The sequence below is a fragment of the Peromyscus eremicus genome, chromosome 2, assembly GCF_949786415.1.
Source record: "Peromyscus eremicus chromosome 2, PerEre_H2_v1, whole genome shotgun sequence".
NCBI lineage: Eukaryota > Metazoa > Chordata > Mammalia > Rodentia > Cricetidae > Peromyscus > Peromyscus eremicus.
The window spans coordinates 65,044,969-65,187,231 of NC_081417.1; the positions used below are offsets into that span (position 1 = coordinate 65,044,969).

The 142,263-nt window shown below is 48.0% G+C and overlaps 5 protein-coding genes across 9 annotated transcripts; 2 read left to right on the forward strand and 3 right to left on the reverse strand.

Moving 5' to 3' along the window:
- Nucleotides 1–368: 368 nt before the first annotated feature.
- Grhpr (glyoxylate and hydroxypyruvate reductase) lies at nt 369–12,951 on the forward strand. Its single transcript, XM_059254269.1, is given in 10 exon segments — nt 369–500; nt 2,070–2,200; nt 2,988–3,060; nt 3,513–3,629; nt 4,514–4,586; nt 4,588–4,603; nt 5,584–5,688; nt 6,471–6,606; nt 7,134–7,264; nt 8,618–12,951. Coding segments are annotated over 10 exon segments (987 nt in total). The 5' UTR covers nt 369–417; the 3' UTR covers nt 8,740–12,951.
- Nucleotides 9,442–34,328, reverse strand: Zbtb5 (zinc finger and BTB domain containing 5). 5 transcript variants are annotated; one of them, XM_059254265.1, is made up of 4 exons: nt 34,195–34,328; nt 32,930–33,631; nt 18,635–18,755; nt 9,442–13,622 (listed from the first exon to the last, which is right to left on the reverse strand). In XM_059254265.1, coding segments are annotated over exons 3-4 (2,019 nt in total). In that variant the 5' UTR covers nt 18,637–18,755; nt 32,930–33,631; nt 34,195–34,328; the 3' UTR covers nt 9,442–11,605. The 5 variants fall into 5 exon arrangements, with proteins under 5 accessions (XP_059110248.1, XP_059110249.1, XP_059110247.1 ...); XM_059254266.1 differs by lacking the exon at nt 34,195–34,328 and having other exon boundaries at nt 32,930–33,121; nt 33,602–34,173; XM_059254264.1 differs by lacking the exon at nt 34,195–34,328 and having other exon boundaries at nt 32,930–34,173.
- An 11,364-nt stretch (nt 34,329–45,692) lies between these two features.
- Nucleotides 45,693–59,915, forward strand: Polr1e (RNA polymerase I subunit E). The gene is made up of 12 exons (XM_059255748.1): nt 45,693–45,845; nt 46,319–46,422; nt 49,933–50,009; nt 50,995–51,080; nt 53,672–53,730; nt 54,453–54,597; nt 55,090–55,197; nt 55,761–55,857; nt 56,885–57,018; nt 58,153–58,234; nt 58,872–59,003; nt 59,531–59,915. Exons 1-12 carry the CDS (start codon nt 45,722–45,724, stop codon nt 59,685–59,687), a joined length of 1,305 nt encoding a protein of 434 aa, XP_059111731.1. The 5' UTR covers nt 45,693–45,721; the 3' UTR covers nt 59,688–59,915.
- Nucleotides 59,916–63,224: 3,309 nt separating this feature from the next.
- Nucleotides 63,225–111,679, reverse strand: Fbxo10 (F-box protein 10). Its single transcript, XM_059254270.1, has 11 exons — nt 111,576–111,679; nt 90,738–91,328; nt 87,283–88,116; nt 80,268–80,417; nt 77,703–77,839; nt 75,096–75,166; nt 73,125–73,277; nt 71,958–72,227; nt 70,794–71,107; nt 69,579–69,760; nt 63,225–63,817 (listed from the first exon to the last, which is right to left on the reverse strand). Exons 2-11 carry the CDS (start codon nt 91,320–91,322, stop codon nt 63,643–63,645), a joined length of 2,871 nt encoding a protein of 956 aa, XP_059110253.1. The 5' UTR covers nt 91,323–91,328; nt 111,576–111,679; the 3' UTR covers nt 63,225–63,642.
- A 24,921-nt stretch (nt 111,680–136,600) lies between these two features.
- On the reverse strand, nt 136,601–139,739 carry Tomm5 (translocase of outer mitochondrial membrane 5). The gene is made up of 2 exons (XM_059255749.1): nt 139,529–139,739; nt 136,601–137,074 (listed from the first exon to the last, which is right to left on the reverse strand). The coding sequence occupies exons 1-2, from the start codon at nt 139,647–139,649 to the stop codon at nt 137,040–137,042; spliced, it is 156 nt and encodes a 51-aa protein (XP_059111732.1). The 5' UTR covers nt 139,650–139,739; the 3' UTR covers nt 136,601–137,039.
- Nucleotides 139,740–142,263: the final 2,524 nt, after the last annotated feature.

Sequence of the window (142,263 nt, forward strand, 5' to 3'; positions counted from 1 at the left end):
AGAGGCCTCTCTCTGCCTGGGATACTGTGGCTAAAGTAGACCTAGCATGGCTCATCATGGCTATCTCCCCTCCTCATTCTGACAGCATACTCAAGAGACTCTCATATCCATAGCTACTCACACAGGTCCCTTTTCAGTACGCTCCTCACTCATCCAGGCTCCTAGGGATGCTTGGCCGTCCCCAGGCCATATCACCCTTGAGGGCACACACTCGAAGTCTCTCAGAGCCCTACACTCAGCCCACACCAACACACCGCCTCTTTCCTGGACAATCAATCAATCTCGGGAGCCACAAGCCCCACCCACATTGGGGTGGCTGAGAGCCCGGTCCCGGCCCCGCCCCCAGCGCCGGCCCCGCCCCCACTTCCGTCGCGGTGCTCGGGGCCCTGCTGGTTAGTGTTTGCTGCTGCGGATCGTATGAAACTAGCACGACTCATGAAGGTGTTCGTCACTGGTCCGATGCTGGCCGAGGGCCGGGCTGTACTCGCCAAGGCCGCAGAGTAAGCGCCCGCGTCTGTACCGGGACTGCAGCTGAGCCTCCGGCCCGCTGCCCGGTCCACCCGGCGGGTGTTCCCGAACCTCAGACGCCCCTGCACCAATCGGGGTGGATTGGCTGTCTCCAGACACGCCGCTGGGACTACCTTCCAAGACCCCGGTGCCTGGCAGGCGGGGTGTGTGTGTGTGTGTGTGTGTGTGTGTGTGTGTGTGTGTGTGTGTGTGTGTGTGTAACCAGGACCCCAGAGGCTGGGGCTGGAGCTTGGGGGCTTTGCTTAGAGTTGCCAGCTGTGTGTGTGTGTGTGTGTGTGTGTGTGTGTGTGTGTGTGTGTGTGTGTAACCAGGACCCCAGAGGCTGGGGCTGGAGCTTGGGGGCTTTGCTTACGAGTTGCCAGCTGTGTCTGCGGGGCGTGGGCTCGGAGTCTTAGAGAAAGTTCTCCCGGGTGCAGCTTGCTTCAGGCTATTGGTCTCCAGCCTTTGGGGAAGGGAGATTGCCTACGAGGTAAGAGGTCCAGGCTCTGGATTTTACCCTCTGAGGTTAGCTGGCAGGCAGGAGGGGTCAGGGACTGTGATAGTCACTGGCTTGGCTCCTTGGATGTTCGACAGGGCCTTTTGGTTCTTCCCGTCGAACCGCCTGTGGTCGCTAGCCTTGCCAGGAGCTGTGAACACAAACTTTCAGTCCTCCCAACACTGTGAAGTCAGCCTTAGAACTCCTGCATCACCTATTTGAAAACACGGGCTAGATGGGCTTGTACCTTGCCCCGGGGTCACTCAGCTCCAGGTGGCAGACTTGGCCTTTATACCCAGACCTGTCCCATTGCAGTCTGACCACTTCTTGACAGTTTGGGAGAAGGTGAGACCCCTTAGGCACTCCGTTCTGATGGGTTGCGGGGAATGTGATTTGTTCTGAATTTTTTCTAGTATAGTACAAACGTTTCCTGAGGACATGTTTTGTTGGGACTTTGGGTCTTGAAGTGCTGGGACAAGTGGACCTGGGCACCTGCCAGCCACTGTCCTGTACCTCCTGTGCACACACACCGGGACTGCTCTGAATTCAATGGCAAAGGTTTGGAGGAGCACCTCACACGTGGGGCTGCTAAGGAAGCACACTCCAGTGCTCCCACGGCTAGGCGGCCTTGAGCTGGCAAGTCCACAGGGCAAAGTTTTCTGTTTTGTGAACTCAGAACTGCAACTGGCCATGGAAGATAAGCCCTATTAATCTGATGTAGGACACCCCTCCACTTCTTTACCCTCCCCCAACTTTCTCCACAGCTGGCTGCCTGGAGACTCACTGTGTATAGGAGAGAGCTTTCTGGGGTTGAGAGTGGTCCCTAGGACATTCCCCCTTTCAGCTTGAGCTCTGCTCTGTCCTGGGGGGCGCTCAGTTCTTGTCAGCTTCCTCGACTCTGGCATTCCCCCAACTACATTCCAGATAGTTCCGAGACGCCACACACCTGACCTTAACTCTGGCCAGCCTAAAGCCACAGCAGGTGGAAGGCCATGTCTGCCAGCTGTGCGTGCTCTAGCATCTGGTCATCCCCCTGCATCCTCTGAGGGGCTTCCCTTCCCTTCAGCTGTGAAGTGGAGCAGTGGAATTCAGACGATCCCATCCCCAGAAAGGAACTGGAGCAAAGTGTGGTGGGGGCCCATGGCTTGCTCTGCCGCCTCACTGACCACGTGGACAAGAAACTTCTGGATGCTGCAGGTATGTGCCGAGCCAGCCTGGGCAGAATTCTGAGAGGGAGCTTGCCCTAGGAGCACATCAGCTTGCTGCAGCTGGCCTTTGAGCTAGTCTTTCTGAGGGCACCCCAGCAGTGGCTCCACCTGGCACATGTCCCCCATCTGGCTTGTAAGTTCTTGAGAGGCTTCAAGAGGGCCAAGATCACGTGTTGCATGAATAAGGTGGGGAGCAGAGGAGGGTACCATGGGCTCAGAACCTTCCTGTTGTGCCATAGCCTTGCTTTGTGACCTTGAGATCTTTCTGGACCTGTGTGCTGCAGGACAGAGGACCCAGCGCTGTCTATGCCCAGCACTGATAGGCACCCAGCACATGTGTGCACAGCTGTGGTCCCAGCTCTTGTTCCTGGGTAGGGTGACCATCACCCTGTGAGTCATACTGAGGAAAGCTTCGGCCCCAGCAGCTGCCAGATTCACTCCCGACCCTGGCCTTGACCTAGATGCTTAGTGGTAGAGGAGGGCGCATTTGGGGGTTACATCCCAGCCGCCACCTCAGCATCTTTGGAGTGTCCATGGGAAAGCCTTTGGTGTGGGTAATGGAGACCAAGGCCGCTGGTGGGCACAGGTGTGAGTCCTGAGAGCCCATACACTCCCTGAGCCTCTGTAGGTGGCAGAGATTGTTCAGCCTTATATGAGGGACAGAGTTGACAGCTTTCCCCTTCATCTAAGAAATAATAAGTAGGTGTCCCCGGATCATCCCCAGAGCATGGCTTTGAATCCCATAAGGACAGACATGTGTGTTTTCTATACAACAGGAGCTAACCTCAAAGTCATCAGCACCTTGTCAGTGGGGGTTGACCACTTGGCCTTGGATGAAATCAAGAAGCGGTAAATACAGCTGGGGTGAGGGCGGAACCAGAGTGGGCAAGAAGGGGTCTCAGCTTGCTCATGTTGTGTGCAGAGTGGCCGATACTAAAAGCACCCACTTCTGCACAAGCCACTTAAACCCAGGTTAGAAGCCATGGGTGACCTCTGACCCCACCTGTTAGGTTTACTATCCCTTCTGATCTCCATGATATCCTGGAAGTAGAAAGGGCAAGTGTCACTATTTCCCTTTCCAATGAAGAAATCAGGACCATTAAGTAGCTTCTTGCTCCAGACCTTGAGCCCTGATCTTGCTCCCCATAGTGGGAGATGATGGGAATGAGGACCGGTTACAGTTCTGAGCTTCTTGGCAGTCAGCGCTAAGAAGGAGCAGGGCGACATCTTGGAAGTGACCCATCAGTAGACACTGGTGAAGGTGCTTGAGGCCAGTGTCACAGCAGATGTTTGATTCCTAGCGGGATCCGGGTGGGCTACACGCCAGGTGTCCTGACAGATGCCACCGCAGAACTCGCTGTCTCCCTGCTACTCACGACCTGCCGCCGGCTGCCAGAGGCCATAGAGGAAGTAAAGAAGTAAGTTGATGGCTGGTGGGAAAGCGGGGGCCCTGGGTGCTTGGTCAGCCTGGCTCAGATCTGCTCTCTGTCTCGAGTGGGGAGAACGCACTCAGCTGAAACAGTTAAAGCGCAAGGCAGAGCTGCATTAAAGGGGCAGGAAGGGAAGTTGTGAGAGATGAGGCTGGCTAAGCAGGGACACACGGACGGACGGATGGACACACGACCAGGGACGGACATGGACACGATGACAAATTCTGCCGAGCTGGGGGCAGTGGAGTGGATCCAGTAGCTGCTGAACGTAATGCTGCACACCTGCTATGCTGAAATTGACAAGCTGGAGGACTGGACATAGCCTTGGGAGCCAAAGCTGCCCACACCACACTATCGTGGCTCTTCAATGTGAGGAACAGGAAGCTTTCCCGACAGTGCCCAAGGGCATCATGTGGGGAACACTGTGGGTACAACTGAAAAAGCATTTTCCCAGGCAGGTGCAAGGGTTCTGGGTGAGAAGCCGGAGTCTGGCCCACGCAGGGCCACAGGGCACAGCGTGGAGGGCAGTTTCTGTGATGCTCTAGAGTGCCTGGTTCTAGATCTTGTTCTGAACCCCAGGTCTTCAGTTGGCAGCCTCTGCTCCCGACTCCCTGGTGGCGCCACCTCAGGCAGATCACCCTTCTGCAGCCTTCCCCATCTACAAAAGCAGGGGTGCTTCTAAGGTCCCTTGTGGCCTCGCTTCCTGTGTCCCCTGTTGGCTTCAAAAGAGCCATGCTGTTGTTGGGCACTCTTGCCCTGTGACCCGGAGGCAGGATTAGCTTCAGACCAAGGCCAGGAGTGCTCAGGGTGGGCTCCCAAGGCCCCTCACCTCTTCCCAAGGTCGGGCTAAGCACCACCCCTCCTCCCCACAGCGGCGGCTGGAGCTCATGGAATCCCTTTTGGATGTGCGGCTATGGACTCTCACAGAGCACTGTTGGCATTGTGCGGGCTGGGGCGCATAGGTGAGGCCCCACCACCTGCTCCCACCACCTGCTCCCCACCACCTGCTCCCCACCACCTGCTCCCCACCACCTGCTCCCACCACCTGCTCCCCACCACCTGCTCCCCACCACCTGCTCCCCAACCTTTTCCACTGGGTTGAATCTCCAGTGCCATAAGCCTGGACAATGGGTGTCCTTCAGGGAGGCTGTGTGTGTGGCTAAAAGAGTAAAGTAAGCTCAAGAATTCCAAAGAACTCAACTGGCTCACAGGAGCAATTTGCAGAGAGCCAGGGTTCTTTGAGTTTGCTAAAGAACGTGAAGGCTATATGGTGCGGGGCTGGCCATGGAAGCGGTTTACTGTGGGAAAGCCTGCACCTACCCTGGACCCCAGTTCTGGAAGGCAGGCTACTTCCCATTCTGCCATTGCAGATAAGGGTCCCCTCTCCTTCAGTGCTGTCACTTCAGAAGCCTGGAAGGAGACTAGGGTGCTGTCATCCTGCCTGTACAGAGAGGCAGCCGGAGGAGTGGGGGGTGGCAGGGAGAATGAGGTAACCTGTCTGGCCAGCCAGCAATCCTTGGAGCTTCTTGGAGGAGTCCAACAACCTGGGTGTGTTGGGGTCTGAGGACCCAGTTGTCCAAGCCTGTTGGCAGTAGCATGTATGAAAAACTCTTGTCGGTCAAGTTGGCGGTAGGGCTGTGTTCACAGAAGTAGAGAATTCAGGAGAGAGGGAACCTCTTGACCCCCTTATCTTCAGAGGCGCTGCATCCGGTTCTTGGAGAAAGTCAGCAAATGACCCTCACGATGACTGGGACTGTGTGAAGCCAGTGTAAGCCAGTCCGCTTAGAGTGTGGCACTGTCTAAATCCTTGAGAACAGTATACTGTCTGGGGACTAGTTACAGTGGGACAGCCTAGTCCACTAAGTCAGAAGGATCCACCTCTAAGGGTCAGCTGCACTCCCCTCTAGAAGGCGCGAGCAAGCTGTGGACTCCTTGCCTCTAGGTCAGGCGATTGCCCGACGACTGAAACCATTTGGTGTCCAGAGATTTCTCTACACGGGGCGCCAGCCCAGGCCTCAGGAAGCAGCAGAATTCCAGGCGGAGTTTGGTAAGTAAAACCCCGATTTCTCTTGGAGTCCATCTGTGCTCCATGATGGGGGGGGGGGTGTCATTTGCAGGCAGAATGCAGGAGTTTGAAGTGTCAGGGCTTCTGTGACCCTTATGTGTTATCTAGTCTACCTCCTTGGGACACAGAAGGCCACTCAGGAGCACAGACTTCCAGCATGTCTCCTGGACCTCGAGTTTTCTCATCTATGTGGGGATTCCTAGCAATTGATATGTTTCTGCCCATCTCAGAGCTGATGTTACAGGCATACTCAGGATGTTATGTGGGTGCCAGGACCCGAACTCTGGCTCTCGTGATGGTTTTAACTGCTGAGCCACCTCTACAGCCCCTCCATCATAGTTTTTGAGACATGGTCTCCCACTGAACCCAACACTCACTGATGTGGCTAAGAGTGGCAGGCCGGTGAGTTCCGGGGAGCCACTCAATCTCTCCAGGGTTGGAATTACAGTCTTCTCTAGATTTTCAGGTGGGTCTTGGGAATCCAAACTCACGTTCTCACGCTTATGCACTGGGCACTTTACTGACAGACATCTCCCTAGCCCACTGATTTTAGAGACAGTTTCACTATGTAGCTCTGGCTGGCTTCCAAGTTAAGGTAGCCTCCTGCCTCAACCTCTAGAGCACTGGAATAGTTGCCATCATGCCTGGCATCCTCGGAGTTTCTTTTGTGGGAGGTGGGAGCTACTCCACGTCGTGGCCTCTGCCACCTTACCGTCCCTTACTGGTACTCAGTCTCTGATGAAGCCCTCCCCCGCCCCCTCCAGTGCCTATTGCTCAGCTGGCTGCAGAGTCGGACTTCATTGTAGTGGCCTGCTCCTTAACACCTGCTACCAGGGGGCTCTGCAACAAGGATTTATTCCAGAAGATGAAGAACACGGCTGTTTTCATCAACATCAGCAGGTAGTTGAGGGCTGCCCTCATCTCTGGGGGACTGCTGTTCCGACCACTGTGACCTGGATTTGCTGTCCCCATTGGTGGTGATGAGTGAGTCAAGATGACGTGTCAACCTCTGTAAATCAACAGCTCAAATACAGGAAAGGCCCCTGGAGAAATGGGTGAGGAAGATCAGTGAGCACAGGGCCCAGCCTTCCTGTTCCCTGCAGGAGCCCAACCTTGCTCAGGGCTTGGCTCACCACAGTAGTGTGATTCTGGGAGCAAGTCACCAGGGCTCCCAGCAGGCCCACTTCTCTGCTACAAAGAGTGAGGCCTACAGAGTCCTTCAGAGTCTGTTAAGTACTCCCATCCCCAGTGCTCTGGAAGTTAGGGTTTCCTCGGGAGCCTAGGAAAGTTTATTAGCTCTGTCACAAGCTAGTAAGTGGCAGGGCCGGGTGATGAGTGGAAAAATAGAGTCTGTGGGCTGTTCTGCCCTAGGGGTGGCTTGGGTGGAGGGCGTGTCCGGGCCCCCAGATCACCACTCTCACTTCCAGGGGAGATGTGGTAAACCAGGACGACCTGTACCAGGCATTAACCAGTGGCCAGATTGCAGCAGCAGGACTGGACGTGACCACTCCAGAACCACTGCCTCCAAGCCACCCACTGCTGACCCTCAAGAACTGTGGTAAGAGCTGTTTCCGGTGCAAATGCTTGGCTACCCTGTGGAGTGTTGAGACCACTGGCTATGGAGCTAGCCGAGGCGATGCTAACCCAGAGGGCACGGCAGGGCCTGGGAGAGCGTAGGCTACCAGTGACTGGCGTTTAACAGGAATGTGATGCTCAGCTAAGTCTCTGTCCCACGGGGACAGATCCAAGGAGAGCATGGGTTTGTTAAAGGAAGGCTGACCACACTCGTATAGCTACTCATGGGGCTAACTCATCACTCTGAATGGCTATTACCAGTGTATGGAAAAGTAATGACAGTGTTTACAACTGGTGTCCGTTAGGAAGCTTCCAGCAACCAACGGCTCATTCATGTTGTGGCTGAAGAGTCCAGCTTTAGGTTTTCCAACATTTGGCTCACCAGCCATCAGTGCCCCGACTTCGGAGTTTGGGCCATCCTTCAGCCTTGGGCTAAGTCTCGCTTCTCCCTTTGTCTGAGGGCCCTAGATGCTTCTGGTGATGGCCACTTTGTCAGCTAGTGCAGTGTGGCTCGAGTTGCCTGTTTCCTGTCTCCTGCAGGGACTGAGCCACTGGCTGCCAGGTGCTGCCCTAAGGGCTTCTGCAGGTCTGGACTGCAGTCTGAGACGGTGCCCTTTACAGGTTCCTGATGACACAGTGCTGGTACCGCTGGCCCTGGGAGCATTTTGAGACTGTGGCCTCGGCTTGCCTTTCCTCTCTGTTCAGGAAACGGTGGCATTTCTGTCTCCAGACTCACCAGAGGCATCGGGGCTATGGATGTCCCTCTGCATTCTGGGGAGGAAGCCCAAACATGTTCTTGCTGTCTCTTGAGTGAAGGCTCCCATTATTTCAGCCCTTGGCAATCCTCCTGACCCCATCCCCATGCCAGCCTGCAAGGGACACTGGCTGTGATGTGAGGTCACTGTCACAGCCAGGAAAGCGGGCGCTCTCCCCATTCATGTCCGCATGCAGCTCCGGGAGGGGCAGCTCTTCAGAGAGATTCCTCATCAGCTCTGCATTGGGACCAGAGCTGCCTGGGCCATGACTCTCAAGGCACGGGTGTGGTAGCTGCTAGGCTCCTAAGCTGGTGCCTAGGTTCACCGTCCAGACAGGCAACAAGACTCCCTGTTGCCTACCATATTTTTAAGGGTTCAGGTCTTTTGTTTGGATCTGGGTCTCAGCATTTGCTCCATTGAACCCCAACCTGAAGGAATGGCGTTCACAGGGAACTAAGTCCTGAGTCTAGTTCACTGAGCCTGTGAGGACACTGTGGTGATAGGCGCAGTGGTAGGCACTGGGGTGGAACCTTTGTCCTGTTAACTGGTAGCCTGGTACCAACGCTTCCTTCTCCCTCCAGTGATCCTGCCCCACATCGGCAGCGCCACCTACAAAACCCGCAACACCATGTCCTTGCTGGCAGCTAACAACTTGCTGGCTGGCCTACGAGGGGAGCCAATGCCCAGTGAACTCAAGCTGTAGCCAGACGGTTTCCGTGGGCTGGAGACATTTTGCCGGACTTTGGACTCAGGAAAGAGCCTGGCGGAAGCCTCCTCTACTGTATCTATCTGCAGGGGGACATGGGAACTAGCAAATGGGCTTGCCACACCCAAGCCAAGAGCCTGTAATTCGTGCATTAAATCATTTCTGACTCAGCATCGGGGCCTGTGACTGAGGGCACTACACAAAGACCATCTCTTGTGTTTGCTGACTGGGCGCCTGCTCATCTGCCTGGGCTCTGCTTCCCACACTGCTTTCCCTCACTGAGGAAAGACAAGCAGAACCAGGAAAACATAGCACCTGAACCCAAGACCTAGACCATGGCGAAAGAGCAGACAACGTGGAGCAAACTTCTGAAAGGAGAGGTGAGGCCAGCACTGGTCAGCCAGAGTGACGGCGGGATTCCCAGGTTCAAGTCTGTCTAGTCTACCCAGTGTTCCCTCTGCATCCCAGGTAGCTCCTCCCCAAGGCCAGGCCACAGCACTGCCATTGCCAACCTCCCAGACAGCCACAGCACAGACAGGCAGGTGCGGGGACAGGGGACAGCGGGAGAAGTGTTGGATGGGAGCATTCCCAGTGGAGGCTCACTGATTTGAAGACCACCCAGCAGCAGGGCCAGTAGAGAAGCACTTCCCTGTTTTGTTCCCATCTAAGTAGAGGAGAACACGTATTTAGAGGCGTGACTATGACAAATTTTTTATTTCAAAATCTGTTTTAACCAGCATTAGCACCAACAGGGTGCCTCTACACTTGATGCCGTCTCCAGAAGATTGTACATGACTATGCCGGGCTAGAATTAAGGCTACAAAAATCAAAAGTCAGGTCCCCAGTACCAGTTAGAATCCCAGTAGAACTCGAGGTCACAGCAACCCTGGGTCTAGTTCCCCAGGGACCCGTGGAAATCTTTAAGTGCTACAGCATGTTGGAGGACACAGGCCTGCAAGCTTGCTTCTCACACGTAGAGACCGACTACGAGGTAGATGAGATTCCAGGTCCATCCAGCTGTGGAGAGGCAGGCTCCTTCATGCGCCAGGGACAGGCCCCAAAGCCAATCCATCTGTATGTATCCAAGCTGAGGTGAGGGGCAGACTCCAAACACTACATCCTTAACACAGGATGGCAGGGGACTGCCTCTCTGCTGTGACACTGGCTCCTCACCCAGCAGGGCATCTCTGCTTCTCCATGCTGACCCACGACTCCCACTGGTCCCCACACCATGAAGGTGGATACAGACCCACCCCCATCATGTCTCAACAGGACTGATGACAATAAGCCACACAGCAGTTTCTCAAGTGACCCTATTGCTTCCAATGGTGTCTCTCTCACACACCTGCTTAGGAGGGTCCAGGTTTCCATTGGGCTTTCTTCCCTAGGAATCAGTTCAGATGCCATGCTCTCTCAGAACATGACAGGTCTATCCACAGATTCATGGTCACACTAGCTTAAGAGAAGACACACACTCATTTTTGTTGTAGGAAATACAGAAATACATAGCTTTCTACACTTAACTGAATTTCTCTGAACTATGCACAATGGTTTGGTATCTCTGATTTATGAAAGAAAACCAGGAATTCTTGTCCATGAATGAAGTAAACGAGCCTACAGATACACAGGCCCATACTGTTCCCTGGGTACACGCCAGGATGCAGCAGCCCTGACAGCAAGGCAGACAGAGGACACAAGAGATCCTGGACAGCGAACCGAATGCCTCCCCAAGAGCCTTGGATGTTTCTGGTGAGTTCTGTGCTGTGGGCTGCCTAACTCTTCCAAAGCCTGGAAACCACTGAGTCATGGACACCACCACATTTAGGTTTAAATAACTAACCACTGAGTACTGTTAAGGAGGACACTGCTGACAGCTGAGGGGTAGCTTTGAAAGCCTAGCAGAGCAGTAATAAACCATGGCTGCTGTGGTTAGTTCAGCTGGTTCCGCCCAGAGAGATGGTCTATGGGGCTTGGGAGTGAGAAGTGCTGTGCCTTGGCCATCTGGGTGGAATGAAAGGCAAATGCACCAGGAAAACCCACAAAACAGGACTCCGTATCGCCAGAACGAAGATGGACACTGGCTTCCTCCTGACTTCAAAGAACTATAGCATCGGCAATACATTGGTTCAACACTGCTAACACAGCACGTACAGAAACACCCACTGTCACTCCGTACAGGTACATACTCCACTACAACTGTTTTTAAGACTAGAAAAACAATTATTAAAAACACCTACTCCACAGAGATGATTCAAAAGTATATACTATACACCTGTTGTCCAAGGGCATGTTTACCTGGACCCAGTGCCAGCACCATCAGAGGGCAGTGTCTGTGACTGCAACTCAGATTAAAAAAACAAATACAGTACTTTCTGAGGCCTAGGACTAGCTCAAGATACACTTTAAAGCATTTGTGGCAGACAAGCTTGCCCTCCAGGGCCTTTTTTTTTCCAGACAGCACCAAGTGACCTGGTTACGCAGACGTATGTTTTGCATTTCTGTACAGGGTTGGAATACTCCCATCAAAGGATGTAGGAAATTTAATTAAACGCTTCCCAGGGCTTTAAAATAGTGTTACAATGTTTCCAGCTTCCCACTCTTACCATCAAGGACAAACTACTTTACGACTGCATTCCTCAGCCCTGAGGAAGGCCTGGGTTCCAGCGCTCACGTCAGTTTCCCTGGTGACACCTCACTCAAAGGCAGCGCTGTGCATGCCGCACCTCACAGTCCTCTGCTTACCACAGGCTGAAATTCCAAGAGCCACCGGCCAGCTGCGGCCTGCAGTCCAGCGGCCTTAGCTGCCGAGAGCAACTTCCATCTCAGTGCAGACCTTGCCCATGGACTGTCCGGAGGACAGCAGTTAGAGCAGGGTGCTGGGGAGGTTGCTGCTCTGCCAGCGCAGGCAGGTGGTCTTCGAGTGTTTGTACAGGTGGCTGGACTGGCTGAACCTCTTGCCGCACTTGAGGCAGGCGTAGGGCTTTTCACCCGTGTGAACTCGGATATGCTTCTTACAGTCTGTCAGAGTCAGGAAGGTTTTACAGCAGATTTTGCAGGCGTACTTTCGAGCCCCCTCCACAACCAAGACATTGTGCTCTGATAAGGCCTTCTTGCACTTTGACAAGACATCAGCAGATGCCCTGGTCAACTGCGGAGGGCCAGGCTGAGAAGGGTGGCCATTTTCAAATGAGGTGGCCCCGTTTATCATTAGCTGGGAACTGGCGGAGTTTTCAGGGATCTGGGAGCTCCTGACGGAAGTTACAACCGGCATTTTGGGAGCTATGCGGCGGTAGTATGGAAAGTTACTGGCTCCTCCTCTTGGGGAAGCCATCATTGTCCTGGAGAAGGAAGAGTGGAGACCCAAGCCAGACCTGGAAAAATCCATCCCAAATTGTTCTCCTTGGTAGCCTGAGGTCTGCACACAGGGCAGGCCCATCACCTCCTGCATAGGCCTGGCAAAGTGGGAGTCTGCAGGCTCACTGAATGGGTTCTCCACATGGGAACCAGGGGCAGAGGAAGGCCCACCTGCAGGCCCAGCCTCTGGACTCAGCAAGTAGGGGGCCTCGCCCTCCAGCCGGCAGTCACTGGTGGTGTTTGGGATGTTATCATCGGTGCTCTGACCTGCACTGAAGTTACTACCCCTGCTCTTGTTGAGAAAATTTGAAATACTAAAAGAGGTCTTATGTTCTAGATTATTTGTGACTTCCAAAATGTGGATGTCCCCGACCCTGTCCGTACTGGACTGAGGATCTGAGAAACTCCGATCGCTGCTCTCAGGGCTGAGGTCTATCTTCTCGGCACTGACCACCACTCCCTCCACTTCCACGGACTCGCTGCCCTCTGCTTGGGAGGTCACGTCGCTCACTTCGTCCTGCGGCTCGGGGGAGCTCAGGGGCTCAGACTTGACCACCACTCTCATGTGCTCCTTCTCCCCAAGGCCGACCTCAGGGTTCTCACACTGGAAACTGCCCTTCTCAGCTACAGCTTCTGGTTCAAAACTAGTCTCCACCTGAGTTGCTCGGGAGGCCATGTTGCCAGCACTGCCATCTGACTGGCTGGGCACCTGGGCATCTTCTTGGGCACCAAACGGCCGATCAAACAGCATAGCACTGTCTTCCTGGTTGTCAGCCATCCCATCGGGTTTAGGATTATCCACAATTTTCAGAGAATCTGGTGAAAAGAACTCTTCCCGAGAATGCACTCCGGAAGGGCCGCTCTCTGGAGTGACATCTGAAATGGCAGATTCATCCATGGAGGACCGGAGGCGTTGCCGGGCCCGCTCCTCCACAGACTGCTTGCGCTTGTGAAGGCGTCTCATGGGGAAGGGTGTCCGCTGCTCCAGGTTGCTGCGCATGGATGAGCTCATGGGGGCTGGCGGCTCCTCGCCGCTCTGGCTGGAACTGAGGGCTGAGCTCACAATGCTCAGTCCCAGCTGCTGCAGCATGAAAGAGCGCTGCATGCGAGCACTCTGCTCCTGAACACGCTCACCAGGGGGAGACATGGGCAGCGTCCTTGTTGTCAGGTAATGTTTACATGCCTTAACAACGGAGTTCAAATGCAGGTGAGAGGCTGCCAATAAGACATCCATAACGTTGCTCTCCCCCAGCATGAGGGTGGAGGTATACATCATGTCAATCAGTGCAGCAAAGGCCTCTGCTGTCACCACCTCACTATCTAGCTGGATCATGTTCATGGTTTGATCTCCCTCTGCCACAGAGAACAGAGCTCGGAAATGCGTGCTGCATGCCGCCAGCACGGAGCGGTGGGCTTTGAAATGCCTGTTCCCCACTACAATGACACAGTCACAGAGCTGGCCGTGAAGTCTCTGGTAGTTCAGCTGCTGAAAGATCTGCTCAAAATGACCAGGAAAATCCATTGTCCTATAGAGAACACAAAGGAAAAAAGGGTTAAGACCCAACAAAGCTCAACTCAGAGCCAGTCCACAGAATGCAGTAAGAGCGGTGTGGGGCTGGCAAGATGGCTCAGCCAGTTAACGTTCCTGCTGACAAACTGAGTTCCATCCCTGGGTCCCAGAGAACCAACTCCTGAAAGCTGTGATCTGACTGCTAAGCACACACCAGGCGACATGCACCTGTGCACCAGGCGACATGCACCTGTGCACGCACGCAAAATAAAAATGTGATTTCAGACAACTTAAAGCATGGCTGGCCACATTTGGAGCTTATAAAGCTTGTGATGTCTAATAATGGGCCTACATGTAAGAACTTGTCAACAAGGAGCAAAAGTCAGTTCAGCTCCAGATCCATGTACACACGAGATCCTTTAGCCCTTCACATAACTTGTGTAGGACACTGAGGGTCTGTGTGAGAAAAGCCTGTATGTGGGAGGAAGCTTATTTGCCCCACTGAAATTTGTTAGCATTCAGCATTTCCTAGAACAGCGAATGCAGCCTTAGCAACCCTGGTGAAAAGGGCAAGTCAAGAGCAGAGAAGAACTCTAGCTATAGAGGTGGTGGCCGACTTCACACACGCACTCCCTCCCGCATCCCGGGCTGCGGCCCTGAATCTAGCACCAAAGACACTGTCCTTTGGAGGCATTGTTGTTCTAAGGGTATAAAGCCAGGGCTGGAGAGATGGCTCAGCAGTTAAGAGCACTGACTGCTCTTCCAGAGGACCCAGTTCAATTCCCAGCACCCACATGGCGGCTCACAGCCACTGTAACTCTAGTTCCAGGGGAATTTGATGACCTCTCCTGGCCTCTGTGGATATTTCACACATGGTACACAGACATATATGGAGGCAAACACTCATACACATGAAATAAAAATGACATTTTTTTTAAAAAAAGGGAAGAAAAAAATCAGGGCACAGGAAAAGTAAATGTACGGTTTCTAATACTAACTTGGGACTGGACTGGGATCCCAGTGTGTGTGACAGAAATGTAACCAAGTTCAATTGTGGTCACAGTGGCATAACTCACAAATGTGCTACAAGTGCATGGAATACATGCTTAATAAGATATTTTACAGTAATACATTATAATGCAAGAAAGCCTAACAGATTGTACCTTAAAAAAAAAAAGATAGAAAAGGGAGAGACCACAAATAAGCTTGACCCAAAGCCATGTTTTCAGGAACCATAGGGCACCTACAAAACTAACCAAAATAACTGCTTCTAATATCATTTGTGTTTGGTAAAATTATATGATTTTTTTCTTTAGGTAGCATGTGTTATGATTTCTTTTTAAATGTAGTATTTTTAAAGAGATGGAAATATTTACAGATAAAACAGTAAATTTGCTTCAAAAGTATTTATTTTCATATATTTGAAAGTTTTCAATAAAACTAGTTAAAAGAGAAAAAGAAGAATCCAGGTGCCTTTTAATGCCGAGTCTGGACCCAGTAAATATCTGCATACTTGTGGCCACACGCACAAGGTCAGGAACAAAAATGAGGCACTCCTGTGCCCCTCTACGGGCTCCACAGCTGAAAGAACAGAACAGGCTATTCTTCCTCTCGGAAGAAACTTCTGGCTCCTAGGACGGGGGTTTGGATGAATTCCCTGCTAAGCCCAGGGCAGGACAAGTACACAGAACACACAGCATGTCTGTACTGGAGATAAAGAGCCGCTAAGACAGGACTAAACCTCAGGTAGGACAGACAGACCAGTGACAGACAACTCTCAGGTCTGCTCTGCCTCTGACCGGGGAAGGGGGTTCTGGAGGCTGGCTGGGGAAGAGCTCTTCCAGGGCTGGGGAGCCCCAAGCGACTACTGAGAGCACCTGGAGCTTCAGTAGCAGAAGCTGAAGCTTTCAAGTGTGCACAGTCCCTCACCTCCACCACTCCTACCTCTGCCTGCTCAGAGACTGGAGACGAGCAGCCAGGCTCACACTCCCCAAGGAGACTGGAGTTTTGTATGTGTAGGATAACCGAAATGCCCAACAAAATACTTGAGTCCCATCTGACTTCCACATGGTAAAATACATTCATCTTCAAGGCTGACCCATCCACTCGGCTCCCAGTCAGTCCAGGCTTCACTCCCACTATGAACGTGAAGGAACAGGAGAGAGAGAGAGAGAGAGAGAGAGAGAGAGAGAGAGAGAGCGAGGAGAGCGAGCGCGCAAGCGCAGAACTCTAGTGCCAGTGCTGGAGAGCTGGCTCACTGGTTCAGAGCACTGGGGCCTGGCTGCTCTTCAGAGGACGCTCCCACGTGGCAGCTCACAACTGTCTGTAGCTCCAGCTCCAGGGGATCTGATACCCTTTTCCTGACTCTACTGATACCAGGCACACATGTGGTACACAGATATACATGGAGGCAAAATACTCACACACATAAAACGGAATAATAATGATGGTGATGGCAAGTGATAAACAGAGGAGCATAGGGGAACATTTAGAACAAGCAGATATATGGGAGAAACTGAGGTTAAAAAAAAAAAACCTTAATATCCTCAAATAAGAGGGCAGAGATCACATCCAGGAAATAAGTCTTTCTTTCTTTTTTTTTGTTTTTTTGTTTTTGTTTTCTCAAGATAGGGTCTCTCTGTGCAGTCCTTGCCATCCTGGATCTTTCTCTGTAGACCAGGCTGGCCTCGAACTCAGAGATTCATCTGCCTCTGCCCTCGAGTGCTGAGATTGAAGTTTGGGCCACCACTTCCCGGCTTTCTGTCTTTAATGATTTATTTATTGTTATCTTATATGTGTGGGTGTTTTGCTGCATGTATGTCTGTGGAACATGTGCATGCCTGGTGCCTGTGGAGGCCATAAGAAGGCACTGGATGGCCTGGAGCTGGCGCTGAAGATGGTTGTGAGGTTGTGGGTGCTGGGAACTGAACGTGGATCCTCTAGAAGAGCAACGAGTGCTTTAAGCACTGAGACATCTCTCCAGCTTTTAACCCCCCCCCCCCCCAAACAAACCCTTTTTAAATACACACAAGGAGGAATGTTCTGGGAACAAGAAATCATGTGCCTCTGGTGGCACATGATTGTAATCTCAGCACTGGGGAGGCTGAAGTGGGGACACTGGGAGTTCAAAGCCAGCCTATGGGTGAGGAGAGAGAAAGGAAAGAGGAAAGAAAGGAACAAGGGGGTGGGGAGAGAGAAAGGAAAGAGGAAGGAAAGGGACAAGGGGGTGGGGAGAGAGAAAGAAACAAGTACTGGAAATTCAAAATGGCAAAGAATGTAGAGTTAACAGAGCTGGAAGAAAATCACTGAGCAAATCTCTCAATAAGACAAGGGGAAGCAGGACTGAACAACAGTGAAGGAGACTAGCTCCCGCAGCAGCCCAAGTCCACTGCAGAAACTCAAAGACAGAGAGGGAATGAGCTAGGGAATGAGCTAGGGCAGGGCAGGGCAGGCCGCTCCGAAGGGAAGGCAGGCCTTGCCACAAGCCTGAGGACCTGAATTCCATCCTGGGAGAGAAATGACAACTCTAAGTTGTCCTCTGACTATGCATGCACAAACACACAAGTAATCAATCAGTGCTATAAAACCTTACATTAAAAAAAAAAGAAGAAAGAAAGAGAAGTCTGGGAGCCAATGGGGGGCTCGTAATGACAGGTTTACAAAGAATTAGGAATAAAATTAGCATCACACTCTTTCAAAGATAATTCCTTCAAAATTCTCCAGTAAAATTATTTCCAACAGAGAATTCTACTCCTAGCCAATTAATCAATTATGATGGTAAACTAAGGCATTTTTAGAGAAGCAAGAACCCAAAGGGTATCTCTTACACTTTCTGTCTCAGGAAATTACTAAAGGATGCACTTAAGCAAGCTAGGAAAACAACAAACACACAAACAAACAACAAAGGAACAACAGAGGAACCATTAGAGCCACTGTAGTACCCTGGCAGGAGAGAAGAGATTTAGTGAGGCACTTGTGACGGACCCTGAGAATTCAGTTTCCCCAAGACTCTCATGCTGGGGGAAGGAAGGAGGAGGATGGGTCAGAGATGGGCACAACCACACTCACACTCAGGGACTACGAATGTCTTCTGCTCACCCTGTTTAAACCTAACCTGTGTCAGTGGCCCTAACATGGACTTGGAAGGTCACTGGACCTATTTGCTTCTCTCCCCAACAGGGCCATGGTGAATACATCTTCTTTCCCTACTTCTCACTATTACTATCCTCTTTAATTGGCTTATTGGGGACAAGGGACAGAGCCTAGCTTGTTGGGTCTGCCAGGTCCCAGGCTCTGACCCTACACAATAGCAGACAGAAGTATGAAAACAGAGAACCTCAATATGGCAAGCCAGGTTGGTCAGCTGGAGCAGTTAAGTTGAAGTATTCTTCAGCTCTGATGTGGCTGAATGTCAAGAATTGAGGAGTTTCACCAATGTGAAGACATATCATTAAGAAAACAAGGTATGGGGGAGGGGCTGGAGAGCTGGCTCAGTGCTGAGAGTATTTGCTGCTCTTCCAGAGGACCCAGACTCATTTCCAGCACCCACATGGAATAGCTCACCACTGCCTGTAAATACAGCTCCAGGGAATCTGATCACGTAAGGCACACACACACACATATGCATAAAGTTTAAAAGTAAAGTCGTTTACAAAACGAAAAGGCAAGCATTTTTCAAACGAGGCCATGTTCTGGGGAAAGGCAGCTGCTCAGTTGTAGTACACTGTGCTGCTCAGCTGTGGACAGTACTCCGTTGTCCTAGTACGAACACCAGCCTTATCTGAGACAGTGGGAGAGTGAGAGAGGCAAAGTGCTGTGATAAAGGTCTCCCCTTAAGAAGGCCAACTGTCTGCCTGTCTCAAAAATACTGAAAGGATCTTCAGAAGTCAGTGATGGAAGGCAGCATAAACACCTGAACATGGTTGCCTCTGAGAAGTAAAAATTTGGAGGAAAGGGGTAGAACAAGGGACTACTGGTATTCTGTTTCATAGCTTAGTGGAAGCATGGGATTAAAAAGAACATACGCACATTATAATACTTATGCCTTTAATCCCAGCACTCAGGCAGCAGAAGTGGGAAGATTTCTTTGAACTGAGGCCAGCCTGCTCTATGTGGTGAGTTCCAGGACAGCCAGGACTACATAGCGACCCTGTTTCAAAAACAAACAAAAAAACAAACCATAAATACATACATACATACATACACAAAATTTAAAAATCATGGTTGATCCTTGACATTCTAAAGGTATGCACCCTAAGATCATTGCAATCTCCAAATTCACCAATGCCACACAGTATTTCATAAAAGAGTTGCAAGTGGCAGCCACATGCCAAGAAGCTCACTTGCTCTGTACCCTGGTCTTCCCAAACAAGCCAGAGTTGACCAGATCACAGCCACTCCTAGTCCACAAAAACCAAAGGCCTACTGTAGCAACTGAGGGCACTGTGCCACTTTGGTCTGCCTGGAAAGTAACCACTAGAACAGCAGAATTCCTCAGAACAGCAGCCTTAGATATTCTTTACCTTATGATTCTGGGGGTGGAGGGGGGGCAGTGCAGAGGATGTTGGGTGTTCTGCTTTCCATTGTCCACAACGTTCCTTTGAAACTGGCCGGGTCTAGGCTGATGGCCAGCAAGCCCCAGCAATCCTCTCAGCTCAGTGCTAGGATTACAGACACGAACGACAATGCCCAGGTTTTTACATCGGTGACAGGGGATTTAAACTCAAGTCTTTATGCTTGTATAGCAGTCACTCTTACCTGTTGAGCCATCTCCCACTCCCCTCCTTTTTTTCAACCTTCGATGACTTTCCAACAGCAAACTACACCCAAATACACGTTTCCCATGTGTCACACAGAATGGCAGTTACTGCAGCGGACATCCCTACCTGCTCTATCAAGGTTCCCGTAGTCTACCAAGAGTGGCAGGTGGTAGCTAACACACATCACCCCAGACCTGCACCCAATTCACAAGGGCCAAGAGATTAAGGCTTTGGGGAGATTAAATAAAATGTAACTACTGGGCCAGATGTAGTGGCACACCCTTTAATCCCAGCACTTAGCGACAAAGGCAGGCAGATCTCCATGAGTTCCAGACCAGCCTGATCTACATAGTTTCAGACTAGCCAAGACTACACAGTGAGACCCTTTCTTAAAATATCAAAAACTAAACGAACAGTAATTATTGAGCACAGATAGGGAGTCCCCTGCCTTCCAGAGTAAACTGATACAAGCTCAGAGTTGCATTAAGAACTCAGAGAAGGGGGAAAGCTGAACCTTTAAGAAAAGCAAGCAGCTTCCTCTCCCACTGCAGGGAGCAGAGCCAGCGATGTGAGTCTCCAGAAGGACCGTAACGCAGGGACTGGCTGGCGGTAGTAGTCCCTCTCAAAGCCTGTGCTTACAGACCCGCCAATCAGTGTGCTAAGTACTATTTTTTTAATCTCTGTGTATGTTCCTGTATGTGAGGGCACACGCCACAGTGCACATGTGGAGGTCAGAGAGCAACTCTGAGTACTGGTCCTCACTTTCTATCATGGGGTCTCTTGTGAATGGGGTCCCCATTCACGTGCCAGACCAGCTGGGATTCTCCTGTCTCCACCGCACATCCCAGCCTGCCATAGGAGTGCTGGGTTTGTACACACACTACTGCCTCCAGCCTGAGGTGGTCCTGAGGATCTGAACTCAGGTCCTCAGGCCTGCGCAGCAGCATTTTACCCATGTAACCATCTCCCCAGCCCTAAGTACTTTCTAGTTACATTACTCCTAGTCTCCAGCAACCCTGCAGGAAGTAATTACTACTTCTCAACTAAACTGTGTTTCAACCCAGGGTTTGTCTGTGTAACAACAGCCGTGGCTGATCCTGGAATTCGCTTTGTAGACCAGGCTGGCCTCAAACTCACAGAGATCCACATGCCTCTGCCTCCTGAGTGCTGGGATCAAAGGGTGTGCCACTCTGCCCGGCTTCAACCCAGACTTAAAACAAAAGGATTCTATTCAGTGCCTTTTCAACAAGCAGCAGTTGTGAGAAAAACCTGCTCAATTTTAAAATGTCAGCAGAATCTTGGAAGAAAACACCACTCTTCTGTGAAAGGTCATTCAGTAAAATGTCAAGGTCTAATGCCGACCCTGCTTTCTACAGAGAACACACAAACTGAAACCGTGATTCCAGGAGGATTCTTCTGGAGAAAATTTCCCATGAGCCACAGACCTTTAACAAGAGGCTACTGAGGCAGCTGGAATGACCCGAGACAAGGGTTTAAATAGCGGAAGATAGGAAAACAGTGCATGCCTTTTTTTTTTTTTTTTTTAAAGAAACAGGGACAGATTTGGTAGCACATCTTTACTCCCAGCACGTGGGAGGCAGAGTCAAGCAGGAGACAGGGCTATAGAGATTAAGAGAGAGACACAGAGAGAGAGATACAGAGAGAGGGATGGAGGAGACAGAGAGAGAGAAAGGAAGAAAAGAACTGGTCTCCTTACGTGGCCCCAGACAGGTCTCAAATGCTGTCTTCTACATCAGCCTCTTAAAAAACTACAAGACCTAACTCAAGTGCAGATGGGTTGAGCTTTGGGTCAATGGCAGAACACTTCAAGCTCAAGGTTCTGGTTTCATTCTCAGTCCCCAGCACCAGGACAGGGGATGGGACGACAGAAATCATACCACAGACATGCAAAGGCACTAAAACCCGGATACTGAGACGTTCTGGGCAGGCGACTGGGCAGCAGGGCACTTACGCAGCACCTTGTGCTGCAGGATGTCAACCTGATACAAACTAGAGTCACCTGAAGAAGGGACCTCAACTGAGGACTTGCCTCCATCAGACTGGGCTGTGAGCATATCTGTGAGGCATTTTAAAAAATTACTTCTTTTTTGAGATTATAATATAATTACATCATTTTGCCCCCTAAACCCTTCCATATATCCCTCCTCTCTCTCTCTCTCAAATTCATGGTGCCTTTTACTCATTAATTGTTGTTACATACACATATGTACGTGTATATATGTATATGTGTTACACACATGTGTATATGGGGGTGTGTGTGTGTGTGTGTGTGTGTGTGTGTGTGTGTGTGTGTGTACACAAACACAACCTGCTCAGTCTGTTACTTGCATGTTTTCCAAGTTGACCACTTGGTACTGGACAACCAATCGCTGTGCTCTTCACTGGGGAAGGCTATTTCTCCCATTCTCAGCATTCCTTAGTTGCCCGTGGTTCTTTGTGCAGGGCTGAGGTCTTAGCATGTCTGGTGTCATCTTTGTTCAGGTAAGGCTTAGGCAGTCATGTTAGTGAGAATTTATGAATGTAGCTTCTGACATTCCTAGGAGTCACAACCTCACTGCCGGCTCCCTGTTCCTCTGGCTCTTACAATCTTTCTGCCCTGGCAATTCTTGAATGATTGATGTGGGAGGGTCCAGCCCACTGTGGGTGGTGCCACCCCTATCCTGATAATCTTGAGTTGTGTAAGAAACCAGGCTGAGCAAGCCATAGAGGAAGCTAGTAAGCAGTGTTCCTTCAGGCCTCTGCTTCAGTTCCTGCCTGCTTCCCTACTGATGGAGTGGAAAGTGAAGCTGAAATAAACCCTTGCCTTCCCCAAGCTGTTTTTTGGTCATGGTTTTCATCACAGCACCTATTCAAGACACACACACACACACACACACACACACATGAGAGAGAGAGAGAGAGAGAGAGAGAGAGAATAAGTTAAATATATAATTTAAAAATTAAAATACTTGTTCTTATTGACTGAAGTTTGTATTTTCCCTGTAAAGCTCTGTGACTGTTTTCTAGCAACATCCCACACAAGTACAACTTAACAACACCAACAACTAGATATTATTATTTTTCAGACACTAGTGCATCGCCCACAGGCCAGACAAAAGTACACTCCAGAACAGACCCCGAGGCTGGTGAGACAGCTGTGCAGGTAAGTGCAGGACGCCCAGCCTAACAAGCTGACTGAGTCCCAGAACCATGTAGTAGGAGAAGAGTGACGACTGACCTCTGACCTCTGACCTCCACATACGTGCTGTGGCAGACATACCCTACACACATGCACATACAAAAAAAAAATGCAGAAAATGTTTAAGACTCCAGAAACTGGGGTGGTGACTAAATAGATAACTGTGCTTGCTGTGAGCATAAGAACCTGGGTTTCAATCCCAGCACTACGTAAGAAGGCAGGGCTGCTCGTGACTGTAACCCCAGCATCGAGGAGCAGAAGACAGGAGGATCCCAAGAGTTCTCCTGCCAGTCAGCCTAGCTGAACAGCAAGATTTCAGCTCAGTGAAAGATCGGTCTCAGAGCAGTAGGACAGAATGAACCCTGCCATCTTCCTTGACTTCCATGTGCACGCACTTGCACATACACACAGTGCCTTTCACGGGGGCTTGGCCTAAGAGTCACTTTTATACCTTTGGTTATACCGCTGGTTTTATACCATTGGTTAAATCTGGTCACAAAGGGTTTTCCAAGCACCAACCCCTTAACATCTGTCATTCCACTCACTCACAACGTGGGATCAGACTGGATCACCCAGAGCAGATCTTATCCCTGTGATGAGGTGAGACCATCCAGGCACAAGTGAGACCAAGCCACCAGATGGCTAATCAGTGATGTCTTCAGAGAAAACTGTTCTGAGGCAAGAGGGGAAATGACCAGAATAAAATGAACTCACTCTGGGCATGGAGGTGCTTGCCAGCAATCCCAGCACAGCAGAAAAACTGTGGACTTGAAGCCAGCCAGTGCTTCGTATGGAGACCCTTTCATCTGTCCCAGCGCTTCCAAAAGTAAGTGAGCCAAGGGCTTATAGAGAGCCGGTTCTTAGGTACCGTTCCCTGACACTCAGTGTCCTCTAACGGCTCCCACTTGTATTCTGTTCATGATCTGTCTCAGACACCATCCAGGAACTTTCACACCAAATCCAGCATATCACGCCAATCCCTCAAGACTGAGGTCTAAAAGCAAAGGGTGGGAACTGGAACCACTCTGGTAGGAGAGGAGATTCTCAGAGTGCCACCCCTAGACAAAGAACTACAGGCAATTAATGACCACTGAAGAGAGGGGGAATTAGCCTCTCCCAGGGAACCAGGCAACAAAATCATGTAGACAAAATAAGGTCAACCCAAGAATGGCACTCGTAGCTTAATTTCTATTTCATGTTCTTCATAAACTAGTTCGCTGAAGTAAGGCAATGTATGCAGCAGATTCTGTGTCACAGTGGCTGGCCACACTAAGATCTCTATCCCACATGCTTCCTACAGTGTCATTTAACACCTACCCAAGAATAGGGTCTCTTTCCACCCCTCGAAGCCAGCTGAGTCTCTATGGGAAAAGTTACACTATGTGACTTGCAGGTAGGCCATAAAAAGGCTCTTAGCTAGGTGGTGGTGGTGGCGTACGCCTTTAATCCCAGCACTCAGGAGGCAGAGGCAGGCAGATCTCTTTGAGTTCAAGGCCAGCCTGGGCTACAGAGTGAGTTCCAGGACAGCCAGGGCTGTTATACAGAAAAACCCTGTCTCGAAAACAAACAAAAAAGGTAGCTCTTGCCTCTTCTTTTTGGCTTACTCCTGGAACCCAGCTACCAACTGTGGGGAAGCCTAGTTGAAGGTCAGCTGACTGAATCCTTCTGGACACGTAAGCTTGACTTCAAGAGGACTTCAGCCTCAGCAACTGGCTGACTCTGACAATGAAAACTCCAAGGATCGTCTTGAGCCCTACTCACCCTCCCAAACTGTAAGACCTAACTGAATCAAGTTCTGAAGTGAGTGTCCCAATGGGAGGAAACCCGTTAACATTTCCTCACAAATCAGCATTCAAATACTATCTCTGAAGGGCTCTTTTGGTCTGTCCGTCTGTCTGTCTACTATGTCTTTGGAGGACACTGCTCTCTACCCCATTCTTTTTTATGTTTTGTTTTTGAGATAGTCTAATATAGCTGGCTTCAAACTTACTATGCAACCAAAAATTACCTTTTTTCCTCTGTGTGTGTAAGTGTGTGTGTGTGTGTGTGTGTGTGTGTGTGTGTGTGTGTGCCGAATGTGCCTGTGCGGGCGCTCTCTGGAGGTCAAAGAAGCTCTATCGATCTCTGTCCAATTCCTTTTGTGACAGCGTAGCTCACTGAACATGGAGCTAGGTTCTTACCAAGCTCCAGTGAGCCTGTCTCCATCACAATGCTATGTTCACCACATGACTACAGCTGGCTTTTTAGGAGAGTTTTTGTGGTCTGAACTCAGGTCATGGTTCTGGGGACTTGAACTCAGGTTCCTATGCTTGCAGAGAAAGCACTCTTACCTGCTGAGCCATCTCCTTAAGCCAAGAATGACCTCGAACTTTTGATACTCCTGCCTCCACCCCAGATAGCTGGGATTAAGTATATAGTGTCAGGATTCAAAGCAAGGGCTTTATGGTTGCTAGGTAAGCACTCTACCAACTGAGCCACATCCTAGCCCCTTCTAACCCCTTCTTGACCCATGTAGTAAAGGTCACACTGGCCAAGCTCTGACAGATGATGTAGGGTGGCCTGGCCGACTTGATACCCACTGCACTAATCACCAACATGGTTTCAGAGGAGAGTTATATGACCCAAGCCGCGCTAGTTAGTCTGCTCTATGAACTTTTAATTGATGCTATCAAGGAGATACTGTTTGTACCCAGGTCACTGTGAGGGGAGGGGGAGAGAAGGAGGATGTAATCCATGAGGGAGATTTGAATCTATCATTGAGGGTGGCCATTTTTACTAACCCAAGACCAATGTAAGAGGAAGCAGTGTTCAAAGAAGATACCCTGAAGATATCAAGACCCCAAGATCCAATCATGACTAAAGCTAATACAGAACTTCTTGGTTTCAGGAGCCAATAAATTCTCCTCTTACCTTAACCTCTGTGTTTTTTCTATTACTACAATGAAATATACAGTCTATATATAAAACACCTCTGGTAAAAGCTCTGCTAGCATCTCACCTCATGACAGGTAGCATCACAATCTGTAAAAAGAAAGCAAGAGGAAGAGATCACAGGAAGCCAAAGAGCTCTGCATCTTAACATCACTCCTCTGGAGACCAAGCTTCCAACACGTGACTCTTTAGACAACACATTTAAGCCACAACCAAACCACAGCATCTGGCTTATGTTGGATCTTTGCTATGAAATCAAAGATGAGGTTCAAATTAGATCTCCCAGAATAATCCAAGTAACAGCTATCTTAAAACAGTTTTTTGGGGGGAGGGCTGCAGAGATGGCGCAGCAGTTAAGATAACTAGCTGTTCTTCCATAAGACTCCAATTTGATTCCCAGCACCCACAAAGCACCTAACAACCATCAATAACTCCAGTTCCAGAGATCCAACATCCTACTCTGGCCTCCCTGGGAACCAGGCACATATATGGTACAGAGATATACATGCAGGCAAAACACCCACACATATGAAATAGAAATAAATAAATAAATATTACAGGACTTTTTGGAACCAGGCACAATGGAGCACATCTGTAATCTCAACACTCAGAAGATGAGACACACGGACTCCAAGTTTGATGCTAGTATAGGCTACAAAGTGAGTTTCAGAACAGCCCAGTCTACATAGCAAGGCATGAGCCACATACTGGCTCAATAATAATATGACCAAAACTTTTCGGATAAAAGAGATATTCTTAAAATTCCCTTAGTTTAGCTGGGCAGTGGTGGTGCACGCCTTTAGTCCCAGCACTTGGGAGGTAGAGGCAGGCGGATCTATGTGAGTTCGAGGCCAGTCTGGTCTACAGAGCAAGCTCCAGGACAGGCTCCAAAGTACACAGAGAAACCCTGTCTGGGGGGGAGGGGGAGTGAGGGCTCATACTGTGAAGGTAAATCTTTACCCCTAAAACCTCCAAATAAAGGGGGAAAGGCTCATGTTTGTTAAATAGACTTCAAAACAGGATTCACTCCGGATCTATATGGATGGAGGTACAACAATCTATCACTTGGTGCCTCTGACCCATGAGTGTACAGTATACTTATGATCTGCAGAAACAGATTTTCAGTAATGTCAAAACTAAGTATAATGAAGAAAATGCATTAACATTGCTGCTCTGTACATTAATGTGAATATTCAAAAATGGGCTGTTTTCTCTATAGATTAGCTTCCTGAATAATGTTCTATTTAGTCCAATGAAACACCTGCTTGTATCTTAGGAGAACAAGCCACTAGTAATACATTTACAAATATCTGATTTATATAGTGGCACACTCACAAGTTTTTCAACAGCATACCCGATTCATAAAGAACAGCACACCCATATTCAAACATTATCTATCACCATATCAGGTGATTGCCTGCTTGCCTGCCAGGTGAGGTTGTATATAGGAAGCATCTTAAGATTCTAAGGATAAGGAAGCATCTTAAAAATTCTCAACATTTACTGTAGAGCTGGGAAAAAAATTCCTGTCAGGAAAGAACCAACGAACCTTTCCTTCTCCATTTTTATAGAGAAGGTATAGGTGAAAATCAATTTCAGAGAAGAAACTAAGGAAGCTCCACTTGAGCAGACAGGTATTATTATTATTATTATTATTATTATTATTATTATTATTATTAAGGTATTACGTTCCCATCAGTGTGTGACAGCGTCATCCCTCCTGCATGAGCCTGTGCACTGTGCAGAACAGAGAGGACATCTTCCTGGGGTCAGTGCTCGCCTTCCGAGGGTGGGGTCCAGTGGTGGAATCAGTTCACTAGGTCTACACAGCTCCCAGTCAGGCCCAGCGGAGTGGTAGACCATCCAGCCACTGCTCCGACTGCCTGGACAGGAAAGCAGAAGCCGGGAAGGCTGCAACTCGGTGCACCTGGGGACCAGAGCGGCCAGCATCACTGACGTCGTCTCTCCAGCTGTACTCAGGGTGTCTCCAGAACTAGACAGAGCCTGTCACCACCTGAAGAGAGTCCGGCTGAGAAGGCCGCTCAGGTCAAAGCCTTTCTCTTTGCCACCTTGTTTTCCAGAATCCTTGGGTGAACCAACCTGAAACTTGGTAAATGAGTTTGAGTGAAATGTCATCAGTTCCTCAGTTAGAATCCTAGCACAAATTCAAATGTTTTTTCCCTAAAACAGCTGAGAACAGGGACTGCTCCCTGCAACTCCATAATGACTGATATTAATAGAATGACACATCTTTTGAATGAACTCTGGCTATATCTAAATGAGACAATCAGCCTAACTCCTCAATAACCAGCTTTCTGACATCAACAACTAACTCTAAAGTCAGCCAAAACAGAGAACGAAAATGTCTCCGAACATGCCAAATAAAGGCCAAAGCCTATGTGTGAAAGAGTTCCGCACAGGAAAGTCCCTCAAGCCCTCAGTCTGTCTTTTTAAATCAAATGTAGGTGTTTCTTCTTCCCTGACTATGGGCGAGGGCAACTCCAGAATGAGGGCAGGGGTGGCTGCCTGACTGAGGTACCTTGACAGCTGCACAGGAGACACGGAGAGAGGAGAGCACAGAGCCACGCTGTGCAGGGTGATACAGCTCATATATATATATATATATGTGTGTGTGTGTGTGTGTGTGTGTGTGTGTGTGTGTGTATACATATATGTATATATACACATATATATACATATATATGTGTGTATATATATATATATACATATATATATGAACCCAGCGGTCTCAACAGCACATGGAGGCACACGTACGTCTAGTATATAAATCCACCCAGCTAATGCTCTGTGTGTGTTTGCATGTTCCAGTGGGTTTTATTCCTCAGGAGCCAGTCACCTTGTTTTATGAGACAGGGTCTCTCACTTGGCCTGGAGCTAGAATTAGGCTAGGCTGGCTAGCCAGTGACCCCCAACTGTCTCCACCTCCCCGGTACGGGGGTTATAGCCATGGGCTACTATACTAGCTTTCATTTTTAATATGAGTTCTGGGGATCAAACCCAGTCCCAACACTTGAATGGCAAGCACTTTACAGACTGAGCTATTTCCCTAGTACTGATGGTTTTTAGTGCTTAACTTGCTCAGGGTAAAATGCTGTACAACATAGATTTATATGGTAGAGTGCTAACAGTCACAGGTGATTAGTGGAAATGAGACACACATAACTGAGCGTTTTACAAAGTGGAAAGTAGTGTGTGTAACAGGTGAAATGTGGAAAACACAAAGGTTATCTCCAATTTCTCACAACACTGACAATGAAGCTAGGTCTTGGTATCAATTTGTATAGTCAGATACAAGCATGCTACCTTAAAAAATAAGAATAAAGGTTCGATTCCCAGCACCCACATGGTGGCTCAAAATTGTAACTCAAATTCCAGGGGATGGAATACCCTCTTCTGGCCTCCTCACACACGTGGTGCATAGACATAAGTACAGGCAAAACAGCCACATGTATAAAATAAGAAGAATTCTAAAATACTACTTCTGAGAAGAAGTAAGGGCTGGAGATGGCTCAGTGGTCACCAGCACTGGCTGCTCTTCCGGTTCGATTCCCAGCACCCACATGGTAGCTCACAATCACCTGTAAATCCAGCCCCAGAGGATCCAACTTCTCCCTCCCAGGCACTGCTCTAATACGGTGCACAGAAAACAAGTAGGCAAAAACACCATACACGTCAAATGAAAATAAAGGTTAAAAAAGAATCAATTAAAAGTAAAGTAACTGCAGTGGCAAACACTTATAATCACAGCACACAGCAGACGGAGGCAGGAAGATAAGAAGTTTAAGGTCATTCTCTAATACATGAGGCCAACCTGGACTCCAGGGGATCCTGCCTCAAGAGGGGGAAGGGAGGAGGCTAGATGAATCTGCAGGTAAAAGCACCTGGTGTATGAGCTGAACAATCAGAGTTCAACTCCTGGAGCCCACGTAAGGTGGAGGGAGAGAAGACTCTTGGAAGTTACCGGCTGACCTCCACACCCGCACAACAGGGTGCACATGTACACACAGACGGCTTTCATTGCAGTTTATTCCTAACAGAGAATTACTTCTTGCTGGGCACTATGGCATCCATCTATAATTCTAGTACTTATAAGACAGAGGGGCCCGAGGCTGGCAACAAGATTAAGACCAACTTGATCTACACAGCAAGTTCAGGCTACCCAGAGCTACGGAGAGACCTTGTCTCAAAATAAGGAAAGAGGAAGTAAAGGAAGGGATTTGGGTTTTTTGAGACAGGTTTCTCTGTATAGCCCTGGCTGTCCTGGAACTCACTCTGTAGACCAGGCTGGCCTCGAACCCAGAGATCATCCTGCCTCTGCCTCCCGAGTGCTGGGATTAAAGGTGTGCGCCACGACACTGGTCTGGAATTTTATTTCTTGGGGGCGGGGGGGGGGTTCTTAAGAAGAAAGCAATGCTTAAGCATCAGGGACACTGATCTGTAGTACTGAGGAACAGCCCAATCAGGCCTAACTGAGTCCATTCTGGCCCTCTCTAACTTCTGTCCTCTCTAACTTTTGTTCTGTGCTTACCTTGGATTCTAGGAATAAGACGACAAACGAAAAGCCATCTTTAGGACAGGGAAGGGGAACTAACCCCATAAATGCTAATCTGGCAGAAAAAGACCTCCCCATGATGAGATCAGGCCCAGATGGGAGCAAATTACCCCAAGATGGGAATGGGGTCACTGGCCCGACCAAGATGACCTGCTCTAAAGGCTTTGCAAACCTTCGGTCTCAGCCCGCTCCCCTTTCCTAGAAAATTTCAAGTTCTTGTCAGCTGATACAAGACAGACCTGAGATTACCAAACCTCCCCCCCCCCCAATGTGACCACACTGGTTACAGCTGCTTTCCCACCCTGCACCAATGCTGTCTTTGATTGGCATGTTGGGCCAGTGGCTGAGACTAGCCCACTGGGACTCCTAGAGGACTTTTGCCCTAAAGCTCTGGTAATAGTCTCTTACCAGTAGGAAAAATAGAGAAAAAAAGGAATTCCTTTCTACTGTTGAGTTTACTTTCAAAGCAGTATGAGTCACTTATAAAAGTTACAGTGTTCAGTACCTGACCACACTAAGCTGCCTCTGCCCATCTGTTCAATATAGGATACAATGTGTGTTGTTGTACTAGATGTGTCTGGGGTTTGTGTGTGTGTGCGCGCGCGTGTGTGTGCGTGTGAGTGTGTGTAGCCTTTCTGGGTGCAGGAAAGAGCAGGTTTTGTTTTCCTTGACATCATTCCCCCACCTCCCCGCAGTAGATACTAAAACAGGACTATAAAGGTGAGCACTCTGCAGTTTTAGAAAAAGATAACGGTTGATTATAAATTATGACTGAATAATTAAGATGTACTGAAAAATCAATTATACCACGTTAACAATATCATATACGGAAAAAACAGGAAGCAATTCATTTCTAATCATTTTCAATCATTTAAGAAGTTGACTATAAAGGATTTGTAAACCCATTTATTGAGTATAAAAAAGCAACAGATTATCATGTATAATTTCCAAAAAGCACACCACCATTTAATCATTCATTAAAGTTTGTAAAACAAACAGTTTGTTAATTTCCATTTACATAAGGAAGAACCTCGTTCCTAATGAGCTCTTCTTAGTAACAAACTTCCTAAGAGCACAAAGGCAAATTTGTAAAATTCACTGATTACAATTACAATGAACTAATTGAGGACAGGTCTTTTAATTGCCCCACATTTTATTAAGTCTAAAATGTCAGTGGTTATAAACTGCATTATTTTGTGTAACACAAGAAGAGAAGAAAAGAAAGCTGTTGATTATTTTCTTTGTTTTTTGAGACAGGGTCTCCTGCCCAGTGTCCAGAGTGCTGGAACTGAAGGTGTAAGCCATCATACCTGACTAAACATTATCAATTAAGCTGTAACAAGCTCACTTACGCTATCCTATCTTCAAAGAAAGTAAAATGTAATTAAAAAACTAGTTTTAGGGCTGGAGAGAGATGGCTCAGTGGTTAAGAGCATTGGCTGCTCTTCCAGAGGACCCAGGTTCAGTTCCCAGCACCTACATGGCAGCTCACAACTGTCTGTCACTCCAATTTCGGGGGATCCAACACCTTCATACAGACATACATGCAGGGAAAACACCAATGCACATATAGTAAAAATAAATAAATGATTTTTTAAAAAACTAGTTCTAGAAATGAGGAACTACTGGAACCATAACATATTCCAGTGTATTAGGAATATTCCAGTGTATTAGGAGATCAAAAGCCAAAGCATCTACAGATAAAGTAGGCTTGACTATTAAGAACCTACCATCTCTTCTGTGACAAACAAGTCAGTGCTCCAATATAATTTCTATTTAAGCAAGTAACAAAAGCTTTTGAAAGAATTTCCCTTATTTTTATTTTATAAGCATGGGTGTTTTGCCCGCCAAGTATGTCTGTGCATGAGGAGGCCCAAAGAGGGCACTGGATCCCTTGGGACTGCAGTTTCAAATGTGAGCCGACATGTGGGTGCTGAGATCAAACACTGGTCCTCTGGAAGAGCAGGCAGTGCTCTTAACCGCTGAGCCATCTCTCCAGTTCCCATATTAAAAACTTTTTAGAAAACACAGAATGATAATAAATAAAATCAAAGGCACCCCCAGGAAACTGTAAAGAGCAGGGGTTTTCTCAGAAACATCTGGTCTTGAACATAAGAAGTTCACCTCAGACAGACAAAAGATGCAGTGTATATAGTTACCTTCCATCTCACCTGCACACTGAGAAGTCAGCCTCCAGCAGACAACATCCCTACTTAAGAGGTACACTAGGATGTACACTAGGAGAGAAACCATGTGCTCAAAACAGATGGGGGTAAAACGTATTTACAGTTCGAAAAGTTAGTTGAGGTGAAAGCTGACATGGAATCTGTATTTTGGATTCTTTTTCTCCTTTCTTAGGAAAACTGGAGGCAGGCTCAAGACTCTCAGCACCACACACCTTTTGCCACTCTCACTGAACACAGGGTATTTTTAAGTCTCAAATATAACTAATGCTAAGAGCGGTAAATACTAACACACACGCATTTTGCTGTTCAAAAGACGTTTTAAATCCTTCCCCTTGGACAGTCTCCAACAGTCCCTTCTGAACACACTGACCCCTAAAATTAGGAAAATGCCCCATCTATAAAACTCATCAATTCAGCAAAATTCTGCTGGAGACACATTAATTACCCAGAATAAAAATGGCCAGCACCCCCAACAAACAGAAAGTTTTGCTTTCACACAACTTTTAGGGAGAAAACAAAAAACAAATCTTCGGAAAACAGACTGTTCAAAAAAAAAAAAGCAGCAAATCTTCAGAAAACAGACTGTTCAAAAGTCTTGGTTCATTTAGCTAAACCCGAGAGCCCAGAATGAGTTCTCAATGAGCCCAGAATGAGTTCTCAATCTGTTAACCTTACCTGGCAGGTCACCAAGTCTGCAGCAGTGGCCAGGTCTGTCCGTCCGTCTGTCTGTCTTCTCAAGCTTGCTGAGATTTCCAAAGGGAGCAGTGGAAGGCCTTCCTTTAGCTTAGGGCTTTTCTCTAACACTCTCTCCTTTGCCCATCTGTCCTCTCCCCTCGCCACAACTTTAGCTTACTGCCAACCACAAGACTTTTGGTCAAATGAAAACAAAAACATCTAGTAAAGCCATGACGTGCCCGGTCCACCTTTTAAAATCATGTAAAGCACAACATCTCATACAAAGACAAATCACGAATGGTTAAGGCACAGTATTCTCTCAACGTCTTACTTCAACTCAACATTACAAGAACACATTTTGGAAATATTTTTGTTTCAAACGTTGAAAGAGACGAGCTTTATTATTTTAAATTAACTAGACTCACAGCACACGACCTCGCTGAGTCTTTAACCTAAAATTTTCCTCCAAATTAAATAACCAAAATGTGGCTCCTACAGTATCCTCCACTATGCTAGGGCAGAGACTGATCATAGTGAGTGGCACTTCAGAAAAACAAACAAAACAAAAACCCTAACCTCCAAGCCCCCTTACCCCACTGCCTTATTTCTACTGTTGTTTATGTGCAAAGCAGTCGGTCCCCACGGGGAGAAGATGGGACGGCTGTCTCTTACCACCGCATCCCACAGCTCCTCGCACGAAGCCTGGAAGAAGTGGGCATTCAATAAATGCCTACTAAACACTTTTGTCTAACAAGTTGGGGCATTCCCAAACGCCGACTCCACCCCTGTAGTCGGCCGCTGGCTCCCGAATCCAGACCGCTTGTGGCCTTGCTCTGATGAAACGAAACCTCATCGTTCAGAAGGAGCCAAGTCAGGGACAAGAGAGCCACTCGCCTCCATCCCGCAGGGCAGCCGCTCCTCGGCTCATCCTGTCAGGATGCAGATCGGGAACCTGTTCCCACAGCATCCCGGGAGGCTCCATCTCCAGCGGGAGATCTGCAGGGCACCAGCCCCTGCCCCACCCCGCAGAGACAGCCGGGCGTCGGGACACAGGGGACGCCTGCGCACAAGAACCCGGCTCCCACCCGCCTGGCCCCTCGGAGGAGAAGGGTAACAATACCCCTCAGCAGCAAGACAGGGTGGACCAGCGGCACCGGTACGTGTCTGCGCGCTCCCCGAGCCTCGGCGCGCTCCCGGTGCTCAACCGCCTACACGTGAGCGCGCCGCGCGAGCCAAGGCCACTCTAGCTGGTCGGGTCGCCTCACCTGAGTCGGGCTCCGCCCCCCTTCTCCGCGCAGGAGGAGGCGGTGACCCTCCTCCGCTCGGACCGACCCTGGGGAAGGAGGCGGGAAGGTCCAGACTGGCTTCCCCGGCTGTGACTTCCGCCCGCCCCGCCCCCCAGCCCGCCCCGCCTCTCGCTCCCGGCTCCGTCTGCCCGTTCGCGCGGTTGTTTGCGAACCCGGCGGCGGCCAACGGTAAACGGATGTGAGGTGTGCATGTCCCCGCCCTCATAAACCGCCCATGGCCAATCAGCAGGAGGGAGGGCGGTGCCACGGCAAGGAGGGGCGTCCTGAAAATCTGACCAATCCGCGGTCCCAAGAACGGGGCTGTGTTTACTACCAAAGCATCCGTGAGCGCTCCGACCAATCACGGTTTGCCTTACAGCATGTAAAATTGTTCTCAAAGGCCTTTGAAGGCGGGATTTATCACTAAGCAACAGCGGGTTTGAACTGTAGCAAAGCGACTTTGGGTCACACCCAATCAAAATCCACCATGGATAGGAAAGCTAGGGTTTTCCGTCTAGTTGAGCCAATCGCAATGAAGACTGCCAGTCCTGTGTCCCTCCATTGGCTGCTGCTGACAGCTTTCCCATCTTGGTCCGGCAGTGACCCGGCGTCGGAAGCTGGTCCCCACCCGGGGCTTCCTCACGCAGCGCCCCGAAGGTACTTCCCAACTTGTAGATTTGGGAGGAGAGAAAAACGAAATCCCAAGAAGCCGCTTGAATCGAATGGAACCCAAATGCAAGCTTCACAATGAGTAGGAAACGCTGCCTGTCTAATGGTAGTTGGGCGGGTCGTCGCCCACGTCTCGTCTCGGTTGCTGGGACGTCCTGGCATAGCCACGGGCCAGTCCCAACTCCAAGTCCGACGCTTGCCCATCACGGCTCCAGAACCAAGTTTACAGTCGCCACCATCTTACAACTGAAGGGCTCAGCTCTCCTAGCAATGCCGCAAGAGTCTGCAGGACCGGGTGGGGAAGGGGAAGGCCCAGCGGCCACCCCGGCCTCCCGGTGGCCGCCCTCTCGGGTCACTGTCCCGCAGCTCTGTGCTAGAGACAAAGACAGGCTGGCGAGTGTCGCCGGGCTGTGAGCAGGGTGACCGCAGGAGGCGGCACAGGCTTCTAAATGCACCTTCAGAACCGTCCAGTACCATGTCTGGCGAGTCCCTTTCGACGTTACCGCCTGGAAGTGTCGGCCTGAGGGTTTCTTTCTTTAAGGCCTTGATAAAATATGCACAATTCTTGACCTTTTATAGTTCTCATACAGGTACACCATCGAGCAGTAAAACCAAGATATGTATTCTAGATTGCTTCTCTGATGCTTTGATAAAACACTCTGACCAAAAGCGTTCGGGAGAGAGAAAGGCTTTATTTGGCTTACACTCCTAGATCACCATCTTTGCGGGAGGCCGTAGAAGGAACTCAAGCAGAAACCATAGACTAATGCTGCTTCCCGGCTTAGGCTCAGCGTTCTTTCTTGTGAGCTCAGTACCGCCTGCTTAGGGATGGTAAGGCCCACAGCGGGTGGGCTCTACTAAATCAGTTAGCAAGCAATCTAGACCATGCTAGACAGGCTTTCCCACAGTCTAATCTGATGTAGACACTTCTTCAATTCGGGTTCCCTACTTCCAAGTGACCACCATAGAAACTAATAGGATAATATGGAATTGTGACAATAAGCCAGGCACTAATGACAAAGCCTTTCACATATGTGGATCTTAAAGTAATTCTGTAAACTAGATAATATTTCATATCATCCAATTGGTTTAAAAAAAACTTGTAAATCAGGTCATTTCCTTTTTGGGGGGGTGGGACTATCATTAATGCTCTCTTTGAAGAAAGGTCTCAAAATGTAAACTATACATTCTATTCTTGCCAACGATTTCTTTCTAAAAACACATGCAACTGAAAAATAGAAAATGTGGAAAGTACAGATGAAAGAAGAGAAAGAAAGACACAATCTAAATGTGTGTACAAGGGCTTTAAAATATTGGCATATACATACAATGCCTTCCTCTTCGCTAGTGAACCTATATACATACAAAATAAAACCAGCTTGGTGCGTGGTTTTACACCCCGTTTAACAAACACGGCAGTCTGGAAGCAGGGGCAAGTGAAGCAGAAGTCTGAGGCCTTCCTGGACTACAGAGCGAGATTTTTCTCTCAAAAAACCAAGGGTCACCTGGGGGGTTTAACTCAGTAGTAGAATGTTGCCTAACATGCACTTGGGTCTGTCTCTAGCACCCCAAAAAATAAATAAGACCAATAACCTGCACTGGGGCTGGGGGTGGAACTTGTATAGCTCAGTAGTAGAAAACCTTCAGTCCTGGCTCTCTGGAGGCGGAGGCAGAGGCAAGTGATCTCTGTGTTCCGGGCTAGCCTAGATTACATAGTGAATTCCAGGCCAGCCAGGTGTACGTAGTGAGTCTCTATCTCAAAAAAAGATACTTTCAAAAACAGGCTGGGCATGTACTGAGAGTGGGAGAACACTTGCCTAGCTGGATGAGGCCCCGAGTTCAATGCTTCCACTGGGGGGAGGGCGCGGGTCACAGAAAACACGACACAGAGATGACTCACAGAAAGGGCATACAGATAACTCACAAGTGTACCAAAGATTTTCCTTCTATCTCCTGTCTCATACAAAAGAACACAGTCTAGGGCTGGAGAGATGGCTCAGCTGTTAAGAGCACTGGCTGCTCACCTTCTGAGATGGGCAGGATTCAATTCACCGCACCAATACAGCAGCTCACAAGCATCTGTGATTCCAGTTCCCGGGGGTCTAACACCTCAACTCTGTGAGCACTACATGCATGTGGTGTACAGACATCCACGAAGGCAACAACATCCACTCATAGAAAATAAAAATAAAATCTAAAAAACAGTACAATATGACATCACCGATGTCAGTTCAGGTTGGAAAAAAATAAAGTTTGTATCATGCTAACATAGTTTGTGCACAAAATACCTTCATTCTCTCATTGCTAGTGGGAGTAGAAATGGGTAGAGCTCTATAGAAGGCAATTTGGTATGTCTGTTGATAGAATTCACTTGTATCACAACATTTCCTGGACCTGGAGACATGGCACAGTGGTGAAGAACAGTTGTGGCTGTTGCAGAGAACCCACACGGGGCCTCAGAGCCATCCATACCTTTGGATCCAGGGGATTTGATGCCCTCTTCTGACCTGTGAGGGTACCAGGCAGGCACCTTGCACACATACATACATGAAGACAAAACACTCATACACATACACATAGAATAAATCTTAAAAAATGAGTAGGCTTATGGGGTGTATCTTAGTCCCAGATACTTAGGAGGCTCAGGTAACACAATCGTTTGAGCTCAGAAGTGGCAGGTTAGCCTGGGCAACGCGAAGACCCTATCTGGAAAGAAAACAAAAAAAGCTAAACATTTTTTTCTGTACCTTCTAGAGTTTTTCCCCAGTCCTCAATATTTAAATCTGCTGTCTAGTTACTCTTTTTTATATGTGCCATCATTTTTATTCCCTTAGGTTACTTTTATTCAGTATTGCAGCCAGGTCTACAAAGTAAAACCCTGTCCAAAAAAAGGGGGAAAAATAAAAAGGAAAAGACTAAAAGAGCAGAGATTTATCAGACTGATTAAAACAAACAAACAAAAACCAGAGATTGACTCAATATTAAAAGGCAGAATGTGAGCTAAGCATGGTGGAGCACACCTTTAATTCCAGCACTCAGAAGGCAGCAACATGCTGATCTCTGGAGTTCAAGGCCAGGCTGGTCTACAGAGTCAGTTCCAGGACAGGCAGGGCTGTATACAGAGACCCTGTCTCAAAACAACAACAAAAAGACAGAATATAGGGCCAACAGGATAGCTCCACAAGTAAAGCACTTGTTGCAGAAGCCTGAAGAGACCTGGATTCCATTCCCAGCACCCATATGGTAGCCTACATCTGTCAGAATTCCAGTTCCAAAGGGTCTGACGTCATCTTCTGGCCTCTGTGGGGCACATGGTGCAAAGATAATTGTGCTGCCTCTGCCTCCCAAGTGCTGGGATTAAAGGCGTGCGCCGCCGCCGCCGCCGCCGCCGCCGCCGCCACCACCACCACCGCCCTAAAAGATCTTTTTAAAAAGAATCTTCAAAAATATTTGGTTTTGAACTATTAATTAAACCCCTAGACAGGGTGTGGTGTTGCTGACCTGTAATTCCTACAGTCTGAAAGTAAAGGCAGAAGAATCAGTATAAGGCCCAACTTGGGCAACAGGAGATCCTGTCTCAAAGAAAGCAAGGGGGGGGGGGGGGTGAGCAGAAGGAGGGAGGGAGGAAAGGGGTGGGGGAGAAAAAAATTGCTAAGCTTTCTGTGCAAAATGATCTCTGAAATAATGCAGATAATGTTGGAAATAGCCTGAATGTTCACACATGCGTTTGGATGTGTAACCACTGTAGCAACTTTCCGTTGACTGTCATAGGAGATTTGAGAAAGCATTTACAAGGGCCCACTGGCCCCGAACTTCTGACCCTTCACTCCTACTCTATAGCATTGAGATTACAGGTACAAGCCACTATATCCAGTACAATTTTTTTTTATTTTAAATTTCGATGTGTATTTATTTTTTTGAAAATTTCACACATGTATACAATTTATCCTGAGCCTATCCATGACTCACCTCCTTCCCCAACTCCCCCTAGGACTCTCCCTCATCTTATCTCCTAATATGTCCTCCCTTTATAATGGCTTTCTTTCTCATTTAAACCACTAAGTCCAGTATGCACAGGGCCATGGGATCATCCAGTGGGCTTGGGGAACCTACCAATGGCCATAATCCTAAAAGAAAGTGACTCTCCCTCCCTTCTTCCCTCCGTCCCTCCTTCCCTCTCCTCCTTTCACCTCCCCCAGCAGCCAATCAACTGCCAACAGCTCCTCAGCCTTAAGGGTCCTTCCCCACTCAGGGCTGGAATTTTTTTTTATTTATTTTTTATTTATTTATTTTTTTTAAAGATTTATTTATTTATTATGTATACAGTGTTCTGTCTGCATGTGTCCCTGCAGGCCAGAAGAGGGCGCCAGATCCCATTACAGATGGTTGTGAGCCACCATGTGGTTGCTGGGAATTGAACTCAGGACCTTTGGAAGAACAAACAGTGCTCTTAACCTCTGAGCCATCTCTCCAGCCCCGGAATTTTTTTTTTTTTTTTTTTTTTTTTTTTAAAGACAGGGTCTAACTATGTAGCCCTAGATGGCCTGGAGCTCTCTATGTAGGCCAATCTGATCAATACCTAGTAACCATTGCCTGGCACTGAGATTTCTATCTAAAAGCCCATCTTCTAGGAGCAGCATTGTTCCCTAGTGTGGGGCCTTTCTTTCTGTTCAAACTCTTTTTTTTTTTTTTTTTTTCCTGGAGCTAAGGACCGAACCCAGGGCTTTGCGCTTGCTAGGTAAGCACTCTACATTGAGCTAAATCCCCAATCCTCAAACTCTTTTTTAAAAAAGGAAGAACAGGAAGCTGGGCGGTGGTGGCGCACTCCTTTAGTCCCAGCACTCAGGAGTTTGAGGCCAGCCTGGTCTCCAAAACGAGTTCCAGGAAAGGCGTCTCGAAAAAATAAGAAAGAAAAGAAGAAGAAGAAGAAGAAGAAGAAGAAGAAGAAGAAGAAGAAGAAGAAGAGGGACTGGAAAGCGAGTTCCAGGGTAGCAAGGGCTATACATAGAAACCCTGTCTTAAAAAAAAAAAATTATTTATGGGCTGGAGAGATGGCTCAGAGGTTAAGAGCACCAACTGCTCTTCCAGGGTCCTGAGTTCAATTCCCAGCAACCACATGGTGGCTCACAACCATCTGTAATGAGATCTGGCTCCCTCTTCTGTATACATAATAAATAAATAAATCTTAAAAAAAAAAAGAATACTGTGACTTAACAGAAGTGAAGTCACTTTTTTGTTGTTGTTAGTTGAATTTGTTGGTACATACCTGTAATCCTGATTATTTGAAGAGGAGGCAAGGAGATCTCAAGTTCTGAGTTAACCTGGGCTACTTAGTGCGTGTAAGGGCAGCCTTAAAGTAAGAACCTATCAAAGAAAGTTTACTGTTTGCCTTACTGCTGTCCCAAAGTTAATCAAGAAGCAGAGCTACTTAGAAATGAACACAATCAGCCACATATTAGAAGGCAGAGGTACTATTACCCCAAATTAGAGGCCAGCTTGGTCTTTGCAGTGCATTTTAAGCCAGCCAGGGGCATGTTCCAGGACCATGCCTATAAACAAACAAGCAAACAAGTAAATAAACAATGCACATAGCGGCGGCGTGTAAAGGATGGACTCTCTGTTCTGTGCTGCCTAGCCCAGGGATGGGTACTGACACATGTGGGACATCAGATCTAGGTATATTGACGTGTGGCTCACAGAGGTAACCAAGATAAAAAAAGATCTACAAGTGCTGGTGTGTGAGGAACAGTGGAGAGGTTGGAAGGAGTTACTGAGGCAGGTGAATGGGAAGCATGGAAGATGGAAAAGGAGGAGGAGGAGGAGGAGGAGGAGGAGGAGGAGGAGGAGGAGGGAGATTTTTGCAAGGCTCTGGTTGGTCTCTCCATGGCCCTGGAGATCAGAACCCAGGTTACAGGTATAGGTTGAAGCTGCAGTAGATTGAGCGTCAACCTCCGAGAGCTGTGTCTATAGGCATTCGAGCAGCCTGCCTCAAGTGATACAGAAGAAAAGGGAAGAATGGAGGAGGATTCAGAAGCGTGGGGGTGTCACAGAGGAGGAGCACGGAAGACAAAGAGAGGCAGAGGTGAAGAAAGGAAGGAAGGAAAGAAATAAGATGGGGCGGGGGCAGAGTTTGGGAGTTCTGGGTAAACCACCGCAAACCAGGGGCTCCCTTGCATTTCTTCCTTCATTAGCGACATAGCGATATCCTGAAACACCAGCAGATGGGGATATTGCCCTGAAAAAGGAGAAATTTGCAGCTCCCCATCCCCTATTCAAATTTTCCTTTTCTTAAAAACACACCAAAAGAGTTTCCCAAATACCTCTGAATCTCCAACTAAATTTAAGAAGTAAAGATTCTTATGGTAAATTTTGCATACCTTTAGTAATTCACACTTCTAATCCAGAAGAGGCCACTGTGAATCTCTGACTTTACGAGGCTCCCAGCACCTTGTCCCATTTTAGTTATTATTTAAGGTACGCATATGTATATGTTGTCTGTATATTTTGTGTCACTGTTAACTAGTTGAACAACACTGAGGTGCACTACAGTTCTGACCCAGCTCCCCATCTGTAAAACCTCCTTTCCTGGGCAGAATGTCTATCTTTTGAAGTCCTGCCTGTGGTGACTTCATCACTTTCCCACCGGTAACACAGCAGCCAATGCAAAGGGCTCTCAGTGACCATGTCCTGCTGGCAAAGAGGTTCGTTAAAAGGGAGTAATTTTGGTGTGACAGCGCCTCCCACACTTCAACTGTGCCCTCATTACTGCTGATTTCCAGTCAGAAGATCTGATGGGCTCCAGGTAATCATGCTGTTGTTTCCACAGGCCATGGCACTCGGAGTAGCACAGCCAGTGTCCCTATCCTAGAGAGGGGCAAGACTCTCACCTCGAGAACTGTATTTGATTCCTTATACTGAGGTCTTCCTTGGCACCTCCTTTGTTTGTTTGGTTGGTTTTTGGTTTTTGGTTTTTTGATTTTTCAAGACAGAGTTTCTCTGTGTAGTTTTGGTGTCTGTCCTGGATCTCGCTCTGTAGACCAGGCTGGCCTCAAACTCACAGAGATTCACCTGGCTCTGCCTCCCGAGTGCTGGGATTGAAGGCGTGCGCCGCCACCACCACCCGGCTTCTTGGCACCTCTTAACCTTGATCTATCTGTTCATTTTTATTTAACCAGCAAATATTTACATAGTATCTATTATACATAAACCCTATGCTAACTGGTTTTAAGAATGTTCTAGGCTCCAAGGATTAGTGACCTATTACCTACCCTTTCACTCATTCACTCAATACTTATTTGTTTCACATCTATTTACATATTTATTTATTGTGATTGTGTGCAAGTGTATGCTACTGTGTAAGCTCTCTTCTCCCACCGGGTGGGTCCTACCCACTAGGGGGGTCCTACGAAGACCGTCTAGCTTGATGGCAAATGCCTTTGTCCACAGAGCTATTTTGCCAGCTTTCTCAACCAACATTTACTGAGAGTCTCCATTTTTACAGGACCTCCGAGGAGCTGGAGGTGCAGAAGTAAAAGAATAGAGATAAATTCGCTGGCTGGGTGTGATGGTGCATGCAACGCCAGCACTTGGCAGGAGGGTGAGGAGTTCCTAGTCACCCTCAGGGACACAGTAGGTGGAGTTGGAAGGCAGCCTGAGCCTAAAGGGAAGAGGGGACCTCAGCCCCTCCCCCGTTTCATATTGTCCACCAAATGAGCAGTTTTGCTCTACACACATTCCTTCTTGGGAACCAGATAAATAAATAATTTAAAAATGAAATGTGTTTCCAGTTAGCTCCAAAATTAGTTATTAACGTCAAAGAAACAGTATGGAAAAGATTGACAGAAGCAGCAGATGAATAATTAGACAACGAAGCCCTTTCCATCTCTTCATCTTCCTTTCTGGAAACAATTAACCGAGAACAATTGAGTAGGGGCAAAGAAAGTAACCTTCCAGTCAAAGGGCTGTGACAGCTAAAAGCAAAGCTGTGTTTGTGTGTGTGTGTGTGTGTGTGTGTGTGTGTGTGTGTGTGTGAGCTCTCACTTGAGCCCAAGCTGCCCTCAAGTTCACAGCAGTCTTCCTAGCTTAGTCTCTCAAATTCTGGGATCACAAGCGTAAGGCACAGCACCAGGCTGCAACAGGATTTTTGACAGGATCGTTTAGCTGTGAAGAAGCACCAAGACAGTGGTGGATTTGAATAATGGGAGGATTATATAGTTGTATCAAAGTTAATTTTCTTATTCCGGTAACTGTATTGAAATTGCTTAAGGAGAGGCCCGGCTTTAGTCAGTTTTTTTCTGTTACTGTAACAAAATAGATTAGACAAAGCTGGGGGGCAGATCTCTGTAAATTTGAGGCCAGTCTGGTTTACAGAGTGAGTTCCAGGCCAGCCAGGATCACACACACACACACACATACACACACACAGTGCTGTCTAAAACAACACAACAAAATGAAGACAAACAACTCATAAAAAGGAACAATTTATTTTCTTTTGGTTCATAGGTTTGGACATTTTCAATGACTGATTGGTCCCATAGCTTAGAGCCTGGGGTGAGCAGTATATCACAAAAGCAAAGCTGTTCATCTGGCAGTCAGGTAGGAAAGAGGAGGAAGGCCTGGTGGCTTTCTCTTTGAGGCCACGCCCTTCCTTTCAATTTCATGCAATCCAGTCTCTTGAAGATACTCATCCCAAGTCTTAAAGTTTCCACCATCTCCAACAGTTTCATTGGGGGTTGGACAGCTTTTTTTTTTTCTTAAGATTTATTTATTTATAATGTATAGTGTTCTGTCTGCACATATCCCTGCAGGCCAGAAGAGGACACCAGATCTCATTACAGACGGTTGGGAACCACCATGTGGTTGCTGGGAATTGAACTCAGGACCTTTGGAAGAGGAGCCAGTGCTCTTAACCTCTGAGCCATCTCTCCAGCCCCCCCTTTTTAAGATTTATTTATTTATTATGTACATTGAGGTTTTGCCTACATGCATATCTGTGTGAGGATGCCAGATCCCCTGGAATTGGAGTTATAGAGAGTTGTGAGCTGTTATGTGGTTGCTGGGAATTGAACCTTGGTCCTTTGGAAGAGCAGCCACTGCTCTAATCTCTGAGCCATCTCTCTAGCCCCTGTTGTTTGTTTGTTTGTTTGTTTGTTTGTTTTTCCCAGAGCTGAGGACCGAACCCAGGGCCTTGCGCTTGCTAGGCAAGCGCTCTACCACTGAGCTAAATCCCCAACCCTTCTAGCCCCTGTTGTTGCACAGCTTTTAAAGGATTTTTCAAAAGATTTATTTGCCAGGCAGTCATGGCACACGCCTTTAATCCCAGCACTCGGGAGGCAGAGGCAGGCGGATCTCTGTGAGTTCAAGGCCAGCCTGGTCTCCAAAGCGAGTTCCAGGAAAGGGGCAAAGCTACACAGAGAAACCCTGTCTTGAAAAACCAAAAAAAAAAAAAAAAAAAGATTTATTTATTTTGTGTGTATGAATGTGCTTTTGTGCAGACCACATGTGTTCAGGCGACAAGGAGGCCAGAAGAGGGCATAGGATTCCCTGGAACCAGAGTTCCCGGTAGTTGCCCAGGGACATGGTTGTTGGGAACTGAACCGGAGTAGTCTTTAAGAGCACTTGCTCTTGACCGCTGCGTCATGTTTCCGGCCACATGGAACAAGCCTTTAATACATAAGTATTTGGGGGACAGTCTACACTCAAACTATACCAAGTCCTTTGTCCATAGGAAAGTCTAGTCTTCAGTGGTGAGTGGGTTATCAGATTGACAATTTTAATTTTCAGGGGAGAAGTTCTTTGTAATGTACTTGCAATTTTTTTTCTTCAAGATGGGGTTTCTCTGTGTTGCCCTGACTCGTTCAATAGACCAGTCTGGTCTCGAACTCAGAGATCCGCCTGCCTCTGCCTCTAGAGCGCTGGGATTAAAGGTGTGCGCCACCGCCGCTGGGCTCGCAATGTTTTTGTATGTTGCCGTTTCTATAATGGAGTAATTAGGAAAGCGTGGCAAAGGCTCATGAAAGCATTAGGGTCACTGTAATTGTCTGGGTGTTGAAGTGGGCATGAGGTTCTCCAAAGACAGTATTTTGGAGAACAAAGATGAATCAGCCTTGACCTGTATGGGGCAAAGGGGCTCTAGCCTAGGTCTATGCTCCTCCTCTTCCTATGATAGCTCCCCACGAGGAAAAAAAGAGTTGTTGAATCTGTCCATTACCCAAGACTCTTCCTCCTACTCCACGTCAGAAACTTTCATCAAAATGACCTGAGTTCTCCGTGACTCCCTATGGCCTATCCTTCTGGAGTTGGTTGGGACAAAGAGCATTAACGCCTCTGCCAGAGGAGGTATCATGGTGGGAGATGGATAGAGCTTGCTCTCCAAGCGTGTGCATGGGAGGCTCTATGGAGCAGCCGCTGTCCCACGACCACATCCGCTTGGTGCTTTAGGACTTCATATTTGAGGATTCTAAGTTTCAACTTGGCCTCTTCAGGTCGTGGGAAGGTATTTTCGTGAGTGAGAGGAAAGACAGTCCTCTACCTAGATGATGCTAAGTTGGAGGTAGCTCCATGCAAAACCTAGGCTGGAGATGCTGTGTTTCTGCGTTTGGCCAGCGGGGATGCTGGCGGTGATAAAACTTAGGGCGCAGCCGGGAGCACTGTCCCAATCAGGTACTGCATCTCGCAGAGGCCCTCCTACCAGGGGGCGTGGCCATCGCGAGAGGAGCCAAGAGTGGTCCGCGACGAAGTCCACCATGCGAGGGGGCGTGGTCTCGCGGCTGCGTGCTCTGGGCGGTGCCAGAGAGTCACTTCCGGTGTATGCGTCCGCGTGCGAGCCGGCGAGTTCATGGCTACCCCGGCGGCGTCTGCCATGCTGGACGGACAGACTGAAGACATGGAGACCGAGGTGCAACAGAGTGCAAGGTGGCTGTACTGTGGGGAGCCTGACGACAGGCAGAAAGCTGTGCTGGGTAAAGACTGCGGGACCGGAGCGGAGTTCCGCCTAGCCCTATCCCCTTCCGTCTGGGCACCGCGTAGCCCTCTTGCCCACTGCCTGGAGCTGGGACAGAGCCCCAACCATCCTCCCATTCCTCTGTCATGACTTCACAGCTACGCAGGGACACTTCTCAGGGCAATGCCCAGGACCTGGCCGTCTCACCAGGTCTCTCGTTCGCCCCTTTCCCCCTCCACGGAGCAGAGTTCCCGCTCTCTTCTGCCAGTTAATGACATTCCCGCAGTCATTTTCTCTTGTCATAACCTCTGCCCAGAGGCCACCCCCCCCCCCCCGCCCATCTCCCTCTTTAGTACTGGACCAGGACTTTCTTCAGTCCCCCTAAAAGTCGGACATGAGCTCCCATCGCCACGGGTTCCCAACCACAATGCAGTTCTTTCCCCCTACACCCTGCTGGTCCTGCTCATCTTATTCTTGGGTTACACTTAACAGTCCAGTTCTCCAATGGGAAGCTGCAGAACCCAGGCAACATGCGCTTCACCTTGTACAACAGCACCGACTTGGTAAACCCCAGGCTGAAGAATCAGCGGATCCTGGTAAGTGCTGCAGGTACAGCTTGTCTGGGCTCTCCGGGGCTCTGCAGCCCTTCATGTGGGCAGATCTGAGAGGTCCTGAGGGGAGAAAAGGAGGAGTAGCAAATGGAACTGTGGCTGCACTGATGTGCAAGACTTTGGGTGAGACGATGACTTTTTACATATTTGGGTTTTATTTGTCTTTCGACCAGGCTGGCCTCGTCTCAGAGATCCGCCTGTCTCTGCCTCCCAAGTGCTGGGACTAAAGGTGTGCACCACCACTCCTGGCTTCATGTATTTCTCTTTCCGACATGAACTTACTGAATATTCACTGTGTCCAGATGTAGCAGGCTCAGGAAGCGCCTAAGTCAGCTTGGCAGCATGTTATGTGTATGGGTGTTTCTCATTGTTGTCTATGCACTGTGTGTGTGTGTGTGTGTGTGTGTGTGTGTAGCTGGTGGAGGCCAGAAGGCGGCATTGTATTGTGAGGCACTTTGTGGGTGCTGGGAGTCAAATGCAGTCCTCTCGGAGGACTCCAGAGCCTTTTCTCCAGCTCCCAGCTTCAGCACCATTGATGTTTTTGAGCCAGCTAATACTTTGTTAGGGTGAGTGGGTGCATTACAGGATGCTTTCTTCTTTTGTCTTCTTTTCTTTTTTTCATGGTTTTTCAGGGTTTCTCTGTGTAACCTTGGCTGCCCTGGAACTCACTCTGAAGACCAGGTTGGTCTTGAACTCAAGAGATCTGCCTGCCTCTGCCTCCCTTATGCTGGGATTAAAGGCGTGTGCTGCCACCACCTGGCTCCACTGCTTAATACCTTTTCTGGTCTCTCCCCAGTAGGTGCGAGGGTTGAGATGTCTGCTTTCCAGAGATGTAATCTGTCTAGGTCGTACAGGTGTACAGCAGAAAAAGGTCAGGGTTTAGGGCCTGGGGAGCTCAGGAGGAAAAGGAGTCTCCCCATGTCTGAATGCCTTCCTGGGAAGGGTGCATCAGAGTTGAGCTCTGCAAGAGTCGGGGACAGTTGGACAGCTGGGGTTTGGTGGCCAGAGTGAAAAGAAGGAAAGCTTGTCTGATTGGGAGTCAGCCAGCCCTTCCCAGCGTCTGGGGTAGAGGAAGAACTGATGTCGGAAAGGTTGGCAAAGCTCTAGGGCTTGGGCCAAGGCAATTACTCACAGAACCATTGTACCCATAAGTGCTGAAGACCAAGACCTCACTGTCCGGTTCTGTGGTGCTTTATTTTTCTCTCTCATTTTAAAATTTTTTATCTGGGGGTTGGAGAGATGGCTCAGCAGTTAGGAGCACTGACTGCTCTTCCAGAGGACCCAGGTTCAATTCCCATCACCCACATGGCAGCTCACAACTGTCTGTAATTCCAGGTCCAGGGAACCCGACACCCTCACACAGGCACACATGCAGGCAAAACATTAATGCTCATAAAATAAAAATAAATTAAAATAAAATTGCATCTGTATTATCACTGCCTTCTGCCCACTGCCTTCCGCCATATCCCGTTTCCCTCCTGCTGGTCCCCTGCCTTTCTCCCAAGTAATTCTCCCTTTCGTGACATACGTACTGGGCTGGAGAGGTGGCCCAATGGCTAAGAGCACTTCCTGCTTTCCTGGAAGACCTGGGTTCAATTTCCTGCACCCCCATCGGGGCAACATCTGTCTGTAACTCCGGTTCCACAGGATCCAACACCCTCTCCTGGCTTCCAGCAGCACTGTGTAACTAAGGCATGCACATCAAGCACATGAATATCTCATTACATACATGTTATATTACCCTCTTGTTCCCCCTTCTTTTGCTGCTCTTTCTCATGGTTCTACTCTCATGTCCTGAACGTGTACATGTATACACACAGACACACACACACACACACACACACACACACACACACACTTAAATCTAGATTCTGCATATGAGAGAAAACCGTATTTGTTTTTCTAATTCTGATTTATTTAACTTCATTTAATTACTCATTTTCCCACCAATATTGTGGTTTTATTTTTCTTTATGATTGAAAAAAATTCCATTGCGTACATGTACCACATTTTCTCTATCTGTTTTTCTATTGATGGGCATCTGGCCTGGTTTCATTTCCTGGCTGTTGTTAATAGTGCAGCAATAAACATGATCGTAGACATGTCTGTATGTGTGCGAGTGCAGAAGAGTCCCTTGGGTGGATGCCTGAGAGCGATGCAGCCGCCTCCTGGGGTCGCTCCTTTTTCAGTTTCTGAGGACCCTCCACATTGACTTTTATTGTGGCGGCAACAGTGTACACTTCCGGCAGCAGTGAATAAGGGTTCCTTTCCCCACATCCTCGCCAGCGTCTGTTGCTGTTTGTTTTCTTTGGATAGCCATTCTGATTGGGGTGTGATGGAATCGCTAAGCAATTTTTTTGGGAGGGGTGTTCAAGACAGGTTTCTCTATGTAGCCCTAGCTGTTCTGGGACTCACTCTGTAGACCAGGCTGGCCTCGAACTCACAGAGATCCACCTGCTTCTGCCTCCCAAGTATTGGGATTAAAGGTGTGTGCCACCACTGTCCGGCTCTCTAAGCAATTTTTAAAAACATTTCTTATTTGTGTGAGTTTGGGGAGAGAGGAAGGAGTGCGCATATGCTGTGATGCACATTTGGAGGTCAGAGGACAACTTGGGGGAGTCCTTTGTAACACGCGGGCCCTGGGGATTGAACTCAGGTCATCAGACTTAGTAGCAACCGGTTTTACTCCCTGAGCCATCTTGCCAGCCCTCAAGGCAGGTCTTTTGTTTCTGTATTTTTAAAGTTTATTTTGTGTGAGAAAGTGTGTGTGTGTGTGTGTGTGTGTGTGTGTGTGTGTGTGTGTGTGAACATGTATGCATGTGGAAGTCAGAGGACAACTTAGGGCACTGGATCTGCTCTTTAACCCTGTGGGGTCTGGGGCTCTAACTCAGGCCATCCATCTAAAACACAAAAGCTTTCTCCACGGAGAGCTCAGCAGGCCTCCCCGCAGTTTTCATCTGCATCTCTCCGATGGTTAAGGGTCTCGAGCACGTCTCAAATATTTTGGGCGGTTTTCGTCACTTCCTTTGAGAACTGTCTGCCTGGCTCATCAGCCCACTTATTGACTAGATTATTTGAGGGTTGTTTTTATATTTAATTTTTACAGTTCTTTGTATATTCTAAATAGTAATCCCTTGTTGGATGAATATTATTATCCTTGGCGGGGATTTAACCCCATCTCTATTCTCTGTACTTTGGGTAATACTTGCTTTGCTGAGAAGAAGCTTTTCAGTTTCATGCAATCCAGGGTGTCACTTCCCCCAAGAACTTCACCTGTCACGTCGAAGCTTCCTTATGGTATTTGGAGTCCCCTCTGTAAAGTTTTCTTGCCTTTCCCCCAGAGACACCCTAGATTCCTGTAGATGTGGTGGGGCTAGATCACCTCCTGGAGGCTATCTTGGGCTGGTACATTCTGGTCTTGGATTCTAAGGTTTCTGCACATGTGCTCAGTACCCTTCAACGCTGATTGTAAATGGAACACTCCCTGTTTTTCAGGCAGCTGAAACAGACAGGCTCTCCTATGTTGGGAACAATTTTGGGACTGGCGCCCTCAAATGCAACACTCTTTGCAGGTAATGGACAGCTGGGCAGTGACAGAGGTGCTAAGAGGGTTTCAGCGGTGACAGTGACACCACATCTTCAGTCTTTATCTTGGGGGGACTGGGGGGACCTGCAGGTTTACTAAGACCTTGTGTTTCTAGACTCACAAGTCCCTTATACTTGGTGTAGACGCCCCTGGAAAGGAAAAGATGGCTTGCGTTTGGCAAGTTCCTAAAGACCTCATTTGTTATGACGTTATTTGTGACTGGCTATCCCAAAAGACAGCTGTGTTTGCTGATTTAGAATGTGTGATCAGTAGGTCAAAGCTTGCCTCAGGCTTGCCTTGGCACAAGAGGATTTGGTATCTTCAAGGCCTCTGGGTTGGAAGAAAGGAACCCAGCGATGTCACTGGTGAAGTGAAGGACTTCGGCAACTTTGCCCTTTGCACACCTCTGGTGTCCTCTGTGTAACAGCATCATCCAGCTTGAAGAGTCTTTAATTCACAGGCTGACACAGTGCAGATGGGATCTCATGATGGCCAACAGTGAAGGCCTTTCAGAGTCCCTGCTGGGCTCCAGCCTGAAGGCAGAGTAACATAGTGTGCTAAATCTTAACATTGCATCTGCCTCACAAAGATGCCCTGCTTCAGCTAGATCTTCTCCCCAGGAGGAACAAGGTTTTACCGGTATTTGTCTCCATAAAATTCATGTGTGCCGAAATTCCATTTAATTCTAGATTCTTATGACCTCAGAAGTGTTTCCATTAACAGCAGTGGCTCTGAATGTGACCGGTTATCAGAAGTCTGGTGGCTTTTTCAATCCACAACCATTTGATGTCCCTCCCCTTTCATCACCTCCTGTTCCCTCTCCATGCAGGGATTGTTGTTACATGTGAACAAGTAGATGCCTTTCTCTGGCTAAAAGAAGCTAGGAATTTGTAAATAGGAAAAAAGAGGATTGTGTAAATAATAACCTTTTGAATAACCTACTATCGTATTATTCTTTTTTTTTTACTCAGACACTTTGTGGGAATTCTTAATAAGACCTCTGGCCAGATGGAAGTATATGATGCTGAGTTGTTCAACATGCAGCCACTCTTTGCTGGTAGGTTCCAGAAATGAAGACTCACTGAAAAGCTGCATACTTTGGGTTTGTTGAATTAGTTCGTTTTTGTTTTCTAAAAGGCATTTGTAATTTTTTTCTAAACGGCTTCCCCCACATACACCCTTTTGAGACAAGGTCTCATGTAGTCCAGGCTAGCCTTGAATTTGCTGGGTAGCTGAGGATGACATTGAACTTCTGGTCCTCCTGCTGTCAGTTCCTGAGTGCCGGCCTTACAGGTGTGTGTCACCACGCAGGCTTATCTGATGAAGGGGTATGAACTCAAAACTTGGTGTCTACCCGGCAAACACAGCTTATCCTCAGCCATAATAGGGTGCCTTCTTGCCAAGTGGGTTTTTTGTTTTTGTTTTTTAATTTGAAAAGTTATATATATATTTTAAAAATATTTATTTACTTATTTATCTAACGTCCATTGATGTCTTGCCTGCATGTATGTCTGTGTGAGGGTGTTGGATCCCTTGGAACTGGAGTTACAGACAGTTGTGAACTGCCATGTGGGTGCTGGGAATTGAACTCAGGTCCTCTGGAAGAGCAGCCAGTGCTCTTAACCATTGAGCCATCTCTCTAGCCCCCTAGATATATATATATTTTTAAGTGTATCATTTATTGATTCCATACTATACTTCAAGTACTAAGCTAAGGACCGTGTATGACAAGTGAGACCCCGTCTCTTCAGCATTTATAGATGTTGTCTCAGAAACCAGCCTTTAAGGCAAGATGAGTAGTCGTCAGTACAGCCTGTCAAGGGAGGTGTCTCGTAGTTACATTCTTTTTCATTACAGACTTTCCTTAATTCTTCATGTGAGTGAGTACAGGTGTTCACATGCCACAGCCTGTATGGAGGTCAAAGCAGACTTTGACCTGCTGTCCTGACCTACCTGTTTTAGACCTTGTGTCTGTTGGCTCTGAGTAGGCCGGCAGGCTACCCCTTGAGCATCTGGGGTTCTCTTGTCTCTGCTTCTCATCTTACCGTGGGAGCACTTGGATCCCGGATGTGTGCTACCATGCCCAGCTTGCCATGGGTTCTGGAGATTCATACCTGGGTCATCACGTTTGGATAGCAAGCTCTCTACACACTGAACCATCCCTAAGACTTTCTTAGTTCCAGTGGAAATTTTAAAAACTTATTACATTAATTTATTTTTAGTGTGTGTGTATATACACCACAGTGCATGTGTGGAGGTCACAGGCCAATTCAGGCAAGTGGATTTTCTCCTTCCAACATGTGGATCCAGGAATGGGAACTCAGGTCACCAGGCTTGGTGACAAAAACCTTTATCTGCTGGCCCTCTACCAGCCCACCAAGGTGAAATTGTTTAATTTCTTTTTTTTTTTTTTTTTCCTTTTTTTTTCCGAGACAGGGTTTCTTTGTGTAGCTTTTGGAGCCTGTCCTGGAACTCACTTTATAGACCAGGCTGGCCTCGAACTCACAGAGACTCACCTGCCTCTGCCTCCCGAGTGCTGGGATTAAAGGTGTGCGCCACCACCGCCCGGCTCTTTTTCTTTTTTAAGATTTATTTATTTTCTGTGTATGGTTCTATTGTCTACATGTGTGTCTGTGCACCACATGCATACCTTGCTCATGGAAGCCAGAAGAGGGAGTTGGATCCCTTGGAACTGGAGTTACACATGGTTGGTAGCCATCATATGGGTGCTGGGAACTGAACTCGGGTCCTCTTGCAAGAGCAGCAAGTGCTCTTAACTGCTGAGTCATCTCTTCAGACTCCGAGGTTGTTTAAGTCTTGACGGGGTACATTTGTGTTTTGTGTAAGTAGTTTGTAAGTACTGGCTTGTTCTGGCCAGCACACGCACAGCTTCAGCTGTGGGTCCTTGCTGTGTGCCCGTCCCTGTTGTGCATACCTTTCATAAGCACCACAGAGTTCCTCCCTACGCGCTGTTATTCCTTTGTTACCAGCCTTGGAACCTGGCTGAGTCAGGTGACCTGCTGCTGAGCTAACTCAGGCAGGGCCATTGCAGAGCTTATGTTCTTGCCCACCGGCTTATACGGCTCACTACATGAGTACTTTGTGGGAAGCTGGAGAGTGTCGTGTGAAAATCCGCACTCTATTTACAGCAGCCTTTAAGTCTTTGACCAGAAAAGCAAATCTTCTTATGGGAAGAGCCAAGGACTTGGTTTCTGTTCCCTCTGGCCTGGCAAAATGCCTGGGCGGGTGACTGTGTCTGCAGGGCTCTTTTGTCCTTGTTTCTGACTAAGAGGTTGAAGCAGGGGACGCCCATTCTCCGGTTCTCCTACTTGTGTACTGAGGTGTGCAGTCAGTAGTCACAGCGTACATTCATGTTAGGGAAATCTCGGAATAAGGAAGTCTGGTTTTCTTAGATTAATGCCAAATAAATGCTAAGCACTATTAATATTTTGAAGGCCTTGCAGAGCTGAGCACAGTGACTGATGGCCTGCACCTTCCCCTGCTTGTGGGGTTGAGACCAGGGTAGCATTTGAACTCACAAGTTTAAGACCATCTTGGGCAGCATAGTGAGAGCCCATTAAAAAAATAGTCAAATACTCACATTGTGAGCCTCACAGTGTGCTTTCTTCCCGTTCTGTGTTTCTATAGAAGATGCTATTGAGTGTGAGCCTCCTCAGGAGAATCAGACCAAGACTTTCAGGGAAAAGGTGAGTGACGCTTACGGAAGCTCTCCCGGGGCCTGGTGTCCCCTTCGGTACAACAGCCGCCTTGAACATGGGCCTCACTGGCTGCTCCAGCTCAGTCAGTCTGTGGTTCTCGGCCTGGTTGCTACCCACAGAGACCTTCCGGTCTCGCAGGGAGCAGGCCTGCTGCTGCCTTGGCCAGGTGAACACGCTAATGTCGGCATTTGCACCCTGTCCTCTGGGATGCTGGAGCTGTAGCAGAAAGCTTTTGAGGTTTTGGTCCACACTGTAGAAAATGGTTGTACTGGAGACTCACATAAACAAAGGAAGTTCTTAGTGAGGTCATGTTGCCCGGGGTGGCGGCCTGAGCTTTCGGTGTTGCCTGGACCACTGCAGAGAGAAGAGACCCTGTGGTTCGGGGGGAGAGTGGTTTATTCGCTGTGTCTGTTACTGGGGCAGATGGCAGATTGGTAGGCTCTGTGCCACCGACTTACCCACCCCGAGTGCAGTCAAGTCGTCTTTTTGTACTGATGGAAAGCTAACTATAGATTTGGGAGTCAGTTCAGCAAACCTCAGTCCTGATGTGAACAGTCTTGCGAGGTGGACAGGTATGAGAAAGGACTCGGCCTGATGGACAGGTGAGGTAATCCTGACTCAGGGAGCCCGGAGCTTGCTCGTGCTTACATACCTGGGAACAACCATGCTGCCCAGCCTGTTCTTAGGAATTGAGTTTGTTTCTTACACAGTTGGATTCTTGCATTGAAGCCTTTGGAAGCACCAAGCAGAAGCGGTCCCTGAACTCCAGGAGAATGAACAAAGTTGGCAGCGAATCTTTGAATCTCACAGTAACTAAAGCCGCAGAGAACATCATTGATACAAAGGGTGTGAATGGTAAGCAGCTGGAGCTTGGGGTAAAGAGTGTGCCTGAAAAGACTTGACATCTGTCACTCACCTCACAGATGCAGGTGGTGACACTGTCCTGTCCGCAGGCAAGGGGAGGAGACAGGCATGGGAAGGAACATGTGCAAGCCCCGCCCTTGGTGCACGGCGGTAGCTTCTCTGATGTTGTGTAGTGATTGTTTATTAGCACGAGTCTCTTTAACTCCATTCTGAGTTACTTGAGGGCAAACGCACTGTATCCACCTTCTGCGTGGCTGGGACTCCTGGAGCGTCAGCCTGACGGGCAGTTCAGATCTTGGCAGGTGTCAGATTTGAGTTTTGGACCATGTGGTCTCCACTGCATGGGGTTTGTGGAGTGTGGCAGAGCCTGCAGCCAGGCAGAGCCTGCAGCCAGGCAGGGCCTGCAGCCAGGCAGAGCCTGCAGCCAGACAGGGCCTGCAGCCAGACAGGGTGCCACTCACATGACTGTTCCTCCACTGAAAGCTCTGGTCAGCGATGCCATGCAGGATGACTTGCAGGATGACTCCCTCTACCTCCCTCCCTGCTATGCTGATGCAGCCAAGCCTGAAGATGTGTACAGGTTCGAAGACAGTATCCTTGCAGCTGCAAAGGTGCCGAATTTGCAGGCTATGATGTTTGTACACGTTGGCAGAGCCAGGCTGTGTAAGGGTGGTCATGGTCCCGTGACATTAATAAATCCAGACCTTTTCCCACGTCCCAGTGCTGTTAGTGAGAGATTGGTCAGTTCAGCTTCCTCAGCAGAGGGACCCACTTCTGGGAATCAAACCCCACCATTCAGTAACAGGACAGAGGGGCAACAGCTTAGCCCTGTGGGAGTCGCTCTCCACAGATCATCAGAACATAACCTTGGAGTTGGCTGGTATCAAAGACTAGAGCGGACACACTGAAAGAAGGGTTGGAACATAGAACTCCTGGCTAATTGGAGAATGCTGACAGAGGCTCTGGTAATGAAGAGAAGGGAGGAAGTGACCCCTGGACTGGGGTCTAAGATTCGGGTCTGCGCTCCACCTTACGTCCTCTGTGAGTCCCTTCTCTGTGGCCTTAGCTTTCCTGCCTGGGAAATGAGGCCCCATGAGATGACTTAGCTCAGTGGTTTTCCATTGTGGTCAGTCATGTTCTTGACCTGCAACCAGTTCTGTCCCCGGCTGAGTATGATGCTCTTGAGAGCCCATCCGAAGCGTTCAGAAAGGTCACATCAGAAGACATCCTGAAGATGGCTGAGGAGAACAGGTATTCGTGGGCAGACGGGCAGCTGTGAGTCACGATGGGAAACAGGACCTGACAGAGAACACTGAGTGCTGAGACCACTCCGAAAGGGGAGAGTCAGTGGGGAGGGGTCTGCTCAGCCGGGGAATGAAGGAGCAAGCTTTGACGCTAGGCTTCCAGGAGCTGTGGGTGGATTCAGGGGGAGGACTGGCTTATGTGTGTAGAGCCTACAGCTGGAGAGATGGTGGCGGGGTCCTGTAATGGAGCCTGGGACCAAAGCCAGCTCCAGACCCCACCGTTGTGTTGACGCTGATTGTCACTGGCAATGCCCAGAGGCTGGCATTGGTGTGGGTGCTAGCCACAGTGATAGGTTCTCTGTGACAGTGTGCTTGCCAACCTTTCTAAAATTAAATATGCATGTTTTAAATATTGTGTATTTAGTTGAAATAATAGAGATTAACCCTCTTAAAACAACTTTTTGATTGTGGTTAGATTATTTCTTAGTTCTGAGTTTTCTAATTATTCCTTTCTTCTTTTTTTATAAGATTATGTGTGTGTGTATATGGCATGGGTGTGGGTGCCGGTGGAAGATGTCACTGGATCCCCTAGATCTGTAGTTAGAGGCAGTTGTGAGTGGCCCAGTGGGGGTGCTGGGAACAAACCAGGTCCTCTGCAAGAGCAGCAAGTGCTCCGAACTGCCGAGCCCTCTCTCCAGCCCTACTCTTTTCTGTTTTGTTTTTTTAGATTTTGTGTGTGTCTGAGTGTGTGTGAGTGTGTGTGAGTGTGTGTCTGAGTGTGTGCAATGGTGTTTGTGTGGAGTGCATGTACACGTGAGGTCTGGGGCTGATCTTGGGAATTATTCCCTATTGTTGTTCGGCCTTGTGCAGTGAAGCGGAGTCTGTCACTCAGACCCTGCGCACCCTGCTAGGCCTAGTCTTCCTAGTCCCCTTGCTCAGTGTATGGAGGGTGTGGGGACAGTGTGCGGGTGGGCTCCTGACAGCCTGTCTGTCTGTCTGTCCCTCACGTGCTGCTCTTCCCCTCCTTGTTTTAGCCACTGTTCCTTCGTCATAGAAATGCTGAAGTCGCTGCCATCGGATGAGGGGCGTCGAGACCGGCAGGCCCGGAGCATCTGGTTTCTAGATGCTCTCGTCAGATTTCGAGCTCAGAAAGTGATAAAGGGGAAAAGTAAGCCCCCCAGACATTTCATCCTCGTTCTGTCCACGGGTTACTTGTCCGTAGTTCTCTCATCACCCCAGGGATGTCTGTCCGGCCCTCCGAGCAGCCTGCCCTTCCTCCTGAGTCTCGCGGGCCTCTCCTCTTTGTATTTCCTTCTTCTGTTCTGGAAATGGGGACAGGGTGATGGGGCTTCCAGAGAGCACATTCCCTGCTTGTCTTTTGTTAGGTAAAACACAGTATCCAGGTCAGATGAGATGAATAATTTAAGGGAGGCTGTTAGCACACACACCACTTAGAGAAGGAGGAGAAATCAGGGCTTTGCTGGGAAGAAGCTTGAGGCAGGTGCTGTTTTAGGACAGTCTCACTACATAGCCCTGGTTGGCTGAAACTCACTGTACAGTTCACACTGGCCTGGAACTCAGAGATCCACCTGCCTCTGCCTCTCCAGTGCTGGAATTAAAGGTGTGCCCCACTGTGCTTGGCATTTTCTTTCTTTTTTTGGAGGGGGGTGTTGTGGCAGTTTATTTCACACTGAGAGAGTTAGTTTGAATGGTTAAAATTCAGTTCCACCTGTTTTCTAGGACCATATGTGGTGGTCCTCTCTCCTACCCACCCCAAATTGGAAAGCCAGCAGGAGCCACCTGGGGTTTTCGGCATAAGGTGTGTCTGTTCACTGTTATTGTGAAAGGCACCGAGGATGGAGGTGTGCCCATCTGCTTGATGCTCATGTTTCGAATTCCAGTCTCTCCAGTGGGAGGTTGTGTGGGGTACGTGCCTAGTGTATCTATGGTCAGAGGACGACTTTAGAATCAGTTGTCCCTATAGCCACGTGAATCCTGAGGATGGAACCCGGTGGCACGTCTTTACCCACTGAACCTTCTCACTGGCTCCATCTGCAATCTACTTTATTTTCCAACATCTTAGTGTGTGTTCTTAGTCCTCCTCAGCCTGTTTGTTCTGCCTTTTCACACACCCTTCACAAACACGTCTTGTGTGCGTCTGATCTTAAAGTGGCTGCTTTGGATCTTAGGCCCCTGTTCCTCTTATCATGGGGTTCTGGCCATTACAGTCCTCCACGCCCCCTTATGGATGTGTGGCCTGTGGACTTTCCAGGAAAATGATCCATGCAACTTTTTGTTCTAGGTGCCCTGGGGCCTGGAATCCCCCACATCATCAACGCCAAGCTGCTGAAGCACTTCACCTGCCTGACCTACAACAACGGCAGGTCAGGGACCTCTTACCAGGAAGGAGAAGTGGATGGGGGTGGCAGGGAAGGGGGGCTCAGGTGCAGCTCCGTCCAGACATCCAGTGCCAAAGAGCTCACTGCCATTTGGCAGGCTCCTGGGGACACATCTCCATCCTCCACTGTCCCCCTCGGAAGTGTTCATTGGTCTTTGGCTGTGGGGCACCCTGCAGGGGAGTGCTCACTGATGACCACAGCAGAGGGTATGGTGACTTAGAAGACAACTTCCAGCAGTCTCCTGGCCCTGCTTGAAGCTGTTTGATGGCACTGTGCTTCCTGCTCCTGATTGTCCTGGGCGTCCCTGAGTTTGGGGTGGGTCCTTCCTGTAGGCCTGCTGAGCAGACAGTAACAGACTCATACAGAGGGCTTTCATGAGTGCAGTGCTACCACACCACCTGGGGGAAATGTGGGCAGGGCTTTGTCTGTCTGTCAGGAGAAACACGGGCTGACTTACTGTCCACTGGGAGACTTGGGCATCTTGGAAGACAGGTTGTGTGGCTTGAACCCCCCGCCCCCCAAACTGGGAACATTGACTACAGAGTTAGGATAAGGCTCTGGTGTTCTTACATAGCACTTGGAATTTAACTTCATTTCTCCTCCGTTGCCTCTGACTCTGCAGTTTACGGAACTTAATTTCAAGTTCTATGAAGGCCAAGATCACTGCGTATGCAATCGTACTTGCCTTGCACATAAATAACTTCCAGATAGACCTGACAGTGTTGCAGGGGGACCTGAAACTCAGTGAGAAAAGGTGAGCAAAGTAGAGCAATGCTGGGCCCTGCAGCCGCCTGCTGGTTTCCACTCCTGTCCAGAGCACGAGGCTCTGCTGAAGGGTGGTTAAGGGACCGGAGTCTCATGGAAATATCTTGGGACTAGAAGACAATTTTCAATGAAGGAATGATTGATTGGTGAGAAACTTTGAGTGCCTTCTCTTTGCAAGGCACGGTACTGAATTCATTCACAGTCCCTCGTTGATTTCCCAAAATCTAACAAGAATCTAAGGTCTGGAGAAGTAAAGACTTTCTCAAGATCTCACTCCCAAAAAGTGTGCCTGGGCATTAGCCTGAGCCTCCCACAGCTTTCTGTTCTGAGTAGCCCTGTGTGCTCTGAATTGCTGTGACTAGGGAGGGCTCCTCCGTGGAGCCAGGGGTGAAGAAGCGAGGGTGGAGGCAGAGAGCAACCCAGCCTCAGGGTCCAGAGCACAGTGTGCTCTTGGCCCCTGTCAGACCTGAACGGCACACACAGGGCCCCTCTCCATGTGTTCTGTTTCTTCCCTAGGATGATTGAGATAGCAAAAGCCATGAGGCTGAAGATCTCCAAAAGAAAGGTGACCCTGGCAGATGGCAGGGAAGAGGATCACAGACTGGGCACTCTGTCTGTCCCCCTGCCTCCGGTCCAGACCTCAGACCGCTCAAAGCGGAAGAAGATGAGCTAGATGTTTCCAGATGGGCTGTTCTGGCCACTCCCATTTTTATTTTCTGAAAGGAAGCTGACTGGATGTTGTGGGACTTATCTATAACCCAAGTACCCAGGAGACTGAGGCAGGAGAATTGCAGAGCCTGGGCCTGTCTGGGACTCTGCTGTGCTCCACGACCCCTGAGGCCTTACATGGTTATCATGCCTGAAGCCAGCATCCCAGTTATACCTCATGCAGAAATTAAAGCAATGGTCCAGGTTTGACTCCATCCTACTCCTTTGGTGTTGCTGTGGTTACAAATGGCAGATGTCTCTCCTGCTGGGTCATGTGCAGGGTTTGGGGGACTCTGGGGACGTTTGGGTCAAAGGATCACATCAGGCTCAACTTAGAGCCTAAAGAAAGGATGAAAATGGGGCTGGAGGGATGGCTCAGAGGTTAAGAACACTGGTTGGTCTTCCAGAGGTCCTGAGTTCAATTCCCAGCAACCACATGGTGGCTCACAGCCAACTGTAATGAGATCTGGCGCCCTCTTCTGACCTGTAGGCAGAACACTGTATACATAATAAAATAAATCTTAAAAAAAAAAAAGAAAAGAAAAAAGAAAACAAACCTTAAAAAAGGAAAGAAAGTAAGTTCGAGGCCAGCCTGGGCTACAGAGTGAGTTCCAGGACAGGCTCCAAAAGCTACACAGAGAAACCTTGTCTCGAAAAAACAAAACAAAAAAGGATGAAGATTTATAAAGAGGACTCAGAAGGACCCCGCAGTAGGTGGAGGAGGACCGAGCAGAGCAGGGATCAGAGGAGGCTCCCAGCTCTGCTGGGGTGGGCGTGGATCTAAAATGACAGCTACTACAATACAGCAGAGCCAGATCAGGAAGTGACAAGCACAGCTTTTCTTCCTCGTGGAGACCACACAGAGGGGTCTGGTTGGCCAAGTGAATGGGGACTTGGAGATGAATGCAAATGGAAAGCGTGATCACCATGGGGTCTCACTTAGTTTTGGGTTCAGGCCGTGGCAAACCCACTGGTTCCTGGGGTCTGGAGAGGAGCTGCACTAGAGGCTTGAGTCTTTTCACAGCACCAGGTAATCCTGTGGCCATGACTCGGCAATGAGTTTAAGACAGGCTGACTGGAAGCCTGTCATGGGTCCACACGGTGAGAGGGGAACCAACACATGCAGGTTGTCCTGCCTCCACTCATGAGCTGTGGTGCGTACACATCCGCACCAACAGGACTTCAAAAGAACAACAGTTCTTTGGGGGCTGGAGAGCTCAGTAGTTAAAGGTCCCACAAACACCTAAGTTCCAGCCCAACACCCACATGCCCAACACCGGGAAGCAGACCTAGCTGCCAGCCTCACTGAAAAGCATGCACACTGGATTCCAGGAGAGACCTTGCCTCAGAGGAAGAGGGCAGAGTCACAGGACACCAGATACTCCGGCCTTTCCGCGCACAGGCCACACACTACACAAAGGAGATCGATCCTCTAGGACACTGGATGAAAGAGATAGATAAAGCAGCTCACAGGTCTCATCTGAGCTGGAAGTGGTGGCACATGCCTGTAATCCCAGCATCTGAGAGGTTGCTTCAGCTAAACATGACCGCTTGAAAAACAAAGCAGTTGGTAAGAAGCCCATGAGGGAGGTCAGTAAGAGGGAGCGGACCCTGAACATCCCTTGTCCAGGGAAGAGTTCAAAACATGGGTTTGCCTTAGCTCAGGGGTGGGCTGCTGAGAGTTAAACCAAACCATTTTCTAAGGAAAGGAAATAAGACTAAGAAAACTGACAAAAGTATTTAATACTGGGGCCAGGAGACGGCTTAGTATTATTCAGTAAAGGTACTTGCCACCAAGCCTGACGACCCGAGTTCACTCCCTGGAATCCACACCGGAGAAGCAGAGAACCACCTTCCCCCAAAGTTGCCTTCTGACCTCTACGTGTGTGCCATTGACAACACACACACACACACACACACACACACACACACACACACACACGTCAAAACACTAATATAAAACAGTCCTAAGCCCGAGCTCATCACCTAAGCCTGAGCTGAGGTGGGTACAGAAAAACTCAGATGCTGAGCGAGTGACCCAAGTCCAGGAAGGCATGCTCATGTATCTCAGGACTCTGCTCAGCAGGTGATCTGCATGGAGGTAGTGTGAGTGTTTGTCTTCAGAAGGGCCCCTAGGACTGGAGTTCAACTTTTGAATTCAGCATGGCGGGAGCAAGCTGATACGATGAGTCCCGAGTCCTGCTGTCTCGGTGGAGGCAGAATCACCTGTGGGGGCCTGCTGGTCACCTGAAACTCCAGCAAATGTGTGGACAAGTTAAGACCCCGGAAGCACCTCCTTTAAAATATATAGAACTTTATTTTGGTTACTGAGATTTTTTAAGTACTTGGTTCACAGAAAAGTCATTTCTTACAAAATAACAAAGGCAGCATTTTATACAGCGACTCACACTGCGGCCACCAAACAGAAGTGCAAAGGACAGTACTGCAGATGGGACAGACCAGTGTTCTTGTTCCCAGAGTGCTTCGGGAGAAGTCAGCTCCCCTCCTGCCCACCCAACAGCAGCACCTAGGCCTCCACAGAGCCATCGCAGGATCTGGCCCAGGAGGACAGTGACCCCAAAGACTGGGGAGGGCCCTGCAGTAAAGGCCCAGTGGGAGAGGGATCGTCAAGGCGGAGCTGGCCCTGCATGCAGTCCCTTCCACAGTGGGGTCCAAGCCCACCTGGCTCTCGAAGCTTGTCACAGTCACAGTACAGTCTAGTGAGGCCCTTTGGGAGCTGGCCTCATCACATAGGCCACTAACTCAACTCTGGCTCTGGGCTGGGACTTAAGGACACAGACAGAGGTGGCTCTACCTTCAGAGTCACAGGTAAATAGGACAGGGTATGGACCCAGAGAGTTCCAAAGCAAGGCAGAAAGTGCTCAGTGCCCTGAGAGGGAGCGAGAGGGTCGGTGAGGCTGGGGTTGGGGGACTATATCACCTGCAACAAGGGGAGTCACATGGAGATGGCAGTGTCTGAGCTAAACCTTGACTAAAACGTGGGGCCTGCACGTATGGAGATGGCTGGGAAGGGCATGCCAGGAGGATGAACAAGCTCAAGCCAAGGCACAAGTGGGGACTATGGTAGGGCTGGTCAAGGCAGCCGATCATCCATGAGGACATGGACATGGCAGAGGGCTCCTCTAGCTAGACAGCCTGGAGCTCGTAGGGGCAGCTGGGAGGCGTGCCCACACACACTGAATCCTGTGGCAGGATGAGCTAATGCTCTGAACTTGGGGGTGAGGGGGCTCCTGGAGGACAGTGGGGCTGTGTTCATCCCCATGCAGCCCAGCCGGCCTGCACACCTGATGGCCCAGCACCACCTGTCCCTCTTCTTTACAGCATGTCCCCTGGTCACTCCTGGGGCAGCTTTTCAGGAGGAACTCTCTGCTCCAAGCCCCTTCCTTGCTCACAAGGCCATGTGCCAGTCTGAGAACCGTCTTTAGTGAAAACACTGCAGCCCCCAGAGGCAGCTGGGAGGCTTGTACAGTCCCCGGAGGGGACAGCTATCCACCTTACCACAGCTACTTCCCTTCTTCCCTGAGAAGAGTCTAGGCTTGGTCTGTGTGAAGTGAGGTTCTCTGCAGCTTGGAATAACTGACCTAAAACCGCGTGTGCTATTTGAACTTCCCTAGCTCTTCATAACCTCTGAGTGCTGGGGCAACTGGAAACACTCCCAATTGCTATTCCTTTCTCCTGGGGGAATGTTTCCTCCCTGCTGAAGGCTGTGGAGCTGAAGCGTTTTAGAGGTACCTGTTCTTAGTCCCCAGGAGGCCTAGGACCCTCTTTTCAGGAACAGTGGTGTGCAGGATGGGGATGGGGCTGGGAGTCTTCCCAGGCATAACTTCCATCCCAAGAGTCTTAGCCTCTAGCTCTTCTGAGCACCCACTGAGGCCTGGGTCTGAGGCAGGTCTTCTTGCTTATAGGATGGTACAGAAGATGCTGCGGTTGCTGTGGTAACCACCTTCCACACGGGCTGAGATCCTGGTCGCCATGGCTGTCACCTTATGCCCACTGTGGGCCGCAGAGGAGCCCCTGCCTGAGTTTTCAAGGTGAGGCCGTGCTGGTGGATTCACCAGGCGCCAGGTGTCAGACCTGTAGGTGCGAAAGGAAAGCCAGTGAGTCGGAGGCTGAGAGTACTGGGTGAACAGTTCTCTGGATCTCGGAGTTTAAATCTAGGTGTGGGTTTTATCTCCTAAGTCAGTGACTGCCCAATGAGGTGGAAGCAAGAAACTGAGGGACAGATCTCTGCTGCATTTCTGCATGGAGCCTTGGTCACATTTCCTCTGTGGTCCTCAATTTCCCCATATTTCTGGATATGAGTATGAATCAGTGGGTTTTGTCTCTATTCCCCGCCCACATGCACAAACACACTAGCTCTGTGAGCATGAATGATATAACAGCCTTATTTATCATCACTCAAGACTAGAAACCACCTAAAAGCCCTTCAGGCAATCAGTGAGGAGGAGGCAAACAGACTGCCGCATCAGTGCATGGAAACCATGCGACAACAGAAAGGAATGCATGAAGCGGGCATGGTGGCACATGCTTTTAATCCCAGTACTCTAGCCATCCTGGTTTACCAAGTTCAAGGCCAGCCAGGGCCACACAGAGAAACCCTGTCTCCATCAAACAAACAAACAAACAAACACAATGACTTCCAGGGGATCCAACTGTCTTCTGGCCTCTGCAGACACCAGGCACACACGTGATGCAGACACACATGCAGTACATGTGACACTCACATGTACACGCAAAATAAAAACAACTAAAGCTGGAACCACCACAGGGACCCTCACACACCCGTGCTCACTGCTGCACTGTGCACAGCAGCCAGCAGAGAAAACCAGCTGTGACACCCACCAACAGACGAGTGAAACGGCATTGGCAGAAAGCGGATGGGGCTGGAGAGAATTACATCATGTGTGAGAAGCCGACTCAGTCGAATACCACATCTCCTGCAGAGTCTAGATTTAGGTTTGTAAGTGCCTTTGTGTGTGGGGGGGATGGTATAGTGAAAGTAGAAAAGAGACTATGATAACTAATCGTCATTGTCAATGTGACTAGATTAACTTATTGTAGAGGAGCAGAACTTAATAGAATGGATATATACATATATATGTATATACAGGGGACACATATATATACATATACACATATATATTCATTTCCTCCGTGACCTCTTTATATATATAATATATATAATAAACACCCCCTCTCTATATATGGGATTTATTAGACTGGCTTACAGGCTGTTGTCCAGCTAGTCCAACAACAGCCATCTACTAACAGAAGATCCAAGAATCCAGCAGTTGGTCAGACTGTGAGACTGGACGTCTCAGCTGGTCTTCAGTACATGCCAGATCCCAAAGAAGTAGGTTCTAATGCCAGTGAAGGATGGCCTTGCCAGTGCCAGCAAGCAGGCCAAGAGGAGAGCGTCCTCCTTCGTGTCCTTATGTAGACTGTCCCCAGAAGCTGTGCCCAGATAAAGGCATCTTCCCCCCTCAGAAGACTGCATTAAAGACCGGTTCCTCACAGGTGTACCCAGCCACTGGGTTTTAGTTAATTCAAGATGTAGTCAAGCTGACAGCCAAGAACAGCCCTCACACCTCGGAAACAGACCTGTCTGTGAGTGTATCAGGGAGGGAGGTGTTCCCAGAGAAGTCTGAGGAGTTTGGAAGACACAGCTTGTATGTGGATGGCACCACCCTAAGGTCCGAGGGGACAGAAGGGGAGATCAAGCAGAACACTGGCATCCATCCGTCTGCTTCCTGACAGCAGACACGATGTGACCAGCTGTTGTCCCACGCTCCTGCTGACACAGCTCGAGCTGACTCCCCAGCATGGCTTCCCCACTGTGACGGACTTCACCCTCAAACTGTGAGGGAAAATAAACCCTGCCTTCCCGAAGCTGCTTCTGTCAGGCACTCTGTGACATCAGCAAGAAGAGAACCATGTGAGGGGAGGGTGGGGAAGGGAAGAAAAAGAGAACGCAGGTGAGATGAAGGAGGGGCCTTTCCTCGAGGCCTGCACCTGACTGTCCTGTGGAGTTCCGAGCATGTGCAGAAGAGCTAGCTGCCAGTTTCTGGACACGCCAGCCCAGGATGACTTCAAAGTATGGTGGTCTTCACCCCACCCCTCCCCCCATCCCCGTAGGAAAGCAGTAGCCCACACCAGTGTGCACGGTAAACAGGGCTCCAGCAGGACGTCAGGTGTCTTGTTGAGTAATGTGCACAGTCCCTTTCACATGCAGTCCTAAGTGAAATACTTCAGCTCAGATGGGAAGGAAAATCTACACTGTTTCAGAGAATTACTGCACGCTTTGACAGAATTCTAGAGAATGCTAAAGTTCAGCTATGCTTTGGGGGATAGGGCAGCAATGGACTTAGGCCAAGGGCCACTGAGCTACACCTCCAGCTATCATTTTTAGAAGTGCTAGATGATAGCTGTGCACTACACATGGCTGGGTACTTGTTAATTAAGAGTAAGAGCAGTTTTTCAGATAGCAGTCATCTTGGAATAGCTCAGAACATTCTAGAAAGTTTAGGACTTTGCTATTTAAAATCAAAGGTCTATGAAGTTCCTATAATGACCCTGACAGTAAATATCTTAGGTTTATGTGGTGGTTTGAAAGAAAATGGTTCCCACAGGCCCACAGGGAGTGGTACTATTAGGAGGTATGGCCTTATTGGAGGGAGTGTGTCTCTTGGGGCAGGCTTTGAGGTTTCATATGCTCAAAGTAGGCCCAGTGTGTCTCTTCTGGTTGCCTTCAGATCTAGATATAGAACTCTCAGCTACCTCTCCAGCACCATGTCTGCCTACATGCTGCCACATTTCTCATCACGATGAGAATGGACTAAACCTCTGAACTGTAAGCCAGCCCCAATTCAATGTTTTCCTTTGCAAGGGTTGAAACGGTCATGGTGTCTCTTCACAGCAATAGAAACCCTAAGACAAAGCTGTTACCAGGGACTGGGGTATTGCTGAGATAGGCCTGACCATGTTTTTGTTTGGAGGAATGTGGACTTTGGGACTTTGGATTAGAAAGGTAGTTGAACACTTTAAGTGAGCTTAATGGGCCATATCAGTAGGAGCATGGAAGACAGTGATACTGAGGGTGATTTGAACTGTGGGGGCCTGGCTCAAGACGGTTCAGAGGAGAAGAATTTTTTTTTTTTTTTTTTTTTTTTGGTTTTTCGAGACAGGGTTTCTCTGTGTAGCTTTGCGCCTTTCCTGGAACTCACTCTGTAGCCCAGGCTGGCCTCGAACTCCTGAGTGATGGGATTAAAGGCGTGCACCACCACCGCCCGGAGAAGAATATTTTTATGTGACTAGAGACTATTTTGTGATATTTTGGCTAAGAATGTGGCTGCTTTTTGCCCTTGTCTAAAAATCTGCCTGAGGCTAAATTGAAGGGTTTTGGATTGATTGCTTTGGCAGAGGTAATCTCAAAACAGTCTGTCATGTGGTTATTAGTGTTCACTCTTATGCATATCTATAATAAAAAGGAGCAAGCTGAGCAAGGGAAAATATGAAATGTACAGCTTGAGGCGAAAGGGGCAGCAGGAAGTGGGATGGAGCTAAGTCCTGTGTTCAAGGGGATAAACAGATTAAAGAAAGCCTGATGTGGTAAGATCCCTTCCGGCTAAGCTTCCAATTTGTGAGAAGAAACAAAAGACCTTTAATCCCAGCACTCAGGAGGCTGGGGCAGTCAGGTTTCACAGTTCAAGGCCAGCCTGGTCTACAGAACAAGTTCCAGGACAGCCAAACTTAGGCAGTCAAGGAAACCATCAAAAACAGAAAGCTAGGGCTGGAGAGATGGCTCAGAGGTTAAGAGCACCAACTGTTCTTCCAGAGGTCCTGAGTTCAATTCCCAGATACCATATGGTGGCTCACAACCATCTGTAATGAGATCTGATACCCTCTTCTGTGTACATAATAAATAAATCTTAAAAAAAAAAAAAAAAAAAAAAAAACAGAAAGCTGGTGAAGATGTAGTTGAACAAGGGATGGGAGTAGGGAAAGGTGGGGGTCACGTTCCAGTTCCAGCAAGCAGCAGAACTTGGCAGCTTTAGCCATGTGGTTCTGAGTTTAGAGTCAAGGACAGAAGAAACAGGTTATAGAATCTCCCTCCAAGACTAAGGAAGCCACTGAGGCCAGGCGAATGTCAGAGCTGTCCCTGCATGGAGGCCTCGAGGGGCCATGGAGTGAAGCTGTGAAGGTGAATGTTGGAGATGCCAGAGTCGTGGGATACCTACCAAGGAAGGATGCTAACAGGGAGTGGAACCAGCCCAAGAGAGAGAAGTGTGTTACAGTCAACAAAGCTGAAAGGAGTTGGAGATCTGAAGAGCACTTGGACATCAGACATGGAGATGCAGAGTTTGCAGTTTGCCCAGCTGGATTTTGGTCTTGCTTTGGTCCAGTGTTTCCTCACTATGTTCTTTTTCTCCCTTTTGGAATGGTAATCCTGGGCCATTATATATTGGAAGTATATGATCTGTATTTTCATTTTGATTTTACAGGAGATTACAGTTAAGAGATTCCACCGAGTCTCAGAAGAGTCTCACTTTGGACTTTGAAACAGGGTTGAGACTGTTATAGACTATAGGGACTTTTGAAGTTGGACTTAATGCATTTCTGCATCATGATATGATGACAAGTCAAGAAAATGGCCCCACAGGCCCACTGGGAGTAGCACTATTAGGAGGTGTGGCCTTGTTGGAGAAAATATGTCACTGAGGATGGGCTTTGAGGTTTCAGATGCTCAAGCTAGGCCCAGTGTGTCTCATAGTCTCTTCCTGCTGCCTTCAAATCTGGATGTAGAAGTCTCAGCTACCTCTCCAAAACCATGTCTGCCTGTGTGCTGCCATGCTTCCCACTATGAGAACAGTGGACTAAACCTCTGAACTGTAAGCCAGCCCCAGTTACATGTTTTCCTTTGTAACAGTTGTCATGGTCATGATGTCTCTCCATAGCAAAAGAAACCCTAAGACCGTTTATATTGTCTTGTGTTTACAACTGTGTTGCAACTGTGTGTGAAAAGTGGGCTTAGACAATGTATCAACAATGAAGATAGAAAAGCAGGCTTAGACAATGTATCAACAAATGAAGACAGCTAGAATCCAATAAAACTTACAGATGAATACTAAACTTGGAATTTCAGTAAAACATTCAGGGTCAACATATTCCCAAACATTTACAAGGTTAAAATAATTACTGTTTCCCAGAGACCATTCATAAAGAGTTAGCAGAATTAGTAACACTGACAATCTTTGAATGAAATTCAGGCCTTGAGAACCGGACAGCATTAGTCACAGTATCACATGGATCAAAACGTATCTTCACACTTTTTCTGAGATATTCTAACTCAGGCTGACCTCATACTTGGTGGTCTCCTGAATCAGCCTCCTGGGGCTGGGGTTAAAGGCATGAACCATATGCCAAAGTTTTGTTTGTATTCCTCTTCTTCCAGGGCTAAGGTAACTAAATAAATTACCCAGAACAGAAAAAAAAGGAAGGAAGAATGGGGGACTATTTTGGGAGAATAAGGGGGCCAGCAAGAGGGGTGCAGGAAGAATAGGACAGGCAGTGGGAGAGCGCCGTATTAATGACACATGGATGAAAATGCCATAATAAAACCTCCTGCTTTGTATGCATGCCAGCCTAAAAGGAGGATGGGAAAGAGTGATCGACTCAAGCAATGCCCCAGGCCAGCTACACTGCACTCAGCTAAGTGAAGGAACAGGCTCAGCAGACAACATGACCAGCATCTGCATGGGTGCTGGCATCCAAACGCAGGTCTCCAGGCTCACACAGCAATCGCTTTACCCAGGGGCCGTCTCCACAGCCCACTTACTTCTTCTTGAAGACCAGGAACTTGTTGTTTTGCATGATGCATTCGCAGTTGTTAGTGATCTGCTGGAAGATGGTCTTGTTGGCCTTGCCCTGGAAGATGATGTTCTCCTGAACCAGGGCCTTCGCGCGGCCCCGCACTGCAATGCCATAGGCACGGAAGGAGTGGATCCGGTTCTTCAGTACCTGGGAGAAGCAGCCAGGGATTGTCACAGAGACTCACAGACTGCTGGATGCCGGGCAAGTGAGTGACTGTTATAAAACCAGTGAGTCTACATGTGCTGGAGAGGTCAGCACGGAGCAAGAAGAGCTCTGGGTGGAGCGCAGAGGGCAGCCTGCTAGAGCCACTGGTGTCCTAGAGCTGACGGACAGGCTGTAGGGGGGCTGAGCTGGGGACAGTTCTTCCCAGAAGAAGGAACAGAGTAGGGTGCTGTGCCAGAAGCCATGCCTACTTGCAGCCCGACTGAGCTCACAGTGCGCCCCTCCTGCTCCTGTTCCTAGGGACTCAGAGAGTCCAGTTCTTTACTCCTTGCCTGCATTGCGGATGTGTGGAACTACGGAGCTGAGGACCTCTGGGACAGTCCACAGGGCAGTGGCTGTGTCTGTCTGGTTCTACCATGAAGCCCCAGCACCCTGCAGTGCTTTACCTAAAGGTGCTCAGAGTTCATGGCCATGAGCCGGGATAGGTAAGGGAACAGGAAGCTCTGAGGAGTGCTCAGGAGGCTGTGGGCAGATGCCCTAAAGGTCCAAAAAAGAGCATTTCAAATAGCCTGGGCGACTCTGCAGGTCTTCCTTAAAAATGTGACAGTTGGGGATACGGATGACTAAGAGGCCTCCCCATACAGACCACAGCGTGTGCAAAGGCCTATGGACTCTCTCCTGGCATACAGTATCTACTGTACAACGGTCCAGTGCAGGCTTATTCTGTCAGCAAAGGGCTGAAATAGCCGGGACTTTGACACAGAGACCAAGAAGACACCCAGAAGGCTCCCAGCACCATGGCTCTCTTGGCTTCCTGCTGAAGAACTCCTGTCCCTCCTTTGGGGCCCAGTTTATAGGCTCTCCCTCTGTGAGGCTCCCCCTCTGTGGACCATGTCATCCAGACTGAGTTCTGATTCTCCTTATAGCTCTGAGTGCTGACAGTTCTGTTTCTCAGCAAAGTGTGCAAGCCAGGCCTGAGCCCCGCTGGTACCTTGCGTCACACACATCCTACCCTTACCTTAGTGTCAGACCTGGGCAGCAGCTGCAGTCCACTGCCCCGGTTGCCAATGATGTCATTTTCCACAACGGCAGTACTGTCACCCTTGGTAATGATGCCATGGCCTCGGTTGTCATAGATACCGTTGCCCCGGAGCTCCACCTTGCACTGGGCTTCGACCTTGACCCCACTCTGGCGGTTGCAGGAGATGCTGTTGTTGGCCACCCTTGTGAGCTGGCTGCTCTGAACAATGGTGATGCCTCTGTCCCCATTGGCATGGATCACATTGGTGATGACCTGCAGGGCCTCGCTGCTCTGGACAAAGAGTCCTGACGCTACAGAGTGTGGGAGTGGGAAGAGCATAGGTGATCCATCCCAGAGTCAACCCCGACAACGCCAGTCAGGAGGAACAGCCTCGCCTGAAGTGCGCTCCAGGATGGTGGGGAAGAGGCACCGAGTCCCTGCTAAGGTGGCCAGGGACACAGGCTGTAAGAAGATTCCTTAGGTCCAACAGTCCTCTGGCCCACGCTTCCACCCCAGGTCTCCTACAGCCTTGTCCTATAGTGGTAGGAGGTTGCAGTAGTAAAGGGAGGGGGCGGCTGGGGACAAGCCCTGGGCTGCTTTCCCTAGCTTGGATGAGTCATCTTACATGGCTTAGCCTGTGCTACCAGGCAGCAGCAGAGCTTCATGAAAGAATTCCTTCACTGGGGGTGTGCAGGCAGAACTCACTCCCCTGGGGCTGCTGTTACTGATCTCACTTGCTCTTGTAGATCACCTGGTTCGAGTCCCAGCACCCACATGGTGGCTCACAACCATCTGTAACTGCAGTTCCAGAGGATCCAATGCTCTCTTCTGACCTCCATGAGCATGAGGCATGAATGTGGCACACAAATACACATGCAGGTCACACTGGGTATGGGTCAGGGCACAAATCCAAGGAAGAAAGGATGAGGGGGTGTGTTTGCAGTTAGAAAGACCTCGTTGGTGTGGGATGGATAGGAAGAAAGTGGATTTCAGGCAAAAGCAACACATTTTGAAGTCAGTGGGGCAGAGGAAGAAGAAATGGATTTGAGTTTGGGGGAAAGTCCAGGGGCTGAGTTAAGGGCGGGTTGGGAGCAGTGCATGGAGAGTCCCAGGACAGTGGGATCCATGGAAAGGTACCACAGGGGCTGGGGGCCCACTCACCTCCATTGTGATTAATACTGTTAGACTCCACGAGAGCTACGGTGACGGGCCGCCGCAGTGGGTCATCCTCTTTCTCCAGCTCCGTCTCCCACAGGATGGCATCCCCATCCTCACTGAAGTTCTCCTGGGCCCCATGGCCTCCAGGAAACTCACCAGAGCCATCTTTCTGGCTGAACACTGCCACTCCATACAGGCCATTGTAGCTCACATGGTTGCTGGTGACATGGGGCAGGCTGGAGGACATCATCCACACACCACAGCCTTTGTTAGCTGGACAGGGAAAAAAGCCTGTCACTGACACCCAAGACTGGTGAAGCAGCACCCAGTGTCACCCCAAAAGGGGAAGTAAAACGTACTGAGACAAGTCACCTCACAGCTCTGGCTATGGGCTTCTCCTTCATACACAGGGGCAATGATCAATCCACCTCACTATCTGGGGCCATTCCACAGGGTATGAAGTGCTCTGACCACTGCCGAGCTCCATGGGCAGTGTACAGGGGGCACCAGTGCTTCTGCATGGGAGCAGGCTCAGTGTGAACCCCATCCTACCACTTCCTAGGTAGGAGCAGGCTCAGTGTGAACCCCATCCTACCACTTCCTAGGAGGGACCGAGTGAGTTACTGGCTTGTGTGCCTTAGTGGACGTCCGCATCTTTAAGTTGGGGTTGATAACTGTACCTCTACAAGGTAGTCTTGAAGATTAAATGTGACAACGCACACAGTTAGGCTTGAAGAACACTAGTTACAGACATTACTAGATACAGTCCAGAAAAGTTAAGGCTTTGCTTCCAGTCACACGGTGAGAACAGTATTTTCTGTAATAACCCTGTTTTTCTGTTAAATCTTCCATTGTTTACATCAAAGAGATGGGAGGACTTAGATGCCCATGAACTGGAGCTCACAGGGCCACTGTAGCAGAGAACACCCTGCCTTTTACTGTCTCACATGGAGCACTGCTTGCTGACCTCTGGGCTCCAGGTGGGTCAGGAGGTGTAGGAGGAACCCTCCCGCTAAGAGGCCCGAGACCATGTCTGTTCTACACAGGATGTCTCTGAGGCCTGGAGGAGCTGACTGCCTTCTCAGAACCCCCAGGCTAATGCTGAAAGCTGGGCTTTCTGCCTCCCAGGTGGGCTGCTGTAGGCCACTGCCCCAGGGACATGCTCCTCACCATAGATGGTGTTGCCCTCTATCAGTCCTCTGCCTTCATCGCCCACGACCACACCGTCGGAGTAGCCAAAGCAGATGAGGTTGCTCCTGAGGACAGGGACGCCACCACGGCGGATGTCTACCCCTCCCCATTGATTCTCACGGATGACGTTTTCTATGGGGAGACGTGGAAAGGTCAGTACCCAAGAGCCACCTCCGGCGCAGGCCATGATGACTAGGACAACTGAAAGAAAGCACTCCCCAACCTTCACCCCGAGCAGGACACCCACACCTAGGCCGCCAGCAGTCAGTACGCTTACTCACTGGCTGCTTCAGGGACTCATCCGCTTTCCCAAGGACAAAGTCTCTGTTTATCTTGTACACTCCTGTGTCTCCATACCCACTCTGCCCAGCAGCCTTGAGACTGCTTGTCCTCAGCCTGGGCCTGCACCCTGACCTCACTGCCCTGCCCCATCCCTGGGAGCTACCTCTTCTCCTAGGACTTAGAAGAGTCTGACATCAGAAGGGTGGTCCTGGATATTGCTACCTCAGCACAGTGACAAGGCAGACTTGGTTCCAGGGACTGGGACGCTTTCTTTTTCGGTGGGGGAGGGTTTCAAGACAGGTTTTCTCTGTGTAGCCCTGGCTGTCTTGGATCTCACTCTGTAGTAGACCAGGCTGGTCTGGAACTCACAGAGATCCACTTGCCTCTGCCACCCGAGTGCTGGGATTAAAGGTGTGTGCCGCCGCCACCACCGCCCGGCTGAGGTACTTCTAGACCCCGAGTGATGGGCTCTTCCTGCCTCTGCAACCCTGTCTCACACCTTTCACCTGCTCATACACTGCATCCTACAAGCAGTCCTGCTTAGGTGTGAGTCTGTTTCCACAGGTGGCCCTGCACCCAGAGCCAGACTCCTCCCATCGCTCAGGTTCTGAATTATGTGTCATCCTTGAGGTCCACGACAATGAGACGATTTCAAGTGCCCACACAGTCCTTCTACCAACTTACGCCAATGACTGCATCACTCTCAGATGGGCGGTTTTGTCTACATATGCTTTTACTTATTTACATGGTCTCTCTTCTAACTGAAAGCAGAGTTGGTGTCTGTTTTCTTTTTCACCCCACGTCCGGCTCCTGAAACTAGGGCTGCACACAGCTGGTGCTCAATAAGTGGTTTTGTTTGTTGTTTTTTCCTTTTTCTCAATGCCGGGATCTAATCTAGGGCCACACACACGCCAGGCACGTGGTCTACAACTGAGTTATGAGTATTTGGTAAAGGATGGTTACATGCAATCAAGATCCCAGGCTCCATGCTGCGAGGTGGTGGTGCACACCTTTAATCCCAGAGGCAGGCAGATCTCTGAGTTCGAGGCCAGCCTGGTCTACATAGCAAGTTCCAGGACAGCCAGGGCTACACAGAGAAACCCTGTCTCAAAAAACCAAGAAAAGAAAATGCCAGGCTGTAATGATATAGCGGGCAAATGTGATCCCTGCCTGGCACCAGAGGAGACAGACAAAACAAAGCACTAAGAAATTCTGTAAATTGCTCCACAGAGGAGGTGTCCTGGGCACAGTGGGCATTCTCTATGGATGAGGGGAGCTAGGACGGGCTTCCCCACAGGAAGCGGCATGAGTTGAGACATCACAGACACGTAAGGACTGGGCAGACAGACTTGCAGAGCAGGCAGAAGCTCACACTGAAGTATGGAAATCTCAGATACCTGTTTAATTGGTGCAGCTGGAGGTGTGGGCTGGCTGGCCAGCGGCTGGCAGAGGTGGTACTCCCCTACGCTGCGCTGGGCCCTCCTATGAAAAGCATGACCCCCATAGAACTGGCACCCTGAATGCCCACCTGCTAATCACAGAAGGAGGTCTGGGGTAAGCAAAGGAGTGGCATAAGGGCCTGAAGCTGGTGGGGGTGATGCCAGGGGACGGGGGCTCGGCTGCCACCGGCACTGGCTGGCTATGGCTCCAGTAGTCCCTATCACGTACCTGTGATGAGGCCCTTGCCATTCTCATTCACTGCTATGCCAGCTGCACGGCCCTTGAAGATGTGGTTTCCGCTAAAACAGAGGACAGGGAAAGATGTGAGACCAAGGTACCTATGTCATACTTCAAGGTGCCTTCCTTTAAAACACTTTCAAAATGTTACTTGTTTGAGTGCGTGCGTGTGCATGCGTGTGCATGTGCGTGTGCGTGCGTGCGCAGGTGCACAAGTGCTACAGCATATATGTGGAGGTCAGAGCACGACTTACGTGTTCCAGGGATCAAGCTCTGGTCATCAGGCTTACATAGTAAGTGCTTTTACCTACAGACCCCTCACCTGCCCCATTTCCTTCCTTAGTAGGCTTCCTAATGGCCCAAGTTCACATCACAGGAAACAGCCGCCTTTTGAAATCACATAAGCTAAGCACTTGGAAATCCTGATCTGCCCTGGGACAGCTTGACCCAACACTAAACTCACAACTCTGGATACAAGCACAATAATATCTAACTTTCTACGGCTTTTCTGTACTGCATCAGTCAACACACACCATTAACAGAGATGTCACCATGGTGCACGCATCACAGGGCAAGTCTCAGCAGCACGAAGAATTCATGGGATGCTGTACCAAGCTTTCTTAGACTCATCAGAGCTCTACAGCTCTCAGTGTTGTGGTGCCTCAGCTGGGGATCAGGGACTCTGCTGTCCCCTCTCCTCCCCGCCTCTGTACCCACCTCCTAAAACAGAGAAATGTGGAGGAATAAAAGCACAGCCCATCCTCTCAGGACAACTGTGTTTTAAAAAACAGTAACACTGACTTGGGAGTCTTCAGTTGACTCTTTCATGGTTTCCCAGCACAAGCAGGGTGCACTAGGTCTACACGCTAGGCTTATATAAGCTGTCTTCAGCAACGGATACTATCTGCCTAAAAGTAGGAGGACTAGATAAAACATGGAGAACAATGATACGGTTATGACCTGGAACTTCCCTAAGTGACATCGCTAAGTGCCACCCAACAACGTTCAGACAAACTCGGATGGACAAGTGTCAGGGAAAAGCATCGCAGAGCGCATCTGCCGCACACCGAAGCCAGCTTTCCTAACGCTCCGACGTAACCGAGGCTTCTGCTCAGAATCTCAGCCCACCCTCCTCAGGCTGGCTGCCACGGCCTGTCCGCATCAGTACAAGGCCTTCCCCCATTTCTTTCCACTCTTACGCTGCATGGCAGAGGCAGAGGCATACCCGTGGGTACAGAAGGTCGCACTACAGAGCCCACCGGGCACTGATTCACTGGGACAGCCTCTATTTTAGAACACTGATTGGCACAGGAAAGATGGCTGAGCACTTGCTGCCCTTGCGGAGGGCCCCTCCCTGGCTGCTTGGTCACCTCTCCTCCTGCTGTTCTTGTTCCTAGGACTGGCCGCTACAGCTCCGAGAGAGTTCAAGTCCTACCCGTATTTAAAAACCCAGCCATTTCCTCTTCCTCCTCCTTTTTTAATGTGGAAGACTGAACCTTCCAGGGCCTAGTGCATGCTGGGCAAGTTTTCTTCCATGCACTATCCCCAGCCATTGAAATCAACTCGAATGGCACTTCTAGTGAAAGGCTTTCCTCCATGCTCTTAGTCAGAATGGTTCTTTCCTCCCGACAGCACCAATGGCGCCCATCACAGTCTGCCCCACGACTACTGCTAGGATGGTGGACACACCCAACCCTGCCCCTCCCTTCCTACCGATGACCTACAGCACATAAAGATCATAGCCCACATTCATGTGGAGGCCCGAATTACTCAGAGTCAGAGAATCTGAGCTTGCTTTACCCAGCAGGGCTGCATAATGGGATGATTTGGCCAGGGGTGTGGTTACCAGGTGTTTGGAAGGGTCTGCATTTGGCTGTACAGTGTGCTCTGATCTTACAAGGGGGAGGTCTTTTGCCTCTCCCCTTGAATATTATAAAAAGCCCTTTGGAATAAAGCTCTGGGTGGCTGGGTATTGACCCAGGGCCCTCCCAAACCTATCCTGTGCCTCTTATCTTTCTTAACATCTCTGTCTTTCTACCTCATTCCTCTCTCTTCCACCCAAGAACCCTTCAAAAGGTGGAAGTTGGACTCCCACAGCCAGGCTTGTCTTCTTTTATATATTCATTCATCCATCCATCCATCCATCCATCCATTCATTCATTCAGTGTCTGTGTGTCTGAGCACATATGCAACAGCACACCTACAGAGGTCAGAGAACAACCTGCAAGAGTTGGTTCTCTCTCTCTACTCTGTGAGTCCTGGGGATCAAACTCAGCTTGTCAGCTTGCTGGCAAGTGCCTTTCCTCATTCCAGACAGAGTCAGCTCCCGGGGAGCAGTTGGCACGTGTTTGCCTTCGATGTGTCTGTTAGAAGTGCACAGTAGTGTCTGCCAGCCACACAGAATGCCTGCTCACAGCTAGCTGGAAGGGAAGACGGGAGCGGCAGGACAGCTGTGGTACTGGGGTGGGATTATGGCTGAAGATGCTTTTTCGCAGCACAGCTGTAGTAAACAAACAGGCTTTCAAGTGGAAGAAAGACACAGAGAAGAGGAGTGAGGGCCGTGGAAGAGCCAGATAGTCTGGGCGGAGCAGTACCTACCTCACAATTGGATTGCCGTGGTACAGGATATAAATGCCAGCCTCCTTATTTGAGAAGATTTGGTTGTTCCTGATGACGCCTTTCCCATTGCCAAGGACAACAATGCCGGATCGAAGCCCATGGTGGATCTGGTTACACTGGAAGTGAAAGTGAGATGTGGCGGACAGATGTCAGAGTGCAGAGTGCTTGCACACCGCCTCACAGCTGCACCAAGATGGACGCAACCATGGCGAGAACACCATCACAAGTTCCCTAGCACACAACAAAGGGACTAAGCTCTGTAGCTGCCTTCCTTGCACAGGTGTGTGCATGCAAACAGTGGGATGTGAAGATGAAGGGGTCCTCCCTGGAGCCTTGGAATGGCTATGTGCCCTTTGCCGTTGAGGCGCTCTGTGCTTTTTTCCAAGGCAGGAGGAACGTGTCTGAACCTCTCCAGAGCCCCCCACCCCCAATTCAAAATCATCCAGCCAGGCCACACCAACCTGGACCCATGTGCCCACCCCTCAGGGAAAGACATCAGTTCAGTACAAGAGAATGTGGGCCAGTGACAGTCCCATGGAGGCTACCCCCACAGAGGGGATAAGAACCACTTGGCTTCTGGTCCCTTTTCAAAGGAGGCCTGTGAAAGGATGCAGGACTGAGGGGCTACCTGCCTCATGGAGAAAGACCAGAGAAGGTCTATCAGTGCAGGATGCTGAGGAGACTCATCTCTGACTCCTCTCTGTACAAACAGGGAACAGGAATGAGTCTGGAAAAAATGTCTATGAGAGAGCTGATCTGAAACCTAGTTTTGCTGTCTCTTAGGGTAGAGACTTCATAATTTGAGATCACAAAAATTTTGGTAAAATTTTCTCATTCTAATTACTTATGTGTGTAGAAGTATATGTGTGTGCATGTGTATGTGTCTATATGTACGGGTATGTGAATGAGTGTAGATGCTAGAGGTCAACAAGCTCTTCCAAACAATCCAGGTGGCCCAGCTTGGGCAGAGCAGTAATCCCAGCAGTGAGGCAGGAGGATCCCAGGTCCAAGGCTAGCTAGAGCTATATAACAAGCCCCTATTAAAAAAACATTAACTCAGACCCAAACCAAACAAACAAAACAATGTCACAGAACCTTAAAACACATCTTGTTTTTAGCCATTAATCAAAGTAGGAAAATTCCTACATTAATGCACCATCAAAATACTCTTTCCTTTATCTTCAAATAAAACTATAACAAAATCAAAGCATGTCCAGGTGTTTCTGTCCATCATTTTAACCTTTTGAGCACGTGCTCCATGACCTTGAGATAAGCATGTCTGAAGTGTGCTCACCATCTTCTCTTCTTAAATTATGACCTTAAACTAAAATACATCCCTAAGTGAGCATGCCTGGAAATGTGCCCACCCCTAAAGTGTTTTCTACATGAATATGTACAAGTTCCTGGATTAAAGTCGCCATGCTTCCTTGTACAGGGAGGAAGTCATCCACGAAACACCTCACACTCACTCTACAGCTGCTCAGCTCAGCCTGTCTCTCCCCAGGTGCCTGGCTGTATTTGACTTTGTACACTAAGAGGTAACCACCACAGCAGGTTACAGGGCTACAAGCTCTCCTAACTTGCTCTCTTTTGAGATCTCTGAAGGCGCTGGCTAGCTCACAGGCAGCCACTGCCCGAGATGCCCTTCAAAAGACTGAAGATCTTAGAGAGGTGGGTACATGCGACAGGACTTCCCTGCCTCACTGCACTAAGCCCGGACCCCGCTCTGCCTGCTGAAGCAGCCCGCCCCTCTGCCAGCAGACTCCTGGCATCTTCCCAGTAACAGTGTCAGGAACTTCCTACGTGGAGGCAGTGGATCACCCAGCTGCACAGCATCGCCCCATGAGGAAAAGGGATGGGCAGAAGTCACTGGCTGGGTGTGTCTTTTTAAGTGCTTTATGAACTCTCTTCTCAGAATTCTCAGGGCCCGTTTGGATAGAATGAACTAAGCACATCCATCCTGAGTTAGATTGCTGAACTCAAATCATAGTCCCGTTAGTAGCCAGCAAGGTCCTTTACTCCCCTGCACCCCACACCTCCACCTAGAAACCCATTCTCCTTCATAGGATGACTAATATCTACAGCTGTAGAAGCATCTGGTATATAAATGAGCATCCATTTCAGGATGCCTACCACCTTTCTAAACTCAACATTCCCATTTCTGGAAATCTCTGGAAAAGCCAGAACAGAGAAGGAACCAGCCTCTCATATACTGGTCACACATGCAAGGATTTTGTGTCTGTGATGTGCGTGTGCCTGTGTATGTGCACATGTATAAATGTGGGCATGTGCATGGAGGTCACAGGCTTGGCCTCTCAGGGAAGCTGGGACTCACCAACTGGACTAGACTGGCTGTCCAGTAAACCTACTGGTGTGACGATTTCAGGAGGTGACTTCTCCAAAGTCATCACTAATACACCTAGAGTCACGAGACGAGGACACACAAAAATGGGCAGGAACCAATCTGAAATACTTAAACATCCTCAGACAAGGTTTCTAAAAATCGAGAGCCGGGCTGAACAGCCAAAGGACGGAGGAAAGTACCAGGATGAGTGGGTTGGATTTCTTGCGAATGTCCACGCCAGCCTCTGCGTTGTGGTAGATGTTGTTGCCAGCGATCAGGCCTCCACCCTCCAATCGCAGGAAGATGCCTGACGCCCGGCAGCGGTAGATGTCATTCCTGAGCATGACGATCTAAGCGGGACAGAGGAAAGACAAAGTCAAAGGATGGTGAAAACTACCCGAGACGATGGTTTAGGGGGTAAGTGCACTTGCTGACAAGCCTGACGACCTAAGTTCAATTCCCAGGAAGGTGTGAGGGGAGAACCAACTCCCTAGAGTTGTCCTCTGACTCCACACCCATGCTGTGGTACATGTGCACGCGCGCGTGCACACACACACACACACACACACACACACACACACACACACACACAGTGTAGTAATAACACACTGTGTAGTAATAACAAACCCTACAAGAAGAGCATGCAAGTCTTTTCCTTCCCACACAGTCCCAGCAGTTCACAGTTCGTAAGAGTTCCCACTCTTGTTTCAGAGGACACAATCTCTCTATCCAGTGGGACACTACCCTGTGTGCTGTTTACTTCATGCCAGGGTTTTACTAAAACTCAGAAGCCTGGTGCTGGGCTCAAGCCTCATAATCAGATGCCGGGATGGAGAGATGCTCACAGACCCAGTGGTCGTTGTTAGGTCTCAAACCCAGGACAATGGGCTAACTGAGGTGCCCATTTAACGTTATCAGTGGACCTGGCCGCCAGGTTCTCCCAGCATCCCTCAGTCCCTCCCTGTCACAGGGTCCTTCTGGCTGGCACACCACCCTCTACCCTAAACTTCTTCAGCCCAGAGGCTGCCTTTCCCCCAGCTGCCCTTCCCTATATAATCCAGACGGTTTACCTACCCAGCCTTTCTCCCTTCCTGTCTCCCCTTTCTCCACGCAGGGCCCAACTCAGGGTCATGTCCACTCTGGACTCTCCCAGATGTCTCTGCCTCTGGCTACACTCTCCCTTTTATCTACAATAAACTTGCTCCTCCACCACACCTAGGAGCAGCCATGTCTTCCCTCCCTTCCTTCCTTCATTTATTTATTTAGTTTATTTCCATTCATCTTCAAACTTCATGCTCTTGATCTTGCATTCTAAAAAGTGTCAAGTAGCTCAGGCTGACTTCACACTCACTCTAGCCAATAGTGACCTTGAGCTCAGGGAGCCACGGGCTCTGGAATCACAGGCTGCACTACCACACACTATTTTATGTAGTGCTAGACATTGAACCTGGGACTTCATGCATACCAGGCAAGAGCTCTACCAACTGAGTCACATCCCTAGCCCACAGCAATTTTTAATTCAGTCAGTTCCAGAGCTGTCCTTCCCACTGAACCTTCATCAAAAGCCCCCTGCCCAAGCCCGTGCTGATTACGCAGCCAGTGCTAAGTACGGTGCTAATGCATTCTCCCCGACAAGACCCTGTCTTCTTCCTTGAACTCAGGACCTGACATTTGCTAGGCAAGTACTCTGTCACTGAGATACAGCCCAGCCCATGGTGCTTTGAGGCCCAGCTTCATCTGGAACTCACGGGCTTTCCTGCCTCTCGGGTGCCAAGAATTATAGCCATGTGCCACCACTTCTGGCCCATGACCAATTCTTAATTTAAAAAATATTATTTAGTTAAAGCTGAATATGGTGTTGTATGCCTTTAATCCCTGGGGATTAAAGCACTGGGGAAACAGGGAAGGAAGGTGGTAGACTAGGGGTCAGCCTGGGCTATGTAGTGAGACTCTGTCTCAAACAAAAGAAAACCAGAAAACAAAAAGTAGTTAAGGAAAGATACTTAAAATGAAAAAAATTAGTTAAGTGATGGGGAAATAGCTTAGTCAGCAAAGTGCTAGCTGCATGGATGAAAGGACCTGAGTTCAATCCACACCTGCACATTTACACACATGCACACATGTGTGTGCGCACACAAATTCATTTTTGTAAGAAAAATGCCTGTACCTTTTAACTATGAATCTTTCTTGGTGTGGTCACTGGTATGCAAAAACTACTGATACACCAAACTGTTGCAGGATAATCTTTTCGTACACTATAAAGATGTGTCTCTGCCCAAGGCACCTGATTGGTTTGATAAAGAGCTGAATGGCCAATAGCTAGGCAGGAGAGGTTGGGTGGGACTTCCGGGCAGAGAGAGGAACTCAAGATGAATCTGGACATGTGAGGGAGATGCCAGCAAAACACGGAGGAAGTCAGACATACAAAATGAAAGAGAGGTAAAAAGCCACGAGGTAGAACATAGATGAATAAAAACTGGTTAAGTTATAAGAGCTAGCTGGGAAAAAGCCTATGCTGAAGGCCAAGGTTTCATAATTAATAAGTCTCCATGTCATTACTGGGGAGCTGGTGGCCCAACAGAAAGATCTCCTACACCAAACCAGAGTGTCAGAAATTCGTGTGTTAAGAAGTCTCTTTAAAGCCGGGCGGTGGTGGAGCACGCCTTTAATCCCAGCACTCGGGAGGCAGAGCCAGGCGGATCTCTGTGAGTTCGAGGCCAGCCTGGGCTACCAAGTGAGCTCCAGGAAAGGCGCAAAGCTACACAGAGAAACCCTGTCTCAAAAAACCAAAAAAAAAGTCTCTTTAAACAAGGTAGCACAATGTAGCTCCTACATAAAAGGATGTGTTTCCTGTTCCAATTTCTTGTATGTAATAAGTATAAACATATTCATATTGTTTTAAATTTTTTTTATATTAAGATAAATTATTCTACTAATAAACAATTTCATTATATTAAAATTCTAGCAGAGATGGGTGTGGAGGAATGAACACCCCTGTAATCCCAGCACTTGGGAGGCATAGGCAGGAAGACCTCTGTGAACTGGAGGCCATTTGTGGTTACACAGTGAGACTGTGTCTCAACCACAAAAACTTTACCAAAGTATAATAGGACAGGACAGGCTTGAGGGCAAGCAGGGCAGACACTCTGAGTAAGGTACCACACCCCGTTTTCAGTTAGGATTCCTATTGCTGTGATAAAACACTGTGACCAAAAGCATGTTGGGGAGGAAAGGGTTTGTCTGACTTACACTTCCACATCACAGTTCATCACCAAAGGAAGTCAGGACGGGAACTCAAACAGGGCAGGAACCTGGAGACAGGAGCTGATGCAGAGGCCATGGAGGGGTGCTGCTTACTGGTTTGCTCCTCACGGCTTGCTCAACCTGCTTTCTCACTATAGAACCCAGGACCACCAGCCCAGGGATGGCACCACCCATAATGGGCTGGGCCCTCCTCCATCAATCACTAATTAAGAAAATATCCTACAGGTTTGCTTATAGCCCAGTCATATCATGGCATCTTCTCACTTGAGGTTCCCTTTTCTCTGATGACTCTAGCTTATGTTGACAGAAAACTAGTCAGCACAACTATCCTGGACCCATCTCTAACTTTCCTTAAGTAGTGAGGTAAAGGCAACATACCCCAGACCCCTTAGGAAAGAGGAGAATGGAAAAACAAAAGCCAACTTTACCCTGGGTGTGACAGCTGGGTGACAGGAAGAGACTGGGGGCCCTTCCCTACCTGGGCTTCACACAATAGAACACATTCAAGGAAAGCCCCACCACACAGATATGGGAGAGAGAGTGCTAGGCAAATGGCCTGTAAGGTCTCATGTGGTCACGGCCCAGCACTTCCGGAGCACACACTTTTTATTTCCAACCACGTGTCCCTGGTCCCATTCTCTGTTGTGGGACCCAAGAACCTGGACACTTTAACAGTGCCCCCGGGATATTTTGATGACAGGTGGCCCAAGACTCAGGTCCTGCCTGTGACTTGTGGACTATGGGAGTAAAGTCAGCTTGGTCCCTTTTTAGTCAAAATCCCTGGAAATCAGTTTCTAAATTCTTTGTTAGAAACTAACCAGGAATTTCTGGCCACATAACTCCTGCCAAATGTCTCCTGGGGCAACCGCTCAAGACAGCTACAGCGAAGGCTGCGTAAGTTCTCATCTGTCCTTGTCGATGCTTCCAACCACAGCCTGCACACTGACAGCTCCCGGGTGCTCCCGGCACATCAGCACACCTCTCCACATTCCGGGCTGAGAAGACGGCACCTCTGCCAGATGTCACCCGTTCCAGCTCCGTATACCCAGAGCTAGGCTCGTCTTTCCTCACACCCTAACCTCCACGTTTCCACCACTGCCTCTGCACTCAGGCCAGAAATCTAGGCTTCAATTCTCAGTCATCCTTCCCCTGGCCCTCCTTTCCCAGGTTGCTGTACTCTCCTCTCCATCCCTGGACCACATTACCTCCAGACCTCCAGTCTTGTTCCCCTCCCTTCCATCTTTAGGAGCCCCACAGAGTTTTCTGAGGCAGATCTGACCACAAGATCTCCCCGTGGTTCTCAGCCACCCTCCAGAATTCCAACCTCTGCAGCGCCACCAGACTCCCTCCCTGGACCCCTCCTGTCACCCCACACACCTGCCATAGCTGATGAGGAACTCACAACTCCCTGTGGGTGCTGCGTCCTCTGACTCCAGGCTCTTTCACTCACCTCTTGTACTGCGAGTCTTTACCTGCCCACTCCTATTCTCCCTGCAGTTTGAGCTAATGGCATTACTTTAGGAGTCTTGTCCTGGCTCCCTGAGGGTGGGTCAGGTGCCCTCACTTCCGGTTCCTGTACCACACCTCTGACACATCTATCAGAGAACCTCCCAACTAGACTGCTATCGCTTTGAAAAAGGCTTATGAGTACCTGCTATATACCAGGTGCACTGCTAAGCCCCCTTCCCTGCATCTTCCCTCCTTCCTTCCTTCCTTCCTTCCTTCCTTCCTTCCTTCCTTCCTTCCTTCCTTCCCTTCCCTCCCCCCCTTTGGAGGTTAGGGCCTATATACATAGCGGAGACTAGCCTCCCATCTGTGATCTTCCTGCTTTAACTCCTGAGTGCTGGACTTACAGGCACGCACCGCCATGACCAACCTTGTACTTTGCATATGTAACCTTGCTAATCATCTTCACCACACCTTAAGGAAGCATGGGCAGCAGAGCCAGACTCTTGCTCAACAGCCATGCCATCAATAACTATGTGAAGAGAAAAGTCCTCCTTGAGGGCTCAAACTGGATCCTTGCATCATGGCACCTGTGGAAGTAAACTAGCCTCCTTCCACATCTGTTTCCTTTGGAGACGAGGTCTCACTATGTAACCCAGGCTGGCCTTGGCTTTGTGGTGAACTTCCTGCCTCAGCCTCTTATGTACTGGGATTCCAGATATGCACACCATGCTAGTCCCTCTTCCTTTAGGAAAAAAAAAATCTATTTCCTGCTTATAATATAGTATAGTCTTGTGTTTTCATGGTAACACCACCTAACACCACCTAACACCACAAGGAAGTGGGCCTGGTAATATACAGTTAAAATACAATCGTAATTAACCATTCTAGATGCCTTTAAGCCCCACACTGAACTCTGGACAATGCTTATGGGTTTACTGAGCACCTCTGCTAATGTTAGGGCACCAGGCCATCAGACCTTAGAGAGAAGTCACATTGGAACACTCTTGTCCACAGTATAGAAGTGCAGGTAGGGCTGGAGAAATGGCTCAGTGGTTAAGAGCACTGGCTGCTCTTCCAGAGGACCTGGGTTCAATCCCCAGTGCCCACATGGCAGCTCACAACTGTCTGTAACTCCAGTTCTAGGGAATCTGATATTCTCACACCAATGCACATAAAATAAAGTTAAATAAATTATAGAAGGAGGAGGAGGAGAAGGAGTAGTATTCCCCCCCAGGTGCATAGCCATGCTTCCTTCTCATGGCCTGCTCACCCTTCAAAATCCTCTGTGGACCAACCACTAATGGACGTGGAGGTCGTTCTACAGCACTCAATGGGACTTCACCTCAAGAGTCATTTCATCAGGGGCTGGCGGGCTGCCCTGAGTGTGATGTCCACCCTCTTAGACTCAGGGCAAGATGGCTCCTGCTTGCTCTCCACAACTTTGTCTTAGTTTTTAAAGGATTTATTATTTTATGTGTGTGAGTATTTTCCCTGTGTATATGTATGTGCTTGCCTGGCACCCTTGGGGTTCAGAAGAGGGCTTTTGGTCCCCTGGAACTGGAGCCACAGATGGTTGTGAGCCACCATGTGGGTGCTAGAAACCAAACCTGGGTCCTCTGGAAGAACACCAAGTGCTCTTAACCACTAAACCATCTCTCCAGCCCCAGGGCTTCTCAACGTGTTCCAGTTGCATGGGTGAATGAACCCCACAAATGGGCCCAGAACAGATGTACTCGCTTTTAGAATGTTCCCCCTTTCCTCATCACATATGCTCCCCTTGCTCTGCACCCTCTCCTCCCTTCATCCTGCTCAGCTCAGACACCTGCTCCTGCAGAACAACCCTTTCAACTATCCCACTGGATTTTAAAATGACGTCAGTGATCATGTCTCTCTAAATCTTCTCTGACCTGTCGGGGAGAAACAAAAATCAAACAAACAAACTTATGTCTTCTACAAACACCTAGGTAACACGTCTGAGAAGCAGAATGATACAGTCAGTGGAGGTACAAGACCTGGGCTCTGTCTCAAACTTGCTCAATGACCCCGAGTAAGACTCCTTCCTACTTGGCGGTGGTGGCGCATGCCTTTAATCCCAGCACTCGGGAGGCAGAGGCAGGCAGATCTCTGTGAGTTCAAGGCCAGCCTGGGGCTACAGAGCGAGTTCCAAGACAGGCTCCAAAGCTACAGAAAGACCCTGTCTTGAAAAACCAAAAAAAAAAAAAAAAAAAAACAAAAAAACAACAACAACAACAACAACAAAAAACAACCCTCCTTCCCTCTCTGGGCCTGTTTTCTGGGAAATGAGAAGTTTGTTTTATCCAAGTCAGATGACGAACAGGCAGTCAAGTGTATCTAATAAGCTTGAAAACCATGAAACAGGCACATATCTCATCACACCCTTCCCACATAGCCACAGGAGTCCTCTCACAAAGCCCGGCTCACGCTCTCGGCAGTGATCACCCAGCGAGGCCTCCAGCTACAGCGTCGGTCCTTAGGAAGTACCTTGCTATTGTGTATACACCTCACTGCGTAAGTGAGGTTCCGGAAGATATTTCCTTCCATCTTGGCTCGGCCGTAAGAGCAGACGAAGACGCCACCCTTGCCGTCTCGAAAGAGGCACTTGCGGATGAGGCAACCCTGCACAGAGGTGGCCAACGCCATGGCTTCCTTGTCCTTCTGGAGCTCCTGATGCAGGGAGTTCAGCACTAGACAGCTGGGCAGCTGAATGGAAGCTCCTGGTAGTGGAGGGCCCAGAAAGGAGCCGCCCAGGACAGGGCGTGGGCCCTGCACCTGGTAGGACAGTCTGTACGTGAGCTGCTCATCATCCTCGTCCTCACCGCTGGGGCTCAGGCCGCCGTCACTGCTGTCTGGAGTCTGCACCACCCTCTCCCCATCGCTGCCCACTTCTGCCTCCTGGGAGCCAGTCTTGGAGCCTGGCTTTGGAGAGCTAGAGGCCGGGCTCGTAGGGCTCTGGCTGCCCTCGATGACAATGTCACAGGTCCTCGGGCTCCAGGCCTGGTCCCGGCTCTCTAGGTCCAAGGACATTAAAAACTCATGGTCTTCTGCAGGGAGCAAGATCGGAGAGGACTTGATAAGGCCCAGCAGGTACTTGTAGGCCCAGTTCTTATCTGCTGAGGGGTGGCCCTCAACAGTTACAGAGTTGTTTTCGCTGCCCACAAATTCACAGTTTTCCAACATACATAAGGGCACGTTGTGCAGAAAGACATGGGTGTTTTTGAAGGTACAAAACTTCACTTGGCAGGTACCCGGGCCATGGACCTGGATGTGTCCATTCTCAAAGTTGCAGTTGTCAAACTGGATGTGACCTGATGTGGTCTGGGGACAAGAGGGAGAAGACATGGTAAGAAGCGTGCACTTTGTCTAGATGGTCATCACCCAAGCTGCTCTTCAAGGAGGACAGAGACAGAGAGGCCCTTGGTTTTACTTCCTACTCTTCTGTAAAAGGCTGGCATGCCAGCTGTCACCCACAGGAACTGGGGAGTAGGTCCCCATCACAGAGGCACGAGAAAAACTGCCCATCACTGCATCCTTCCAATTCTGTTGTCCTTCTAAAGGGCACAGAAGAGGAACTGAGGACTTCCTGGACTGGGGCAGGTGGTGGGGTTGGCCCAGCCCCAGGCATTAGGGTAGTTGAGTCCGTGCAGCTACTGGTGTGTGGTGGAATAAAGCACATGACAGGTCTTATCTTCAAAGAGAAAAGACAAGGACGGCTGCTAGGGGTGGGAGGATGCTCTGGTGGCCGACCAGAGCTCTGCCTCTTCCAAGTGTGTTACCCAGGACAAATGGCTTCACCCTTCTAAGCCTCAGTTTCCCTGTCTGTAGCATGGGGCTTGCTAGTTTATAAACCACTCAGTGACAGCTACTATGATCTGAGGTCAAAGACACAAGGAAAGACTTCCGGAGCCTAGGGGTAGGACGGGAAAGCACTGAACCTGTTAATACAATTGGGACCCTGGGCCTGAATGACAGGTAAGCTTGGTGAGGTCAAACTGCTTTATAGCCTTTTCTGGATTCACATAAACTCCACCAGATACATCTCAACCATGAAATAAAGGAGCATCCTATGAGTCTAATCAATGACCTAGACAGACCTACCCCCTTGAGCAGTTAAAAATATTCTCTATCAGTGACCTGCCTTGATAGTTTTTGGAGGAGGGTGACTTCTCTGACCTCAGGGGCTCTAGGTGCTTCCTCATGGCTCCCTGACTTCCCTGCTACCAGTGAAGCTGTCTTTCCTCCTTGGTCCTCTCAATTTCTTTTTTTTTTTTTTCTTTTGGTTTTTCGAGACAGGGTTTCTCTGTGTAGCTTTGCGCCTCTCCTGGACCTCGCTTTGTAGATCAGTCTGGCCTCGAACTCACAGAGATCCACCTGCCTCTGCCTCCCGAGTGCTGGGATTAAAGGCGTGCGACACCACCGCCCGGCTCAATTTCTTGAAAATGCAGTCAATGATAATGTTCTCTTAAGAGATCACTGAAAACTTCTGTGAAATCATCCTGGCCTTTTCAGTTTTCAGGCAAGGACATCTCAGACTTCTGTGCCTTTTTAGCTGAAAGACAATCATAGACCTAGAACTCACCTATGGGAAGCACCAAACCAGAAGGCTAACTGCAAAGAAGCCTGTGACCAGGTCTGTCTCCTGAGGAGCTACAGCTGTGCTTCTGAGGCAGCAGCAGAGTCTCAAGTGAGCGTTTACCCTCAGAACCAACGGGTTTCAAGGCGTGAAGGGTATGGAGCCTTGCTTCTAGAAGCAAACTTTTCTTCCAGGTCTGCAGACCAGCACAGGGACACCCACTATTCCTTCTGAAACATTCAAGAGCTAAAAAGCAGGCTCTGGGGCTCCTAAAGACTTTGACATGACGTAATTTTACAAATCAGAGGGCCTGGATTTGAGCTCTAACCTCACTAATTACCCACCTGGGAAACATCTCTGCCTTTTGCTAATCCCCCTCACGTGCCCAAGGGAACCACAGCTACTGGTCACCACAGATGTCTGGGTATATGGAAGGTTGTCTGGATTATTAATAAGGCTTTGATCCAAGCTCTGCCCATAAGCCTGAAACCTCGGCTATGCTGCTGTTGTTGGGCCTCAATTTCCCTCATCTATAAAGCCAGGTGACACAACCTCCTCTTAGGGCTGTGGGGAAGAGGAAGTGAGGGATGGCTGTAAAGCACACGCCCGGTGCACACTGAGTGTCACAAACGGCCAGTGGGGTGCCGAGCATTAGAAAGAGAGACGAGTCTGGCTGTCACAGGCATGCTTCTAGCCAATGCACAGGCTCCACGCCACTTTGCAGGGCCACAGGCTCCTTCCTCCACACGTGCTCTGTTTAGAAGATGAATGCCGTGCTGGAGTGGTATTTCCTGACTTTCCCTCCAGATGAAGCAATGACTCCCGCACAGGATGAGGGTACAGGTGCCGAGAGACATGCTGCCGTGAGCAGCCAATGTCCTGCCACCATGATACACATTTTGCCACCTGCTCTACCTGGTGCTTTAGCTGATCTGGTTAGGAATAGAAGAAGTATAAAATTTTTTGTCCTTTGTCCATTTCTCATTTTTTTTTTCTTTTTTTGGGGGGTGGTGGTGGTGGTTCAAGGGTTTTTCTGTGTAGCTTTGCGCCTGTCCTAGATCTTGCTCTGTAGACCAGGCTGGCCTCGAACTCACAAAGATCCGCCGGGATCTGCCAACCAAGTGCTGGGATTAAAGGCGTGCGCCAACACTGCCCGGCCCACCTCTCATTTCTAATGCAGCTTTGAGGGAAGTAAGGTACAAATCATAACTCTGTACTGACCTGTGTGCCCACTTCTCGACTAGTTCAATTCCCGGGAGTATGTGCATAGGAATTAACTACTGAACTCTCAACTCTAACCAAAAAGGGGAATGAATGAGGCCAAGGTTGTGGGGTCAGGACTAGACGGCATCCAATGTGCACCCACCTTATACATGATTGGTGAGAACCAGGCTGGCATGAAGACAAGGTTGCACACGCGTGTGGTTGAGCAGTGCTGGTCAATGCTGGCAAGCAGGGCCACGTCACCCAACTTCCCTTGGCCCACAATCTCCACTGGCACCTTCAGGATGATCTCACCTTGCTCCTCGTACACACCGGGGAACAGCACGATTCGATCGTAGAGGCTGGCCATGGCTAAGGCACTGCCCAAGCTGTCAAACTCATGGCCTGGCCCAACACTCAAGGTGCGGCGCTCCCTCTTCCTGCGGAACAGAGAGAAGCAGATGGAGGACTCCAAGTCCAGCGCATTCTTGGTCCAGGTCTTGGAGGCCAGGTAGTGCTGCTTGAAGGCCTCCCTCCAGGACTCGGGCTCCACATCGGGCTGGTTGGGCCAGTTGGGGTGGCGGCACTCGGTGCAGCCCAGACACAGCTGCCGCCAGCGGGTACTGTCAAGGCTGAGGATCAGCTCATACCAGGCCCTGCAAACCAGGCTGCAGCGGCCCAGGTCAGGCAGGTGCAGGTAGGCCAGGATCACGCGCCACAGCTCCAGGGGGAGGCCACCCGTTTCCATGGTCACCTGGGAGAGAGACACAAAAGGAGAGTTTGTCTACTCCCCTTTTACTGTTTCCTTTTTAAAAATAACATTTCCTGACCCCAGGGAGGGGCAAGTGAGCAAGGCACAGCCCGTCAGAGGGCTTCATTTCCTCAATAAGAATCCATAATGGCTAACTTTGACTGTTAACTTGGTTAGATTAAGAAACAGCTAAAGCTGGGCGGTGGTGGCGCACGCCTTTAATCCCAGCACTCGGGAGGCAGAGCCAGGCGGATCTCTGTGAGTTCAAGGCCAGCCTGGGCTACAGAGCGAGATCCAGGACAGGCTCCAAAACTACACAGAGAAACCCTGTCTTGGGGGCGGGGGGGGGGGACGACAACGCTAAGAGATTAGTGAAGCCTGCTTCTGGGTGAGTCTGCGATGCAGTTGCAGACATAGAGGGTCAGGAGGACTCTGACAGAATTAAAGTGCTCGTCCCTGGATAGATTCATATTATGATGGCATTATCAGTAGTGAAAGGGAGGGCCTAGCTACAGGAAGTAGGACCTGGTAGCATGGTCTTGGAGCTGTATCTTGCCCTGGTCTCTTCGGGTAATACCCTTATTCTCTGCTTCCATATGTCATTAGGTAAAGGACCTGCTCTAGGCCAGAGATGGCTCAGTGGTTAAAAGCACATACTGCTCTTCCAGAGGATCTAAGTTCAGACCCCCGAACCTACATCACCTGTAACCCCAGCCCCCGGGGGATTCTACACCTTCTTCTGGCTTCTACAGGCACATGCACTACATGGTATACAAGAACATATATGTATGCAGACTTCCACATAAAATAAATATCTTCTTAAAAACGTACTCTACGAGCGAGGTACATGGCACATGCTTTTAATCCCAGCCCTTGGGAGGCAGAGGCAAGTGGATCTCTGAGTTCAAGGCCAGCCTGGTCTACAGAGTGAGTTCCAGGACAGCCAGAGCTACATAGTAAGACCTTGTCTTAAAAAACAAATAAACAAACAAAATTCCTTTTCTACCACACACTCTCTCATTTTGATATTCTGCCCAACCACATATACTTAAAAGCCACTGTCAACCCTGAAACAAGAGGCAAACTAAGTAATTCTTTCAGGCTGTTTTGGTCAGAATGACAAGAAAAGTCACTACTATAGACCCGGTGGGGATTTCACCTAATACCTGCCATCAGGAGGTCAGTCTCCACTCCCTTCAGTCAGGTACTCCAAGAATATGATCCCAGAACTCCTGGCAACCGAGTCCCGCCTTGTGAAGAGAACCCTGTGGTATGGCCGCAGGCAGCAAAGCAGGAAGGGCGAAGTGTCTAAGCCTCTGACACCAGCCATGCAGCTACAGGATTAGTTTACCCTGCTGAGCAGCAGCCTTGCTTTGATGAGGTGTTTCCTCACTATGCCCCCTTCCCTCCCTTCTGGAACAGCAATGTATATTTGGTGCCACTGTATGCTGGAAGTATGTAATTTGCTCTTATAAGGGGTTACAGTTAAGAGAGTGCCTTGAGTTTCAGGAGAGACTTTGGACTTTTAAACAGTATTGAGACTTTTGAGGTTGGACTGAATGCATCTTATATTTTGATGTGGCGTTAAGTATGTGGTAGTAGAATGTGGTGGTCTGACGAAGAATGGGCCCCACAGGCTCGGATGTTTATACACTTGGTCTTGAGTTGGTGGCACTGTTTGGGGAGGATAAAGAGGTGTGTCACTAGAGGTAAGCTTGAGGGTTTACAGAGTCCTGTCATTCTGAGTCTACCCTCTCTGTATTCTGCTTGCACTTCAAGCTGCCAGTTGTCAGCTGTTCCTGCCCCCTTGCCTGTCTGCTTTCCCACCATGATAGTGATGGACTCGTACCCCTTCTGTATCATAGCGCAAATAAACCTTCCCTTATATCAGTTGCCTTGGCCATGGTGTCTTACCACAGCAAGAGAAAAACGGCTCATACAGAAGTTGGTACCATGGTTGTGACAGACCTGACCATGTTGGTTTTTGGAAGGATGGGAAGACTTTGGAACTTTGGACCAGAAAAGCCATTAAACACAGTAAGGGGAGTTTGATGGACCACCCTAGTAGGAACAGTGACATTCTTCGCCAAAATATCACAGAAAGGTCTTGGCCTCGTTGCTAACATTGAGCTGGGCCTCCACGGTCTGAACAGTTCTGAGTACTGCTGTCTTCCACACTCTCATTCTCAAGCCTACCTTCAGCGATAGACTTCCTCCAACAAGGCCACACCTCCTGAGCCTCCCCAAACAGTGCTACCAACAAGGGATCTCATGAGGGTTAGTCTCATTCAAATCACTACAAGCGTAACAACCACACAGAAAGGATTAGAGATGAACTATGAAGACAAGGCAGAAAAAAAGGTGAGGACAGGTATATGTATTGAGGAAGTACAGAATCCAGATCTCTGGAATACCCCTGGGATCTACCTAACAGAGTTTGGATTCATACAGAGTGAGGCCATCTTTGGCTGCAATGGTCTTAGAGTCTGGATATCCCAAATACAAATGAGAACTAGGTACCTATTTGTCTTTCCTTTATCATTCCGATCAACAATTCACCACTGTTTCCCTAGAGAAGGCTGTGTGGGTTCTGACCCTGGCTCAGCCACTCCCTGATGCAAGAATCCTAATGTCCTAACCGTCTACTGGGCCGGCTGCCCCACGGCCTGCCTCCTTGCTTTCTTTGGGAAATATCTTTCCCCCTTACCAACAATTTATACCCCACGATTACAGAGGCAGGGGGCTCTGAAGAAAAACACACAACAAAATGGTACCCAGGCTTCTGGCTGCATCTGATTGGCTGTAACTGGCACATACAGCACACTGAGACCTTCTCTAGATGAACATGAGTTGATATCTAGTAGCTGGCTTCTTCCTCCGATGATGGGCCACCAGCAACTTCTTTCCTAAGCAATAAACTCTGGAGTAGGTGCTGGCGATCATTTCCCCATGGTGGACAGGAAGGAGCTGCACGGTGAGAAGGAACCAGAGAACGCACTGGACGCAAAGGGCATCCCAGTTTCTCCGTACGTCACGGTGCAGTCTGAAAGCTCAGCTTTACCCTTGGCCTTTGAATGCTAGTTATCTCCATGCCCCTCTGACAGATTTCCCTTTGGACTGGGTGTGGTCACCCATAACTCTAATCCAGGCACTTGGGAGTATCAGGAGTTCAAGGCCAGCTTGGGCTATGAGACTTTGTCACAATAAGTAAATGTTCTCCTTTTGGCATAAGCTGACCACATCCAATTTTTGCTATTAATACCAAAAGCTAGTGCTCTTGTGCATATTCTCTCTCTCTCTCTCTCTCTCTCTCTCTCTCTCTCTCTCTCTCTCTCTCTCTCTCCCACCCCCAATGCTGAGGATCAAACTCAGGGCCTCATACATGCCAAGCAAGTGTTCTACCCCTGAGCTTTAATCCACGTCCTCTTTTTGCTTTTCATTTTGAGACAAGCTCTCACTAAGCTGCCCAGGCAGGACTTCAGTTCTCAACCTTCTGCCTCACCTCCTGGGACCACACTTTTTCATTCCTTCTGCTTAGCTCGGACACTCACACACTACATTTCTGCTTCCTAGCTCAGACTCAGACTCCTCCCACTTAACAGATCCCCTGCCACACCATTTATTTATCTTTCTGTTTTCTCCCTCCCTATAAAGAGAAGCTCATTTATAAGACTCTACTGGCTGCTTCTCACTTCACTCTCCTTTGTTACCTGTGACTTCAATTTAAAAGCATCAGAAGCCGGGCGGTGGTGGCACACGCCTTTAATCCCAGCACTCGGGAGGCAGAGGCAGGTGGATCTCTGTGAGTTCGAGGCCAGCCTGGTCTCCAAAGCGAGTTCCAGGAATGGTGCAAAGCTACACAAAGAAACCCTGTCTCGAAAAACCAAAAAAAATAAAATAAAATAAAAGCATCAGAACTACCACATCCCCATAAATTTCTCGTGGAAATACCTAACTACATCATCTAGACATCTCCAGGAGCCTTGCTCATCTGCATCAGGACTGACTGCTGCATCGGGAGAGAGTATCTTTTGATCACTCCTTGGGGCTCTGACCTACTTCTACACCTGTTTCCCTGTCTCCACGTCCCACTTCCTCATCCTGGTTCTCCTGAGTTAACCGTGTGTACTGTTCTTTCCGGGGCACTTCCCAAGATGCCAGATCCACTGAGTCCCTTACTTCTACAAAAGGCTACTGGCAGGTGCTCCCGAGTGAGACCTTAATCCTCATGTATATAGCCTGCCACATTTGTCCACCAGGGTCCCTCTGGGATCTGTTGCTAATATCCCATTCCTAGGACAGATGTTAAAAGCCATCCAAATCACAACTACCCAAATTACAGCCACTAAGTACAGCTTCAACCTAGCTTACTATAAAAAGTGTTTGACCCAGACAACTTATTGTGTGGCCCATGTGATATACTACAGTACCCAGCATGCCAATTCCTGTCCCAGATGGGTTTCTCATCTTTACCATAGCAGCCTATTAAGAAAGAATGCCTGCCGGGCGGTGGTGGCGCATGCCTTTAATCCCAGCACTCGGGAGGCAGAGGCAGGCAGATCGAGGCCAGCCTGGGCTACAGAGTGAGTTCCAGGACAGGCTCTAAAGCTACACAGAGAAACCCTGTCTTGAAAAACCAAAAAAAAAAAAAAAAAGAAAGAAAGAAAGAAAGAAAGAAAGAAAGAAAGAAAGCAAGCCCTAGGCCACAATTCAGTTACAAAGACTACAGCAAAACCCATTTAAAACTGAGCACAAAATACAAGCTTACTATACTAGTTATAAATAAGTCAACAGATAGAGGTGAATCTCCATGAAGTCTCCACCCCAATTATCAGGTTAATTGTTTCCTCAAGCAGATAATGTCTATCATATAAACATAGCTTTGAGAACCCCCCTTCCATGAATAATGAGACTGATCTAGAAATTTCTACACAGAAAATCTTCCAGCAATAATGTGAGTAAGGAATCAAAGAGTAAAAACCCTGGAGGGGTGGACACCCCTTTAGTCTCAGTACTCAGGAGGCAGAGGCAGACAGATCTCAGTCTGGTTCTCAGCCTGGTCTACACCTGAGACTATGTCTCTCTTTGAAGGAAGATGCTAAGACCCCGGGAGCCAGCCTGTTACATGGGAAAGGCCAGTCCTTGCCACCCAGCAGAGCATGTGACGCTCTAGGTCAGTGGTTCTCAACCTTCCTAACGCGGCAACCCTTTAATACAGTTCCTCATGTTGTGGTGACCGCCAACCCTAAAATTATTTCGTTGCTACTTTATAACTGTAATTTTGCTACTGCTATGAATCATAACGCAAATATTTTTGGAGACAGAGGATTGACAAAGGGGTGGAGAGCCACAGGTTCAGAACCGCTGTTCCAACGGCACAGGCAAAGCCTCTGGAAACCTTGAGATCGCCCATTCCCTGGATGCCCCACAGGAAGTGCTGTGCTCTTCTCAAAGCCAGCAGGTGTCTACCTCTTAATTACTTCCCTGGCTGCTCTCACTCCTGCCTCCCTGGAGCCACTCACACTCTACACGCTTACATGGTCCACACTGGCAGAGGCCTTGAGTGACAGACTGGGCAGCTGGCACTCTAGCACAGGTTTCTCAGGAGGGGCATGGCCTGGGCAGAGCTGTATTTTAAGAGACCCAGAAGATGTAAGTGGAGCAGTGACGGCAGGAACTCCCAACTTGGTAAACATTAAATGGTTAACGTTTTCCCCTCGGAATGTGGGGTTATCTGGGAAATTTTGTGCAAAGGCGTCTGTAATGATTTGAGTATGTCTTGCAACAATCTATGTGCTAGAAACTTAATCTCCAAAGTCATATGTCAGTGGCATCTGAAGGTGCCTTTGGGAGCTAATTACCACTGGATGAGGTTGTTAGAGTAAGATGCCCAGGACGGCGTTAGTGACAGGTCACCTGCCATCTCAACATGCAACGGTCTCCGCCATTTAACTTCGGAACAAGAGGCCTTTCCCAGAGCGGATGCTGACACCATGCTCTTAGATTTAATTCTTAAAGATAGGGTCTTGCTGTGTTACACAAGATGAACTCTCAGGCTCAAGTGATCTCTCCTCTCAGCTTCTCAAGCAGCTGGGAACAGGCACATCCCAGGTGTCTATGTGTATTCATGCTCTTGGACACAAGCTAAATAAATCTATTTTGCTTTTTTTTTAATCATCTGTGCTCAAATATTTTGTTATATCAATGGAAAACAACAAAGATCAAAGACCACATCCCACACAGAACCCACCAGGGCTTCGGGTTTGGGGTTCAAGAGGCAAACAGTCTAGCTGCTGGCCTCTCAAGAGGCAGCCAGTTTCTATCTTCCTCCAGACTCAGCTGTGTCCCCAACTGCAGGGGTCTGAGTCTAGAGAGGCCGAGGCCAATAGTTCTTCCTTCGAAGTCCCCTTGAAGCTCAGGTAAGAGTCCCCTAGAGATCCACCGTCAGTTCTCTGTTGTTCTATTTGGCTTTATGTATACGATCTTCACAGGAGTCCACAGGGATCCACGCAGCAAGGGACTTCTCTAACTAGGTAACACTTTTTAAAAAGTGTCTTCTGTAAGTTCTGCCTTTCCTTTTTGCCGCTGGGGCCTCTGAGCATGGAATTAAAAAGCAACAACAGTCCCCAGGGCCTGTGAACCTGTAGCGTGACGTCTGTAAGAACTGGAAAAACAATGTGTAGGAAAGTAGGTCCTGAGTGAGGTAGGCTCCCGGCACCTCCATATTTAACATGTTCCTAAGAGGTGAGCTCAGGGTTTCTGGGGTCTCCTCCACCCTCCCACTGGAGAGAGCCACATGCCTCCAGGCTCCTTGGTATCCCCAGCCTTGGGAAGGGGGGCAGAGACCTCCTACTGGAAGGGAAGCCCACAAGACTTAGCTCTCAGCAAGTGGCCTGCTTCCCAGCCCTGTGGCCTGCAGCAGGGCCTTGCCTGAACCTCTCAGAGCCCATGTCCTCACCTCTGAACCAAGACCAACACCACTCACCAGATGGCTCTTCTTTTTAAAAAAAAGTGACATTTGGTTAACAAATACTTGATTGCCCACTACGAGCCAGGCACTATTCCAAGTGTTGGAAAGCAATAAGGAAGAGGAAGTCCCTGTCCTCAGAGACAGGCAAGGAATTAAGCAAATGTTAACATAAATGCTACAGAGCAATGAAGCAGGAGTTGTGTGTGTGCGCGCGCGTGTGAACAACTGCTGGGAGCTATTTTAGACAGGCTGTCAGGGACAGTCTCTGGGGAAGTGCCCCTGAATAGAGACCTGGCGTGAGATGAGTTACTAGTGACAGAATGCAGACAGAGAAAAGTCTGGTCACCTCGGCCAGTACAGCAGGTACAGGCGGTGGGGAGAGTGGACATGACAGGCAGAGCACTGGAGTACTCTCCCCATGGAAAGTGCTAGAAGGAAGGCTCTGCTTTGTTGGGTTTTCCGTCTGTCTTCCCACTGCTTTGTGTCAGCCCCAGCCTCAGAATCTGGGATATTTCAGTTCCTGACCCCGGCTTGCCCACCTAGACCGACACTCATCACAACAGACCATCTGGAGACTTCCTGCCCCTCTTTGCCTTTCCTGAGTGGAATGCAAGCCCCTTAAGGGCAGGAACTTTGAATTACTGTGTGTAATCCGTGCAGAACTCCGCCCATGGTGGGCACTTAACACGGAATGAATAAACTGTCACATGGCTGACACTGCTGAGTCTTCAAACCACAGCCACACAGACACCTGTGCAACAGGAAGTAAAACTGTGCTCATCACTTGCCATGTTTAAGACTGTGTGGTCGGCTTCACGATTCAGTCGGGAAGCAGATGAGGGTCCTGTTCCCCTACCCGGTAGAAGACAAAGACTCATCTACCAAAAAAAAAAAACCCAAAACCCAAAAAAACAAAACGCCCCCCCCCCCGCACTATACCCTCTAACCAAAACAATGCCCTCCATCACAAAACCAAAACAAAACACATAAATGGAAGACCACTCAGTGTCTCGAGAGAAGAAAACCCCTTGTTCAGAGAATAAAAACCTGCTGGAAGGACAGACACACCTGAAACTCCATCGGGAGATGGCTGAGGGGGAATTTACAGGTCTAGGCCAACCTAAGCTACATCCAAGCAACACCCCGTCTCAATAAAATGCTATTCTTCCCAAAGTATTATTTCATCTTTTTCTCTTCGCATCTCTTCCAAGCAATACAATTCAAAAAAGCGTCCCCAGGATCCAGAGGTTTGTTAGAATACTCAATCTTGGGTGTCATCACATACTTACTGGATCAGGGGTGGCATTTTTTAAATTTTTATCTATGTATATGTGTGGTGTGCTTGTATAAAAATATGCCTTATCAGGGAAGGTGTCTGCAGAGGCCAGAAAAGGATGTCAGATCTCCTGGAGTTGAACTTACAGGTGGTTGTGAGCCCCTGTGTGGTTCTGGGAACGAATCTTGGATTCTCTGCAAGAGCAGCAAGTACTTTATTATTTAAGTTTTACTTCTCAAGACAGGGTTTTTCTGTCTCCAAACTGGCTGTCCTGGCACTCCCTCTGTAGACCAGGCTGGCCTCAAATCCAGAGACCTGCCTGCCTCTGTCTCCTGAGTGCTGGGATTATAGGTGTGTGCCACCATGCCCAACCAAGAGCAGCAAGTACTCTTAACTGCTGAGCCATCTTTCCAGCCCCAGATATGACATTTTAACAAGATCACCAAGGAACTTGTGTGGACTCTAAGCTTGAGAAGCACTGAATTAAAGCAGTCCTGTCTTCATTTTACAGATATATGAAGGAAGTCAGCCTGCGAGAACTTGAATGACAAGGGACGTGCCCGAGTCACTGCTAGGGAGGAGGATTGGGGGGTGGGGCAAGCCAGCCTCATGGGTGAATGAGCACTTGAAATTCGGACAGGAGTAAGACAGCCTATCGAGGAATGGAAGAAAGTTTGTAGAGAAGCCAGGTGTCAGTAAGAGCCTGGAGTGGAAGCCGTTCTTAGACTGATACAGTTCCAGAGTCAGCCAGAAAAGCCAGCTGGTTCCCATGGACACCTCAACTAGTCACTAGTTAATTTGGGAGCTGCCTTGAGTCCCTGCACAAAAGGTTCTACCTATCCTGGTAAAATGACTCCTACAAGAAGGACCTGATGGGCCTCCCATCCTAGCCTGGGCTCTGCCTCCCCTTTACTGGCTAACCTTGAGGGCAGGTGCCTGAACCCTGCTTTCATGTTCTGCGATCAGATAAAGACAGAAATGGCCCATCGTGGTGTACATACCTGCAATCCCAGCACTTGGGTGGTGGCAAACAGGACAGTGAGTCTGAAGCCAGTCTGGGCTGTAGACAAGACCTGGTGTCTCAACAAAACCCAAACAACAAAAACCACTTTCTAGTTCCTACTTAGTTTCAAAGTGGTGGGAGATTAGATTAAGTTTTAAAAATCAATAAGAACAAAGGATCTAGGGCAGCTCAAACCTTTAGTATCCATGTAGAGGGAAAACAAGATTTTCTACCCACATTGTGAGGCATACAAAGCACCAGTTAAGTAAGAACAAACTGTCCAGCAGAGCAACTGTAATAGGTTAATGATTTAAAATCTCAAACCAAAGGATATGTCTCTACTTTTGTGGATTTTAGTTCAAGTCCATTCTAATATCATACAGAGGGAAATCTGAGCCACAAAAAGCCTGTACACAGGCCTGTACCCACACACATCCACAGATTTCAGAAAGGAGAGAAAACGTAAACCCTGAAGGTGGCAAATGTCTCAGTTGGGCATTCCATCATTCCTTCCAGCCTCAGTTCTCTTCAATCTAAGAGACGATATGTGCAGCGTTGAAATCAGATGCTGTAATTCAGAACACTGTGTGCTTGATCAAAGTCAGGAGCACTGAGCGGTTCAGGCCATCCGGGGCCTCCCTTTACCCTTCTCTGTCAGCCCAGGGCTGTTCACTGAGGTTGACATAGGATGGAACATGTATCAGGGAATCTTTCAACTGGCCCTTCGTCCTGATTCTCACAAACTTAATAAGCAGAGCTGAAAGGGCGAGGAAGGGAGTGTTTTGGGGTTTTTGTTGGTTTGTTTTTGTTTTGGGAAACAGAGTCTCACTAGATAGCCTTGCTTGGCCTGGAAAGTCAACAGATAGACCAGCGAGCCTCCAATTCAAGAGATCCATCTGTCTCTGCGTCCTGGGTGCTAAGATTAAAGCATGGCTAACCACACCCACCAGGAAGGTATTTTGAGGGCTTACTTATTCAGGAGCTGTGTCATCTTGGAGAGCACTCACAATGCAAACTGTACTGCACATCTCATCCCCAGCATCTGGCAGTATTATATCTGGATGGACTCCTAACCTGAACTAAGTCCAAAGTCCCTGGAGTACAACCACCTGCTGCCCAGGTCCCTTCTTACAATGTTGGGTTTCACGGCTAGTGATGGCACAGCACCCCTGGCCACGCATCACAGGTGTATGCATATGCTCACTGACCATAAGAAAGATTCAGTTGGTCCTGCAATTATTATTGATCATCATAAAATGTCTAATTTGGACTGGCAGTGTTCTGCTAGGAAGCCTAGTGTAAAGACTTAGGATTTCAAGTCAAAATCTACAAAAATCCAGGGCACCTCACCTGCAGGGCGAGTAGACCTCAACCATTTAAACTTTATCAATCAGATCATCACCTTCTGCCGACCAGCCAGCAACAGACCGCTCTAGCCGCTTCCCTTTAATCATGCTCAGCTTGAGGCAACTTCCACACCAAGTGATTGCTACTCTGCTGGTGACATTAGACATTCAATGGAGTCAGACTGGTCTCTGGCTGTCCTTCTCATCTATAAAAATGGAGCTAATACTACCTTAGGGACTTGTTGGGCTGATGAAAGATGTCTGGAAAGCAGTTACCAGGAGCCTGACCCACAGTAAACGCATAGTAAATGGTAGACTTCCTTTCCTGTGTTTTCCTAAATCAAGGCCCTTCTTCTTCTTCACCACATTCTGAGACACTTTTCTCAGCACCTTAGGAAGAAACAGAAATGTCTGAAGTGGACGGGCGGTGGTAGCACACGCCTTTAATCCCAGCACTCGGGAGGCAGAGGCAGGAGGATCTTTGAGGCCAGCCTAGTCTATAGGGTTCCAGAACAGCCAGGGCTACACAAAAGAGAAAAAAAAAAAAAGATGTCTGAAGTGCAGAGGGGATAGCGCTGACTATGCATGGCATTGGCCTATGATCAGCTGCTCACCAGCAGTGGCATTGGGTCCTCTGGAGCTGGAGTTGGAGTTACTAAGGGCTACAGAACTCAGGTCCTCAGAAAGAGCAGTAAGTGCTCTTACTGCTGAGCCATTTCCCCAGTCCCAAGAATTCCTTATTGTAACCAAGGGAAGGAGGTTCCTGGGTCCTGACCATCAAATGGCAACGAGAGTAAGTTCTCTTCTTCACGAGGATGATTAGAACAGCACAGCATCGACAGCAGAAATTCACCCGGGTGGGCATGGCCCCCGAGTTCCCAACGTCAAATTCTAGGGAGTTGGTTTTTTCAAGTACAACTAAGGGAGTGAATGGTAAGAACTGGAGGACCTTATGCTGGGGCCTTCCAGAACTCAGTGGGAAGCCTGGATTCCTGCAGCCCCAAGGCCCTCAGCCACACCAACGGACTTGCCCATCCTCCTCTTAATTTTACTCCACATCATTTTTCTGGTGGCATGAGGGATTGAACCCAGGGCCTTGTGCACCTCAGCAAGCTTGCTCCCACTGAGTTACACACGTAACCAAGCTTTTCACATTTCTGTTTTCACAAAGGGTCTTGCTGTATTGCCTAGGCTGGCCTCAGTCTACCTCTGCACACAAGCCCCAGAGTGTATGCTCCTCATTTGTATTCATTCATTGTGTGGTAGAGACAACGACCCTAGGGCCTTGTATGTGCTAGCTACATCCCCCGTCCCCTTCTGAGACAAGGTCTTACTAAATTGCCAAGGCTGCTCTTGAGCTCACTCTGCTGCCCAGGCAGGCCTTGAACTTGTGATCCTCCTCTTTAGCCTCTCAAGCTGCTGAGATCACAGGCCTGCGACACCAGGCCTAGCACTTTCCTTGTTCTTAGAGCTGTGTCCAGTCCATTTATCCCAACGGGCTGTCCTTCACAGTGCCTTAGCCAGGGCAAGGTACCACATGGAACAGATACTTGATCCAAAGTAGACAGGATATCCATGTCCCTTGTCAGGAATGGGAGAAACTCAGGAGACATCACCCGAGGGACTAAGGAATGTAGCCAAACTAGAGCAAGCAAGAAAGGGATTCAGAGAGACAAAGACATGCTCTTTCTTTTTCAAAAACATTTATTTACTTTATTTTGGAGGGAGGCGCCTGTCATCGCATATCTGTGGAGGTCAGAGGGCAATTTTTGGGAATCACTTCTCCCCTTCACTATGCAGATTCTAGGGACTGGGTTGGTTGTTAGGTTTGGCAATAAGCACCTTAACCTGCTGACCCATCTTGATAGCCTGAGATTTTTTTTTTAAATATTTGTATTAATTCTTTGAGAATTTAATACACGTATATAGCGTTGTGGTGGTCTGAATGAGAATGGCCCCCACAGATTCATATATTTGCTTAGTCCCTAGTTGGTGAACTGTTTAGGAAGGAATAGGAAGTGTGGCCTTGTTGGAAGAGGTGTGCCCCTGGGGGTGGGCTTGAGGTTTCAAAAGCCCATGCCAGTCAGGCCCAGCGTATCTTTTTCTCTATGTCTCTGTTTCCCTCTCCGCTGCAACTTGCAGATGAGATGTGAGCTCTCAGCTACCTCTCCAGCATCATGTCTGCCTGCCATTACCTACTCGCCATGATGATCACAGACTGACCTTCTGAACGGTAAGCCCTCCACTAAATGCTCTCTTTCGTAAGAGTTGCCTTGATCATGGTGTCTCTTCAAAGCAATAGAACAGTGACTAAGACAAATGTATTTGACCCTGTTCATCCCCCACTCCTCCCAGATATGTCCTCTAGCCTCCAGCTAACTCCTTGTTCTCTTTCCCAAAGAGGAAAGTCCCAGTACTCGGGAGGCAGCGGCATGTGAGTCTGGCATTTCTGTTGCCCATATATGCATGGGTGGGGGACAGTCAACCTACCAGAAGCTACTTCTTTTTTTGTTTGGTTTTTGCTTTTTCAAGATAGGGTTTCTCTGTGTAGTCCTGGTTAGGCTGGCCTTGAACCCAGAGATCTGCCTGCCTCTGCCTCCTGGGTGCTGGGATTAAAGGTGTACACCACCCAGCTTTGAGGTTACTTTTTAAAAGAAAACTGACTCCCCCTCCTGCAGAAGCCATCAGCTGTCAATAGCTCCCCCTTAGAGGCCCTCCCACTCCATGCTGGAATACTGACTGGCTTGATCTTGTCAGGTAACACAGCTGCTGTGGGTCCATGTGTCCATCAGTCCTGTCATATCCAGAAGATACTATTTCACCCTGGTCCTCCCCAAAATCTGGCTCTTAGAATCTTTCTGTTCCCTCTTCTGAGATGTTCTCCTAGTCTTGTGGGGAAAATTAGTCCTTATCTGTCACCCTACACAAAATTCTAAATGGGTCAAAATCTCAATGTTAGACCTGAAACTCTGAAAATTCACAAGGAGAGTAGGGAGTAAACTTGATGATATACTTACTTAGGTAAAGATTTTCTAAATGGGGCTCCAGTGGCCAACAATCAACATGAGGGACCTCATGAAATTAAAAGGCTTCTAGACTGCAGAGGAAACTGTTAACTGAAGAGGCAGCCTACAGAGTGTGGGGGAAAAACCTCTGCCATATCACAACAATAGAAAAGCAACTAATACACTGGATTTCACTGTGTATCCCAGGCTGACCTAGAATTTGCTACGTAGACCAGGCTGGTCTTGAACTAACAGAGATCTAGCTGCCTCTACCTCTCAGATGCTCAGATTGAAGGCAGATGCTACCATGTGTGCTCAGTGGTCGTCACTGTCATCATCTTCTCCTCATCTTCTATTACATTTAGTGTGTGTGTGTGTGTGTGTGTGTGTGTGTGTGTGTGTGCGCGTGCACGCACATGTGTGGTGGTCAGAAGACAGTTTTCAGAAGAAGGTTCTCTCCTTCCACCTGTGGGTTCCAAGGATGGAATTCAAGCTGTCAGATTTGATGGCAAAGCCCTTCTCTTCTAAGCCATCGTGCTGGCAGAGAATTGGTGTCTGGAATATATAAAGAACTCAGAAAACTAAACATCAAGAAAACACACTACCCAAACTTAACGGAACTGAAGAAAGAAGGAGAAACAAGGGCCAGCACGATGGCTTAGAAGAGAAGGGCTTTGCCATCAAATCTGACAGCTTGAATTCCATCCTTGGAACCCACAGGTGGAAGGAGAGAACCTTCTTCTGAAAACTGTCTTCTGACCACCACAGATGTGTGCGTGCACGCACACACACACACACACACACACACACACACACACACACACACACACTAAATGTAATAAAAGATGAGGAGAAGAAGATGATGACAGTGACGACCACTGAGCACACATGGTAGCATCTGCCTTCAATCTGAGCATCTGAGAGGTAGAGGCAGCTAGATCTCTGTTAGTTCAAGACCAGCCTGGTCTACGTAGCAAATTCTAGGTCAGCCTGGGATACACAGTGAAATCCAGTGTATTAGTTGCTTTTCTATTGTTGTGATAAAACACCATGACCCAGGAAACTACAGAGTGTTTATTTGGGCTTGTGGTTCCATAGGGTTAGAGTCTACAGTTAGAGTGATGGCTGGAACAGCAAGAAGAGAGCTCACATCTTAAACCACAAGCAGGAAGCAGAGGGTGTGAGTCTTTAAATCCTCAAAGCCCACCTCCAGTGACAGACTTCCTCCAATAAAGCCACACCTCCTAAACCTCCCCAAACAGTGCCACCAAATGCGGACTAAGTATTTAAATGTCTGAGACTAAGAGGGACATATTTAAATCATCACATCCAATTTTTTTTTAAAAAAAAAAAAACTTAAATACAAATAAGATATATCTTTTAAAGTATTTAACATCTACATTAGCCATCAGGGAAATGCAAATTAAAACTACATTGACATTTCATTTACCCCAGTAAGAAAGGCTAACAGTAAAAAACAAATGAGGGGGCTGGAGAGATGGCTCAGGGGTTAAGAGCGCTGCCTGCTCTTCTAGAGGTCCTGAGTTCAATTCCCAGCAACCACATGGTGGCTCACAACCATCCATAATGAGATCTGGTGCCCTCTTCTAACAGGCAGGCATACATGCAGGCAGAACATTGTATATGTGATAAATAAGTCTTTTTTTTTTTTAAAGAAAGAAAACATAAGAGAATAAATGCTGGCAAGGATGTACGGGGAGAAAACCCCTCATTCACTGTTGTTGGGAAAGCAAAGTGGTACAGCCACTATGGAAATCAATGTAGAGGTTCCTCAAGGAGCTAGAAATACACCTACCACATGACCAGCTATACCATTCCCAGACATACCCAAAGAACTCCATACCCTACTACAGAGGTATCTGCTCATCCATGTTCACTGCTACTCTGTTGACAAACAGATGAACAGATGTCCATCAATAATGAAAACCTGGTACCTACAGACAATGAAAGTAAATGGAGGAAGTAAATGGACGAGCCTGGAAAAAATTATACTAAGTGAGGCAACCTGGACCTAGAGAGACAAACAGTGCATGTTTTCACGTATACGTGGATCTAGTGTGTGTTTAACTTAAAGTCCCTGCAGGACCAGCTGAATGGATCTCTGGATAAAGTGCCTGTCAACCCTTCCAACCTGGAACCACATTAAAAACAAGCCTGTTGACTTGAGTATTTCACAAAGATGCTAGTCTATTAACCATAAAAAAAAGTGCTCAGTATCAGCGACTAACAAGGAAAGCAAGTTAGAGCCTCAAGAGATTTTATACACCCAAGAATAGTTAAATAAACTGGCCAAAGCAAGAATCTCTAAGGATTGGAAGCAAGTAGAACTCACAAACTGCTAGTAAGACAGAAATTTAGAAGCTGGGTATAGCAGCTCACACCTGTAGATGCTGGCTACAGGTATGAGGCAGGGGGATTGCTGTGTGCTCCAGGTCAGTCTCAGTTACATACTGAGTATGACAGCTTGAACTACACAGTAAGATCTTGTATCAAAAAGCAAACCAACCAATCAAGGTGTGTGTCGGGGGAGGTGAGGGAGCACGTGCTACCACCACCAACAAAGCGATTCTATTTAGATGAATGGAACCTAAAGAAGTCTGTTCAGATGCACAACAGACTATGCCTGAGGAGGGCCAGAGAGTTGGCTCAGGAGGCAAGCCTGATGATCTGAGCTCCATCCTGGGAATCCACACAGTAAAGGAGAACCAACGTGTGCATGCCCCCCGCCACTAAACAGACAATGAGCCAACTCAGTTCAGAAGAGAGAGAATATGTCGAGAATGTTCTTGGCAAGCCCCCGTCCATCCATTGCTGACTGCACTCACGGTGACCTGTTCGCCTGCTGTTAGCGACAGACATGGGGCTACCACGTGGATGCACGCCAAGTGATACACCGAGCAAAAGAAGCAAAACACAACGTGCAGACAGGGTGATCTCACACGGACGAAGTTAGACTAGTTAACCAGATGGTACCGTGTAGGGACACACACACAAACGATGGAGAGAACAGAGATGATGTTCATCTACAGGTCAAGATGGCAGCTGCCCAGCTTAGAGTCTGAAGGAGGCACTGCCCGTGCTCCACTTCTTGAGGTTACAGTCTTTACATGGTCATTTCCCTCATAATTATTTGCTAAACTATGCATTCGTGGGCCCCATCTGTATATTTTATCTTTCCGAGTAAAAAAACATTCAAAACAAAGATAACAAAATAAATACACTGATTCTTAGAAAAATTGAGAACACAAAAACTGTCATTCAAAACAAAACAACTGTAACCGTCTTTTTGTTTGTTTTTGAGTTGAGATCTTGCCACACTGACTCTAACTTCTAGGTCCAAGCAATCCTCCTGCCTCAGCCTTTCAAGAGCTACAGTGTCACAATGCCAACCACAGTCCTTTGGTTTTTATTTGAAACCTTGCTTTCCAAATTCCAAATATATACCAAATACATTTTCACTTTCAGTAAAGCCTATTTTCTTTTCCTTTTTCCTTAAATAAAGTCTCTTGTAGCCTAGGTGGACCTAACCCCTGGCCCTCCTGCCTCCACCTACAGAGAGTTGCGACTGCAAGCATGCACCACTCAGCTTAAGGAGCAGATGTTTGCAGCTGCCTAACCTCTCAGGACTGCAGGTGGAAACGGTCACCTGGGAACAGATGTAGCCTTTGCCAAGAATCACCCAAGGACCCACCCCTCTTACACTTGGAAAAACAAGGCTGAAGAGGTACCCAAAGGCCTAGGATGGCATCTTCCTGAAATCTGCCATTCCTGAGAATCTTTGCTTAGGTAAAACCCTGGTGACAAAGTGGAAGCAGTTTACCAAAGGGACTTGGGTTAAGCTTAGAGAAGGGAAGGAAGACACAGCCCTTAAATTCGGATAGAAGGCTTGAAAGAGAGGAGGATCTCGGTGGTCTACAGTGACTCCAGAAGGCTAGAAAAAGACAGCCTAGCAGCAGACTCAATACAAGGCCCAACAAGTGGTGCTTTGGGAAACACAAAGCTAAGCACGTGAGCGTGACCTAAAAAAAGCTCTAACCTCAGAGTCCAAGCAGGGGATCTTGCTGGTGTGGAGCTGGTCCCTAAAGGGCACTGAGCAGCAATTACCACACAATCTTGAACTGTGAAGAGCAACTCTTCCACAGTGACACCAGGTAGCTGTCAGAGATAACAATCTGGGTGCATCGCTCACTGCTCTCTCTCCTCTGAAAGGACCTCTCTGGGCTACAGACGCCTCTACAGAGCTCAGAATCCTTACTAATGAGGGTTTTGGAAGACTTGGCAGGGTACTTGAAAAAATAAAGAAATGCGTGACTACATTAGTGCCCAACTTGAGAAATGAGACACACTGATTAAACATTGAAACTGAAATAGATGGATCCCAAACAGGTGTTTTTCTAGCCCCCTTTTGTTGACAATCCCATCATGTCAGCTAAAAGGGAAAGCAGCAGCTCCTTCATACAAAGCCCACGGCAGGTGACTCCAGAGGAAAAGGCTCATCCATTAAGGCAAACTCAAGAAGAAAAGGCTACTGGCCACTGTGCTACCTAGTGTCCTCTGTGACTGCGGCCCATTAAAGGAACATGTTTCCTTCACATCTCCTTCGAAAAGCAGGTGAGGTGTTCTTTGTTGCCCAGCGCTGTCACTCTGCCTAGGAGAGCTCTTGCTGGCTCGCCATTTACACCTTTCCAGGGGTTCACTGACCTGCCCCTGACACCAACCGGCCAACACCCTCAGTTTTATGCCACAGCACTGCATCATCATCATCATCATCATCATCATCATCATCATCAATGGGTTGGGCCTAAAAAGGATTCTCCCGATTTCTCAGGCCAAGGTCTGTCTCTGCTTTCTCTGTTCTTTTCCTATCCCTCCTCACACTGCCACTCATTAAAGGGAAGGATGAAAGGAGGGACCAAAGGAAAGGAAGACCATGTATGCACTACAACTGAAAAACAAACCAAACCAGGAAGCAGGGCTCGGTGGGGGAGAGGCTGCTGCTTGGCCACACAGCTCAGTAGCTACTGGTGCTATCATGAAAATGTAATTCCCCTGATAACCATGGAAACCAAATGAAGGCACTATGGTGAAGGCTGCTCGCTTTAGCTATCTAGAAACACTAAGAGGCCAGAAACCAGAGAAACAAAGAAATGCAGCCTTCTAGGCCCGAGGAAATCCTTTCCTAAAGCTTCAACAAAGTGCCGTTTTCTCCAGACTCTAAATCTCATCAAGCTTCCACCAGGGCTGGAGACCTGACAAGGTTCATGAAACAATTCAAGCCTCTCTGGTGTGCTGGTCCCCTGGGGCCAGCTGCTATGAGGCAAGCTCTCTGGGAGCTGGAACTTACTGTTATCCTAAAATATACTGAGACCCATCAGAGGGACACACACACACACACACACACACACACACACACACATGTGCACAAAATAGACTTTTATATAACCTCAAACTAACAGCCAGCTATGGAAACAGCTTCACGGGGGCAGACACCATTGTCTGGTTCATAGCTTTCTCTCCATCCAGTTTCTTGTAGATGCACAAACACACAGCCGGAATAAACGAACATAGGAAAGCACACGCATTCTTTCTACTACCCAGCGCCAACAGTGTTGAAGTCTGAGCAAAATCAAAGTCCTGGCCTCGTTCTGGGTCCAGTTCCTTTATGTGCTGTAGACAGCTGGATTCCATGGGCTCCTAGGCATCGTCCAATAGACAGTCAATCACTCTACTGTGCTTTTTTTGGTGGGAGCACATGCCTGGCAGTTTTCTTTCCCCTCAGAGGGAATCTGATACCCATCTGCTCAAGTAAATTAGCGTTCCCATCCTGCCTGACTCATTCGGTAGGAACAACAGGTTCCCATGCCAATGTGAACCAGAAGGCAAAGGGGGCCTGGGAAAGGGGAGAGGGTTCTACAGCCAAAAACGGCACTGTTTTCAGGATCACATACACAGTGGACGCTGTGCTTACTGCAAGAAAGACGTCTCTCTTGGAGCCCTCTCTAGCTTGCTATTTTAATAATGCTCACACTGAGAGCACTCTCTAAGGAGCCCTCTGGCCCGCACTGTGCTGGTCTCTTCACACTCAATCCTCACCGCAGCCTCTGGCCGAAGTACTCATCTCTACTTTTAACAGAAGCGCCATCGACGTGGCTCAAGGTTGCCTGGCTAGTGGGTGATGGAACTAACACCAACTCCGGAGTTCTGGCTCACCAAATGGCACTGCCATCACTTCTTCGGTGCAGGAGGGAAGCCAGGCAGGGGTTATCCCTCCTCCTTCAAAGATTTTAGAAACCGAGTCTCCGCAACTTGCTAAAACCAGACCCACTGGCTGCCCGGCTGCACACTCGCTCCTGCATCCCCAGGTGAAGGCTGCAAACTGCAAAGTAGAATTAATTCTCTTGCATACTCGAAAAGCCTGGGGCTGGAGGCGACAGCGGGAGGTTTGGGGGGGGGGGGGACGACAAGGCACGGCTATCCCGGAGCTCCGGCAGCCAAGCCCCCCCACCCCCGCACTGCCCCAGGCCGGGTCCCCGCACCCCAGTCCCCGCAGGAGCGAGTGGCCGGTGGCCTGGAGCACCAGCGGGCTTCCGGGAAGCCTCCGGGGTGCGTCGAGGAACCCGCGCTCTTACCTCAGGGAGCGGCGCTGCGGGGCCGCGGCCGCGACGCCCTGGAAGCCGCAGGGCTGCCCAAGGACTGCGGCCCGCCGCCAGGAGGACCGACTTCGCCGCGAGCCCCGCCCCCGACCGCCGTCACGTGACGCGGGGGTGGAGCCCGGCGGTGAGCGCACCGCCCCGAGACCGGAGGGAAGGCGGAGCTAGCGGGCCTCGGCGGAGGGCGAGCCTGGCCTCGGAAGGGGCAGGAATAGCATCCGTGGGCGAGAACTGCAGGAGGATCCCAGGGGGTCAGCGCGGATCCTTCCCTGCACCGTTAGCCTGACAGCCCCGTGGGCTACCGTGCGGATGAGCACATAGGAGCTGGGTTCACCCCGCGAACAGACTGACCCTGGCTAGAAGTCGGGAGGGACACTGGGGCCATGGTTGTATGGACAGCTCTTGGTATAGCAATGCGTGATGTATGTAAATGATGTGTAGTAGTTGTTGCTCCAACTACTAGTTATGGGCCCCAGAGAACAAAGCAGTGATGGCTCCTGTTCTGAAATCCATTCTCTAGTGCAGATGGTAAACATGAAATGCTATTTAAGTCCGTATGTATTTAAAACTAGGGGTTGAGGGACGTGATGAGAGTAGCCATATGGAAAAGGGCAGGGAAAGTCTGTGTGAGAAGACTCATGAGCCAAGGGAGGCAAGATTGCTCCTTAGAGAAATACAAAGTGTTGTGTTGTTGTTGTTTTTTTAACAACAATTTTTTTAAATTTTTATGTGTATGAGTGTTCTCCTGAGTTTATGTGCACCCTGCGCTTGCAGGAGCCACTGGAAGCCAGAAGAGGGAGTTGGATCTGCTGGAACTGGAGTACAGACATTGTGAGCCGCCAAGTGGATCCTTTGCGAGAGCAATACACCTCCTAACCGCTAAGCTGACTGTCCAGCCATGTGCACTCACCCCACTTCCCCCCTCCACCACCACCCCCGTCTTAGATCAAAGGGTATTAGAGGTCATTAGTATTTCATATTGCATGATAAAGGTTTTCTTTTATGTACATGGAAGCCATTGAAGGGGTAGAGAATGTGGGTGTTTTGACACTGCTACTCTGTAGTGAAAAGACAAGAGACTGGATTGAGTACTGGTAGTGGATATGGGGACACACAGACTTGAGCCGGTTTTGCAGTAGAGTCAAATTTGGGTTGTTGTGGAAAAGCTAGGGGGAATCCAGTCTTGTAGCTTAACGGACTACCACAGCTCTGGGAGTGCTGTTACAGTAAGGGGAACAGATAGAAGGGAAGGATCAATAATTCAGTTTTGAACTTCTTAAAGTTGTGATGCCTTTGTAGCATCGAGGTCATTGATTGTAAAAAACAGCTGGGAGGCGGCCAGGAGAGATGCCCCAGCCTTCTGCTCTTGCAGAAGATTCAAGTTTGATTCTCAGCACTCATATGATCACTTGCTACCCTCTGTAACTCGAGTTCCAGGGGGGATCTGATGCCCTCTTCTGGTCTCCTAGGATACCAGGCACACGTGGTGCACAAACATTCACACAGAGAAGGCACACGTACACAAAAAATAATTTTAAGAATTTTTTTAAAGCATCTGGACTCAGACCTCTGAATTACAGAAGAGACTGTCAAGTGCAGAAACCTAACTCACCAAGAATGTTGAGAAGTTCTTACACTACCCCTGTGGTCTCACTGGCCTCTGCCAACTCCTAGGTCTACAACAAAAAAGGAGTCTGTTAAAATGAATCTCATCTATTACCACTATATGATGAATTTGGCATGATGGGGTGAGGCCTAAATTACCATGTAGCTGTAGGGGTTTTTATTTGTTTTATGTAGTGGTTGGAGCAAATTCAGGGGCTTGCAGATGCTGGGTAAGGGCTCTCCCCTTCACCGACAACCCAGCCCTCAACTACGCATTTATTTAAAGCCCAAACAAAACACCTAGCCATAAAAACAACAATTTAAAGACTGAAAGCTGTCCACCATACCCACAGATGTAGTGAAAAGGCCATGCTTAGGTCAAGTCCAGCGCAGAACAGGATGAACTCATACTACAATGAACTTGGTGATGTTGCTCGCTTTTGATGACTGGTAAACCCACCACATGTCTAATCCTTTGAAGAGTACCCCCATTGTATGAAACCAGCAGGCTGGATATGAATTTCAATAAGCAATTAAAATCCCAAGTTCCTGGATTTGTGCCATCAAACATTATTGTTTATTTTGGCATTTCTGTAAAAGAGTTAGGACTGCCAAAGGAGAGCCGTGGTGGCTGTCTACCACAGCATGCTGTCTGTCTGGTGGCTGTCTACCACAGCATGCCGTCTGTCTGTCCACCACAGCATGCTGTCTGTCTGGTGGCTGTCTACCACAGCATGCTGTCTGTCCCCTTTATTAGTGCTACTGGTGTCACATGCCACACGAGGGGTTTTACATGTTAAGACAGTGGTGTTTTAGTTGAGATGTATTTGTTTTATTGAGTGTGTGTGTGTGTGGGGTGATTTGGCTGCATGTGTGTTGGTGCACAAGAGCAACATTTATCAGGCGTTGGTTGCTCCTGTTTTCCTGCCCTGTGCTCTCTAGGACAGCCTTCCATCCCACCATGTGCACAGTGTTCCCCCTTCTGTCGGTTGACCCTTCTCCTTCATTTGACTAGAGTGGGCCTGCTCGTCTTAGCAGCCTGGCACATACTTCGTATTTGTGGCAAATGGATAAGTGAATATGCAGTCTCCTCCGCCATCTGAACCTTTTCTTTACGGGAAGATTAGACTCAGGCAGAGTCACTTGTCCAAACACACAACAGCTGCCATCTTTTTCGGCCGTCTGCAGATCTCAGCTTTCTTCCTGCGTTTGGGGGTTCGTCACCGATGAGCTTGTTGAGAAGAAATCCATGTGTTTTGTTAGGGAAGTGAAGACTCTAGATACTTTGTCTTTCCATGTAATTCTAATTTTACAAATAAACATTCCCCCTGCAGAATTGAGACCCACATGCTATATAACAACATCTCTGGAACATTGGCAGACACTTGATGTAGAGCATCATCGAGTGCCGTGAAAGCTGTGAGCTTGCATCCCTGAGTAAGTGGTGGCACCTAATGGTCAACAGACAAACAGATGTTCCAGCTGTCCAGTCTCCCAGGAAACCTGATTCTCTGGTGATCCTGAAATTCCTTTTATCTTTTTAATGAAATGTTTTCCTTACTACTGCCAAAATTGGATTTTGATGTTTACAACTAAAAATTCAGACTCACATAATTTATATTAAAACACTGAAGCTGTTACCCAGGACTGTGAATTCTAGTGTTCTTTCCACACTCATTTCTCCGTGTTCCAACAATCCACAATATTTACATTATGTATTGATGGCTCTGTATCAGTTTCTTAACTGAATTTTTATGGAAGCTGAAAATAAACATTTTGAGTGGCTGCATGGGGAGGCGGCTGTCAGTAGAACATCCAGTTTCGAAGGCAGAAACGTTATGCATCTGCTCTGTGATTTTCTTCTCTCTGTATGTGTGGTATTTGTACATGTTTCTTTGTGCCTGTGTGTGCGTGTGTATGGGGGGCAGAGGTCACCATTGAGCATCTTTCTCTATCACTCTCCACCTTTATTTTTCTCCTTTCCCCCTTTTATTGAAAATAAATTACTCTCATATAATAATCCCGATTACATTTTCCCTGCCCCCTATTCCTCCCACTTCCTCCCTGCTTCCCCTCCCATCCAGATCTACTCCCTTTTGTCTCTCATTAGAAAAAAAAAACAGGCTTTTTTCCTAAGGGATAATAACAAAATAAAATACAATAAGATAAAACAAAAACTACCGCATCAGAGTTGGACAACAAACAAACAAACAAACAAAAATCAGAGACCCACTTGTTCACACACTCAGGAATCAAAAAATCACTAAACTGGAGGCCATAATGTGTATGCAGAGGACCTGGAACAGACCTGTGCAGGCTCTGTGCATGCAGCCTCAGTCTCTGTGAAAGAACATATGTGAGCTTTGATCATGTTAGTTTAGAGAGCCTTGTTTTCTTGGTGCATCCCCTCTGACTCTTATACTCTTTCCACATCCTCTTCTAAGGGGTTCTCTGAACCCTGAGAGGAGGGATTTGGTGTACACATCCCATTTAGGGCTGAGTGTTCCAAGGTCTTTCGAATAATGTCTGTCTGTAGGTCTCTGTATTTGTTCCCATCTGCTGCCAAAGTAAGCTTCTCTGGTGGCTGAGCAAGGCACTGATCTATAAGTTTAACAGAATATCATTAGGAGTCATTTTATCACTACATTTTTAAAGACCAGTAGTATTTGGTTTTACCTTGGGTCCCTGGGCTATCTAGTTTCTAGTTCTTGGTCACCCAAGCAATGTCAGGTATGGGTTCCATCTCGTGGAGTGGGCCTTCAGTCAAATCAGACATTGGTTGGTTGCTCCCACAAGCTTTGTGCCACTATTGCCCTAGTATATTTTGCAGGTAGATACCATTATAGATCAAAGGGCTGTGGCAGACTTGGTGTTTACATTTATTTCTCTTTTGGTAGCATGCGAAGTACCTTCCTGTATCAAAGCTACTAGAATGTAAGAGAGAAAGCTTTATGTAGGCACCAACTTGACTTTTCCATGTTCAATGAGTTGTATAGGTGTTGTCTTCAGTAATGGGGGCTTGCTGTCAGTTTGTAGAGAGCAACCAGTAGTCTTCTTGGCAACATCCTGAGTTGTTTGGGGATTCCCATGAATCCCTTTGGCCAAAAACTCAATTAGATGTAATCCAATCCCAATACTCAAAGCTTCTTTTGGAGATGGACAGTTGAGACTCTGTCTCTCCATTATTTGGCAATGTTATTTAGATTGCCTTCATAATTAGTTTTTCATACTATCTCTCAAATGGGCCTTAAATTTTGCTGTCTCTACCCTTGTTTCCCTTCCCCTGTCCCCCTCACCACTTGATCCTCCCATTCCAGTTCCCCACCCCACGATCCATAACTATCTATTCTATTTCCCTTTCCTAGGGACATCAATCACACTTAGTCCCTTACTCCATACCTACACTCAGTGGTTCTATGGTTGTTTCTGGTTTCTGGATATTATGAATGGAGTCTCAATGAACATGGTTGAGCAACTGTCTTTGTGGTAGGGTGAAGTGTCCTTTGGGTATATACCCAAGAGTGGTAGAGCTGGATCTGGAGGTAGATTGATTCCCATCTTCCTGAGGAACCACCACACTGATTTCTGTAGTGGCTGTACAAGTTTGCCTCTCACCAACACGGATAAGTGTTCCCCTTACTCCATATCCTTGCCAGTATGAGCTGCCACTTGTTTTATTGATCTTAGCCATTCTGACTGGGTTAAGATGAAATCTCAAAGTAGTTTTGATTTGCATTTCCCTGAAGGCTAAGGATGTTGAACATTTCTTTATTTCTAGCCATTTGAGTTTCTTCATTTGAGAATTCTGTTTAATTCTGTACCCCATACTTTAATTGGATTATTTGGGTTTTTTATGTCTAGTTTTTTTTATAGTTGTTTATATATTTTTTGGATATTAGCCCTCTATCAGATGTGTAGTTGGTAAAGATATTTTCCCATTCTGTAGGCTGCTGCTTTGCCTAAATGACAATGTCCTTTCCCATACAGAAGCTTCTCAGTTTTATGAGGTCTCATTTATTAATTGTTGATCTTATCTCTGTGCTAAAAGGGTCCTGATCAGAAAGTCTTTTTCTGTGCTAATGAGTTCAAGGTTATTCCTACTTTCTTTTCTTTTTATTTATTTCTTCCTTTTTCTTTTTTCTTTTCTTCCTCCCCCCCCCCCCCCCGCCCCCCGAGACAGGATTTCTCTGTGTAGCCCCTGGCTGTCCTAGAACTTCTCTATAGATTAGTCTGGCCTCGAACTCAGAAATCCACCTGCCTCTGCCTCTCAAGTGCTGGGATTAAAGGCGTGTACTACCACTACCTGGCTCCTGCTTTCTCTTCTATCAGCTTCAGTGTATCTGATTTTATGTTGTAGTCTTTGATCCACTTGGAGTTGAGTTTTGTGCAGGGTGATAAGTATGGATCTGTTTGGATTCTTCTACATGCAACCATCCAGTTTGACCAGCAGCATTTGTTAAAGATACTGTCTTTTTTTCCAGTTTGTCTGGATTTTTTTCTGGCTTCTTTATCAAAAATCAGGTGTCCATAGGTGTGTGGATTTATGTCTAGGCCTTTAATGCAATTCCATTGATCACCATGCTGTTTTTATTATTATAGCTCTATAGTACAACTTGAAATCAGGGATAGTGATACCTTCAGCAGTTCTTTTATTATTCAGGATTGTTTCAGCTATCCTGGTTTTTATCTGTTCCCATATTAAGCTGAAAGTTGTTCTTTCAAAATCTATGAAGAATTGTGTTAGAATTTTGATGGTGATTGCATTGAATCTGTAGATTGCTTTTGGTAGAATGACTATTTTTACTTCATTAATCTTACCTATCCATGAGTAGGGGAGATCTTTCCATCTTCTGATATTTTCTTCAATGTCTTTCTTTAATGACTAGAAATTTTTGTCATACCAGTATTTCCCTTGCTTGATCAGAGTTACACCAAGATATTTTATATGATTTGAGGCTATGGTGAAAGGTGTTAATTCCTTGATTTCTTTCTCAGTCTGTTTGTCCTTTGTATATAGGAGGACTACTGATTTTTGTGTTACTTTTGTATGCAGCTACTTTGCTAAAAGAGTCTATCAGCTGTAGGAGCTTCCCAGTGGAATTTTAAGGATCACTTATGTTATCATATCATCTGCAAATAAAGATACTTTGACTTCTTCCTTTCCTATTTGTACCCCTTGGTCTCCTTTAGTTGTCTTATTGCTCTAGCTAAGACTTCAAATACTATATTGAATAGATATGGAGAGCGTGGACAACCTTGTCTTGTTCCTGATTTTGGTGGAATTGCTTTAAGTTTCTCTCCATTTGAGTTGATGTTGTCTCTGGGCCTGCTGTAGGCTGCCTTTGTTGATGTACGCCCTTAGCATACCTAAGCTCTCCAGGACTTTTATAATCAAGGAGTGTTGGATTTTGTCAAGGGCCTTTTCTGCATCTAATGATATGATCATGTGGTTTTTGTCTTTGAGTTTGTTTATATGGTGGATTACATTTATCAACTTATGTATGTTTAACTATCCCTGCATCTCTGGGATGAAGCCTATTTGATCATGTGGATGGTCTTTTTGATGTGTTCTTGGATTTAGTTTGCAAGTATTTTATTGAGAATTTTCACATCTATGTTCATGAGGGAAACTGGTCTCTAATTTTCTTTCATTGTTGGGCTTATTGTTTTTCTCAAAGAACCAACTGTTTGTTTCATTGATTGTTTGTGTTGTTTTTGTTTGTTTCTGTTTTATTGATTTTGGCCATGAATTTGATTATTTCATGTTGTCTTCTCCTTTGGGGTGTGATTTCTTCTTGTTCTAGAGTTTTCAGGTGTGCTGTTAAATTGCTAGTAGGAGATCTCTCCGATTATTTTTTTAATGTAGGCACTTAATGCTATGAACTTGCCTCTTAGAATTGCCTTCATTGTGTTCCGTAATTTTGGGAATGTTGTGTATTAATTTTCATTCACTTCTATAAAGTCTCTAGTTGCCTTAGTTAGGTTACTATTGCTGTGATGAAACACCATGGCCCAAGCAACTTGGGGGAGGAAGGGTTTATTTGACTTACATTTCCATATCACTCTTCATCCTTGAAGGTAGTCAAGGCAACAACTCAAACAGGGCAGGAACCTGGAAGCAGGAGCTGATGCAGAGGCCGTGGAGGGATGCTGCTTGCTGGCTTACTCATCACGGCTTGCTCAGTCTGCTTTCTTATAGCACCCAGAACCACTATCCTAGGGATGGCTCTATCCACAATGGGCTGGGCCCATTGATCTCTAATTAAGAAAATGTCTTACAGCCAGATCTTAGGGAGGCATTTTCTCAATTGAGGTTCTCTCCTTTCAGATGATTTTAGCTGTGTCAAGTTGACATAAAACTATCTAGCACATTAATTTCTTTCCTAATTTCTGTCTTGATCCATTTTTCATCCAGGAGTGAGTTGTTCAGTTTCCATGAGTTTGCAAACTTTCTGTTGTTTCTGATGTTGTTGACATCCAGCTTTAATCCATGGGGTCAGATAGGAAGCAGGGTGTTATTTCGATTTTCTCATATCTATTGAGATTTCCTTTGTGTCTGAGTATGTGCTCAATTTTGGAGAAAGTGCCATGAGGTGCTGAGAAGGCACATTCTTTGGTGTTTGGGTGAAATGTTCTGTAAACATCTGTTAGGTCCATTTGGTTTGTAATGTCAGTTAGCTCCAGCATTTCTCTGCTTAGATTTCGTCTTGATGACCTGTCTGTTGGTGAGAGTGGGGTACTGAAGTCTCCCACTGCCAGTGCATGAGAGTCAACATGTGACTTAAGCTGTAGTAGTGTTTCTTTTATGAACCTGGGTTTCCTTGTGTTTCATGCATAGATGTTAAGAATTGCAAATGTCCTCTTGGTGGATTTTTCCTTTGATGAGTATGTAGTGTCCTTCCCTATCGCTTCTGATTAGTTTTGGTTGAAGTCTATTTTGTCAGATATTAAAATGGCTACAACCAGCCCATTTCTTAGGTTCATTTGCTTGGAATATCTTTTTCCATCCCTTTATCCTAAGGTGATGTCTACCCTTGATATTAAGGTGTGTTTCTTGAATGCAGCAGAAGGATGGATCCTGTTTTTGCATCCATTATGTTAGTCTGTGTCTTCGTTTGTTTGTCTTTTGATTTTGTTTTTGTTTTTCTGAGATAGGGTTTCTCTGTGTAGCCCTGGCTGCCTTGGAACCTGCTGTGTAGACCAGGCTGGCCTCGAACTCACAGAGATCCATCTGCCTCTGCCTCCGAGTGCTGGGACTAAAGACATATGCCACCACTGCCCAGCTAATCTTCATTATTTTTATTGGGGTATTGAGGCCATTGATGTTGAGAGATATCTATGACCAAGGATTGTTAATTCCTGTTATGTTGTTGTTGTTTTATGATTATGATTGTATGCGTGTGTGTTTCCCCCCTTCTGATTTGTTAGTTGGGATTATTTATTCCTTGGGTTTTCTTGGATGTAGTTAATCTCTTTAGATTTGAGTTTTCCTTCTAGCATCTTCTGTAGGGCTGGATTTGTAGATGGAAAGTTCTTAAATTCGGTTTCTTTCATGGAATGTCTTATTTTCTCCAACTATAGTGATTGAAAGTATTGCTGGGTATAGTAGTCTGGGCTGGCATCTGTGGTTTCTTAGAGTCTGTCTGGGCCCTTTTGGCTTTTGGAGTGAGTCTCCATTGAAAAGTCAAGTGTAATTCTAATAGGTCTGCCTTTGTATGTGACTTGGCCTTTTCCCTTGAAGCTTTTAATATTTAATATTTCTTTTCTGGTCCAATCTATTTGGTGTTCTTTATGTTTCTTGTACCTTGATAGGCATGTCCTTTAGGTTAGGGAAATTTTCTTCTATGATTTTGTTGAGAATATTTTCTGTGCCTTTAACCTAGGTTTCTTCTCCTTCCTCTGTTCCTGTTGTTCTTAGATTTAGTCTTCTTGTAGTGTTCTGGATTCCCTGGAGGTTTTGTGCTAGGATTTTAGATCTAATGTTTTCTTTCACTGGAGTATGCATTTCTTCTATCGTGTCTTCTGTGGCTGAATTCTCTCTTCCATCGCTGTATTCCGTGGGTGAGGCTTACCTCTGTGGTTCCTGTTCAAGTTCCTAAATGTTTCATTTCCAGATTTCCTTCAGATTGGGTTTTCTTTATTGATTCTATTTCCACTTTCGGGTCTTGGATGGCTTTATTTATTTTCTCCCACTGTTTGTTTGTGTTTTTATAGATGTCTTTAAGGGATTCATTCATTTCCTCTTTAAGGACCTCTGTCATATTCATAAAGGCTGTTTCAAGGTCTTTTTCTTGAGCTTCAGCTATGTTGGAATATTCAGGGCCTGCTGTGGTAGGGTTGCTGGGCTCTACTAGAGATACCTTGTCCTGTCTTGTATTGTGTTTTTACAATGATATCTAGGCATCTAGGTTTGGGAAGAGTGTCATTCTAGGTGCTGACATCTGGTCTTGTCTTTGTTGGGTCCATGTGTTGTTTCTTGGTTTCAGTTGCCCTCTCTAGTTCTTAGGTGAGTGTGGTGGCTGTGAGTTGCCTGGTAGGAAATTCTTCTGGGGTCCTGATAGGTGTGGTCACTGAGACTCCAGGTAAAATGTGTTTCTGGGTATTGAAAGCTGACATTTAGGAATGGGGATGGGCTTGGGTGGGAAAGGGGATCCACAGGAGGGAGGAAAGCAGAGTGTTCTACTAAGATCTGCCTAGTCTGCTGGGAATAAGGGCAGAGAGTAAGGAGAGTCCACAACAGGTAGTTGAGGCTGGGGATTGGATTTGGAGGAGTGGAGAGCGAGGTGAAGATCTGCAGTTAGCCTGCCTGCTCCCTGGCCTGAGATTTGGCTGAGATTCTGCTGTGCCTGGGGCACACTGTTTAGGTTAGATTAGCTGCCCATTGAACTCTTGGCATCCTCCTGTCTCTGTCTTTCCAGTGCTATATTCCAGACTCCCAGATGCCACTCATACCAGCTTTTATTTGGGCAAGGCGGGAGATCTAAGCTCAGGTCCTCTGGTCCAGCAGACGCTCATCTCCTCAGCCCTCTTCTGTGTAACCTGAAAACCTTTTATTTTCACTTTTGGTCTTTTTTTTTTTTTTCATGAACCAGTCAGTCACCTTTTATTGGACACTAGTTCTTAGGATATGAAGATTCAGCCACAGTTGAATTCTTCATGGACAGGAGTGGGGCAGGCGGTTATGCTCAGGTGTGCAGTGCCCTCCAGAGTGACCCTCCCTTTTCAGTGGTCCTTTCATCGCAGCTCATGTTGAGTTCCTTGTAAGAAATGCAGTAGCTAGCCGGGCGGTGGTGGCGCACGCCTTTAATCCCAGCACTCGGGAGGCAGAGCCAGGCGGATCTCTGTGAGTTCGAGGCCAGCCTGGGCTACAGAGCGAGTTCCAGGAAAGGCGCAAAAACTACACAGAGAAACCCTGTCTCGAAACCCCCCCCCCAACAAAAAAGAAATGCAGTAGCTGAAAACCACCTAGGCTGCCAGCACCATCTTAATCCCTGAGATGCTGCCTTTCCACACGTTGACTACTTGTTGTAATACCAGTCATAACCTCTCGGAAAGGCTCCCCCAGTGGCACTGGGGGTGAAATTCCGCATCAATATGCAGCTTGGCAGCTCTCCAAGTTTTTCTTTCTTTCTTTTATTTATTTTTTTCCAAGACAGGGTTTCTTGGTATAACAGCCCTGGCTGTCCTGGAACTCACTCTGTAGACCAGGCTGGCCTTGAACTCACAGAGATCCACCTGTCTGGATCTTGAGTGCTGAGATTAAAAGCCTGGCTAGCAAGTTTAACCTTTGTGAGCTTCTAATCCTTCAGTGGCACAAGCGACGCCATCTTGCAGTCCTGGTGTCTACCATTATTGGTCTTTAAAGACATGAGTGGAAATAAAAATCACTAATGTAACTGAGAATAGGAGGACTAGCAGGCATTTGAAGGCCTGTCTTCAGCCTTAGCAGAATGAAACAGCTGTTTTTCCCCCTCCTTTCTGTGGTGCTGAGGATCGAGCAGGGGCTCGGGAACACCAGACAAACTCTCAGCTACTGAGCTACAACCGGACTCGGGGGCCTGTTTTATTTATTTAGTTTGAGACAGGGTTTCACCAAGTAGGCGTGCCTGGCCTGGAACTTGTTATATAGATGAAGCTCATCTTGAATCACAGAGATCTACCTGTCTCTGCCCATTGAGTGCTGGGATTAAATGTGTGTGCCGCCATGCCAGGCCTTGCGTGTGTTATTTCTAAAGGTTCATTGTTTTAATTATGGGCATGTGAATGTGTCTGTAAGTGGGTACGTGCACACATGCAGTTGCCTGTGGAGTCCAGAAGAGGGCACTGGATTTCCTGGACCTGGCGTGAGATTGGTTGTGAACTGTACGACATGGGTCCACGGAAAGAAACCTGAGTCCTCTGCAAGAGCAGTAAATGCAGTCAGCCACTGAGCCCTCTCTCTAACTTGTGTTTTATTCTAAAGAGACAATTTAAGAACATTATTGAAGACTAAAACATGGGTCAGGAGGGTAGCCTTGGAGGGTGAAGTGCTTGCTGTCCAAGACTGCAGACTCTCCTGAGCGAGCTGACTAGCAGAACTAGTCTAAACACTGGTGAGTGAGACTCAGCCTCAACATATGAGGAGAGCAATTGAAGAAGACATCCCACTTCAACTTCTGGCCTGTATTCACGTGTGCACAAACATGCAAGTATACACAAACCACGTACACGTGCTCGCTGTACAAACATCTTTTTAAAAAAGGTTTTATGTTATTTATGTGTCTGTGTGTATAGGTGTTCTGGAGGCCAAAAGTGGTTGTCAGGTCCCCTGAAGCTGGAACTAAAGGTGGTTGTGAGCCATTCAAAGTGGGTGCTGGGATCTGAACTCTGGTCCATCGCAAGAGCACAAAGCACTATCAACCACTGAGCCATCTCTCTAGACCCTGCACACACATTCTTACAAAAAAAGACAAACCGGGTGAATGCTTTTTTAATTGTTCTGATGCTTTCTTAGCAAGTCTATGCAACCTCTACATGTGGCTTCTATGTTTTGTGAATTTGTACTAATGTAGACAGTTGACATCATACAAGCATCCTTAAATCCTGAAAACATGGAAGCAGCAATTACTTAGACTCCAGGGGGGCCACAAAGCAGGTAGGGGAAGAATATGGTGTTTTTTTTAACTTTGCTTCCCTTCTCATGTTTTTGTGTATATTTGTATGTGTGTGTGGGGGGGGCAGTCAGAGGACAACCACCAGGAGTCAATTCTCTCCTTCCACCATTCAGGCCCTGGAGGTTGAACTATGGCCTTCAGGCTTGCCTTCTCTCCCGAGCCATCTCACTGGCCTGAAAGACTGTTTCATTTCAAATTTATTATTACAGTCTTTTTTTTTTTTTTTTTTTTTTTTGGTTTTTCGAGACAGAGTTTCTCTGTATAGCTTTGCGCCTTTCCTGGAACTCACTCTGTAGCCCAGGCTGGCCTTGAACTCACAGAGATCCGCCTGGCTCTGCCTCCCGAGTGCTGGGATTAAAGGCGTGCGCCACCACCACCTGGCCTACAGTCTTTAATAGAAAGGCCCATGAGTCGGGTGGTGGCGGCGGTGGCACAGGCCTTTAATGCCAGCACTCAGAAGGCTGAGGCAGGTGCATCTCTGTGAGTTAGAAGCCAGCCTAGTGGTGGTTTACTGTAGATTCTTGTATGGTGGAATCTGGAACTGCAGTCCACACACCAGCCAGCAGATGTCAGCACGGACTCTATTTGAGAGTGAAGCATGAGAGCAGAAATCCGTGTATTTCTTGGGGGCTTCCTGCTCTTCTACTCCACAGTTGGCCTCAGCCACACTGCCTCCTGTCTTCTTTAGAAACCGCTTCCTCGGCTTTCTCAGGCACTCTCCTTTCTTTCTCTGGCAAAGTGCTAAGGGCTCACACTAGCTGTATCTTCTGCAGAGAGTCTTCCCCAGCTTCTTCCCCAACCAAAGAGAGTCCCAGCTCTCCCACCTGCTTGCACTTGGTTCTCACAGGCATTTACATAATGAGGTAATCAGAAATGAAATGATGGGGAGGTGGTGATATAATGTCTGCTGGACTCCATGAAACATTTCTTTTTTGTTTTTTGGGACAGTGTCTCACTATGTAGCCTTGAGTTCAGAGATATGCCTATGGGCCTCTCAAGTGTTAGGATTAAAAGCAAAAAAGTATTATCTGTGTGTGTGCCCATGTGAATTTATGTGCAACCCATGCATGCAGGAGCCTGTAGCCAGAAGATGTCATCCCCTGGCACTGGAGTAATTTGGTTGTGAGCATCAGTGTGAGTTCTGAGAATCAAATATGGGTCCTCTGCAAGAACAGTAAATACTCATAACCACTGAGCCCTCTCTCCAGCCTTACAAGCCTTTTAAGGTCAGAGACCATGACTGTGGTGGTCTGAATGAAAATGGCCCCCACAGACTCATAGGGAGTGGCACTTTAGGAAGTGTGTCACTGGGGGTGGGCTTTGAGGTTTCAGATGCTCAAGCCAAGTCCAGTGACTCCCTCTCTCTTCCTGCTTCCTGCTGATCCAGATATAAAACTCTGGGCTCCTTCCCCAGCACCATGTCTGCCTGCACGCTGCCATATTTCCCTCCATGATGATAATGGACTAAACCTCTGAAACTGTAAGCCAGCCACAATGAAATGTTTTCCTTTATAAGAGTTGCCGTGGTCATGGTGTCTCTCCAGAGCAATAGGAACCCTAAGTCAATGGCTGAGTTCTCTGTCATCCTCCTACCTATTGATGCTTGGTGCACAGCAGACAATGAAGGAAATACTCGTGAATGGGAAACATCCCATTAAGTGATGGCTTTTGATACCCGGATGTCAGGCTGCACCCACAAAGTCAGTATCCTCCCCCTTTAATTCAAGTTGTTGTTTATTCAATCCATTCGTTAAGATGTAACAGAGAAGTGGGGGACAGAACTTGTATAAAGCAGCTTTTGGAAATAGGGAAAAGACCATGGCAAATGTTTTTTACTGCTCTCTAGCCAGCTCCCAAAGTATACACATTAACTTCAAGTAAAGGCTTGTCTCGGGCACAGCTGTGGATTCAGGAAGGCATCCTCCTTCTTAGCTTCACTATGGTGCTCCTACTCTGCCTTCTGGGATAATTACTCTTTGAAAGGACAGCCCCCTTCATGTGTACAAACAGCTCTCCAGAGCCTGCAAGGTGGCTCAGCGGGGACCCGTGCTTGCTCACAATCCTGAGGTTCTGAGTTCAGCTGGACCCATGTGGTGGTGGAAGGAGAAAGTCAGCTCCACAAAGCCGTCTTCTCACCTCTACAAGTGTTTGCACTTGAGTGTGCACACACACACAATAAAGAAATGTAATTAAAAACAAACAGCTTTTCAGCCAAGCATGGTGGTGCACACCTTTGATCTCAGCATTCAGGTGGCAGAGGCAGGCAGATTTCTGTGAGTTTGAGGCTAGCCTGGTCTACATGATGAGTTTCAGGATAGCCAGGGCTATGTAGAAAGACCCTGCCTAAACAGACAAACAACAACAAAATCCCAGCTTCTCAAGCACCTAAGATAGATCTGCAGGCCATGCTCCTGCAGTCAGTCCTCAGTCTTCTCTCTGGAAGCCTGGTTCCCGGTCCTCCAGTATTAACCACCCCACTCACCTGTGGCCAGATGGCTAATCCTAAAGCATCTGTCAGAGCAGAGGACCTTCTTATTTTGAGAGAGGGTCTTGCGATGCAGCTCAGGCTGACCTCAAACATGCAGAACCCCCCAGCAGTCTCTGCCTACCACATGCTGGGACTACAGGTGTTTGCAGCCCTGTCCAGCAAGGCTACAATTTTACTAATGAAATCTACAGCCACTCACATTCTTCCTGTTGCTTCTTAGTCCTGAACAATCATGTAATTTTATAACTGGAAAAGATCTTAAGTTAATATAAATTTATCAGTTATCCAGAGCAGACCCCGAGCCAATGAGATCACTTAAATGCTTATGAAAGACAGATTTCTGGGTCTCATCCACAGTGATTCTGCCTTCGATAGGCCTTTTGTTCAAAGCTTCCCAGGTGACGTTAGTGTGCAGTTTGTTTTGGAAGGCACTTTAGCACATGACGTCTGAAACTTATGTAACAGTACAGGTGCTGTTTTCTTTATTAGACTTGAACCTCTCCTCTCATGGGGAGCTTACCACCCGGTGTACCAGTGTATAATCATCCCTCCAACTCCCTTTGGGTATGTAGTCTTTGATTTGCAGGTATATGGCCTCTGGTGCCTATTTACTATTCATAGGATGTGATCAGAAGATCCGCTAGGTAGGTCACAGCAAAGATACATTTGCAATAGTTTTTCAACAAAGAAACACGAATATTTAAAACAGACAAGGACTGGGGCTGCAGCTCAGTTTGTAAAGTGCTTGCTTAGGAAGTCCTGAGTTCTATCCCCAGCTCTACAAAATCAAGGTGCAGTAGCATAAGCCAGCAATCTTAGCACTTGGGAGAGGGGAGAAACGGGGGAATCTGAAGCTCAAGACCATCTTCCACGGTTACAGGGTGGGGCTGACAGCAACCAAGGATACGTAAACCAACCTTAAAAAACAGCTCAATGAGTGGAAGGTAAAATCTGCTATGGAACTGGGAAGGAGCCAATATGAGTGATCATTCTGAGTTTTTATTCTTATCTGCTGACCTTCCAAACTTTCTCTCCACTGTCTTTATTGTCTTTCTTTGGACTGCCAGCTCCCCAATAATGATTCAGAGACTTTTTTATTAATTATGAAAGCTTGGCCTTAGCTTAGGCTTGTTCCCACCTAGCTCTTAAAACTTAAATTAGCCGGGCGGTGGTGGCGCACGCCTTTAATCCCAGCACTCGGGAGGCAGAGCCAGGCGGATCTCTGTGAGTTCGAGGCCAGCCTGGACTACCAAGTGAGTTCCAGGAAAGGCGCAAAGCTACACAGAGAAACCCTGTCTCGAAAAACAAAAAAAAACAAACAAACAAAAAAAAAAAACTTAAATTAACCCATTTATATAAATATACATTCTGCCACATGGCTCGTTATCTCTCCTCAGTACCATATGTCTAACTTCCTCTGAGTCTGGCTGGCGAATCTCCCACACCTCAGATTCTTTCCCAGAGTTCCTGTCTCTCCCAGAAGTCCCTCCTATCCTCTCCTGCCTAGCTATTGGCCATTCAGCTCTTTATTAAACCATTCAGAAGGTGCCTTAGGCAGGTGAGGAAGGACAGAGTCATGTCTTCACACAGTGAAGATTATCCCAGCCATCATCTCTGATCATATATTACTTGTTTCCCATGGATTAAATAATTAAAAGCAATGCCACTTGAGTTTCAGTAAGTAAAGCATCAGAGAAACCTGAGGAAATAGCTCAGTGGGTAAGAATGCTTGCTCTGTAATCATGACGACCTGAGTTCAAATCCCCAGTACTCACAGAAAAATCTGGGAACAGCTGTACAAGCTGCAACAGAAAACTTGTTCAGTGAAAGATCCTACCTCAAGACAGCAAGACTGAGAGAGAAAGACACCTGACACCGTGCTCTGGTTGGTACGGGCCTGTGCACCTGCATAATCATGTGTACGTACACCACACCACACAAAGACAAAAGAAAAGCTCCACGGAAGCTCACACTGCTGTGTTATATCTCCCCACTGCTGCAGCACAGTCCCACAAAATCAGGCTCTTGGTTTTATGAAACAGCTGCTAAATGAACAGCATAGTTTTAGTGGTAGGTCAGACAAGTCCTTTCCAAATTGCCACATACACACTCCGTTGTGAATCCAACAGATTCTAACATACTGTTTCTCTTGGTAACAGCCTCAAACAACTCTTCTCTCTGTGAGAAACGAAACAATGAAAGGGCCCTGCCTTTCTCAGAACAGAAACTTTTCTCTGTACTGAAGGTTTGTCACTCAGGGTATAAAAGGTCTTCTTCACCTGCCTGCCCATTGGGCCCTGCCCTTGCAGCTGCCCAAGCAGGACTGAGCCAGTTCCTTCCTGGCCATTAGCTCCCTCCTTTTTTTTTTTTTTTTTTTTTTTGGTTTTTCGAGACAGGGTTTCTCTGTGTAGCTTTGCGCCTTTCCTGGAACTCACTTGGTAGTCCAGGCTGGCCTCGAACTCACAGAGATCCGCCTGGCTCTGCCTCCCGAGTGCTGGGATTAAAGGCGTGCGCCACCACCGCCCGGCTCATTAGCTCCCTCCTGTCCTTCCCTCCTCACACAGCTTAGATGACTTGAGCTTTACCTTAGGTGCTCTGTCTCTGTCCATTCATGTCATCCACTCATCACAGCTTCAATCATGGCTGCATTCAACTCGCCTTCTACAGGTTTGCCTCTGGGCAGCAGCAGAGTAATGCTGGAGGAAAAAGTTCATCTGCAGAGACTGCAAAGTCATGACAGATCTTAAGCCCGCCATCAGCATCCTCTGAGAATCCTGCCTTTTTATGGTCATCTGACTTTCATGCTTCTACACTTTCATTTTTTTTAAGATTTATTCATTTTATGTATGCATGTATGTATGTGCAACATATTCATGCTTGGTGCCTGCAGAGGTCAGAAGAGGGCATCAGTTACCCTGACCTGGAGTTACAGATGGTTGGGAATTACCACGTGTATGCTGGGAATTGAACCCAAGTCCTCTGCAAGAGTAACAAGTGCTCTAAACTCCTGAATCATCTCTCTAGCCCTGCTCACTCCCAATCCCCTCGTTCCTTTATTCAACAAATACCGAGCGCCTGTTGGCTGCCCGTAGATCTAGGTCCTGGGATACAGAAGTGAACACAGTAGACAGAAACTCCTGCTCTCATAGAGCATATTTTTAGTGAGGGAAGACAAACAATTAACAAGAAAAATTATACTCAATGATAGTGATAAAGATAAAGCAGAGAAGGGGGAAGGTGGAGTATACAGCAGAGACTAATTTTTTAAGATTTAGTTCATGTGGATCTGTGTATCTGAGTGTATGTTTATGCACCATCTTCACAAGGTACCAGTGGAGGCCAGAAGAGGGAGCTAGGTATTCTGGAACTGGAGTTAATAGCTTGTTGTGAGCTGCCTGATGTGAATGCCAGACACCAAACCCAGACCCTCTGCAAGGAGCAAGTGCTTTAAACTGATGAGTTATCTCTCCAGCAGCACCACTACCACCCCAGCTGTAATTTTTTAATTGTTAAAGTGTAACATTTAGAGTAATGCACAGACGTGTGAAGGCTTGGGTCTTCACAAACTGAAATACCCTGTTGTCTACAAAGAGTTAATAATGCTTCACTGAGAAAACCCCTTTTGACAAAGACCTCATAGAGGAGTAAAGTTATTGAAAATCTAAGGGATGTGTACTCTGTAGTGGAGACACAATGTGCAACAATCTTTGTACACTGTAAATATGTATTGCTCTCACTGTTAATAAAAAGCTGGTTAGCTGACAGCTAGGTAGGATTTTCGGGGAAGAGAGAATGTTGGAAGGAAGAAGGGCAGAGTCTGAGGAGTCTCGGGACAGATGTTGAGAAATAGGACATGTACAAAATGAGGTAACAAGTCATGAACCACATGACAGCAAGTAAAGAGATGGAAATGGATTAATTTAAAATATAAGAGTTAAGCTAGTAACAAGCCTGAGCTACTGGCCAAGCAATTATATAATTAATATTAAGTCTCCGTGTCATTTATTTGGGAGTGGCTGCCGGGACAAGAAAACTCCACCTACAAATGGCACCTACATCCACATAAGACCTGAGAAAGCTTAAAAAAGGTTCTAAACACACAAAAACAGAGCCAAACTCGGCTTTCTAGTCTCATGTCTCTCATGCCTGCTGAGATACACAGACAAGTCTCCCAGCCGCTGCCTGAAGCCTTGAGCTGCCAAAGCAAGCTTTGCCAGAGTGAGCTCTACCAGCATGCCATGAACTAAGCCTCATGGCGGGCTTAAGTTTTGCTCATGCAAAAAAAAAAAAAAAAAAAAATTACAAATATGCAACAAAGACAGATCCAGATTGGAAAAAAAAAAAACCTCTAAATGGGTTACAGTGTGTTTAAAAATATACATAGGCTTGGGAGAGAACAGAGAAAGGGTAGAGACAGTCATAGATTAAAAAATAGTTTAAAAATAATAAAGCCTTAAAAAAGGAAGACTGAAAAATATATATAATAAGCCACATAAATATAGGAAAAGTAGAGAGACTAGATTCTGTGTTGCTGTGTTGGCTTTAGATTTTCTGATTGCTAATATAGAAACGACAGCTGCTAAAACACATGGTCTTAGGCAGCCCCTGTGGAAGGGTCATTCAACCCCCAAAGGGTCGTGACCCACAGGTTGAGTAACACTGTTTTAAAGGAAGCAGGTTGAACAAGCCAGTCAGCCCCTGCCTCCAAGCACCCACCTGGTTTGAGTTCCTTGGCTTCCCTCAGCGAACTGTGATTCAGGATATACAAGCCAAGCAGAGCCTTTCCTCCCAAGCTGTTTTTGGTCATGATGTTTCATCACAGCAACAGTGCAACTGCGACAACATGCAAACGCCCACTCCATATGTCCAACTCGCGGACACTTCAGCTCTGGTATAAAAATGAAGCCACCATCTTTACCTTACTTCAAAGGGGCGTCGTCAAGCCTTTCCCTCCCCACGGCACACCCGAGCCAGGGTACGGTCTGCTCGTGCATCCATTTGTTCTCTTTCAAACTCAGGCCTCCCTTCAGGTGCAGTGTTAATTGAAGCGGACGGGCAACCCTGAACTTTCTTCACCAGTACCGTCCTTTACTGACCACTCCTTCCCGAACCTTTCCCCTAAAATCATCCCAACAAGCCTCAGGGCTCCGATGGTGCCGCTTCTTCAGGGAAGCTTCTCCAGAGCCTCCAGCAAGCTTAGGTCTTTCAGATGCCCACTCCCCACGGGTGGGTAATGGACCCCAAAAGGCAGCCTCTCTGTCCAACATGCCCATCTCCTAGGCCATGCCAGGTCCACGGTACCAGCTCAGTAACTCGGGATGGATGAATTTGCCATCTCTGGGGCTTTGTGAACCCAGGCTCCACACCAAACCTTTCCCTTACATAACCAGCAAGAGAGTAAATAATTCAACCTGTAAAAATGCATTACATTTGGGGTTGGACGGACAGCTCAGTGGTCCAGAGTGTATACATCTCTTCCAGGGGACCTGAGTTTAGTTACGGCACCAACATTAGGCTGTTCACAACTGTCTAAAACTCCAGCTACAGAGGGATCCATCACCTTTGACCTTCAGGGGCACTGCACTCACATGCACACACTCACACAAACACATACAATTAAAGTGTTAAAAACATTAATTACATTTATTCGTACCTGTGTGAATTGGAATGTGTGGCGGTGAGGACAGCTGTGGGAGTCAGTTCTCTCCTCCCATTATACAGTTACAAGGACTGAACTCAGGCTGTCAGGCTTGGCAGCGAGCATCTTCATCCACTGAACCATTTCCTCAACCCCTAAACAGCTTATCTTTAACGTCACAGCTCTGCGATTTAGTGACACGCTCTTTCCTTTAGTCGGGTGCCAGCTCTTTCTGTCAAGTGTGACTAGGACACAGCCACGCTTGCTCATTTGAAGTCTGACTGCTTTGACGTCACAATTGCCAACCTGGCACAGGAGAGCCCGTGCAGACTGAAAGGCCTGAAATATTTACCATTTGACCCAAAGCAAAGTTAGCCGGTCCTGACGTTTGTGGTTTCTTTGACGGCTTGAGCTGTATGCAGAATTCATGAAGCAATCATGACAGGGACAAAATGCTAGTCAAATGTCAGCTGGTTTCTTTTCTGGATCTAGCAAACAAATAGTTCAGATTTCTGCACCTGTCCCTCACTCCCAATGCACGCTCATGTTTGTCAACCTAAGAACTGCTGAATGTACTGACTTCAAAGCTATTGCTATTTCAACAGTAACCGCAAAGGGCAAAGCAAAAGGGTTTTCTCAGTGTTGCACTGTCAGCAGTTAAGATCGTTAATTTAGCTGTAGAAGTCCTGTCCCCTTATTAATTAGGAGGAATTAAGTTTTCTGTTCCCCATTTTCCCCAATGTCCTCAATTTCAAGTTTACAAAATGCCAATCTGCTCTTTACATACTCCAACTATGTACATAGTCTAAATACTTTCTTTCTTTAAAAAAACTTATTTATTTTATGCTTATTGGTGTTTATGCTTATGTATGTCTGTACATCAATCACGTATAGGCCTTGTGTCCAGGGATGTCATTAGAGTGTAACTCCTGAAACTGGAGTTACAAAAGGTTGACAGCCACCATGTGGGGGCTGAGAATTGAACCTGAGTCTCCTGTAAGAGCAGTCAGTGCTTTTAACCACTGAGCTATTGCTCCAGCCCCTAAATATTTTCTAATATATTATTTCAGAATCGTCTATTCTAAGCACTGAACACTCCCAGTAGGTATAGCCTGAATTTAAAAAGCTACTAACAGGCTGGGTACAGAACTACACACTTGTAACCCCAGCATTTGGAAGACAGGGGTAGCAGCATTCAAAGTTCAAGGGTCACCAGGATTGCCTAGCAGCAAGGTTCCATTTCTAAAAGAAGCCACTTATTAAAACAGGGTTTCCTTGGCTGTCCTGGAACTTGCTCTATAGACCAGGCTGGCCTTGAACTCAGAGATCCGCCTGTGTCTGCCTCCCAAGTGCTGGATTAAAGGTGTGAGCTGGCACCACCCGGCCCATCACGTTTTTTTGTTTTTTGTTTTTATTTCAGCCTGAACATATAATAATCTCCAATAGCAACCACACTTTTTTTCTCTAAGAAAAGCACACAAATGATGCCGCCAAACTTGCCTACTTAGTGTCTAATCCTCAAGTCTGAATACATCAAGACCAGCATGCTACCTCATCACATCTGGAAACGGGAATGAAACTTAACACTAACCATCAACAATCATTGCTTACCAAGTGTCAAATAACAGTGCTGGGTTCTTCCCCTTGACAGGCAGTCTACTACCCTAACTCCACAGCTGAGAACTAATTCAGAGGTTCAGCTACTTAAAGACGTGCATCTCAAGCACCAGAACCAGGCCCCGAAGCCAAATCTACCCCTCTTCAGGGGCAGTGTTCACCACCATGGTGTTACACACTGCACGCTTGCAACTGGGGAGTGGCTGTAAGTGACTACACACCACACCAAATGACGGTTAAAAACATAGATCCTGTCTGGGTAAAGATGATGGGCTGAACACAGGAATTAATAGAGTATGTCCACTCTCTCCTGAAATTCCACTCAATAACAGTAAAGGCTTTTGTCCATTTTAAGGTTAAAATCTCAAAGGATAGAAGATGAGACAACACAGTTTCAAAAAGCTGTAATCTGGAAAGCAAAAGGCCAGCAGTAAGAAAAGTAAAAGGAAGAATCCCACAGCACAGAACCCCCAAGTCTCGGGAACTGGTAGCTTCAGGACCTTTGCAAGTGCGCAGAGCGGAGAGAGACCAAACTAAGAACTAGCCAGTGAAGGTCTAAGTTATCAGATGCGGTCTGCAACCCGATAGGGCTAAGAAACCTCTACAAGACCTCACAGCAGCCCTCCTGCATCACTTGACTCCCAGGATCCTAGCAAGGCCTTCATTCTTCATGGACAAGACTGGAAGAATGTTCTCCTAGCAATGACCAGCTTAATATAAAATACCTAAAGATATGGACACAGACCTTCCTCCCAACTAAATACCTCAGAAGAGCTCCCTTAGGAAGAGCCTAAGGCCAACAAGGCCCGCCCACTCAGTCTAACAAAAGTGAAGTGTCTAACATGAAGAAAGCAGACAAAAGCCACTTCAGACAACAGACAGTGAAGGACAAAGAACACAAAAGTTGTATGTTGTTCTACAAAGAGAAGAGGGAAAACAGGGAAGGAAACTGCCAATAAAAATACACTGAATTGCTGGGTGGGGTGCAAGCATCTAATCCCAGCACTCAGGAGACAGAGGCAGGCAGATCTCTAAGTTTGAGGCCAGCCTGGTCTACACAGTGAATTCCAAAACAGTCAGGGCTACACAGAGAAACCCGGTCTCGAATAACAAACAAACAAACACAAACACACACAACAAAACAAACCTCAAAACTTATGAGAACTACTGGATGGTATGTTTCAAGTTTTAACAGGGTGACCTAGTGCCCAGCACAGTGAATTAAATACACACACACTGGAGTGTGTCCCCGTGGAATGGAAGACTACTAGCACAAGAGATCCTTGTTTCTCAGAGAGAAAAATTAGGCCTCACAGAAAGACCAGGAGTCAGATGGTTTCGGATTTCAGACTCAACTCACAGCCAATGTCTCAATGCCTTAAAATCCTCAAGCATGAAGGTTCCAAGCCAAAACTCTACATTCAGCAAAGAATCAAATGTGTGACTATAAAAAAATAATTTTCAGGTCAGAAAGGTCTAAAACTGTTTACTCCTATTCACCAGTCAGGGCTCCCTGAAAACAAACATTAGCAGATGAGACCCAACACGGAACAAGAAAAGGCTGTTCCCAAGTTACAGCCACACACAGTCCAGAGAGGAACAGCAAGGCTCCAGGGAAGACTCCCTAGGGAAGACTCGAAGACGTGGTGCCTGTTCAAACCAAATGATGTAAACAATTTTGGTACCTGGTGAAAAGTTAATTTAGTGGAAAGTTCACAGGAAAACTAAACCTAGGGGTTAAAAGGGAAAATCTGTAGGAACAGAAAAACCATTGGTCTAACCAGTCACACGAGGCTGCACACAGGAGGCGGGGTGACAAACACGCATGATGGGTATAGAAAACTGACAGAAACCCACGTCCCGGCGATACACCCAGCAGGAGTGGGCAGTAACTAAAACAGAAATCACGACAGCACCGTGATGTTACCAAGACACACGCTGGTGGAGCTGGAGAGACGGCTCAGTGGTTAAGAACGTCGCTGGTCTTACAGAAGGCCCAGCACCCACACGACAGTTCTTAACCACCTGGAACTCCAGTTCTAGGGAATCTAATGTCCTCTTCTGGCCTCCACGGGCACCAGGAATCCACATGGTACACACACACACACACACACACACACACACACACACACACACAGGCAGATACCTATATACATCAACTAAAAACCATGTTACAAACAAAGCCCACATACATTAGTTAAAGAGGTGAGCCTGGTTAGAGGCTGTGGAGGACCGCCCCCTTCAGCCAACAAACCCAGAGAACTATTTGATTTTAAACTACAGCATTTTTCCTCCTTCCACTGTTTGCATTTTCAGCACCAAGCAGTAAGTTGTAGCTCATTAAGACTCTGGCAAAGAAGCACAATGAATGCTACATAAAGTTCAAAAGAAACTCACCACAGGCATAATAGTCTCAATATTGCAGCAGTTTCACTAGTGATGGCCAAAGTGGGACAAAAAAACAAAAATAAAAAGCCAACCAACCAACCAAGCAAAACCCAAGCTTTCTTCATCAGAATGTTTATTAAAAATATAGACTGACGGTTCTGTGCTCAGATGTCATTGTGGATGTATGTGGACTCCATTACTCTTCACAAATACACTTGAAACAGAAGCTGTAAACAGAAATGACTGCCAAGACAGTGCCATTCAGACCTAACCCCTTAGAGTTCGACACTTTGACAATTCCATCAACACTCACAGAGGTGGCTATCACAGGCCTGAGGGCACACCGTGACCACAAGACATCTTTTGTGCACTTCTCAAATAGTTTTATGTTTCAGCTATGAAGGTCGTTCCCAAAGCTCCACTTGTTCTTAACAAGTAGAGTTTTTATGTCCATTTCATCAGTCTTACAGCTTTCTGGGCCAATTCATCTGCAGACAGGAGGAGAAACTGTCGCCAGGTTTCTTCATGCCATGCATCCATGTGACTCCCCATCCTCATATGCTGTCCAGCTTCTTTAAGATATACGGAGCTGAAAGAAAAACCCAGCGTAGGTTTTATTCTATGAGTCCATAGGCTGTACTGCAGAATTATAAAACTGGGGTGTAAAAGAAAACACTTTATGAAATATGGTTTTGGAAACAACTCCTAAATGGTGATCAAGCCTCTCTCTACCTGTACCATAAACCAAAGGGAGTCACAGCCTTGCAAAACAGCCCACTCAGTCTCACTGGATTACCATTGCCCCACCCTACTGCACTTTCCTCTAGGACTATAATAACTCCACAGTCCTTTACTGTGGGGACCTTTTCCTTATTTCACCAAAGGGGGAGTTGAACCCAGGGCCTTGCGCAAGGCAGGCAAGCACTTTACCAAGGTATACCTCTAGCCCTGGGGGTTTATTTAACCTAAACAGAACAAAATCCTAGAGGAAACAAATGGGCATTAGGTTCAATTCCCAATCCTGGGAAAACTAACAACCAGAAGGCATAGGGACGGAAACCCTGGGGAAGGTAAGTGGAAGGGCCGACACCCACTGCTTTCTCTGATTCTACCTGTCACTAAGCCACTCCGATCACTGCGCTGGTTTGGTAAATGGTGTACCAGGAGCTGTTTGGAATACTAAGGGACATCAGGAGAAGGGAGAGATGACTCAGCAGTTAAGCCTGTCTGCTGTAAACTAAGGAGGACCTGAGTTCAGATCCCCGCATCCGCACCTGGCAGTTTACAGCTGCCTGTTTAACTCCAGTTCCAGGGTTCCAACGCCCCCTTCTGGATGGTGCACCTGCAGGCATGTGGTTCACACACGGACAGGCAGACAAATAAAAACCTTTAAAAAGGGTGGAAAAGGTGAAGAGGTTTCAAGAGGCTGTGGATGAGCAAGATTTGGGTGTTTCTGCTCTCCAAGACGCCCTCTCCTGGGGCGGCCGGCAATACAGAGAGAATACAGCAAAAGAGGAACCCATGAGGAAGGCCTAACTCCAGTCTTTAAAATCCCGGTCTGTTCAATCACTTGAACCGTTCCTGCCTCTCCCTACACAGCACTGAACTATGAGAAGTATGTTGTATTGAGAACTCGAGGGTCAGTTAATTCTGTTATATCAGAGAACTAATATTTTATTTATTTATTTATTTAATTCTGTTATATCAGAGAACTAATATTTTATTTATTTATTTACTTACTTACTTACTTATTTTTCGGGACAAGGTTTCTCTGTGTTGTTTTGGTGCCTGTCCTGGATCTTGCTCTGTAGACCAGGCTGGCCTTGAACTCAGAGATCTTCCTGCCTCTGCCTCCTGAGTGCTGGGATTAAAGGCGTGGGCCACCACCACCCGGCGAGAACTAATATCTTAAAAATCTTTTGTTGTTGTTGTTTTGTTTTTCCGAGACAAGGTTTCTCTATGAAACAGTCCTGGCTGATCTGGAACTGAACTCTGTAGACCAGGTTGGCCTTCGACCTCTGCCTCCCAAGTGCTGGGGGATTAAAGGCGTGTGCCACTACTGCCTGGCAATAAAAAGATTTTTAAAACCGGGCGGGCGGTGGTGCATGTCTTTAATCTCAGCACTCGGGAGGCAGAGGCAGGAAGATCTCTGAGTTCAAGGCCAGCCTGGGTTACTCGGAGAAATCCTATCTGAACACCGCCCCCGCGCCCCCCCCCCCCGCAAAAAAAAAAAAACACATTTTGTGTGTAGTCTGTGGTGTATGCACGTGTTCGTGCATACCTTGGTACAGGTGTGGAGGTCAGAGTACAACTTCCGGGAATTGGTTCTCTCCCGCCATGTGGATCCAGTTCAGGTTGCCCAGCTTGGCGACAAGTGCCTTAGCCCAGTGAACTATCTACTTCCTAATCTGTCAGTCTGTCTTTAACCCCGATGTGCTCCTTGAACTCAAGCTCTCGCTTGCAAAAGGAACAGAGATCAAGTAACGAAATTAACTTTTTGTCAATGGTGAAATCGAATACTTCAGGTATTCTCAGTAGCTCTACAGACGCCTATCTTTCTCTTTCCATCTTCCAAAAAAAGGAAAACCAACTATTTACTTCACCCTCTGCTCAAATAAACACAAAGAAAGCAAGTCTTTTCGGATTTCAAAGGCAAGCACCGTAGGAAAGTGTCTGATACCCAGTTAAGAGCTCGGGATTCTACGTCAGGTTTATTCTGAATCGCCAAATGACCTTGGGTCAGCCACTTCCCAGGGACCGTTTCTAGGTTTGTCAAACGAGGGTACTGCTAAGGGATAGCACCTGAAGGTCCTTAAGCACAAGCGTCGGGTTAGCAAAGGTGACTTAACCACGCGCCCTCGGCCACCACGAGCACTTGGCACAGTCTCAGGACCCGCAGACCCCTTGAGGGCAGGCACTTGGGCCGCCCTGGACACGCATGCCCCCCCGCTCTCCCCAGGATGCTCAGCTCAGGGACCCAGGAGCGCGTGCAGGGGTGGGATGGACGCGTGGCCTCACGGCCACAGCCCCGAAGGACACTCACTGACTCGCAGCAGGGCCACATAGATGAGGAAGTTCCGAATGGAGGAGATCACATCCTCGCGCATCTTCCGCTTCATCTCCTCGGGGTCCAGCTTCGGCGCGAGACCCTCGATCCGGAACATTGCGGCTCTTTCTCCAAAGCTCGCAGGCGCTGCACCCTGCTCTCCTCCAGTGGCCGCCTTGCACCCGAACTGAACCAGACTCCACTTCCTGTCCCACCCCTCGTTTCCGTCCTGCGACAGGAACCTGCGAGGGACAATCCTCATCCAGCCCGCGTGCGTCTGAAGCAAGGAGACCAGAAGGGGGCGGCCGCAGTCTTAAATCTCGGAGCCCTGGGGGATCCCGACTGTTTCTTAGATAGTCGCGGGGCTGGAATCGGGAGTGCCCCTGTAAAGTTGTTTTATGCTGTCCAGTAGGGAGGTGTGTGCATATGTACCACCATAAATAATAATAGCTAGCATTTATGGAGTACCCAAGACAGTACTTCGTGAATTGCACATTATGTTCTTCATTTCTAGATTTGTAAATTAAAACGCAGCAGCCTGAAAAAGTTAGTTGAGAATATAGCTCATTTGCCAAAGCGTTTACTTAGCATGCATGAGCCCTGGGTTCAAGTCCTAGCACCGCATAAACCTCGTGTGGTAGCTGTTAGTCTGTTTTCTGTAGTGATAAACACCATCAAAGCTACTTGGGAAGGAAAGGGTTTATTTTACCTAACCTGTTACAGTCTATCATCCAGGGAAGCCAGGGCAGGAGTTCAAGCCGGAACTCAGAGACAGGAACTCAACTAGAGGACCAAGGAGGGATGCTGCCCTTACCCCCTAGCTTGCCCCGGGCCTCCCCAGCTACCTTCTTTATACAACTCAGGACCACCTGCGGGGGTGGCACCACCCACAGTGGGTTAAGCCCTCCTCCATCAATTGGTAGTCACGGCAATGCCCCTCACAAACCCATCAACAAGTCAATCTGGTGGAGGCCATTCCTCAGTTGAGGTTTTTCTCTTCCCAGATGACTCTAGGTTGTGTCAAGATGACAAAACGAACCAGCACAGTGGTGCACATCTGTGATCCCAGCACAGGGTTGGTGGAAAGAAGAGGCTCATGATGTCTCACACCTTTAATCTCAGCCCTCAGGAGACAGAAGAAACACTGCAAGTTTAAGGTCAGCCTGGGTGACAAAGACAATCTGGGCTAGAGAGGCTGTCTCAAAAAACAAACTCCAAAATAAACAACAACCTCCCTAAAGAACAAACAAACAAACAAACAACAGAGTTCAAGGTCATCATCCTCAGCTAGTGAGTTTCATACCTAGTTAGACGTCTAGAACCCCAGAGACTGAGGTTTTACCCTTTCTCCAACCGTTTTTTGTATCCTCCTTTTTGGAGTTAGCTTATCCTTACATATTCTGATGCAGATCTTGGAAAACAGTAAGTGTGAGTCAAATTCAATCTGATTAACATTGTACAGATGAGAGGAAATCAAATGCACTGTTCGAGTTCTGAGACATGAATCAGACAACTGAATTTTTCACATAATTTACCATCAGATTGTCTTTTCTTGAGGGCGCATTGCATAGCAACAATGAATTTGGGGTTAAATAAGAGTAATTCACAATGAGAGCAATTGATAGTGTCAGCAGATCTATCCACTTTCCTGACTGACAGAGTGTAAGACTCTGGGGTTAGGGAGGAAAAACCCTCATCTGCTTATTCAAGCTTTAGTAAGCATTTGCATCTATAATTCATACAATGAACTAGCAGAGGCAGCTCTGGTGTGGGAGGGGCTGACTCCCAAGGAAGAGCTCCAGCCAAGCCCTCATGAGTGAGTGCTGCGGAAGGAACCTGGAGAGATCATGCTCCCACTGCCCACAGAATCAGAGACAAGTCTTTTCATTGCAACTTCAATGTTTTGGTAGCAAAGGGGAGGCCTATGGTTGGTTAGATGCTCTGAAGTCCCCTCCAGTTCTGACAGTGTGCATTTGGAATTCTAATTGTGTCACCAGGGGCAGAATAGTTTGGAGTGCATGAATGTCAATATATCATCACTTGTGGTCAGACAGTGTGCTGCCTAGATTTTTGTCAAGTTGACACAAGCTTGGGTCATCTGGGAAGATGGAACTTCAAATGAGAAAATCTCTCCATCAGATTGGCCTGTGGGCAAGTCCATGGGGCATTTTCTTGACTAATGATTGATGTAGGAGGGCCCAGCCTACTACGAGCAGTACTATTCCTTGACAACTGGTACTAGGTTGCATAAAAAAGCTGGCTGAGCAAGTCAGTAAGCCGCACTTTTCCATGGCCCCTGTTTCAGTCCCTGCCTCCAGGTTCCTGCCTTGAATTCCTGCCTTGGCTTCCCTTTGGGATGGACTACAGCTGTAAACTGAAATAAATTATTTCTTTCCCAAGTTGCTTTTGGTTATGGTATTTACCACATCAGTAAAACCAATGCAAAACAGATAACTTCATTTTGAGTGTTTTGCCTGCATGGATGTCTGTGCATCGTCTGTGTGCCTGGTGCCCAGGGAGATCAAAAGAAGATGTTGAACCCTTTGGTACTGGTTGTGAGCCTCCTTATGGGTTCTGGGAATGAAACTTGGGTCCTCTGCAAAAGCAGCAAGTGCTCTTCACTTCTGAGGCCCCTCTTCAGCCCCAGGGTGATGTAATTCCTATGAAGATTCTTTAGGAAGGGCTGGTGCCTCTATCTTGAGTGATGACAGGTAATAATTGACTCGTGCAGC

Excerpts from the sequence above, each read along its gene's own strand:
- Fbxo10 (XM_059254270.1), bottom strand. The coding sequence starts at position 91,322 with ATGGAAACGGGTGGCCTCCCCCTGGAGCTGTGGCGCGTGATCCTGGCC. Across the intron at positions 80,418-87,282 it reads GGTGTATACACAATAGCAAG|ATCGTCATGCTCAGGAATGA; the intron begins GTACTTCCTAAG and ends TGTCCCGCTTAG. Across the intron at positions 69,761-70,793 it reads TGCCCAGGTCTGACACTAAG|GTACTGAAGAACCGGATCCA; the intron begins GTAAGGGTAGGA and ends TGCTTCTCCCAG.
- Polr1e (XM_059255748.1), top strand. The coding sequence starts at position 45,722 with ATGGCTACCCCGGCGGCGTCTGCCATGCTGGACGGACAGACTGAAGAC. Across the intron at positions 50,010-50,994 it reads AAATGCAACACTCTTTGCAG|ACACTTTGTGGGAATTCTTA; the intron begins GTAATGGACAGC and ends TTTTTTACTCAG. Across the intron at positions 51,081-53,671 it reads CATGCAGCCACTCTTTGCTG|AAGATGCTATTGAGTGTGAG; the intron begins GTAGGTTCCAGA and ends GTGTTTCTATAG.
- Tomm5 (XM_059255749.1), bottom strand. The coding sequence starts at position 139,649 with ATGTTCCGGATCGAGGGTCTCGCGCCGAAGCTGGACCCCGAGGAGATG. Across the intron at positions 137,075-139,528 it reads TGTGGCCCTGCTGCGAGTCA|CTCCGTATATCTTAAAGAAG; the intron begins GTGAGTGTCCTT and ends TTTTTCTTTCAG.